At 45.9% G+C, this 144,179-nt stretch overlaps 1 protein-coding gene across 1 annotated transcript; it reads right to left on the bottom strand.

The window, feature by feature from the left end:
• Positions 1-29,940: 29,940 nt before the first annotated feature.
• Positions 29,941-83,382, bottom strand: LOC147726103 (uncharacterized). The gene is made up of 2 exons (XM_086962880.1): positions 83,298-83,382; positions 29,941-32,078 (listed from the first exon to the last, which is right to left on the bottom strand). The coding sequence occupies exons 1-2, from the start codon at positions 83,380-83,382 to the stop codon at positions 29,941-29,943; spliced, it is 2,223 nt and encodes a 740-aa protein (XP_086819006.1).
• Positions 83,383-144,179: the final 60,797 nt, after the last annotated feature.

Here is a 144,179-nt window from a genome sequence, read left to right as displayed (position 1 = left end):
CCCCTTTACGAATGGCCAATGAATGGTGAGTTTCAACTCAGGGACCTGTAGGCTGTTTAACAATGGGGCGTGCACATGGGGGAGGGTGTGCAAGTTTGCCCACGAGTGCAGCAAGTGTGGTTCACAACACGCAGCAATCTCTTGCACCAATGTCCAGAACCCACCCACCACTTCAACACAGGGATCAGAAGGTGCCAGACAGTGAGATGATCAAAGGGCAGACAGGACGGATAGAGCATGGCGACGAAGCAAGTGAACATGATATTGGAATCCCCCAGCTGGGTGGTGGGATGGTGCATTCCAAGGGTCCTTCCCCTATAGTGCTGCAAAGCATCCTGCCATTGCTCAGGGTGTACCCGCTGAGGAAGGAGCGTGAGCTATTGATTGAAGGTTTTGTGGATGGTTTCAAGATTCCGTACAAGGGGCCCCTGGGCCACAGGGATGCCCTGAATTTGAAATCAGCTAGGGAATTACCTCAAGTGGTCAGCGAGAAAATAAAGAAGGAGGTTGACTTGGGGAGGGTGGCCGGGCCATATCCTTCTCCCCCGCTTCCGAATTTCTTAGTTTCCCCGCTAGGTGTGGTCCCGAAAAAGCAACAGGGTTCCTACAGACTGATCCATCACCTGTCATACCCAGAGGGCAATTCGGTCAACCACTGGTTGGAGGAGGGGGCGTGTTCAGTCTCTTACTGCTCTCTAGACATGGCCATCGATCTGATCAGGAGAACAGGCAGGGGAGCGTGGTTGGCGAAAGCAGACATCGAGTCAGCGTTCCGCCTCCTGCCGGTTCACCCTGACAGTCAGCACTTGCTGGGTTTCAGGTGGGAAGGGGCATTCTTTTTTGACCGCTGCATGCCTATGGGCTGTGCAGTCTCGTGCGCCTTTTTTGAGGCTTTCAGCTCCTTCCTGCAGTGGGCCCTCATGTACAGGCATGGCATCTCACAAGTCACCCACTATCTGGACGACTTCCTCTTTTTTGGCAGGGACGGTTCTCAGGAGTGCGCAGAAGCCTTGCGGGCCTTTGAGGTCTTGTCGGACCATCTGGGGGTTCCCCTGGCACCAGGGAAAACGGAAGGGCCCGCGCAGGTGCTAACATTCCTGGGTATTGAGCTAGATACGGTCAAAGGGAAATCCAGACTCCCGGCGGAGAAGGTGTGTGAATTGAGACAAGAGATTAGCGCAATGTTGGGAAAGGGCAGCGCAACCCTGGAGCTAGTGCAGAGCTTGTTAGGCAAGCTGAACTTCGCCGCAAGAGTCATCCCAGCTGGCAAGGTGTTCTCCCGCAGGTTGGCTAAGGCTACGGCGGGGATGGTGGAGAAGCATCACCTGGTGCGTCTGGGACCGGGTTTGAGAGCAGACCTGAGCATGTGGGATGAGTTCCTAAAAAATTTCAATGGTACAGTGATATGGAGGGCCCCCTGGGAGAGCAGCCAAGGCATGTGTTTATTTTCTGATGCATCCGGGAGAGTAGGTTTCGGAGTAATATTTAGAGAGAAGCGGTGTGCCATGAAATGGCCTGATGCATGGCGCAAAAAAGGGGTGACGGCTAACATCACAGTTCTGGAACTGTTTCCCATCGTAGTGGCGCTGCACCTATGGCCTGAGGGGCTGGGCAACAAAAAGGTGGTGTTCTGGTCTGACAACCTTGCTGTGGTCCAGGCATTTAACGGCCTGAGCGCAAACTGCCCGTTAGTTCTTAGTCTGCTGAGAGAGCTAGTAAGGGCGGGTTTACGTCACAACATCGAGTTCAGGGCTAGGCATGTAGAGGGTGTCAAGAATGTGGCAGCTGGCGCTCTCTCTCGCTTTCAGCTGTCGTGATTCCGGGAGGCATGGCCGCAGGCAGGGGAGGAGATGACACCGTTCCCGGCAGCACTTTGGCGACTCCTTCGGTGGGGGAGCGATTGAAAAGGATGGGACAACGTTCCCTGGCACGGTCGATCAGGAGAAGATATGCGTCTCAGCTGGACACTTTCCGAGCAGTGACAAAGTCCCTGGGTGCAGCAACTTTAAGCTTAAAGGAGCAAGTGGAGGGTTTTGTTGTTTGGGCGAATGAATCAGGCAAGTCCCATTCTTGGGTGTGCAGCCACCTGGCTGCGCTTAAGCACGAAACCAGGCTGAATGGCGAGGACGACCCAACGGGGGCGTTCAGGATTAGGGCGGCACTGAAAGGGTGGGCACGGGACGAGGTCAGGAGCCCTGGTAAGAGAGCTGGAATAGAGTTCCCTGCCCTGAAGTGCATGGTGGACACAGTGCCGGCTGTGGCTAATTCGGCATTCGAGGCTCAACTCTTTGCAACAGCCTTCTGCCTGGCCTTCTTCGGAGCCTTTCGGACCAGCGAGTTGGTGGTAAGGTCCAGAACTGATAGGTCTGGGAGAGCACTGGACATGTTAGACGTGTGTGCCAGGGATTCACTGGTTCTGTGGCTGCGCAAATCTAAAACTGATCAGGCCGGGAAAGGAGTGGCCATAACATTGCATGCGTTCGAGGACCCCAGATACTGCCCGGTAACTTTGGTAAGGGAATACCTAAAAATCAGACCCCTGCTGGCGGGCCCCTTCCTGATCCACGCGGACGGCATTCCATTGACGAAATTTCAATTTGAGCGAGTAATGGAGAGGGTATTGGCAAAGGCGGGCTTGTCGGTTGCCGGGGAAGGCAAGAAATTTTCCAGTCATTCTTTTAGAATAGGGGCAGCCACTGCAGCTTATAGGGCGGGGCTGGGTGAAGAAGGGGTCAAAAGAGTGGGGAGATGGTGGTCCTCCTGTTATCTGAGATATGTCCGCACGTGAATAAGAATATGGCACAATGGAGATGAGCTATTTGCGTGTTTTATGTAACGCCACATTGGTATGGCTATTTACCGTTGAATCTTCGTTTGCTGTGCAAGGTGTCCTGAATGAAGGGGATGAGCCATTTGCGTGTTCTATGCAATGCCAATTCAGGATCGCTTTTACCGTTTTGAATTTTTGTTTGCTGTGCAGTGTGTTTTGAATAAAACAATAATGCCAACAGTGTCTTTTCTTGCAGTTGACTGTTGCGTGTGGGTGATGGGCCATTCGTATGTTACCAGACTCGAACAGTGGGCGTCATACAGGAAGTGGGAGTTGGCCTTTGCAAGGACACGAATAGTGTGGATGGGCTCCCCCGGAATGAGATGGGGTCAGCTGAGGCGCAGACTGGACCAATGTGTGGCAGCCCGGGGTGGGCCTCCCAACATCCTCGTGATACACCTGGGTGGGAATGATCTGGTGACAATGGGGAGGCGAGCATTAGTGGATGCCATGCAGCGGGATGTCACCGCGATAACTAACGAACTGGGGGCTACTGAATTTGTATGGTCAGAGATTGTCCCCCGCAGGACCTGGAGGGGAGCGCGGTCACCCCTTGCCATCGAGCAAGGCAGGAGGAGGGTGAACAGGGCCATGCAAAAATTCATGGAGAAGAGGGGCCTGGGGTTTATTAGGCACGCACTGATACAGGACAGAACAGTGGGCTACTATGAAAGAGATGGGGTTCACTTGGCTGGGATTGGGATGGATGTTTTCCTCCTTGACTTACAGGAAGCTCTGGCAGCAGCAGGGTGCCTATGATCTGAGGGTGCTAGGTATAAAGGTGGCTAGGTGGTGGGGGGGCTCTGTCATCGACGGGGGCCTCCTCCAGAGCTGTGGCGGAGTACAGGGCGATCTGGAAGCAGATGGACAGTAAGGGTACCTCTGCGGCAGAAGGAGACAGTCAATACCTCTGCCTGGCACAGTAGGGGTGCCTGAGCCAAGAACCTGGAGCCGAGGGGGTTCCAGGAAACAGCGTCGGCGCCCCGTTAGTCCTTCGGGCGGTCGGGGGGCCTGAACCGACCGGGGGTGTGCCTCATCGCTCCGCCCTGACAGGGGGGGGGCGGGAGTAAAACGAACTAAAGTATTAACGTATTGCACTGTCAAGAGCATCGACTTACCGTGCAAGATGACTAATTAGGCATGCGGGTCAGCGAGGGGCTGCCGCATTGGATCGCCTGTAAGATGACCCACCTTATCTGCTACTTGTTATGCAAAATAAACCTGCACCACCGTTTTCCACAATTATGTCTCATGAGTCTCCTTGGTATGAAAGTGTATGGAGCGCAAGGTGGAGCGAGCGCTGGCGGTGTGGGCACTATGCCGCTGGCCGCGCGACGCGAAGGGGAGATAACGCGAGACAGCGTCTTAGTGCCACATGCCACGCGAGTAAAACGTTAGCGCGCCGGCCCGGGTGCCGCCCCCTTTACGAATGGCCAATGAATGGTGAGTTTGAAGTGCGGGAGGCGGACCCACGGGCCTTTATCTAGAACAGCTTGGCTTTGCTCGGTCTCTCTCTCGCCGCGTTTCCTGACTGCTCTGCGCTGTTCCCACCCTGGCCCTGACCCAGCAGCAGAGCAGCAGGCGAGTGTGAACAACTAATGGTCTGTTTTGTGTTGCAGGCGGAGTCACAGGGCGATCTGGAAGCAGATGGACAGTAAGGGTACCTCTGCGGCAGAAGGAGACAGTCAATACCTCTGCCTGGCACAGTAGGGGTGCCTGAGCCAAGAACCTGGAGCCGAGGGGGTTCCAGGAAACAGCGTCGGCGCCCCGTTAGTCCTTCGGGCGGTCGGGGGGCCTGAACCGACCGGGGGTGTGCCTCATCGCTCCGCCCTGACAGGGGGGGCGGGAGTAAAACAAACTAAAGTATTAACGTATTGCACCGTCAAGAGCATCGACTTACTGTGCAAGATGGCTAATTAGGCATGCGGGTCAGCGAGGGGCTGCCGCATTGGATCGCCTGTAAGATGACCCACCTTATCTGCTACTTGTTATGCAAAATAAACCTGCACCACCGTTTTCCACAATTATGTCTCATGAGTCTCCTTGGTATGAAAGTGTATGGAGCGCAAGGTGGAGCGAGCGCTGGCGGTGTGGGCACTAGGGCCTTGACACTTCCGCCTAGAGCACATAAAGCTGCCGCAAAGTAGTGTAACAGGGGCAAACCCAAGCCGCAGTAACGTCGTTAGGAGCTCTACTCGACTTACCCTGCAACTGCGCAAAGCAGTCAATCCGTTTGTGCCCGGTTTCTGCCTTTCGCAGATCCCGTTTGTCTGACTCTCATGCCCAGATGCATCAAGCATTTTTGGAGACGCAAACGGTGCGATTCCTTAAAATCGGTCGTTTGCGACTCCAAAAATGCTTTTTGGTATGCATCATTACTTTTTGTTGAAATTCGCTAATTTTGCGAATTTCTTAAATGCGATTGCATTTAAGGAATCGCAATTGTGCGATTCCTTAAATGGAATGCATCATTGTAAAAAAATTAGCGAATTTTTAAATTGCAAGTGCAAATTACCACGAGTTTGAACCTCGTGGTAATTTGCACAATTGTTTAAAAAAGCACAAAAATGCAGTTTTTTAAACTGTTAAGTTACAGACACGCATGTCCTTAGGACATGTGTGTATGTAACTTACATGTAAAAGTGCATTTCATGGGTGCAGGGGGGGGTCCTTTGGACCCCCCTCTCCACCCTTGAAATGCTTTGTTGAATTCCGATTTTCAAATTGCGAATTCGCAATTCCCATTCATTCCTATGGGCATTTCAGCCCATAGGAATGAATGGGAATTGTGAATTCGCTATTTGAAACTCGCAATTTTATTGCGATTCGGTAAAAATTGCGATTTTTACCGAATCTCAATAAAATTGCGAAATAAATGATGCATTGCCATTTGCGATTCCTTATTTGCGATTCCTTATTTCTCGCAAATAAGGAATCGCAAATGACAACGTTGATGCATCTACCCATTAGTGAGGCCTGACCGTGTCAAGCCCGCACCTTTGGCGTTGTCATACCAATGTAGGCAACAGGCCTGCTCGACACTGCTGCAATGCACACACCGTCACCATGTTCCCTGCACTCCAAAACCCCCTATTTTATTTATTTATTTATTTATTTTATTTAATACATTTTTAAAAGGCGCAGAGTTTACCCTAATGACCTGCCGCACAAAAAAGGCTACAGAGTGGAGGGGGAAGGCTGGCTGCGCAGGCCTACGAAAAGGCCAGGCACCAACCAGGACAGAGTTACCATCCCCTCGCGATCTATACTTGAAGCCCCCACCCCGAAACACGTGGATTCCTAAACTCGCCAGCGCTGCGAGACCAACAACATACCAAACTTACCTTGAGCAAGACCAGCCTTTGCGCACATGTCCCCCACCCTCTACCCTAACTCTGTGAGCATCTCGAGCGACACGTGAGGCGGCTGGCTGGCTTTTCTTCAGTTCAAGTTGCGACTTGCTCCTTCCGCGCTTAGGCTAAGGCTGGCCTGTAATAATCCGCATTGATTCCGCTGCTGAAAGAGACCCAGAATGACTGTCACTGACGGTCCCGACTGAGGGAGTTGAGGCTGAGGGTGCAGGGCAGTACAGTGTAATGTCTGGACGACGGGTGAGGTGACTGACTGGACAGGGCACCAGACCAGATCACAGCGAGGAGAGGTCGAGGTCCGGAGAAGCAAGTCTGCCTGTTGCGGCATGTGGTGACTGAGCTCCGCTCTGAGTGCCCCCCCACTCAGTCTCACACACGAGGTCGACTTAGTGTGGCGCTGGCACACACTAGTGTGACAGCACAGCAGTGAGTGTTGACTGAATGTATCCTGCTGCCCGGCCCCTAATCTAAGTAATTACCATCTGTACGTTGAGATGGATGATGCCACAGACTAAGTGAACAATCGTGCGCGCCTCGCACTGATGAAGAGAGGAGGAGGCAGCAGGGGGAGGGGAGAGAGGAGGGGGCCTGCGCCTGTTCCCCTTGCAGGAGCCAGCATGAACCAAATGGTTTCAAGGCTCGTGCCCGCAAGGGAAACCAAAGATGTGCACGCATTGCCATTGGAAGCAATGCAAAACGTGCATGTTTTTAGGGCAAACACTGAATCAATTACAAAAGGTCGTTTTCCTATTTCAGCAGTCTTTGTCAAGAGTGACTCCCACCCCTCTACCTCAGCTGTCTTCGTGAAGAGTGCTCACACTATGTCAGTTTCATAGAAGGAGGATGGTGGAGATTGTTTTCCAACATGCCGAAGCACAGTATATTCTGAGCCCCAGGCTCAGAGTCTCAGCGGGAGCATTCAACGTGTCAAGTTTCCTCTCAGCGAACGTTCAGGCATGCTGAGCTTCTCTGCAGGAGCATTCGACGGGTCAAATCACAACACAACACCGGACCTACATACCTCAACAACCGACTCAGCTTCCACAACCCCACCCGAAGCCTCCGCTCAGCCAACCTCACCCTCGTCACAGTCCCTCGTATCTGGAAAGCCACCGCTGGCGGCAGAACCTTCTCTTACCTCGCCGCCAAGATCTGGAACACTCTCCCTAACAGCCTACAACAGACCCAGGACCTGCTGCCCTTCAGAAGACTTCTCAAGACCTGGCTCTACGACCAGTAGCCACCCCCCAGCGCCTTGAGACCCTCACGGGTATGTAGCGCGCTTAAGAAATGTGTGTGATTGATTGATTGATTGATTGAGAACAGCACATTTAGAAAGTGGCTGTTCTCTTGTCTGACCCTTCTGTGTGCCTTGGCCTGTTTTTGAATTGACTGTCTGGTTTGAGAGTGACAGGGGCTGGGGAGCCCCCAGGAGGCTAGATGAGTCAGCACTAGGCTGAATGACTGCATCTGCCCTTGAGTGGTGGGAAGGGATAGCACCTGGGCCTGAATAGGGCTGTGCCTCCATTCCACAATGCTGGCTCCACCTCCTGCTGGGCGGCTGATGAACCTGCCCCTCACTCTGAAAGGAGAAGTCAGGAAATCAAAGTGCTCAAGGAACACCCAGAACTAGTTCCTGCACAAAGGGAAAAAAAACTTTAAGTACAGGACCCCAGACTACACAAAATTAGATCATCCTGGAATCAAGAAGGAACCTCTGACAAGGAGAAAGCTGGAAGACTGAAGAAGGAAGACTGTCCTGCTGTTGCTTTACTGGACTTACCTGCAGTTGCTTTGCTGCCAAGGAGAGGGGAAGGATTTTGCGTTGTGCTGGGTCCCCTTGCTGGAAGGAATCTCCAAGGGCCTGAGAAGAGATGGCTCCCTGTTAAGAAGTCCCAGGAACAAAAGGACTTCTTCCCCAGCTTCCCTGAACTCTACGGTGAGAGTTCTGTCCTTCCTATAGTGCTTGGGCCAGTTATGGTGCCTCCGGAAGTTGTACCTGTGTTGGGAAGCTGAAAACCAAAGATTTTAAAGACTTTCTGCAAAGTTTCACGCATCGCTCGCTTGCGGAGTGGATCCCCGTCAGTGCGAGGAAATTCCTGCCACTGAGTTAAGGGAGAATCGGTTCCATCACCACTAAGGTTTAGGAAGGGTCTTCTAAACTTTATTCACAGAGTACAATATTTATACATTCAATTTCGCATAGAGAGGAGGAGCGCTCCAGGCAGAGCAAGAGAAAAAGAGAGATAAGAGCATGTGGGCGTGCATGAGGGCGTACATGTGGGCGAACATGTGGGCGTTCACTTGAGGAGTCATAGGTGAGTCATAGGTGGGTGGATACATGGAGGGGGGTCGCATGGCCAGCGGGAACCTTTCCCCTACTTGTGTGCGCAACTTGATCATGACGTGCAACTGACGTGTAACTGGGGGAGCTGACTTTCGGTCTAGTAGGGAGGCCTTCAGTGTCAGGGCGACCAGAACGTCTGGTATTATCTGATATCTCAGGACCGGGGATGTATTATCTGAAGCAAAGGTCGCACATCACCAAGAGCCGGTGTGGGCATATATTTCTTTGTTCATTGCGTGAGGGCAGTGGGCTTTCTATGGATGGGAGCTCTGCAAATCACTTAAATGGAGACAGAAAGGCTAGGCCCTATCTCTGCAGACGGGTTCTGTTTACCTTCTTAACCAGGCAGGAATGTGATTCTGTAGAGCAAGCAGATAACTGTTGTGCAAAATACTGTCTTGGCACCCCGGGCTGGGCCCCTCTCTGCTTAGCCAAAAGTATGCGAGGTCAGGGATATGTAGCTGCAGCTCTCAGAGTGTCTGGAGGCCTGAAACCCTAATTCGAACACTGGCTCAGGCTGAGCCACAAAATGGGTTCTTCTCGATATATTAAAAGTACACAATGCAAACACATGGGCAACATGGGCCTCAATGCATAATTATCGTTTCTTTCATGGAAGACTTGGTAACTGACATCCTAATATGGGACGTAAATGCAGAGGCATCATTATTGCAGGCCATAGAGGGAAAATGCATGGGTGACATGCACGTACACTAAACGTGGGGTACACGCAGGGGACACATTGGCCATGTAAAATTTCTATTTCCTCATTCCCTCCTTGTCCCCTACTGTACCCTTCAGGACACATCTATTTTCATGAGACCGTATATCTGATCATACAGCATCATTTGTTCATCTTTAATCCTTTGTATACGTGGATGTGGAACACAGGCAGTAGCACACAGGCCACAAATGGCCGGGCCACACTGCAGACAGAGACAGCAGCCGAATATCATAAGCAGTATCATTCCTAGGAACGACAACACTTTCCATCCCCATGCCGATATTACACTCCAGAGCCAACTGGACCAAGTCCATGTGCCTGGGTCTTGATGTATATCATGAGCAATCTTGTGGAGCCTTGTTATTGCTGCGTACACAGATGGCGCGTTATTAGGAATGAAAACGCAGCAACTGGAGCCGATCACTCTACAGGCCCCGCCCCTATCTGCCAGGATGACATCAAGAACAAGGCGGTTCTGAAGAACAACAAGTCGCATGGCAGACTGCTCCTGGGTCAAGTTCGCCAGGGCAGATGCAGTCTCATTCACAACTGCTTCCAGAGTTCTTGTTAACCTGCGTATAAGTTTACTGTTTTGGACGGGACCTATGAAGAAAAAGAATCCTCTGTTGAAATCTGTATATTGCTCCCAGGCTGTCTCAGTCTGATCAATCTCGGAGGAATCGGTCTCTCTCCTGTTTCTAACATGCTCTAGTCGTGAATCTCGATGATAATGGGATAGGGCCAGAAAGACGGGTGGCAGCAGGAACGCTATATAGCATGTCCCACCCCAGTTTAAGGGCAGATGTACATAGGCTGTCTGACCGCAAATGAAATAGGTATGGCGAGATGCTTTGAAAGAAGACTTTCCTTTATCATTAAACTCTAATACAGCATTACACTCGCTGTGTCCCATATGTACTGATCCTTTCTTTCTAACGCACAAATCGCCTTTTACTGGTAGGACTGAAATAAACGGTGGACCTGCATTTTGCATGGGCTGAACATTCAGCATTATAAAGCTGAGGGAAGCATTTCCTTGCTCGTACTCTTCATTTTCTAGATCGGTCCCCTTCCTTTGGGGGAGTCCGTCTTCGTCTGGAAAACATGCCTCATTCATTACTTTATTCAAGTTTCCCCATATCCAGTCACCCTGGTAAACTGTGGACTTTCTGTATAGTGATGACATTAAGGCAAACCATGCTCCGCACGAACCATTGTGGGAGAACGGAAAAGGGAAAAAGGGCAGAACTCCCTTCGTCATTTGATTAGGTGGTAGTTGGCCACATACCCAGCAATCTGTCGCATTGCTGGTCTGATGAGAACGGTGCAACATCCGAATGAAAGTATTGTTGCGCAGGGCTAGTCGATATGACAGTTCATGGGGTGGCAGGTCACTAAATGTATGCTCTACGGTGTCATTAATGGAAGAGTGTATATGTGAGGCAATAGGAGGAAAGAAAACATGTAGTATCAAGCTGATACATATTATAGTGATGCACAGAAAAGACAGAAAAATCAGAGTTACTATACATCTACTACGTAATATCTTGCAGTATTTCTCTTTCAGGGTGTCGTACACAATGAAACTTCCAATTATATCCTAACAGAAGAGCCACTTCTTTCATTAATTCAGAAGAAAAAGGCTGACCATTGTCTGAGTAAACGACATGGGGCAATCCGTATCTAGGAAAGAATTTGCGCACCAATTGCCTGGCGGTTGTCACAGCAGTATAATCTGGGACTGGATACGCTTCTGTCCATCTAGTTAGTGCACACACAACTACCAAGACATACTTGTAACCTCTACATCTGTCCATTTGGATATAATCCATCTGGAGGACCTCAAATGGTGGTCAGGAGGATGAAATCCGCCTTGTTCCACCGGGATGCCTTTACCTGGATTGAACTGGCAACAGATCATACATGTTCTTACTTTTTGTTTCGCTGCTGCACGCAGGTGCTTGTTAAACCAGATATTCTGTAAGCTGTCTAACATTGCCTTCTCTCCTAAGTGTGCTGGACTATGTGCTATGTTTATGATCACTTGTACCATGGAATCGGGAAGAAACCATGTGGCTTTGCCCTTAGTCATCCAACCTTGGTCAGTCTGGACCCCTCCTTGTTCAGTCCATTTCTTTATTTCATCTGAAGTGGCATGTGTCTGTATGGCGAGTACATCTTGAGAAGGATCCCTGACTGTCATACTTTTTGTCAGTAATGGTACCTCTGTCTTTGTAGTGTCTGTTGGTGTCTGGGCTGTAAGTTTAGCAGTTCGGTCTGCCAGGTCATTACCCTGGGAAATGGTGTCTGTAGCTTTGGTGTGTGCTTTGCATTTCAGGATAGCTATGGCTGCAGGTAAATGTATTGCTTCTAACAGAGCCTGAATAAGCGGGCCGTGCTGAATTTTGGCCCCATGAGAGGTCAAGAAACCTCTCTCCCTCCAGAGTACTCCGAAGTCATGAACTACGCCAAAAGCATATTGTGAATCTGTATAAATGTTCACTTTCAAGTTCTTAGCTCTTATGCAGGCTTGTGTCAGAGCGATGAGCTCTGCTGCTTGTGCTGACAGTGTGTCTATTCTTTGTGTCTCTATGACTTCAGTGGCAGTGGTCACGGCATATGCTGCTACTAATTCTCCTGCACTCGTTCTCATGCAAATCCATCTACATAGAGTGTCAGGTCAGGGTCTGGAAGTGCAACGTCTGTCAGGTCTTGTCTTGGTTTCGTCACTATATTCATTATTTCCACACAGTCATGTGGTGCGGTGTCTTCTGTACTTGAGGGCAAAAGTGTAGCAGGGTTCAGAATGTTACATCGTCTGATCTCTATGTGTGGTTGAAATAACGTCAGTTCATATCCTGTCAGTCTTGCTACGGTCAAGTGTTGTGTCTGTGTCCTGTTCAAGAGAACTTCCACTGCGTGCGGTACCTTTACTGTCAGGGGGTGTCCCAGCACTATCGAGTCACTTTGTCTTATGGCTAGGGCTGTTGCTGCAACTGATTTCAGGCACGCAGGCAGAGCCTGGGCCACTGGGTCCAGTGTACTAGAAAAATAAGCACAAGGCTTGTGTTTTCCTACTTGATCTTGTGTGAGGACAGATAATGCTGTTCCATCTCGTTCAGTTACGAAAAGCATAAAGGGTTTGCTGTAACTAGGAGTCGCTAAAACTGGCGCTTGACATAAGGCTCTTTTTAATTCTTCAAATGCCAAGGTATGTTTTTGTGTCCAAGGGAGGACAGTCGAAGACGCTGCCTCCTGTGTTGTCAACTGTATGAGCGGTTTGGCTAGATAGGCATACTGGGGAATCCACTGCCTGCAGTATGAAGTGAGGCCAATGAAGGCCCGTACTTCCTTTTGTGTCTTGGGCTGTGAAAGGTTAGCAATTAACTGAATACGTTCTTATGTCAGCTGTCTACCCCTCTTGGACAGCAAGTGTCCAAGGTACACCACTTGCTGTGCACAGAATTGTAACTTTGAAGGAGACACTTTGTGCCCCTTGTCTGCCAGAAAGTGTAAAACCGTCAGTGATGCATTTTCGCAGTCTGTTTCTGATCGTGCTGTGATTAGGATGTCGTCTACGTACTGGAGCAGTGCAGTGTTGGTAGGCATATTAATACTGTCCAGCTGTCTTTTTAACGCTTGACTGTAAATGCTAGGACTCTCTGTAAAACCTTGTGGTGCTCTCGCAAATTTAAAACTGCATCCTTTTAAACTGAATCCGAAGAGATACTGGCTATCTGGATGAATGGGAATGCTGAAAAAGGCATTTTTCAAGTCAATGACTGTAAAGAACATTGCCTCAGAATCAATAGCAGTCAGTAATGAAGAAATGTCTGGGACCACTGGGTATTGCGGGACTACACATTTATTCAATTCTCGAAGGTCAACAACTAGTCTGTAAACTGGTGGTGCATTAGGGTCTGATCGTTTAAGGATAGGAATTACAGGTGAGTTACATACATTCGAGTCAGTCTCCACTACCACCCCTTGGGCAATGAGTTCGTCAACAATTTTCAATAAGGCCACTTCGGCATCAGGTGGTAACTTGTATTGTCCTATACGTGGTAGTACTACTCCTGCTTTGAGAGTGACATGGTGTGGTATTATGTTCATGTAACCTACGTCAGTCAGACCTTGTGCCCATAGGTGCTGTGGTACATTCTGGAGTCTGTGGTCAAAATCTGTCAACACATAATGTCCCTTAAAATCATGTAAGAACAATCGCACTCCCTCCGGATAACAACAGATAACTGCTCCTAGTTCTTTTAATGTCTTTATACCAAGTAAGTTTTCTGGACATGATTTAGTAAGTAGCAAGTCTGTGGTACGTGACAGTGGACCAACCCCTAGGGAGACTGGTTTCGATACTTCATTAACAATAGGCTTTCCTGAAAAACCCAGGGAAACATTCTGTGAGCCCGAGAGGGGTGCCCCTGGAACCTCGTCATGGCTGATGGTAGTTCTGCTCGCCCCTGTGTCAATCAGAAATTTTCTGTCTTGTCCCAGTACACGACTATGTACATAGGGACCCTCTTGATCTACAGGAACCTCAATAAGGGGCAAGCCAACTTCCCTCTCAAGGCTGTTTCATGAGAACGATTGGTATTCTGGATAGTCTGACTGCGTGTACTGATATATTTGTTGTGTGGCATGAACAGGGGGTGGTGGGGGTGGAAAAGTCGCTACTGTCTGTTGCGTGCTCTGTTGTGTGCTATTTTGTGTACTATTTTGCCTAGGAATGTGTAGTCGTTCTTTTGTCTTGCCTGTAGCTATTTTGTGTTTCAGGACAGCACATTCCTTCACAAAGTGACCTGGTTGTTTGCAATAATTACAGTTCCCCTTGACAGGTGTCGTGCCATTTCTGTTCGTGTTTGCAGGTACCGTTTGGGCAACCAGCACCTTCATTTTTGTCTCTTTCATGCGTCTCTTTTCCTGATCCTGCTCTTCTCTAATCCTGTTCTGGTGATACTGTAGCATTTGTAACATTTGTGAAGGGCTGTTTGCTTGCCAAGTACTCTCAACTTTCAGTACTCTATTCTTGATCTGGGGTAGGGAATTCTCTACTAATTTGCTCACGAAAAGATGTGGATATGATTCGCTACCGGGCTTAAGGCCACTATTAATAGCAAAGCATTTCTCGAATCTAGAAAAGAAATCACCTGTGTCCTCGTCTTGTTTTTGTTTACAGGCTGAAATAGCATCCCAGTCTTCCTTTTTAGTAATCAATAGTCTCGGCAAAACCTGTATTAGGAGTTCAGGTAGTTCTTTAGCTTTGTCACCAAGACCAACCCCCGGAAGCCTGGCTTTATCCTCTGTTTCCAATTCTGTCCAACTTAACTTTTTCTCTCCCACCTCCCAGTCTTTCTCCTTAAGCTTTTCATAAATACCTGCAGGCAACAGTACTTTCAATAGTTTCAGAATGTCAGCGTACGTATAATCTTCGATGCGGAGAATGTCTTTTAATTCTCGATGAAACCCCCCCGGGTCTTTATCATGGCAGGGCAACATCTTTTTCATTTCTAGTATTTCTAATTTCGTCAAGGGGGTGTAAACATACACCTGTTGAAGCTCATTGTTTGCATTTTTGACGGGATGTACCTCTCGTAGGGGGTTCTGTCTGTCTATGTATAGGTGCTTTCTGTCATGGTGTGGGGCGGGAAGCATGCATCTGGTCAGAGAATTTAAGTACTTATGTCGTTGATCCAGGATAACGTTAATTAAGTCACTACCCAGGCCTGTCCATCTGTCTAGTAGTATGTTGTCCAGTAATTTATACAATTGACCGGGATCGGAATATTGACTCTCATACAACGTTATTAAATGTTGGACCATGTAAATACCGGCCAAACGCTGTTCGTTCGGCGGAAGGCTCAAGAAAGTCTGGGCCACTATATCATTGCTATATATATTAGAATTGGACACCCACTGGGTGGCTGACCGGGCCAACTCCATTTCGTGTGGGGTGTGAGATTGCTCGCTCTTTATCCGTCTGTTCAGTGCTTTTTCAGTAGCTTGGAATAGATTTTCAAGGGAATATCTTTCTTTTATAGCCGGCCCCTGTTTACGGTAGTCGAGGCACTTGGGCCTGTCAAACTGTTGTGCTTTGCCTACATAATGTATCTTGTCCTGTTCCTCTTCTAACTTTTCCGTTGATGACCCACTCTTCTTGTCCGACTCTACCCTGTGTATTGCCAATATTTCCTTTCGTATTTTCTTCATCATGCTATCTGTCTGTCCCTGTTTATCAGGCCGACCGGCATCTATGTTATCACTCCATTCTATCAAACCGGGCTTTACATCCCCGTCTCCTTCGTCTTGTTCCCTGATCAGGCAGTTAATAATAAAACAGAGGATGTAGTTCTTAACCCCCACCTTTCTGTGTTGCATGGCTTGTGCTATACTCTCGGGTCCCTCCCCCGTCCTAATGAAACGGTATATTTTATCTTGGTGCTCTTTCATATCTGGTAGTGTGTCCAAATAGTCGACGGCCTGTCTTAGTCTTAGTGAAATCACGAGCATTGAGCCCTTTCCTGGTTCTGGTTCGTATATACAGTGGTCGATTGCTACATCTATAGTCGGAGTCGGCCCCCCTCCCCTGACGGCCCCTTGTCCTACGTCGTCTTTCACGAGCTGCTGGAGCTGTTGGAGCTGATCTGCTGGTGGGGGCGGAGGGAAATCTGCGTTTGCGTAGTCCGGTGGGGACTCTTCTAGATAGGCGGAAATAATAGCCTCGGATGCTGTCGGCTTTATTCTACGTACTCTATAGGTACAGGTGGTGGCGTACGCGACCTCGGGGTGTGTCTGAGGGGGTCACTCTAGCTAGTTCTTCTTAGAGGACGGGATAAATACCAGCAACGACGGCATTTCTTTCTCTATCAGCCTGTTCTGCTTTGACCCGTTCCCCCTCCTCCCGCAGTTCTTTTTCTTTTGCTTTTTCCGCCGCTTGTTTACTTCTCTCTGCTTGGTGAAATTCTTTCTCTGTTCTCCTATGTGCTTCTTTGCGCCATAACTCAATGGCATCTTTCTGAGAGGGTCTTGATTTCTTTTTCCATAGCGCTTCCTCTACTCTCATAATGCATTCAGAATCCCACGTTCCCGAGACAGGCCATCTGTACTTCTCCTCTAAATCCTTTGTGTAATCTACCCATAAGTCTAAAAACAATATGGCATCTAGCCCGTGCTTATTATACATGTAATGACCAGGTGTGTCTCTAGGCGGGATGTTAACTGACTCTTCTAAAATGCCTTTTCTGGTCCCTATCTGACGTAACTTTGAAAACAGTGGCATGTTGAAATCCAACACAAAAAGCAGGGGGAAAGCAGGAAAACACAATACACACAAAAACAGTCTGACTGAAACAATCATTAACACCAAAACACTAAAACAGATACAGTCTAACTCTATGTACTTGAAAAACAGTTAACTCTATGCACTGGAATACAGTACAACCATACCGGTCTCGTAAAGAGACACGTCTTTACCGTGCCCACCGAAATGGACCCGTCTTTACCGTGTTCGTGTGAACGGACACGTCTTTACCTCGTTCAAATAAATGAACCCGTCTTTAACTTTATGCGTTCCCCATAGTGGTACTCACCGGGAAGCAGAACTTGAAGGCCTTGGAAACTTGATACTGCGCATGCGCGGAACAGGTGGACCTTCGGAAACCTCGGACCTTGCTCTCTCACAGGTTGGGCTCTGATTGGGATGATCCGCGATCCTCACAGGCTCGTGTGGATGCCTGGTCGCAGTCCGTCCTCCTCCATGAGCCTGAGGGAGTAAGCGGGAAGTCCCGCTGGCGTGTACACTTTGAAGTCCGTCACGACTGCAGAAGGGGGTAAGGGCTGGTGGACCTACATCTCCGGCGCGGGGGGAAGGGGATTTGTCCCTATTCGGGCGCCAGATTTATGTGGTAAATAAAGTATTACCCTGTCATAATTTCTATAGTTAAACAAAGGGTCATGCATAAAATGAGAGGCAGAGTCCGTGGTGTCCGATTCAAAAGGGCTTTATTTCAATAACTCGAGTTAAGGGAGAATCGGTTCCATCACCACTAAGGTTCAGGAAGGGTCTTCTAAACTTTATTCACAGAGTACAATATTTATACATTCAATTTCGCATAGAGAGGAGGAGCGCTCCAGGCAGAGCAAGAGAAAAAGAGAGATAAGAGCATGTGGGCGTGCATGAGGGCGTACATGTGGGCGAACATGTGGGCGTTCACTTGAGGAGTCATAGGTGAGTCATAGGTGGGTGGATACATGGAGGGGGGTCGCATGGCCAGCGAGAACCTTTCCCCTACTTGTGTGCGCAACTTGATCATGACGTGCAACTGACGTGTAACTGGGGGAGCTGACTTTCGGTCTAGTAGGGAGGCCTTCAGTGTCAGGGCGACCAGAACGTTATTATTTGATATCTCAGGACCGGGGATGTATTATCTGAAGCAAAGGTCGCACATCACCAAGAGCCGGTGTGGTCATATATTTCTTCGTTCATTACGTGGGGGCCGTGGGCTTTCTATGGATGCGAGCTCTGCAAATCACTTAAACGGAGACAGAAAGGCTAGGCCCTATCTCTGCAGACGGGTTCTGTTTACCTTCTTAACCAGGCAGGAATGTGATTCTGTAGAGCAAGCAGATAACTGTTGTGCAAAATACTGTCTTGGCACCCCGGGCTGGGCCCCTCTCGGCTTAGCCAAAAGTATGCGAGGTCAGGGATATGTAGCTGCAGCTCTCAGAGTGTCTGGAGGCCTGAAACCCTAATTCGAAGACTGGCTCAGGCTGAGCCACAAAATGGGTTCTTCTCGATATATTAAAAGTGCACAATGCAAACGCATGGGCAACATGGGCCTCAATGCATAATTATCGTTTCTTTCATGGAAGACTTGGTAACTGACATCCTAATATGGGACGTAAATGCAGAGGCATCATTATTGCAGGCCATAGAGGAAAAATGCATGGGTGACATGCACGTACACTAAACGTGGGGTACACGCAGGGGACACATTGGCCATGTAAAATTTCAATTTCCTCAGCCTGTTGCCGCTGCCAGAGTCATCGCATCCTTCACTTGCGGGGCGCACCAGTCCAGTGCGGGAAGAATATAATTGCTGCGAGTATCGTCGCAGAGCCTGTCAACACTGGGTGAGATTGTCGCACCAGTTGCTTGTGGACCGCAACACGTCGCTGCGAGAGTCGCCACAGAGCCATCGCATCGAGGGGCAGCGAGAGGAGAGGATCTCCGCTGAGCCGCGCATCATCGTCGCACCGGAGATCATCGCCGCCCCAAAGATCATGGCATCCTACCTTTTGCGAGCCGCTTCTACCGAAACCTGTGCACCCAAATCAATGCAAGGTATCGCATCCATCCCCATACAGACCGGAGTCATCGTAACATGCCTGCTGCGTCCAGCGGGGTTGTTGCATTGCCTCCCCTGGGTCTCAGGAGTGACGCATCGCTTGCTTTCAACGCTACAGCTTTTACATGAAATTTTTGTCGCATCTAAAGGTACTGTCGGCTAAAACGTGAAGCAACAGCGGATTATTTTAACGCAAGCTTAAGAACCTTTTTGAAACCATATTCTTGAACTGTGTATGTTGGATTTTTGTCGTTTTGGTCTTGTGTTATTTAGATTAAACACCTTTATTTTCTAAACTGTTGTTGAGTCAGTTTGTGGTGTTTTCACTGTGTTACTGTTATGTTGGTGCAAATACTTTGCACATTGCCTTTGATAAGCCTGATTGCTCGTGCCAAGCTACCAAGGGGGTGAGCAGAGGTTATCTAAAGAGAGATTCCTCCTTGCCCTGACTAGAAGCAAGGGTCCCTCTTTGGACAGTGGTACCTACCTCTGCCAACTAGAGACCCCCAGATGTAACATTGTTGGTTAGCGGTGGGATTTGAACTTGTATTTGTACTAGACCCATAGTGACTGGTGTACATCACTAGTGAGTGCAGACCACTACGCCATACCCAACTGCATATTACGGTTGAGTTTTTTTTGGTTAGTTCTATTTTTGATCAACCCTTCAAAGCATTATGTCTGTGAATGGAAAGGCACCCAGTATGGGAGCAGAATTGGAATTTGTCATTGAGGATTTGTATTCCTACAAAGGTGCGGAGCTGCAGCAATTCTGCAAACAGTTTGAGTACCCCATAAAGAACAACTACAGGAAGGATGAGTTGCAGAGAATCTTGAAGGCCCATTGGGAGGCTCAAGAAGGAAATGATGCAGATGGAAGGGAGGGGTGTCAAACCCACAAATTGCCAGTGGGAAACTAAAACTCAAGGGCTGTCAGCAACCACTCCAGCCGGGTTCCTACCCCAGAAGAGTTAGAAGAGAATCAGAGAGTAAGAGACTCTGACTTGGAAGTCATGAGGTTAAAGACGAAGCAATTGGAAATGGAAAAAGAGAAGGCGGCGGAGGAGAGCAAAAATGCCTGTGCCTTGGAGAAAAAGAGATTGCTTTTGGCTCCTGAGTTCAGCATGAGAGAACTGGATATCAAGGCCAAGCACGTGGATTCCAGTTCAAATGGTGGCAGTGCACAGCCAGTGCCAGGGGGTAAAGTATATATTCCCAAGGATTTATTACAGAACTACCATAGGAGTTAGGATATTTATGCCTGGTTTATTTCTTATGAGATTGCATTGAGAATGAATGGTGTGCATGAACAGCATTGGAGGGCGGGCCTGTGGAAACATTTTGGGGCTTCTGGGAGGAGTGCTCTAGAGCCCTTAAAGTTAGCAGGTACCATGACCTACCCAATATGAAGGAGGCCTTATGTCTCAGGTATGGCCTTACTCCAGAGCAGTACAGACTGCAGTTAAGGATCTCTAAGAAGAAAGAGTCTGAGACTTTGATGGAGTGTGTGAATTTGTACTCGCATGCACTTGAAGGTTGGATGAAGGGCAGCAAAGTAACTGATTATAAGGGGTTGTTGCATTTAATTAGTTGGGAGCACTTGAGTAGTCTTTGTGTTCTCGAGATGCGCCAGCATCTTTTTGACAGCAAGCTGACAGACCCAATTGAGCTTGCTAAGGAGGCAGACCGCTGGACCAGTACCAGGGTCCACAGCAGAATTGTGGGAACCACAGCCAAAGGTGGGCAGGGTCCCCAGCAGAAGAGTGAGGGGGACAAGAGTAACCAAAAGGAGTTCTCTCAAGGACCCCAAAATGGTTCCCATGGAAAGGAATCCCAACCCCCCAGACCTAGACAGCCATGGCCCACTAGGGCCAGGCGGGACAACAGGGACAACAGGGGTCCCCTTACCTGCTATCACTGCAATGATGTGGGCCACATTGCTCCTAAATGCCCCAAGACACCTCCAGAACACACTGGTGCTCCAACCCCAGGGTTAGCAAGTGTTGCTTTGGGAGGGGATTTGATTTCTAGTGGGGAGGAGAGATTAGCAGTGATGACCCTTGTCTCTTTAGGATACCAAGAGATGGTCCAAGACTCCCCTCTGCCACAGAATACTAAGAAATACGGGCAGTAGGGTGACCATCAACGGAAAGAAGGTGGAAGCTCTGAGAGACACTGGAGCCAGCGTGACATCCATGAGGTGTCAGTGGGTGTCTGAAGAGCAGGTAATTCCCAATGTACTCCGCCCAGTATTTGCAGCTGACAGCTCAATGTGCCTCTGCAAAGTGGCGCGTGTTCCCTTTGAGTGGATGGGGGTCTCTGGTGTCTTGGAAGTTGTTGTATGTCAAGCCTTGCCTGTAGACTGTCTGCTAGGTAATGACCTGGGGAGTTCTCCATGGAAGGATGTGGAGCACCAAGCTCATCTGGAGATGTTAGGTGTGCCTGCGTGGATCTGTGTGACCATGCGTGCTATGGCAGCCAGTAAGGGTGATTCAGCAGAACTGGAGCCTAAAACAGTGGCCCAGAGACTTGCCAGGAGAAGAAGCGGCAAGGGGCACGGGAAACCCATCCCAGTTGTTCCCACGGCCCAGGAGGGAGCAGAACCTGAGGGGGATGCCCTGGAGCCTACTGAGGAACAAGTGGCTGAACTGGGGGACCTACCTGAGCAGACCCATTGGCAGCAATAAGGCGGCCCCTCCAGGGAGGAATTCTGCAAGGCGCAGAAGGAGTGCCCTTCCCTCATTGGTGTGCGGCAAAAGGCTGCAGACCAGGCAGTAGGTAGAGCGGTCCAAAGATCATCTCATTTACTGGAAAGATGAGTGGTTGTATAGTGAACCTAAGTTCGCTGAGCCCAGTGCAGCCAGTTTGCTGGTGGTACTCGAGCGCTTTAGGAATTTCCTAATGGGTTTGGCTCATGACGTGCCTCTTGCTGGACATCTGTGGCAAGACAAGACGTTCCAAAGGCTTGTAACCCACTTGTTCTGTCCCCGGACGAGGAAGCATGTCGGTACCTTTTGTAGATCTTGCCAAACATGTCAGGCCAGTGGCAAGAGCAGAAGGCAGTCCAATGCATCCCTCCAACCCTTTCCTGTGGTGAGCACCCCTTTTGAGCGGGTGGGCATCAGCATTGTGGGGCCCTAGGCAACAGGTTCATCCTGGTCTTGGTGGACCATGCCACCCGGTACCCAGAAGCAGTCCCTCTCAGGACAATCATAGCACCTGTGGTGGGCGTGCATTGATGGGGATCTATTCCCATGTGGGGTTCCCCAGAGAGGTGGTCTCTGACCGGGGTACCAATTTCATCTCTAGGTACATGAAGTCTCTGTGGGAGGAGTGGGGGGTAACTTATAAGTTCACCACTCCTTATCACCCTCAAGTAAATGGATTGGTTGAAAGGTTCAACCGCTCCCTGAAAGGTTTGATTATGGGCCTAGTGGAGCCAATGAGACGGAAGTGAGACGTCTTTCTACCATGCCTGTTGTTTGCCTACAGAGAGGTGCCTCAGAGGTCTTTAGGGTTCAGTCCCTTTGTGCTTCCGTATGGCCACCCTGTTAGAGGCCCTCTCCTACTGGTAAAGGAGGGGTGGGAGAAATCCCATGGGAAAACCCTCCAGGATGTGTTCAGCTATGAGCTGGCCTTCCGCAACCAGACACAAGGCTTCAGGAAACTCACTCAGGAGAACCTAGAATCTAGCCAGGAAGAAGTGAAAAGATGGTACGACCAGAATACCACTCTGGTCGAATTTCAACCTGGGCAGAAAGTGTGGTTGATGGCACCAATGGAGCCTTGTGCACTCCAAGACAAGTGGACTGGGCCATATGAGGTGGTTGAGTGCAAGAGCAAGTAATCTACCTGGTTAACTTGAAGACTCCCAGGCAGCCCCTGGGAATCTTGCATAAGAACCGCCTCAAACCCCAGTTAGAGAGGTCTGAAGTGACAATGCTCCTGGCTACAGATGCTGGAATGGAAAAGAAAAGTTACCCTCTTCTGGATCTCCTGGCAGCCAAGGAGCAAGCCGGGTCAGTGGATGGTGTGGTCCTCTCGCCCACCCTGACCCTAGAACTGCAGAGGGACTGTTGCCAAGTGTTGGATCAGTTTGCTTCCCTGTTCTCTCTGACCCCAGGAGTCACCAACTGGTGCGTCCATGATGTGGACACTGGAGGTAGTTTACCTGTGAAACAGAAATTTTACAGGGTAGCTGACAAGGTGAGGGCCAGCATCAAGGAAGAGGTTTCCAAGATGTTGGTGCTATGAGTGATTGAGCCCTTTAGCAGCCCCCAGGCTAGCCCAGTGGTCTTAGTGTCAAAAGCTGCTGCGCCCGGTGCCACTCCAGAACTCAGGTTTTGTGTGAACTACCGATGGGCTCAATGAGGTCACGAAGATTGACGCACACCCCATCCCCAGAGCTGATGAGCACGTGGATCAATTGGGAGCTGCCCAGTACCTCAGTACGTTTGATTTTAACTTCTGGGTACTGGCAGCTTGCCTGAACTGAGAGGGCCAATAAGATGTCTGCATTCTCAATGCCAGAGGGGCATTTCCAGTTCCGTGTCATGCCTTTTGGGTTGAACAATGCCCCTGCCACATTCCAGAGACTGGTTAACCAGGTACTGACTGGGCTGGAGGAATTCAGTGCCGCATACCTTGATGACACTGATGTGTTAAGCTCCATGTGGGAGGAACACTTGCAACACCTCTGTGAAGTGTTGAAGACTCTGCAAAGGGCAAACCTCACTATCAAGGCCAGCAAGTGCCAGATAGTGCAGGGATCGGTGGTGTATTTGGGACACCAGGTAGGGAGCGGACAGGTGGTGACCCTACAGGCAAAGATTGATACCATTCTGGCTTGGGAGCCCCTCCAAGACCTGGACCGGGTATTAAAGACGGTTTGTCAAGGGATATGGCACCATCGTTGCCCCCTTCACACAGCTGACTTCAAAGAAGCAGCCCAAGAAAGTGAATTAGACCGATGCCTGTCAAACTGCTTTTGATATCCTGAAGACTGCCATTTGCTCAGCACCCGTGCTAAAGGCACCTGATTTCTCCAGTGAGTTTATAGTGTAGACAGACGCTTCATAGCATAGTGTGGGAGCAGTACTCTCACAGATCAACGACGAGGGCTGGGACCAGCCTGTAACTGTCATTAGTAGGAGGCTACTCCCCAGGGAACAGAGGTGCCGTGCAATTGAAAGGGAAGCTTTTGCTGTGGTCTGGGCACTGAATAAGCTGAGGCCCTACCTGTTTGGAACTCACTTCCGTGTTCAGACAGACCACAGGCCCATCAGATGGTTAATGCAGATGAGGGGTGAGAACCCAAAACTGTTGAGGTGGTCCATCTCTCTACATGGAATGGACTTTACAGTGGAACACGCCCTGGTACAGAACACGCCAACGCTGATGGTCTGTCCAGATTCTTCCGTCTTTGTGAAGAGAACTTCCAAGAGGGTGGGCAGTTCCCCCCACTTTCAGCTGGAGGGGACACATGTTAGACCAGGCATCTTTGGCGTGGTTTCCCCTGTCTTTTTGCCTCAACCTCCTGCATTTTTGACGCTGTGCTGGATTTCGTTTTTGCTGGTTTTAGATGCTCTAGGCACTTTGCCACTGCTGAGCAGTGTCAAAGTGCAAGTGCTCCCTGTGTAAATTGTTACTGTAATTGGTTATCCATGATTGGCATATTTGTATCACCAAGAAGTCCCTAGTAAAGTGCACTGAGTGTGCCAGGGCTGGTGAGCCAAATGCTACTAATAGGCCTTCCAGCACTGATTGTACCACCCTCATGAGAAGCCCTAAAATTGTGTCTCAGACCTGCCACTGCAGTGCCTGTGTGCAGTCTGTGAACTGCCATGTCCTCCTGGTCAGTGTCCCCACTTACCAGGCATAACCCTTCCCTTTCTGTACACATTGGTCACCCCTATGGAAGGCCCAAGGTACCCCCTTGGGCAGGGTGCAGTGTATGTGAAAGGTAGAGCATGTAATCGTGCAGGCTCTAGTAATGAATGACAGCCATTTTCGTTTTTCACTATTGTAAGGCTACCTTGCCCATAGGCTATCATTTGGAATGCTGGCTTCAGTGGCTACCTGCATATCTTTCCATAGGAGCAAGGTAGGACATAAAAGTCTGGTATCCCTGAACTCAGAATTGAATTATACATCTTTTAGGAAAGGTTGTTTTGAAATCCTGTGTTTGAGAACCATACTTTTAGAAAGTGGCTATTCTCTTGCCTGACCTTTCTCTGTTTCTTGGCCTGTTTGTGAATTGACTGTCTGGTTTGAGAGTGACAGGGGCTGGGGAGCCTATTCAGCCCCCAGGAGGCTGGATGAGTCAGCCCTAGGCTGAATGACTGCATCTGCATCTTGAGTGGTGGGAGGGGATAACACCTGGGCCTGAATAGGGCTGTGCCTGTCTTCCACAATGCTTGCTCCACCTCCTGCTGGGCAGCTGTTGACCCTGCCCCTCACTCTGAAAGGAAATGAGAAGCCAGGAAAACACAGTGCTCCAGGACCACCCAGAACTGGTTCAGACCGGGCTCAGAGCCCTCCTGCACAAAGGGAACAAAGACTTTTAGGGGTATAGATACAGGACCCCAGACTACAGAAAATAAGATCATCCTGGAATCAAGAAGGAACCGCTGCCAAGAAGAAAGCTGGAAGACTGAAGAAGGAAGACTGTCCTGCTGTTGCTTTGCTGGACCGACCTGCAGTCGCTTTGCTGCCAAGGAGAGGGAAAGGACTTTGCTTTGTGCTGTGTCTCCTTGCTTGAAGGAATCTCCAAGGGCATGTGAAGAACTGGCGCCCTGTTAAGAAGACCCAGGAACAAAAGGACTTGACCCCCAGCTTTCCTGAACTCTACTGAGAGAGTTCTGTCCTTCCTAGAGTACGTGAGCCAGTTGTGGTGCCTCTGGAAGCCAAGATTTTAAAGACTTTCTGCAAAGTTTCACGCATCGCTCGCTTGCGGAGTGTATTCCCGTCAGTGAGAGTAAATTCTCGCCGCTGCGAAGGTCGTGATCGTCACAGCGCCTGTTGCCGCTGCCAGAGTCATTGCATCCTTCGCTTACGGGACCCACCAATCTGGTGCGGGAAGAATATAATCGCTGCGAGTATCGTCACTGGTTGAGATCGTCGCCCCACTTGCTTGCGGACCGCATCACGTCACTGCGAGAGTCGTCGCATAGCCATCGCATCGAAGGGCCACGAGAGGAGAAGATCGCCGCTGAGCCGCACATCGTCGTTGCACCGAAGATCGGCGCCACCCCGAAGATCGTCGCATCCTACCTTTTGCGAGCCACTTCCACCGTAACCTGTGCACCGGAATCCACGCAAGGTATCGCATCCCTCCCCATACAGCCTGAGTCATCGCAACATGCCCGCTGCGTCCAGTGGGGTTGTCGCATCGCCTCCCCAGGGTCTCAGGAGTGACTCATTGGTTGCTTTTCAACGCTACAGCTTTCACTTGGAACTTTTGTTGCATCTAAAGGTACTGTTGGCTAATACGTGATGCAACTGTGTATTTTTTTAACGCAACCTTAAGAACCGTTTTGAAACCATATTCTTCAACTGTGTATGTTGGATTTTTGTCATTTTGGTCTTATGTAGTTTAGATTAAATACCTTTATTTTTCTAAACTGTTGTTGAGTCAGTTTGTCGTGTTTTCACAGAGTTACTGAAAGTGTTGGTACAAATACTTTCCACATTGCCTTTGATAAGCCTGATTGCTCATGCCAAGCTACCAAAGGGTTGAGCAGAAGTTATCTAAAGAGTGTTTCCTCCTTGCCCTGACTAGAAGCAAGAGTCCCTATTTGGACAGTGATACATACCTCTGCCAACTAGAGACCCCCAGATCTAACAGTAACTATTCCACAATTGAGAAAGAGGCTCTTGCTTGCTATTGGGCAATACACCACTTTAAGTTTTTCTTGTGGGGAATTCCCTTCACCTTATGTACTGACCACAAACCCCTGCTACCCATGTTCTCAGCTAAATGCATGGAAAGAGCCACTCCTCACATCTCCAAGTGGGTGTTAGCCTTACTGGATTTCAATTATAATATGTGCTATGTTGCTGGTGAGAAAAACGTCATAGTTGATTGCTTATTGAGACTTCCCATTTCAAATGAGAAATCCCATTTTATCCCTCCTGATGAAACCATCCTAGCAGTTGATATTCCAGCCATTAATTGAGAAGAATAGGAAAAAGCTGTATGTGAAGATAATGTTCTAAGGGAGCTAAAAAACATGATTTACAAAGGATGACCCAGAACAATTAAAGATCTACCTGATATCCTAAAAACTTTCTGGGTGGTGAGAGATGAATTATCCATATTAGGGTATCAAGTATACAGAAGTAACAGAATTGTTCCACCTACTAACATGCAGGAATGCATTGTAGATGTTGCACACGAAGGACATCCAGGGAGAAGCATGACCAAAAGTAGGATTAGACAGAATTATTGGTTCCCTAACATGGACAGCATGGTGGAGAGAACGGTGAAAGACTTTATAACCTGTGTGTCTAGTGATGAATCTAAAGTCACTCGCAAAGCACCTCTCATTCTAGTATCGGTTCCTTTAAAGCCTTGGGATAAATTGGGCCTTGACATCATAGGTCACCTAAACCTACTACATATCTCTCAAAAATTCATGTTTGTCCTCATTGATTATCATTCACATTGGATCTCTACTAAAATGGTGTCCTCCATCACAACATCCTCCCTGATTCAATTCCTGAAAGATATGTTTTCGAAATAAGGAATTCCCAGTACCCTCATCACTGACATTGGCGTTCCATTTACATCTGAGGTAATGAAACAATTCTTAGCTAATCTAGCTATATCACATGTAAAAACTCCCCTATATTGCCCAAGGGCCAATGTACTTATGGAAAGGGCCAAAAGAATGTTAAAAAACACCATCCAAATGGCTCTTACATCACATAAATCCAAAGAAGATGGCATAAGAAGGACACTATGGTCCTATCATTCCTCTCCCAATGCCATTACAGGATTTTCTCAATTTTTGTCTCTAAAAGGGAGGAGTCCTGCTTCTAAACTCACACCTAATTGGCAAAATGGTGGTATTCCCGTCTGGGTTGATAGAAATGCAGTCATGGAAAAAGTTGGTCACCATCAATCTAATTACAAAGCAAAATATGACCAGAAGTGTGGAACCACCAGTAAACAGTGGGTGGTAGCCCAATGGGTAGTTATTAAAAGACCTCAGGTAGGCTGTACCAAGACATCTTCATTCTCCAAACCTCAAAGAATTCAAAAAGTAAATATTAATTCTGTTGTTTTGGATGATGGTAGCATGTGGAGCATGGACAATGTAAGTTGCTGCTCCAACGCATGTATTCCTATGCCTACCGGAGGAGAGAACCAGGAGGACACGTTCACAAGCAGACAATTACCCAGGGATGTCAGAACATGTCCTCCCCCCGCCCCCCACGATGGCAAGAAGACTTTGTAATGTGACATTTTCAATATTACCTTTTACTATGTTTTTCTTTTTCTTCTCAAATTTAGTATTTAATTCTCCCTTACTGTACCTTTATCTATTTGTACCCGTTTAACCATTGGTATTACCCATATCCAGGTTCCCCCTCCCCCTTCCTTCACACTGGTATAACCCACCTTAGAAGGTTAGAGAGAAGCACCACTTAGAATGTTGGTGTACCTCAGTTTCCAGCTGGTGCCTGAGGAGCAGGATGAAATAAACGGCTTCTCCTTACCTCATCTTGTCCGCAGTTCTTCTTAACAATTAGTTTCACTGTTAGTTCGACTTTAAACCTATGGCAAAGTCACAGAATATAACTTTGTATGCAACTATACATTTTTTTAAAATGTCTAAAATGTAATGCTTTGTTACGGTTGTCTAAGTTGCATTTAAACAGCATAATAAACCATTAATATTTATATTTGGTCGAATGTGCATATTTCTTAACTATAAGTGAGTAACCAAACTATATGCAATCATTCATAAATCTTCATATGTCAGGTAGCTAGAGAGGTTGCCAGATAATTTGTAAATGTGATGAAAATTGTTTTATGTTGATGTTATATGTTGATTTATAGGTTTCTTGATGAAGAAGATCCAGAGGTATGTTGACGAACAATAGCTATGTGGATTCACCGAGAAATACTTTGTGTTACCAATTAGCGAGGGGGCATTTGTGCACAAATTCTGTGGATTCTCTGAGAATTTTTGGGTAATTCTGCATGATTAAGTACATGGTGGTACGCAAGCTATGCCCACCCCTATTTTTGAGTTGCACTTTAACTAGACATTTGAGTTGTTGTAACTGATGACTGATTCTTAAGTGTTGAGGGAGATATTGTAGCCTCATTTTACTATTTTAGTGTGAGTTTAGTTCTCTTGAAATGTGTTTAACATTCCGCCAATGGTGTCTGAAAATAAACAAGCTCTAAATGAATTAACTGAATATTTATGTGGCTACAAATGTGCAAATTAGAAAACCTACCCACCGAAGAATGGAACTGTAACTGTATGTATCATACGCAGTGAACTTTATAGTTTTAAAGATTACAATTGCGATAAACAAAAGTACATGCATGATTTAGGATACAAAACTGAGACGTTGGTGTACATGTTTTAGCTAACTTCTGAAGACTAACAACATTCTTGTCCGTGGGCAGCCTATGGGACGTCCATGTCCTGTTTATCTCTTACCCAAAGTACAATGTTTAATTCCTACTTAACACATTAGATCTGCAAAGGCTAGATCTGGAAACAATCTACTAAGTAGGGGCATGTTGTCAAGCAGGGGTATTTAAAATCATGAGTTCTTGGTGAGAGCAAGGCATGGGCTACAGAGGAACTTTGAGTTCAAAAATCAGAATATCAGAGTCTCTGATGAGTCCAAGAAAAATGGTAAGCGCACACCTACAGCTTCAAGGACAGGTGGATCTTGTAGCAGTTTAGTTCTACAGTAGATGTATTGGGCACACCCTTGAGGTCAAGGACAGACATTCTTCAAAGTGCTTTGATTTCAAGGCAGAGGTATTGGACATGACCTTGAATTCATGCACAAAGGTATCTGGCATAGCAATGCACATAAGTGAGCTAGCATTTCTTGATATCTGACTGTGGTTCAATTTACAAAAAATGACTCCTGAGGCAAAGTTTCAAACCAATGGACAACATGTCTCTAGAGCAAAACGCTTGATAAAACAAATGTGAAATGCCTGCCGCCCACACCCACTGGAATGGAAACACCTCCCACCCACTGACTCCAATACATCACTGTCTAAGCAAAGCCTAAAGATGTGAACATGATTTAAGGAGAATATGATGGCTCTCTTAGGTAAAGCTAGATAGGTCTAGTTCCATTTCACTTGAACCTTTTGCAGCATTTGCCCCTGCATTTACATCCTCCTTGATGCGCTTCTTTTCTTCTGCTGATAAGGGTGGGATGGCTGCTCCAACCTGGCAAATGATCGTTTTAACTCTTGCCTCAATACTCAGGTCAAACTCTTGTTTTTTCGAAGTCACCAAGGCTTCAATTGACTTTTGTGCCTCTGCAAAACTACTTTGAAACTTCTCGCGCTCGATCTGGAACTCTGGGTTCGAGGTGCTCATGGTAAGCATTCTTCCTGAAGAGCTCACGCGGTCCATCAGGTAGCGTTGGGACACCTCGCAGTAAGTTGACGAGATCTTGTTCACTAAGTGGACAAAAATGCTTGATGCAAATGCTCGGCTGTACAACATGTCCTTCGCAAAGGCTTCCGATGAATAGTTGGGAATGCTTTTCTCTGTTTTGGCTGACTGAACTAACTCATTGAAATTTTTTCCGATGCAGGACTTAATGAGGCTGGATATCATCTGGAAGGAATAGATAATTTTCTCCCACTGCTCCTTCACCTTCCCCAGAGATTCCAGGAGAGATTTCAGGCCTTTAATGAGCATCTTCTTGGCTATGTCAATGTCAATCTGCTCCTGTTTATGGCTCCTCATTTGAGCCAGCAACGCTGTTAGTTTCTCATTTTCTTTTTGGACCTTCTGAAAGGATTCATTGTACATGCTCTGAGTTCTTTTTAATTGAATTGTGGTTTGTTCCATTCGCACAAAGGCCATTTGTGCAGAAAGAGTGCCTATGCTGGCTGGGCCTACAGTGCCGGATGCATACGGTGGCTTTTGCTGCAAAGGCTGCGAATTAGTCACTGCTTTACAGTATGAATCAACTTTTATTGAGTTGCTAAATATTGTGTTTACCCTTTGAGCAAGTAATTTCAGGTAACTCTCAACTGTATTCTTAGATAATGCAGCTGTTTCCAAATCTTCACAAAGAGCAACAGCAGATTGTAAAACAGCCTCCATTAGTGTTTTTGCTTTACACTCAGCTCTATCCGATATATCCTGTTTCAATGACAATGCCAGTCTTTTTACATAGTTTGTAGTCACTGTGTTAGCTCTCCCATCATAAACAAGGTTCATGTTAATAGTTTTCCCCTTACTGTCTAGGACTTTTCGAAGGCCTTCTGTGATAGCTGTCATCTGATTCGACTTGGAGCAGATACTGTTAGTCGCCTGGATGGACTTCACGTCACTAGCGCCAGCAGTATCAACAGTAGCATTAGCACCAACAATACCCTCAGTCCCATTGGCAGGAACTTCTGTGCCTACCTCTTTGCTTATAAATCTGTTTGGAGTGAAAGACAGTGCGTCAAGAACACCACCCATGAAATTAGCAGCCATGGTTTCCCACACAGAGGGCACTTTCTTCAGAGCATCCTTGTAGGCATCTGCAGCATCCGTGAGTTGCATCTCAGTCATCTTCCTGAACTCCTCTCCCATTTGCACAGATTTGTTTGCAAAGGTTTTTATTATGGCGATCTGCTCCAGGGTGATCCTTTCATCGGCCATCTGCTTCTCGTAGCCCCTCGTGGAGTTCACACAAGCTTCAAGCACCTCCTGGATTAAGTGAATGGTGTTAGCGAAGCTTGCCTCCACAGACTGAGCCAAGGGTGTGCATTCGTTGGACGTACTGAGAACTGACCTCAGGCGCTGTGGGAGAATGGCATTCACAGTGGCAGTGGGCTGGAACAGAATCAGGACTAATTCTTTAGTAGAACTTGTCAAGGAATTTGTAAGGAGCCTGATCTGATCCATGTTTTTGTTTGCTGTGCTGAAGGAAGCCCAAGCTGCATTGCAGACCTGCATTAGGGAGGCAGAAAAGGACTCTGGGTATTTCATGTGCTTGAATCCCCCTGCTGGTGGATTCAGGTTGATAGAGAAGTCCCCACTGGCTGATGAAATGGCCGCCAGCTCTCCCAGGATAGCGATGGAGATGGAGGCTGGCACCACCAACTCTTCCCAGTTAGCGTACGGCTTCATCAGCAGCTCGGCTTCCAACCTCATGTCCTGGGCTTTGGTGACACTCTTCACTGCATCCTTGAGATTTGTAGCTGTTGGTTTACAGTCAGCGCCCCTCTTATGCCCTAGAGAAAACAGTTTCAGAATAAAGTGAAATGAATCAAGTTACGAGAATAAGAGAATACAGGGCTAACAAAAAAACTCAGGAGGAATATATGCCCAATTGGAGGAGTTAACACATTCATTCGGACATGTAACCCCAACATATGTAATCTTTAGCTCCTGCTGATCAGCTAATCTCTCTCACAAAGCAGACTTTGCAATAGGTCAGCAAAGAGCAAGGTCCAGCATTTCATTTCAAAAGATCCTCATTTTTTTAACTCATCTAACCTTTCTCTAAATTATGTAGTAGCAAGAAACCATTGGCGATTGGGCGATGTACATATGTCTTTAATATGAAATAACCATTCAATCACAATATTTTCAGGGTCAATATTTCTGTCAATGAACCATATTTTTCTTGTGTTATTTTTTCAATATATTACTGTTTGAGTGCTGCAAATAAATTACATATAGATTTGTAATTAAATCCTGACTAGTTGTTTTCCAAACTACCAGAGGATTACACCCACATGAAAATTTGTGGTTCAACCTGACAGGGATAATGATTGTTGCTTTAGAACGGCTTATAGCCCCTCTTAACCAATAACCTACATTTTCACACTAATCATGAATGCAAAAATCATATCATATTGTGATTAGAAATAAGCACAATAAACTACTGATACTTTCTAACAAAAGTATTCATGTTTGTCAGTGGTATTTTAATTTGGCAACAGTACATTGCATAGTGCACAATGGTAGCACAACATTGTGCATGGATCTTAAAAAATGTTTTCTCAAGGCACAATACATTCTGCTTATCATTTTAAGAATAACAAAGGTAATATACACATGCCATACGATCAATTACATTTCAAAATCCGCCAAAACTGTATTAAAATGAGAGACATACAAAAGCAAATAATTACATGAAAATTTAAAGGGGCACCATGGTTACAAAAAAGATACCTGAAGTTTACCATAACACAGCCAAGTTACCCCTGAAATCCAGAGGTGATCTTCTTTTGGAAAATAATTTACACCTTTTGATTAGAGCAGAGCATCACAAGGCAGGTTTAAAAAAAGAGGAGGTGAAGGAGCAAATAGAATATTTGGATTAAAAAATTGGAATAGCAGCAGAACAACTGCTAGCTAATGTTTAAAAGTCAAAACACCCTTTGAAAAAACACATAATGGAATTTATGATTGTGTGAAATTTTCAATTTTCTGACAGACTTTTGAAGTTTTTTTTTTGGCAACAACAATATTACTAAAACATAACCATATAAGCAAACAAAAAAAGAGAGTTTGAAAAATCAGCAGAATTATGTTGTTTTATCAAGTTGCCGCAGCAGATATTAATCATCCAGACAGTCACCTGCACCATTTGCCTTCTGTAAATAAACCCCCTCCCAATGTTTTATCATGTTAAATTTCTCTCCACAAGCTGTTCAGCTCAGAATCATGTGACTCTGAGAAATAGCTTACTTCATCTCCTTGATGACCTTCAGTGCCGTGAGGACCTTAAAAGTGATTAATATGGGCTTTACAAAATGCTGGATTATTTTTAATGAATGAAAATGAGGTTATTGATATATATTTATGTTAATGATGTAAATAATTTGTTTTTGATGTTACTTATTTGGTGCGGTTTATAAGTTTTGTACGGGTATATTGTGGGAAGTAACTAAAATAAAAATATTTAATAATGTTTTTGGTATTTAAAAAAAACAAAAAATCTGTTATTGTTTTATTTTAATTATAAACAAATATCTAGTTATTTATATGTATTTAACATTGTCATTAATATTTACTTTATTAATATTTGATATAAAATATATTTGTATTTTTTTAACATATTTATATTTTTATTTGTTTACTATGTAATTGCAATTATTTTATTCTAATGAAGAGAATTTGTTGCAAAATTTACACCCATGCTCCCCGCCAAGGGATACATTGAGGGGGCACAATATGTGCCCCCTATTGTTTTCCCCCAAAGTTCCAGCCCAGTATGGGCGTCAACATCCAACTTTTTGGCCATTACCATTTTGCCTGTTTTCCAGGTACTGCCATAGGAAAGGCAATGGACCATCTGCCTTTCACGAGTTCAACTCACAATAAGGAGGACGGTCCTTGTGCGGCTTTGCAGCAGCTGTTTTGGTGGATAGTCGACACAACTGCACTAAAGTACCAATCAGGCCCCTAGTTTTTGAACTAGTAATATGTAAATATTCATGTAATATTATATATGTGTATTTAACTTAAAAAAAGTTTATTTGTTACATTTGTTCAAATATGTATTTAATCAATGATATTTTTATTAATTTAATGTTACTCTTTAATATATTTAATAATTGAAATAATATATATTTAAAAAACTATATTTAATACAATGATATTAATAAAGATTATTTTTCTGCCCCAATATTTTTACACTTACCATTATAAGTAGAGGATGATGATATTTTTTATATCGATATTTTGGTTTGGTATGGGGATATTTTCATAAGTGATATTTTGTCAGTGAACCGTCTCGTAGATACCCAGTGACTCCAATATACAAAGAAGTGCCGACATACGCAACTTCATTTATTATCATTGAATTCTTCCATTTTGGAAAATAATATGTCCTACCAAGTATACCCCTCTTTTTACAATAGTAACTGTTTCCTCCTTTTACATGGAGGGCTTCTTATGTACAAGATTCCTCTTAATTGCATTTGAGTTGTAACAGATACCAATGGGATTACGAGGTCAGCTGGAGTACTGTTAACCTCATCACCTGAGTTACTGATACCCTTTTATCAGTAACTCCGGCTGTGGAAAAATACCAGCCCATTTTCTGGGCTTTTTACTATGAGAGCCTACAAAACAATACATATGATGCAAAATTAATGCTCTTGTTTACAGGTTTTAGCGTAGGGCATAGCTGAAAGTCATCTTGCTGCACTGCCCTGCTCCGAAATGAAGGGGCAGGAATGTACCGTATTTATGCAATATTGTGCATTCCTGTACGTTCCCCTGTGCTGGTGCTGTTTTGGCAGCCTATCGCCAATGCAGGCACCCTTGCACAAAAAGAATCCCACGAGACGTTTTACTCTTTCTATGTGTGCTGCGGAATGCAGCACACATGAAAGAGGAAAAAACAAGGAGAAATGAAAATATATCTCCTCATTGCGCTGACCTCCGGGAGGCGTAAGGTTGAGGCACTTCCCAAGTATACGTGAATATTTAAATCTGGGGCAGCGTCAAAACCTATGTTGTTAAATGCGAAAACCCACTGCAATGCACATGGAACGCCTCCATGAGGCGGAGAAAATTAATGCTGCGACTTGCGATGATTTGCCTTACTCCATATCTATGAGGCCAATCAAAGCCATAATAAGTGGCTTTGCATGGCCTCAAAGATATGGTTGAGAGGTTGGTCCTGCGGGAGCCTCATAGAAAGTGATGCTTTAAGAGCACAAGACTCTCATAAATAAGCCCCTAAGTTTCTACCCCTACATTTGCGCTACTGCGGAACCTGATATCTTTCAGACAATCTTTATTACTGTGTCTCAGATCCAGTATTATTCTTCTATTTTCTGGAATTTATTGTATGAGGAGTGTCCTGCACTAACTCTATTATGTCCATGTCTGGTATCACTAGGAATATGTGTGGTATGTCCACATCTTGTGTCACTAGGTACACATACAGTATGTCAATGTCTGGTATCACCAGGTGCATGTTTAGTATGTCCATTTCTGATATTCACCAGGCACATGGGTTGAATGTCCATGTCTAGTTTCACCAAGTGCATATGTTGTATGTCCATGTCTGGTTTCACCAGGTACATGTGTAATATGTTCATGTATGGTATCTCTAAGCATATATGTAGCATACCCATGTCTAGCATCACCAGGTACATGCATAGTATGCCCATGTCTGGCATCACTAGGTACATATGTAGTATGTCCATGTCTAGTAACAACATTTACATGTGTATTATGTCCATGTCTGGTATCACTAGGTAAGTATGTAGTATTTCCATGTCTTACACCACCAGGTACATGTGTAGAATGTCGATCTCTGGTATCACCAGGTACATGAGCAGCATTTTAATTTCTGGTATCACCAGGTACATATGTACAATGTCCATGTCTGATATCACTAGGTGCAGTGTTAAAATATATTTTGGTATGATCAGAATATATAGTTGATTTGCTTCATGAAAATACGTGTACATCTACACTCAGAGAATTACACCATGGCACATGGACAGAATTTCTACTTTCTTAAGTTCACAAAACTTTGAACTAGATGACCTGGGCCCCTGTGCAGTTTTCCAGACCGGATAAGGGGAACCATTAACACATTCCTATGTGTTCCTGTGGGTTGTCATTTCCATTGGGGTAGCTGTAAACAGTGTACAATTAGTCTAGGAAAAAGTAAACTCCTTTATGCAATTGCATAGTTTTCTTTATGCTTTTTCTCCTTGGGGAATCACTTACCTGACACTTCACAAAGTGTTGGGGTGTCTCTATAGCCTTCTTATAATGGAAAGGAATTTATTTTCCCCTCTTAAAAGAGGAAGTCTCCAATCAATGTCTGGATGGAAAAGGGTCAGAGGAGAGCTGGCATTGGCCACAATCTTAGATATATGTAGTGATTATTAAACATGACTTGTATCTCCGGGAAGAGACTACAAACTCTATCATCTCCATTGTACATGTAAGATCAATATATATATCTACTGAATTTTTTTAACTATTATTTGTTATTTATATCATGATTTCAAAATCATTACATTGTGTAATATTATAACAAATAAATATTTATCTATACATACATACACTAATAAAATATATATATTTGTATATAAACCATGCTAATTAAATAAAAAAACGAAATAACGTTTCTTTTCTCAAAATTTAGTAAAAGATATTTCACACATAAAAAACATCAATAATTAAAATATATTAATTTTGAATAAACAAAAAGACAATAATACAAATGATAACAATAAAAAATAGAAAGAAATATATAGAATGGAACACATACTATATGGCTGAGATACCCGCCACCCCCTCTCAACACAATCCCCAAGAATGGGAATACGGAAACGGTTCTGAACTTTTGGAAGGCGGGCGGGAGGGAGTTACCCTCCCGGCCGTATTTATTAAAATATGAAACAAAATTAAAACATTAAAATAACAGTTTCATATCATGTACAATTTCATTTCCACATTACGATGTTCTTGGCTGACCTTAACACATCTCTAATACAAAGGTTCTCCTAGCCGATACTAAACATCCTGCAAATGCATTTCTCAAAATTGAAATTGTACATCCTAACATTACGGGCCAACGGCAAGGTCGTAACCGGTGTCAGATCCCTAAACCAGAACTCCCCCCTCACTTGTGAGGGGCGGTCGCACAGAGGACTGCACCTTTGTGCCTATTTCCAATTTCCCTTGTCTTGACGGGGGCCCCATGTTAACTCGACGCCATCTTAGTGGTCGTCCGAGGACTCGTGTGAGGTGTCTAGAAGGTAGCGTAGACCCCCCTCCCACCCCACACAACTTACCACATCTGCCGTCGCAGATGTCCTGGCCCCGGGAAATTCCCAGGAGGGGCCCGCAGCCCCTCCTCCCCAGGGAGGGGCCTATGGCCGCCTTCCCTTTCGGCGTCCCCATCCTTAGAGGGGACCGCCTCCCCGTTGAGGGGCCAATGGCCGCCTCCCCCCGGGCGCTCCCATCCATAATGGGTGACGCCCCACCTCTAGGGATCTTCCAATTACTGCTCACCGATCATGACCTTACCGCCCGACCAAAATAAATACGACAATCTAAGGCTAAAGAGGAGAAAAGACAATTATACTTAAGCAATTCAAAGTATAAACTCTACAGAACATCACTGTTCAACTCTGGTGCAACTCCTTTGCTGAATAAAACATGCTGAAAAAGAAAATGATCAACTTTATTGCATACCAAATCACCAACTTTATTCAGAACAACCTGTAAGAAAACAATACCACGTCACACGACTTTATTCAAAACAACTCGCTGTCATCAGGGGCTGGTGGGTGGGTCAAAATTGGCTCTTCGTTCCGTCTCGAGCTCACATGCAACGGGGAGGTGCAGCTTCAGAGCACAGGAACAAGAGGATGCTTTCTTGGCTTGTCGCTCCTTTTATCCTTCTTCGGGCGGGCGTGGACCCACCTCCAATCCGCCTCCGGGGCGTGGCTAGCGGCTTCAGTGTCTAGGACAACCCACTCTTGGGCGGGAAAAGGCGCGCCCCGGCTACGCCGCTTCGGGCATACCAGCCGAGACTCACCTCCCGCCTAAAATGGCTTCCCGGGAGGATCGGGGTACTCCACCATACGTTCGGGGGGACCGAGTGGTCGCCCCTTTCCATATGGCTGAGATACCCGCCACCCCCTCTCAACACAATCCCCAAGAATAGGAATACGGAAACGGTTCTGAACTTTTGGAAGGCGGGAGGGAGTTACCCTCCCGGCCGTATTTATTAAAATATGAAACAAAATTAAAACATTAAAATAACAGTTTCATATCATGTACAATTTCATTTCCACATTACGATGTTCTTGGCTGACCTTAACACATCTCTAATACAAAGGTTCTCCTAGCCGATACTAAACATCCTGCAAATACATTTCTCAAAATTGAAATTGTACATCCTAACATTACGGGCCAACGGCAAGGTCGTAACCGGTGTCAGATCCCTAAACCAGAACTCCCCCCTCACTTGTGAGGGGCGGTCGCACAGAGGACTGCACCTTTGTGCCTATTTCCAATTTCCCTTGTCTTGACGGGGGCCCCATGTTAACTCGACGCCATCTTAGTGGTCGTCCGAGGACTCGTGTGAGGTGTCTAGAAGGTAGCGTAGACCCCCCTCCCACCCCACACAACTTACCACATCTGCCGTTGCAGATGTCCTGGCCCCGGGAAATTCCCAGGAGGGGCCCGCAGCCCCTCCTCCCCAGGGAGGGGCCTATGGCCGCCTTCCCTTTCGGCGTCCCCATCCTTAGAGGGGACCGCCTCCCCGTTGAGGGGCCAATGGCCGCCTCCCCCCGGGCGCTCCCATCCATAATGGGTGACGCCCCACCTCTAGGGATCTTCCAATTACTGCTCACCGATCATGACCTTACCGCCACAGGCCGGATAGTTTACTGGCTATCCGGACCCCCCACAAAAACTCCTACTTAAAGGTCATGGCTGCAAACTCTTTAACCAGGCTACGAGGTCTCCTATGAGTAAAGAATTCCCCACCCGGGACAAATGGACCCCATCTTCTAGATACATATGGTCCCCCCTGATACATCCACGAGGAATCGAATGCAATGTACTTGTACGGAACAGTCTACCAAGCTTGTTATTCACTTTCTTCACCGAATGATTTATAGCAGACACCGAATTATCCCCCCGCCACACCTTCCGTGGAATCATATGGGACCATGCAATCGTGCACCCCGGAACCCTTCTCGCCAACCAACTTACAGTGGATAGTATCAACTCGAGAAGTACTCGTCGACCAGTGGTCACCAAATCATTGCCCCCAAGATGCACTATGATTATAGATGGCGGTGACCTTGTCTGCCCTAACTAACCCTCCATAAAAGTTTGAAACTGGTCAATACAGAGCCCGCCCCTTCCGTAGAAGGTCACCCTGTACCCGTATTCCCCAGCCATGTGAATCATGTCACCTGCTTTGAATACGTTTGCGGCACGCCTCACGTATGAGTGGCCCACGACCCACACCACTCTCTCCTCAGCCGGTGGTCTTTGACCGCTGGTTCACAGGTGTCGGGTCGACTGCACAGTCCGCCCCGCCTCGTAAGCTTGCGAAACTGTAAACCAAACAAAAACAAGAAGCGTGAGTGCATGATATCAGCTTCACAACATGTGCAACCGCACATACCTTTTATAACAATTCGAGGACCAACGCCCCAACTGTTTCACTTTTTCAACACTCAGACCCCTGGCTGTAGCCTCTGTAGCAGCCCCTATCCGGAAGGAATGGGTCCCAAACTCGCACGGGTTCAAGCCCGCAGCTGCAATTGCCATTGCAAGCACCCGCTGGAACTGAAACCTAGTCAGTGGGGTGGCGTCGGCGTGCCTCAGCAAGGTTCCCCCCATGATGCTGCCCTCTGCGCCAAATACTCCTCAACGCATGCAACCGGGCACATGGGAGATCTGGGAATCCACTGGACTACTACACTGTCCCCGATCGCTCCCTGATCGGTCTTGGACCTGGCAAATGAGACTACCATCGTCTCCCCCTTAATTTGGATGTGCTCTCGGCACAGACCTCCCCCCGTATCCTGCTTGTTCCTTGCTACCAGTTCGCTTACCCGCATAGCCCCATGGAATGCTAATGCAAAAGCGGCCCGGAATAGCACTGTCTCTGATTGAGATGAACATGTTGCAGGGAGTACGGACAGTAACAGGGCCAACCATTCCAGACCTATCGGGTGCCTTTCATCCACTCTGTGGCCCTCGAGGCGTTGCCACCCACGCAGCGCTTTCTGTACCACAAAAGACGCTGTGGGGTCCTGGATACCATGAGCCCGTGCCATGAAAGAAATGGCGGCCCGGTGCCTATGGGCCGTAGCTACTGATTTGCCTGCCTGATGTAACGATAACAAAAATTTCAGGACATACTCCTCTTGGCCCCAAAGCTCCCCCCTAGCAGAACCCAAAAAGGACCAATAGGAACGGAACACCCCTTCATATGCCTTCCTTGTCCTGGGTGCTAGACTCTCTCCCACTAGGTCTTGTAGTCCGGGGCACCGAGAGACCAGAGAGCTTCGGGAAATGGTGCCGCCACCGGGTCCGCTGTGGGCAGAAAACCCCAGAAGGCCTGCATACGGGAACGAGAAAGCGCATCAGCTGCCTGATTTAGCACCCCTGGCACATGTCTCGCCCTAAAATGGACGTTTAGTCTCATACATAGCAGGACAATTTCCTTCAGCAATCTCAAAATCCATTTGCATCGTGCTGCCTGACTATTGATACACTCAACCACGGTCATGTTATCAGACCAGAACACCACAGAGTGATTACGAAACCCCTCAGGCCATGTTTTAAAGGCCACCAGAATAGGGAACAATTCGAGAAACCCAATGTTACCTGTAAGCCCACTCTCATGCCACCATGACGGCCATGTTCGGGCTGACCAGTGATTACCAAATATGGCGCCAAAGCCCATACTCCCTGCCGAGTCTGTCCACAACCCCAGCTCCTTTGAGGACACCGCCGGTTTGTTCCACACGACACGACCGTTGAAATCCGCCAGGAATGCCAACCATATGCGCATGTCCTGGCGAACCTCTGCCGAGAGCCTTGTGCGGTGGTGCCCTTCTTTAAGGCCGACCATGGCTTGTGCAATCGAGCGGGAAAAAGGGCGAGCCATTGGTATCACTCTAAGGGCAAAATTCAGCTGACCCACAGTCTGCTGCAACTGATGCAAATTTACCTTTGTCTCGCTAATACATGTTTCCAGCGAGGCCTTAAATTTCATTACCTTTTCCTTGGGCAACCGGAAGCACCCCTCTTCGGAATCGAGCTCTATTCCAAGAAACTCGAGCGAAGTAGATGGCCCCACTGTCTTACCTGGTGCCAATGGCACGCTAAAGCGTCTCATGAGATCACAAAATTCATTCAAAGCCTGTGCAAATTCCGTGTCCCCGGCTGCCCCCAGGAACAGAAAATCGTCAAGATGGTGTATAACATGCGTAAACCCCGTTATTCTTGTGAACGCCCATTGCAGAAAACTACTGAATTTCTCTAAATACGCACAAGAGATGGAGCAACACATTGGCATACATTTATCCATGTAATAGCGTCCCTGAAACATGAAACCAAGGAGACGCTGATCATCTGGGTGTACCGGGAGCAACCGGAACGCTGACTCGATGTCTGATTTGGCCATCAGCGCTCCGGGCCCCAGGCGATTCAACATGGCGACTGCCTCATCAAAAGATGCGTACCGCACCGAACAAACTCCCGGGTCAATTGCATCGTTCACCGAAAGACCCCTCGGAGCTGACAAGTTATGTATCAACCTGAATTCCCCTGGGTCCTTTTTGGGGACTACTCCCAGAGGCGAATTAGCAACTGGCGGTATGTCATATGGTCCGGCAACCCGACCCCGGGTCACCTCTTTCCCAATCTTTGCTTGTACCACCGCTGTATTCTGCAGAACCGACAGTTGGTTCCTACATTGTGGTTTACCCTGAAAATCCCCCGCCGGGATGCGGAAACCATACGAAAAACCATCTCGCAACACCCCAGTGGAGCTATGATCCGGGTATTCGTTCAGCCAAGGAATCATTGCCATGGTATCAACAGGGGAAGGGAGAGGCGCCCCTCGGACTATTTCAGACCTGTTTGGCGCCCCCTCTACTTCCCGTGTCACCCGTTTTGGCTCTGCACATGGTCTCGGGATGCGAGGACTGCCCGCACCCTGTACATTCATGCCTAAACTTGCATGACCCCTGGGGCCTTGTACATTTGCCTCTGTTAAAACTCCAGCATGCCCCTTTTTTACCTGAGTTGCCATTAGTCCTTGAGTGCTGATCATTGCCTGATCCCGCCCGAAAGGGCGCCCCAGACGAGTGGCGGGAAAACTCGCCCCCGTTCCCCCCCAACGATGGCGACTTCGCCATGCCTGATTTCTCCATTTTCTGCCAGGAAATGGAGTCGAAACAATCCCACGTCAGAGATGTGTCGAACTCCTTGGACTTACGAAATATGTAATCGTAACAAAACCATTGATTGCCATCATATGTCTGAGAAAATTCCATGATACGTGTCTGATACACGGGTAGTTCAGCCAACATTTCGGGCCTTCGTTGCCCCATAATTGCATGAACATTCCAAACGCTCTGCCCCAATTACCTATCGTTTCATCAACTCTGAAAGCGGCCATCTTGGCGCGCCAAACACTAGGGTGCAGAAACTCCTTTTGATTTTTTACATGCTCAATCTCATAATGATCGGTTAGTAAGGAAAACATGTTTATATATTTATCAGCCCATATCCTTTCTTTGACTTCCATCGGGATATGCTGAACAACTTTTTCCCTTCTTGAAGGTACCGATCCCTCCCCCGCCATCGGAAATGGCTGCTTACCTGAACCGGTAGCCGTGACCGTAGTCGCTGCCGAACCCACACCCGCTACTGGTTGCTCCACGGGAGCCTGTGGGGAAACAAGAGGACATGGTGCCTTTGCAGCATCTTTTGATTGCCGCAACTGCTTCATTACTGCCCTGGCATCATCAGCCGTGGCCCCCCCGTTATCTTTGCCCAACCATGCCGCCAACTGTGCAGCCAGTTCGGGAGGCATATCCTCCCCGTTCACGGGAGTGACTACAACCGGGATTGGTTGCCCCTCGTTCGGGACCGGGGTCGGGGCCTCGATCGGTGTGTCCGGGTGCGCCGGGGGAGTCTCGGGAACCGGGGCCTCCCCCCCCGACGCTCCCTTCCTGGCCCTTCTACCTCTCCCGTTAGGGACCACTCCCGGCAATGCTGGTCCGACGACTCGCTTGGGTCCCCCCGCACCATTCATTGCCGCCATCTGCTTCTTCATCTCGGCCATGTCTTTCACCAGCATGCGAAGCATCTGATCAGTACCGACCCTCTTTCCGACCTTCTTGCCCGGCATCGTCCACGTATGATCCTCGAGGTCCTAGGGCAAGAAACTCCGACTCACTGAAAGAATAAACACAAAATTAAATCCTTCAAAATTGGCTCTTCGTTCCGTCTCGAGCTCACGTGCAACGGGGAGGTGCAGCTTCAGAGCACAGGAACAAGAGGATGCTTTCTTGGCTTGTCGCTCCTTTTATCCTTCTTTGGGCGGGCGTGGACCCACCTCCAATCCGCCTCCGGGGCGTGGCTAGCGGCTTCAGTGTCTAGGACAACCCACTCTTGGGCGGGAAAAGGCGCGCCCCGGCTATGCCGCTTCGGGCATACCAGCCGAGACTCGCCTCCCGCCCAAAATGGCTTCGCGGGGGGATCGGGGTACTCCACCACACGTTCGGGGGGACCGAGTGGTCGCCCCTTTCCATTCACACTACAATTTAATAAAAACAATACAAAAAGTATTATAATAAAGTTATTTAAAACATTATAAATCTCCTCCAATAAATATATTAGCAGTAAAAATATTTAAGTACAGGTTTTATTTACTATATTCATTTGAGCCACTACAGAGGAAGGAAAACTGTTGCAGTATGAAATGGTGAAATTTACAACTCCCACTCCAATTAAAACACCAGTTGGTCAAGTGTTGGATAGCGGAGGGGTACAATTTACTATTTCCACTCCAGCAAGTACAACAGTAGGGAAAGTTTTGGATAGCATAGGGGTAAAATGTACTATTTTTACTCCAATCAAAACAACAACAGCAGTCGAAATGCCTGCATTTTGCATTGTGGCGGGGCGCCGCTAGCAGCAGCACCCACTGCACTGCAAAAAAGGGACACTTTACATATCCCTGCACTATGTAGCTGACATCATGTTGTGCCTTCCACACGGTGCAGAGATATGGAGGGGGGCACCATAGGTGCCCCATAAATCCTGTGTCCCGGGGAAGAGTTGTACTGGCTAGAGGCACCTAATCTCCCCTTTTCCAGCCTTTTCATGGCAGGTTCACTGCCATGATGGGGCCGGCAGAAAGGAACATCGTAATCCCAACGGTGGTGCCTCGTAGGCACCGTCACCATTGTGTGGACTACAAGCCCCTCAGCCACACCAGCGGACTCAAGGAGCACGTCTGATGTGTGACAGTCATTATTTATGACGGCCAACACACCGCCCACCATTGTAATGTGGTGGGTCGTGATTCAGTCACCGATGGCAGTGGTACCGCCAATGACGGGCTGTTGGTGACAGTCTCACCGCCATGGTAATCGGGCCCTAAATAGCTTAAACAAAATAAACACAGAATAAATTAAAACAAGATATATTTTAAACAAATATATAAATGTATTTAGTTTTAAAAATATTAAAATAATATTAAAATGTTAAACACATAACACAAATACCTGCAATATTATTAAAAATAAAATACATTTCATACTAATAAGCTTTCTTATTTGAAAATAATTTTTTAACAAAACAGTTATTATTAAAAAAATGTCATCTACCTACTTACCACTGATAACCTCACAAACTCTCACCTGCATCAAAAAGTTACCTTTTTATAAAAAAAATATTTACACTATTCATATAAATGTGCAGCAACAAACCAATTGCCATTAACAAAATACGAATTAACGATTAATTATAAGTAATGTACTTCCAACAACATACCCCCACAAAACACACAACACACTCACAAAATGTATTAAAAATAATGTGCACATCTAACATAACTAATTATATAAAAATGTTAAATAATAATAATAATTAAAACAGTTATTGATTACTTAAAATTAATTTACTTTCTGCCCTTTCTGCCCCATCCCCCTTCAACACCTGCAACCCACATATGCAATCTAAAACAAATCATTTTTATAACACAATTAACATAACACATTATTAAAAACTGAATATAAATCCATTACAATTTAACACCCTTTATCCTATAATCTCCATAACCCACACCTTAAATCAAACTTTAAAAAAATAATTGATCACACAATTAAAACAATTAGAAGCTTATTATGATGTCAAACGGAAAGCCTCTGCCCGACACCATCTTCGATTCGAACACTATTCGGCTGGATTCCCATTGTTTCCTATGGGAGCTCTTGTTACGTCCAACAACCATCCGTAACACGGGCACCTATGGGGAAAAGGGGTGTGTGCAGAAAACGCTGCACCTTGTTGCAGGCAACCCATGGTGCCTGCCACTTAGTGCAGGGTTTTACAGGGAGGGTTCCCTTATGTACCCCAACGGCCATCAAACTTATGCCGCTGGACCAGGGGACCCTGGCAGGGACCTCCAAAGTCACTTTTCAACAACCTTTCCAAGTCACACAAGACGATGGGGTTAGGCTGTTGGAAATCAACATCGTAATCCTGATGGCAGAAACATTGTCCATAGGGGTGTACAATGCAGTTCCGACCGACATAAATACTCTTTGAGTCTGAATGAATGAATGAATGACTCTGTGAGTCGCTCAGAACCATTTGGAATAAGCAAGTAGTTTATGTTCTGGCTGCAAACATCGTAAGAGTGAGTCGATCGGTAGGGCTCCTATGCGGTTGAGGAGATTCCGACTGTTGGGAGGAGGCATTCTGCCAGACATCGTAATGAACCCCTAAATTGTCAATTAAATAATTTTTTTAATTTTTAAAACAAGTCACTAATTAATTTAAATTAATTTACTCCCCACACTTTGCACCTATAAACCTCACATACCACACCCCCAAAAACTATTTAAACAATTAAACATAATTAATTGACAATTAATTCATTCATTTTAATTATTAACAATTATTGATTAATTAAATATGCATTACTTCCCACCTTTTACCCCTAAAATCCCACAATGCACAACTAGAAAACAATTAACAAAATGAATGTTATCAGCTCCCTAGCCTCCACTGGCTCCCGATGGATCAGAGGTCCACCTTCAAGGTGGTCTGTCTCACCTTCAAAGCCCTTCGCTGCCCCAGCCCTGGGTTTCTCAAATCCCTCATCCATCCTCACTGTCCGACACGCAACCTCCGATCAGCCCACCGTGATTTGAAAGTCACCCCCAAAAGCAAAACTAAAAAATTCGGCTGCCGCCGTTTTTCCTACCTGGCTCCTGTGCTTTGGAACATTCTCCCCCTCTCAATCAAATCTTCTACATCCCTACTTAAATTCAGGAAACTGCTAAAAACGTATCTTTTCCCTCCCCTCAGCTAGGCTTACCGCTTCTCGCGCTTCCCCCTCACCCACTCTGTCTCCAGCACCAGGAAGCTTCAGCGACAGTGCGCTTTACAAATGGCACTTAAGATAAGATAAGATAATGAATAATCTTCATAAAGTTACTATTTAATTAAAAATGAATTACTTCCAACCCATCACCACTATAAACCCCAAAGCCTGCACATAACATTTACTTAAAATAAATATAATAACACAATTACCATAATTACATATCAATAAAATAAATACATTAAAACACCAAACAATAATTTTACTAAACATTACATCATATACCTTTAACATATAAACTAAAAACATAATAATTTAAAAAACAATATTTTAAACAAATATATTTCTGAAAACAATATTAATGACTGATATCTTAAAAATTGGCATCACTTACCTTCAAATTGAAATTCTTCACATCTATATACTTCACATTTATTTTCCTTGTCACGATAATTTAGACCCGATATTCTTGTACATCAATATTTTTATCTTAATATTTTGTCTGAATACTGGAAAATACCACACCAATTTAGAAACAAAAAAGTAAATAATAAATAAAATGACACCTAAAATAATTAAAGCAAATCAGTAAAAGTGGAGTTATGAATTTGTTAATGTTTAGTGAAGTCTAGTGCCTAAAAGGTCAAAGCGCCAGCCATGGGCATCTGGTCGCACAAGACCACAGCAAAGACGAAAATTAAGACTAACCACAATGCCGCGTGGTCCGGATCCAAGAGATGGATTAGAGTCGGTCTTGGATTAACTTTGAATTTAGGAGAGATTTTGAAGAACAAATTTTGAGAAGGTAAAAATCAGTGTGACAGGGCAGCTGGTGGTGTCCAAGGAGAAGGTGTCATCATTGAGTAGCAGCTGGATGAGGTAGCGGTGAAGACTTTTACGATCTGATTTTGTCACTCTTTTCGAAGTTGAAAATCTACAGCGAGGCTGCAGGCTGTACCAGTCTATGGCTCCATGAAACCATATTCTCTTCCAGAGAAGAGCGGCTTAACAGGAGAAGAGTCTTGCCGGTGGCAGTGGCAGGCTCTATCCGCTCGCGCTGTTTCCTCTACAGGTCACACTGTTGTAGCGCTGATTTATAGCGTTCTTTTAATGTTAGCGAACAAAGGCTAATTTTAAACGGATTTGTGTGCACTGTAAATCTGTTTTCACTTACTTCCCTGCCGACTCCCGCCCCGGTCCGCCGCGTCCATTTCTGGGCGTTTGTTTGCGGAGGGTGAGGAGGAGCCTAGCACTTCCGGGCTCGGGCGGATGGTCAGCGTTCTAGTAGCGCTGTAAGCTGACTGTATTTAACCTGCTGCCTCACTCAGTCGCGCTGTGGAGAAGAGTCTTGCCGGTGGCAGTGGCAGGCTCTATCCGCTCGCGCTGTTTACTCTACAGGTCACACTGTTGTTATGTTATGTTATGTTAAATTAATTTGTAGAGCGCACTAACACCATTAGGTTCCTTGGCGCTGTTTGGAGAGAGCAGAGAGAGACAGAGCTAACATAACAATAAATAAGAATTTAATTGTAGGCTTCAGTGAAGAGGTGAGTTTTGAGGGAGGATCTGAAACTGGAATAGGGGGAGGATAGCCTGAGCGGGAGAGGTAAAGAATTCCAAAAGGACGGGGCTAGGAAGGAGAACCTAAGGCCACCGTGTTTCTTCCGCTTGAATCTGGGAACAGATAAAAGGGCCATATGGGAGGACCGGAGGGTGCGGGGGGGGACATAGGGATGAAGCAGAGAAGAAATGAAAACGGGGCCCTGACCAGAGAGGGATTTGAAGATGGTACAACCCAGCTTGAATTTGTAACGAGCAGAGACCGGGAGCCAGTGGAGATCCTTTAAAAGCGGTTGGACATGTTGATCTCTCGGCTGATGATAAATCAGACGGGCGGCCTGGTTTTGAATCAGCTGGAGTCTCCTAAGTTGGTAAACAGGGATGCCTACGTATAATACGTTCGCGTAGTCAAGCCTAGACATGACTAACGCAAGCAAGGCCAAAGTGAGGGCATCGGTGGTAAGTAGGCGAGAGATCTTGCGTATCTTCCTGAGCTGAAAATGACTAGAGGAGACTACGGCACTAATCTGGGGTGTCATCGATAGATCGTTGCTGATGACAACACCCAGACTTTTTGCTGAATTGACGGGACAAGGCGGGGTACCCAGGCTGGCCGGCCAGAAGGAGGGATGCCAAGGATTGGAGGGTCCCCCGACAAGCACCAGCTCGGTCTTGTCGGGGTTGAGTTTCAGGTGGTTTGCGCCCATCCAATCACTAATGAAACAAAGGGTATTTTGAAAGGTAGAGATGGATTCGGACCCGGAGTCAATGGTGAAGACCAATTGAATGTCATCCGCATAGTTAAATGCGGAGACATTAAAACGGTGAAGGGAACGGATTAACGGGGCCAAATATAAATTAAAAAGAAGAGGGGAAAGGGAAGAGCCCTGAGGGACACCACAGGTCAGCTCGACCTGAGAGGCGGAGAACTGAGACAGCCTGACGGCCTGGTGGCGGTGGGTCAGGAAAGAGCGCACCCAGTCCAGGGCAATGCCCTGGATGCCAGCCTCTCTGACACGGTCGGCCAGGATGTCATGGTCGACCGTGTCAAAGGCGGCTGACAGATCCAAAAGGACCAGGGCCTGACAGATGTTAGTGTCGGCGCCCCTGCGAAGTTCGTCCATCACAGAGAGGATGACTGCTTCTGTGGAATGTGCTGGTCTAAATCCAGCCTGCTGGGGGTCCAAAACACAGGAGTCTTCCACAAAAGAGGTAAGGGTTTGGGTAACGTGAGACTCCAAAACCTTACTGAGGAAGGGGAGGAGAGAAATTGGGCGATAGTTGCTCATGTTGGACTGGTCAGCCGTGGGTTTTTTCAAGATAGCGACCACTTCTGCCCGTTTAAAGGATCCTGGGACCACCCCCGTAGTCAAGGAGTTATTTAGAAGAGCTAAAGGGGGGTCCGGGCATGAAGTGAAGGCTTCCCGTAGGGCCGACGGGGGGCAGCAATCGCTAGGAGATCCGGAGGAGACTTTAAACAGAAGGGAAAGGAATTTGTCTTCAGAAATGAGTGGGAGCTGGGTGAGGGTGTCGGTGGAATGGGAAAGGAAAGGAATGGGAGGAGGGGAAACAGAAGAGACGTGGGCAGAAATGCTGGTTTTAATTTTGACAATTTTGTCCACAAAGAATTGATTCAGAGAATCACACAATAGCTGGGAAGGGAGAGGAGCGATGGTGACTCTCGCCGGATTCGATAATTCCTCAACAATAGAAAAGATGTCTTTGGACTTGTTGATGGAATTCAAGATCTTATTGGAGAAATAACAAGATTTAGCCCTGGCTATGGCAGACTTGTATTCTCTCAGCTGAGAGGAGAAGACCGCTTTAGTCTGTGAAGAATAGTCTCGACGCCAGCGTCTTTCGGCCTGACGAAGACTAAGTTTCAGTGCCTTAAGTTCCTCGGTGAACCACCTATGTGCGTCATGATTTCGCCGCGTTTTGACAGGTTTTAAAGGTGCCACCGAGTCAGCGGCGGAGACCAGCCAGTGGACAAGATTGTCGGACTGAGAGTCAATAGAGATAAAGGGTTCCATAATAGAGGGAGCAGATGAACTCAGGAGGGAGGTGAATTTGTTGATGTCAGCCTTGTTCCAGTTGCGTGCCAGAAAGTTGGAATCTCGGGCAACACTAACCAGAGCAGGCTTAGCAAAGGAAAAGGTGATGAGTGAATGATCCGACCAAAGACAGGGAAGAACAAGGGGGATGGAGATATCTAGAGAAGAGGTCCATACCTGATCCAGGATATGACCTTTGGTGTGCGTGGGTGTGTGTATATGCTGGGTGCAATTAAAACCCAGCATAAGCTCAGAAAAGGCGAGGGAATCAGAGGTTTCGTGAGGGTCGGATGGCCAATATTTAAAGTCGCCCAGGACCAAAACATTGGTGTTATTAATGGTCAGCTGCGAGATAAGCTCGCCGAACTGGACGGAGAAATTTGGCATGGATTGGGGAGGACGGTAGACTAGGACACATACTAGAGATGAGCCGGGTTGCTCCAACCTGAGTGCCAGACAGTCGACCATGGAAATACTAGTAGTAGGCACCATGGAAAACCGGATTGGGTGCCTAATGATGGCTGCAATCCCACCGCCCGCTTTACCAGAGGGGCGGTTAGCTTGTAGAATGTAATATCCGGGGGGAATAGCCGCCAGGATATCAGGAGTGGAATCATCTGTGAGCCAGGTCTCGGTCAGGAATAGGATATCAGGCTGTTCCGATCCTAGAAGATAAAAGATGTCAGATTGGTGGCCGACCAGAGACCTGGTGTTAAGGTACATCACAGATAAAGAAGGGTTGGGTCCTAGTCCCGAGATGGGAGGAGAGGATTTGGCGGAAGAGTCCGGGGGTGTATGAATAGGAGATGAATGAATGATCTCAGGGAATATAGTCCTAGGAGCAGGCAAACCGCAAACAGCGTGTTTGACGGGCGGCTCGGGGGGGGGGAGAGCAGAATTGTGAAGGGAAATGATAAGTGAACGGGGAAGAATAAGGCTAGGAACAAAGTGAGGTGCCCCGTGCCCCGGCCTGCCGCGGACGGGCGCAGACGGGCTTAACTCAGGAGCAACTCCGGCGCGCCTACGTCGCGCCCGCTGCGCTCGTCCGCTGCGCTGACACATAGTGGCCGTTTAAATAGGGGCGGGACGAGGGAGGAGTATCAGGGGAGCTTGATGCAGAGGGAAGCCCAAACTAAGATGGCGCCCGCTGCGCTGAAGACCCGCGATTTCAAACAGCCCCCAGCCAGCCGCTCCACTCTGCAAATGAAATCAGGAATTAGTAACCTGCACAACTTTGAGGTAGGGTTATTAAACAGTATTAAAAGCAGTGTGCTAAAAAAGACGCCACCGCTCGTAGTCAGCGGGGCGAGATACCACAAATATCACAAGAGGCTCTCTCTCACTCTCAGCTCTCTAATGTCGGCAGAACAAGCCCACTGCCACCGGGCTGCCCGCCAAACACCAGCAGAGAGGTGAAACACGCTCCTAAATAGGGGCGGGACGAGGGAGGAGTATCAGGGGAGCTTGATGCAGAGGGAAGCCCAAACTAAGATGGCGCCCGCTGCGCTGGAGACCCGCGATTTCAAACAGCCCCCAGCCAGCCGCTCCACTCTGCAAATGAAATCAGGAATTAGTAACCTGCACAACTTTGAGGTAGGGTTATTAAACAGTATTAAAAGCAGTGTGCTAAAAAAGACGCCACCGCTCGTAGTCAGCGGGGCGAGATACCACAAATATCACAAGAGGCTCTCTCTCACTCTCAGCTCTCTAATGTCGGCAGAGCAAGCCCACTGCCACCGGGCTGCCCGCCAAAACCCCGAAAAGGTGGTCGTTCCTTTCGGGTAATGGCCGCCAGAGAATGGAACGCTCTCCCTATGGGTATCAGACTAGCGGACTCTGAGACCACCTTCAGGAAAAGATTAAAAACCCATCTGTTCTCCCTGTAAAACCCTCTACTGGCCATGACTTTTCTCCACAGCGCGGGGACACGCCGTGAGGGCGTCACCAGGCGCTTTACAAGCCCCTTTGTTGTTGTTTTTTATATGCTCTCATTAAAAAGTACATAGCAGAAGCTACGACAAAGTCAGGCTGGCCCACACTACACCTCAGGTAAAACCCAGTCCTCTCTGTGTTCTCAGGTCACTTGTTACCAAAACCCTTTCCTAAGTTTTGGTTTTGGCCACTTGAGCACCAATTTCAAGGATCCAGAAATGGATGGGCACCAGTTGGAGAGGAGGACTCACTTCAGTGGATCCAGATGCCGGGTTCTAGTGGGTGGATATTTTTATGTTCAATCAGCTCAGAACAGGAGTCCAGCCACCTAGCCCTTGGCGTCACTCTGGTAGTCCTAGGATCAAGCAGCAAGGTAGGCTATCAAAGACAAAGGAAATCTAATGGTAGCAGCAGGCCAGTCCTCTGAGAAACAAAGCAGGCTTCAAGCAACAGGACAGTCCTCTGACGTACAAGGCAGTCCTTCAGGCGGTCCTCCACAGGTCCAGGAATGAACTGAAGTGTTGGTCTGAGGGCTCAATATTTAACTCTAGTGCTTGCTGTTAAAGAGGGATGAGATCCTGGCTACCCCTTCTGGGCCGTTAAAATTCCTCCCTTCCCCAGCCAAGACTGCAAGAAGTCTAGGGTGACAAAATACTGATTTTAGGTTCCTTTATAAGTGTGCTATAGGCAGCCTTTCGATATGTAAGTGGGGCAGGGAACAGCTCTACTACATCTAGTCATGTGACTCAGGTCATAGGGTGCAGGCAGCAAATGGTCAGGGAAAGGTATTTTTACAATTGTGACTTAAAATCCAGCTTTACCAATATGAAGATTTTAAATTACAATTGATTTGAGACCAAATGTAATTTAACTACCTGTTCCCAAGCCACAGTTATCACTTATTAAAGGTAATAAAGTAACACAATGTTATCCTATGGATATTTCTTCATTGACAAAGAATATAGTGCCAGGGCCTCATCAGGAGTACACTATAGCTTGTTTGTAGATTTATATATAGCACAGCTTTTGTATCCATGAAGGTATCCAGGCTTTGCTGATAGACACAGGGAGATTAAGGAACTTGCCTAGAATAACAGGATGTTGTTCCGATTTCAAGACTTGAACCCAAACCCCTAGCTCGCGAGTTGGCATTGCACCATCCTTTGCCCCTGCCAGCACTACCAGTGACTGTGCCAACACAACAACTAACCCTAACACTCTTACAAGTGTTATAATTCAACCTGTTCCAGTCCCCAAAGCTATAAAAATGGCTTGGGAGGCATGTATATGTCACTGCAAATGTAATCTGAATTAACAAACAGCTGTTGTGGTGCTCATACCTAAATTAGGCAGACAGTGCCACCATGTGGAAGACTGTCATAAGCACAAATGCTGGCAATTATGTGCCAGTGTCGAGCACCGGAAACCATTGGCTCAAATTAAGCACTGCCTATGTGAGAAGTGGGTCTTGCAGTATTAAAAAACTAAAAAATGTAAGTGTTTTTTTACTACCAGAACATGTTAAACTTTAAAAGTACATGTTCTACTGTTTAAGCATGATGGACCCAACCCTGAGGGCTATTTAGGACCTACTTTAGGGGTGACATATGTATTAAAAAGAAATCTTTACAGTGGCAAAACTTAGACATTAGTAGGTGATATGTTTTGAGTTTTGTAGAGCGTGGCATAAACCCATGGGAGTCTAGATGTTGCCTTATATTTGAGGGAGAAAAACTGCCTGAAAAATATTCTATAGGGAAAGAGTAAACAACCAGGTTTTGAGGCACCATCTAAAAGCAATGAAATTGGATTGATTCCTCAGATGCCCTGTTTGATTCTAGAAACAAATGGTCGCATAGGAAAAGCTTCCACCTTCAAAAGATGTTTTGTGGCTAAAATGGAAAGACAGTTTCTTAGCTGTGACTAAATAAAGAAATCAATTAGGAATATACCGAGAAATTTTGTTTTTAAGGAAAGCAGAACCTGAGTAGTTAAGTAAATTTTATGCTAAAAAGAGCGTTTTGAAGGCAGCTCTCTTTTAAATGGGTAGCCAATGAAGTTCTTTCATGGTCGTGGAGACTGGCTCAAATTTCTTAATGTTTTTAAGAACCCTGGCAGCATTTTGAAGTCTTTTATGCCTACTCATGATGCCTGAGCTCCAACATAAAGGACATGGCAATAATCCAACGTTGATACTGCAAGAGAGGTAAGTACTGTTTTCTGCAGGTCGAAAAGGAGAAAGGGAAGAATTTTCCTCAAAGTTTTTAAAATGAGAAAACACAAGAAAGTGAGTTAGCTAGTCTGATCTCTAAAAGAGGGAATGGAATGAAAAATATTTCCCAAGGTCCTTGCTTTAGGTAATGGGATGGGAAGAGGACCAAGAGATTGGGCCCACCAAGTGTTGTTCCAAATGAGGTATCCAGTCCAAAGAGGCACACCTCTGTCTTTTCAGAATTTAATTTCAGGCTGTGGGGACTCATCCAGTTGACTATTACACATGTGCACTTGTTAAATCGATAATCCACTCCTTCAACATTTGGGTATCGTCAGCATAGGAAACAGTGGAGAAGCTGTATGATCTTATAAGTTCCAAAAGAAGAGCCACACGTATATTGAATAATGTGGGACTTAGTGAAGGCCCTTGCGGGACACAACAGGGTAGTATGAAATGCTTGGATTCAAAATCTCCAATGTTGACTGTTTGCTCCCTATCATCCAGAAAGACATAGAGGAACTTTGAATTCCTATCTCTGTCAGTCGGTGTTTCAATAACATATAAGTCACTGTGTCGAAGGCTGCAGATGGGTCCAAGAGGACCACCGCAGCTTTACCGTTCTTGTCCAAGATGTCCCTAATCTCCTTTGAAACTCTCGATCTAAACATTATACATGGAGTTTGATGGAGTATCCTTATTCCAATAAATTTATAAGAGTTTAGCAAACAGACTGCTGAATGTAAATGTTTTGGTGATGTAAACGTGCCAGGATAGATGTAGCAGCAAAAGCGCTAGAAGAAAGGATCCAGGTACACCCCAAAGTCAAGAAAGAAACTGTTCAGATAGTCTCATCAATATATTTCTACCTTGAGATATGTTGTAAATAATATATTCTCAATACACAACTGTACAAAATTGACCTGCAGTATGGGCTGCAGACAATGGTTTTTAATGAATCTGTCGGTTCATCTATGTGATGTGACACAATGAGGCCGCCACCTTGGAAATCTTTTTCTGTATTCAATTCTTTAGTCTTTATTCACATGCTGGAGGTATACATAAAAGCGGATAAAAAAAGTTATACAATTCAATAAACATAATGATTCATCTATCAGAAAGTATATGAACCACCACAAGAACTCAAGAACAATACTGTACAATATATCAAAAGGATTTCAATAAAGTATACTTTTTCTTAAATGAACGGCTGATTTAAGGAAAGCGTCAACTCTAAAACAAACCTCCTCTCTACTTAACAATTGCAGATAGCAGATGGCCGCCCTGCATTGAGCCAGGTGGCATTTCTTTAGTAGTGGTATCATAAATTGTTTAACCCCTTCGATGCTGATGACGAGCTCAGCTCGTCATCAGCTACGGCTCTCGTATGCTGATGACGAGCTGAGCTCGTCATGTAACACGGGTTTTCGAAAAAACCCAGCACACAGCGGGAAAACTGCTAGCGCGCAAGGGGTTAATAAAATGTGTAGAAGTTCTCCATGACAAATACACTGTGAGCTGATTGGTGGAAGATCCAGCAGTTGCCTACGTAAGTGCTTTTCCTTGACCTACAAATTGTAAATTGTAAATTGTAAAAGCATTTGTAGAGCGCGTTGCTGCCCGAGAGCTCCAAGCGCTGAATAGAAGCAGGAGTACCTGGAGGGGATCTAGGGGGAATCGGAGTTAACGAACAGCAGGGTCTTCAGACTTTTACGGAACGAGAGTAAGTCCGGGTTGGACCGAAGTGAGAAGGGGAGAGCATTCCAGAGCTTGGCGGTGTTCAAGGAGAACATCCTGCCCCCGGACCTGGCTCGCTTCACTCTGGGGACAACCGCGAAGAACGCGTCTGTCGACCTGAGGTTCCTATTAGGTTGATAAGGAGTGATAAGGTCAGTATTGATGGCTGGGGCTGTTTTCCAAAAGGCGCGGTGCGCCAAGCACAGAGCCTTGAAGGTCACTCTCTGCCTCACTGGCAACCAGTGGAGAGTTTTCAGAGCAGGTCTGGCAGATTGAATGCGCGGGAGTTCCAACACGGTGCGGGCTGCGCAATTTTGGATGACCTGTAATTTCCGGAAGGTCATCTCTGGTGCCCCTAGATACAAAGCATTGTTAGAGTCCAGGCGAGACTGGATAAGGCCTTGTACCGCCACCTTTTTGGCCTCCAGGGGGAGTAGCGGGAGGACCTTCCTCAGGATCCTAAGTAGGCCAAAGCAGGTGGAGGACAGTTTTTTGGCTTGAGTAGAAAAGGAGAGTTTGTTGTCAAGCCATATCCCCAAGCTTTTAACGCTGTCCTTTGGGGTGGGGGGGGTGCCCAAAACACTGGGCCACAGTGAAGTGAATGGTACGGGAGAGGTAGGACCTAGAAGCATAAGCTCCGTCTTATCACCGTTAAGTTTTAGGGAGGAGTTGGACATCCATCCCTTGACATCCACTAGGCAATTTAGGAGGTCGGCTGCGGAGTGTCTACTGTTCTTAGTGGCCAGTGAGACCACCAGCTGGGTGTCGTCGGCATATGACACAATTTTGATGTCATATGGCTCGACAACACCCGCCAGCATACTTGCATAGCCTCAAACTCCTGCACCATAGCTGGCTTTTGGAATGCACTGAGCCTTATTTATTGGCGAGGGGTCAAGGTCTTACGACCACAAGGCCACAGACGGTTTGGGAATGCACCAATCACCCTTCCTTGTTTTAAGGTACTCTTGGAGATATGAGAACCCCATATGTCCGAAGAATCAAACACAAATCCCAAATACAGGAAATTGTGCACGCTGATTAAACGTTTGCCTCTGCATGCTCGTGAAGTAATCCTACACCTCTTGGGGCCACATTCCATAGTGTGGTATTTATTAAAGTAGGTAGATAAATTGAGGTTGTACAAAAAATTAACAAAGGAATCAACTAGCTTGTATAGAGTAATAGGCTTGTGAGCCATTGAAACAGCTGTGTCTCCAGGGGGCACCCTCAGCACAGAACACTGGGTCTGGGACCAAAGTGGTGGTCTGGAGGGGAGGGGCCTCCATGTACTTTGCAGGGAGGCTCCCTCAAGTTTTGTTACACCACTGAAAGAAATTTTATTTGAAAATAAAACGGTGCCCTAAATATTGTTTGTAAAAATATTGCCCCACTAAATGTAAATTTTCTAGCATTATGCCCAATGAAGATATATGAGTGTAAAGCATATTTAGGACATAATATCTATGTCAGTGACATTCTGACAAGAAGATTCTGGTTCCACGACTCCAAGAAGACATCTCTGATTGTGAACAAGCTATTAACAGGCCATTTTGCATCTTGGGAGGAAATCCGACTGAGCGTCAATATATGATTGAGTTCTTAGATTAAAAGGGTGGGATAAGCCTGCAGATGTCACATTCACAAAGTCTTGGTTAAGACAGGGAGAGACTTTCTCTTCTTAGATCATTCCTACATTTTGAAGGAATATTCCATATCTCTAGGATACTCATAGGCTCATTGGAGGACTAATAAAGCTCAACACCAGTGCAGATTTCTGCATCAAAAATTTCCTATGGGCATAAGTTTCAACTGGAGAAATTTCAAGCAACTGGACATTTTGCATATTTCATTCCATTTGGTTATGTTTTCCATGAGGAAACTATTTTGACTAAAAGACGTTCTTCCTGCTCACCTCCTTAAGCACGCTTATCCCTGTTTGAGACAGGAGTATATTAACATGCTTGAGAATCTACCTGTAGAAGTAGGTAAATACCTCCAGCTGCCTAGGGTTGTAGTTTGTACTTAGGCCTCAAAGAAATGGACTTTAACTTGAAAAGAATTCTTAATTAGCTATTGTGGAAGTTCCACTGATTGGAATGCTGTATTTGCAAATTATATTTACCAGGTTAAAAGCCCACTAATCCGATTCTATGAACAGAAAGTGAAATTGTATATATGTGTGTATATGGCAAGACCCCCCAGGATATAGTGGCATGAATTAGCAAATTAAGCGGCATAAATTTGGAAATTTAGGGCACAAATATGGAAATTTAGCTGCATTTTTGCAGCACTCTATTTTACTCATAATCATTCATTTTCAGCTTTAAAACAATGGAAACTGTTTTAGCAGAGTATTCCACTTTGAAATAGGCCCTGATGTGAAGTCATTTTCTGTGATGTATAGGGCAGCAATGTGATTTTTATACAAAAACAAAAATGGAAAACCTTTAGTGTATGTTAAATGTTTGTGTTAAAGAAGTCAAACCCTTTGTAAGTGTTCTTGTTATTAAGCTCTCTCTCACTGCTCTTTTGAACCACTTCATAGTCATATATATAGAATGTCCCTCTATAGGCAAAAATACATGCTTTATTTAATTGTGTACATGCTAAATATGTTATGTATAGGAAACTTCACCTAAAATATTGCAAACTGTAAAGAAAGAGAAACATACATCGAATTAGGCGTATGCATCAGGGATTATCTCTTTGTGCTGCAGAAGGAGGAATTAGCTCCTGTTGATTATAATTGGAGTGGAATGAGTAACTTATGTGATTTGCAAACCGAAGACTTACCAGTTGGATGAACAAGACATGGCATAGGAGGAAGAGCTACATGCACGCAAGCTGCAGGAGCTGCTGTAGCTACTGAAAAGGCCAACCTCACGCCGACCTGCCCCTGTGCCTTGCTGCCCGTCCATCGCTGTTCACCACGCACCACGCACCCCTCCCAAGCTCCTTTGAGTCGTGAGACGACAGGCATCAGGCGTCTAGGCGACAATGGAGCCCGCCATATCAGGCATATTCTGCCATAGCCCTCACACTTATGGACAGTGGTTCCAGTAAGGCCAGGTGTCCGGTGGCGGTTTGCCCAGGCTGCAGCTCTGGGCGCAGCGGACTTAGGTGCCACAGCATTTGAGAGTCCATGGTTGCAGATGCGGCCCAACCAGATTCAGTCGCGGCTTGCCACATGGGTGTGCTCTCTCCTGCACTGTGTCTGCCCGCGTGCCGATACTTGTCCTCCTGCCCTTTCTGCCAATAGGTCACACTGCTATCCTCTGTCTTTTTAAATGGGTACAGCTTTCTCCCTTGCCCATCATCTGCCACCCTCCACATTACAGCCAGTGAAGAGACCCTGAGAAATTGAGAAAGAGCTGACCCACATCCCTCCCCGAGAATGAAAACAGTGGTCCATGACCAGAACCTTCAGGAACAATTTCTAACTATACGTTGTATATATCGGTACAACTAGGTTAACCAATAACCATGAATAAGCGGAGAACTTTTTAATGCATAATCACCTTATTTATGCATCCATATCAATTCAATGTACCACACAACAAATAGCAAAAACTGTTAGGTGTACTTAATACAGATTATTTATTTCGAGAACAAATCAGCATTATTTGTAACCATCAACATAGGTTGCGCACAAAAGGAGCAGTAAAAGGATAGGGTAGTGAAGGGTTTGGGTAGTGAGGGGGTGAGTCACAAGGTAAAGGTATATGTATACGATTGGTCATTCACAGATGCTGGTAATAAAAACCAGTAAATTCAAGCCTGTCCAACAATGATTTACATGTAATTCTGTAAATTTACAAAATGCATTTAATGCAATCTCCAAAGGAACGTTAGAACAATGTAGGTACAGGTCTTGGTCAAGTGGGGGCGTCGACGTTTCGACTCGACTGTGCCAACAGGAATTAGAGCCTCTGCTGCGAGTCTTCCTCAGGACTGTGTTCGGCAACCTAAACCTGGAGCCAGGCCTGGCTCACCAGTAGTGTTTCAAAAGGGGTCCCATGGCCTAAAGTCGCCAGGGTCTGGTTAAGTTGATGTGCTGCAATTGCATCACCAACGCGGTATTTCTTAAGGTGGAGATTCTTCCTGTATATTGAAGACCTCTTGACATCCGGATGCTGCTCCCATGGGATGCTAAATTTACAGAATTACATGTAAATCATTGTTGGACAGGCTTGAATGTTGCATCGTGATTCAGGGCGTGGGACCGCCAACAGCTCGTCAGGCAGTCCAGATTCCCAGTAGGATGGCAGTCAGACATAAGTCCGACCACCATCCTATTCAGGCTCAAAGTTCTGTACCCTGGTCAAGCTACTGGTTAAGGGTGTCAGTTTGGCCTGCTCATTTTAGACAGAGCTGTATGTGACTTTTTTCCCTTTCTGTCAGCGGCCCATAGAGAAGCTGTCCTCTGCACCCATGGAGACACATATGACCTTAGTTCCTTTCTATTATTTGTCTAATCCATGACTTTACACTCATGGGTGAGCTGTCCTCTGTGCTCTGCTTTAACAGATGCTACTGGCACAACTTTCTGCAGTGTTCGTTATAACCTTGTATTATCGGTAATCAGGAAGTAGGTGTTAACTCTAAAGTAACATTATATAACAACAATGGTTAAGATCGCAAAAGAAAACATGAATTGTATACGTTCACTTTGATTAACACTGGTGAGAATACATCTCACTCCCAGTTTCATGCCCCGGTTCTGAGGGGCACAGAGGTACTCATTGTTTATTAACCATCCGTAAGTGAAGCAGCTCAAACAATAAAGTCTCCTCTGATCATCTCTTATGAAGGCCTAAGAACTATCTGAGAGCCTCTGTGGATCAAGACCCGCCCTCCTCCTAATGCCTGATGGTCTTGACTATCTAAGAGGGGGTTGGATGGTGAATGAGTAACACAAGGGGAGTCAGGAAAGAAGGAGGTTTGGAGGTTGGAATCAGGGCGAAGCTAATCTAATTTGTTGGCAGCAAAACTTTGAACATTTTGTGATAGCTCAGGGAATATTTTGCATTTTTGTACAGCGGAAACACGACCCAAAGGTACTGGACCATTGATAATTGATAATAAGTAATTGAGACATCCCGCTTGAGGTACCATGAATCTGGGGCTCAGAATGAATACTTCTATATAACAAGCATTTTCAATGCAATAGGTTTTATCTAAATGTGAGCTATGTGCGTTGCAAATGCTAATAGTTTTTTTCTGTTTCAAATGATGCCAGCAGTAGCATAATAAAGCAAATAAATGTATTTCATGAAGGAAAGTGCGCAGTACCACAGGCTGTTAGTAGGTGTCCCTGGGACCTCTAGAAAATAAATTCCAGAGACAGCTAGTAACAGCCTGTGGTACAGCACCCTTTTGTTCCGTGTCCTCCCCACTCCCGCCTCCCAGCTGCTCCTACCTCCCACTTGTCCTTAAATGGCGACCGCGCGGCGCAGGTGAGTGTGACCTGTTCTCAGGACACCCCCGCTGTGTGTGTGCCCCTCACTGCTGCTCGCAGCCTCGTTGTGCCGTCTGCCTGCCTCTCTAGCTGCCTGCCTCACTGTACCTTTCCCCAGCTGTTTCGCCATATTTTCGTCTCAAGTTGTTGTATTTTGTGCCTTAACTGTTATTAGTGGTTGTATTTAGTGTTTTTTCCCCTTGATCCTGCCCGCCCCGATCCCCGCTTCCCGCCGCCGTTCATGCGGCCATGCCCCCTTTTGTTCTGTGTCCTCCCCGCTCCCGCCTCCCAGCTTCTCCTCCCTCCCGCTTGTCCTTAAATGGCGACTGTGCGGACGTGCAGTGGTCACGCGCAGCGGGCGCCCCAATTGCCGCGCCCAGGCCAGGACCCCTGGCCCCCGCACACGCCAGACAACACGACGGACCTACGACGCCGCCACCCTCAACGCACTCAACGCCGGCCCTACCCCCGCCTGCTGCCGAGCCACCCCAAAACGCACCCACGGACCCTTCACCTGCCAAGACTGCAAGTTCACCTGCCTCCGGACCTGCACTGTTCCCGCCAAGCCGAGCACCCGTGGTAACCACCTTAAGTGCATCCTGCTCAACACCCGCTCCGTCCACAGACCCGCCGTCGATCTCTGGAACTTGTTCGACACCACATCACCAGACATTGCCTTCCTCACGGAAACCTAGATGAATGCCTCCTCAGCGCCCAACATCGCCATTGCCATCCCGGACGGATACAAGATCATCCGGAGGGACAGCGCAAACCAGACTGGAGGGGGCATCGCCATCATACACAAGAACACCATCCGCATCACGACCGACTCCAGCGACACCTTCCCGCCGCCGAGTACCTCCACTTCCAGATACACATGGACCCCAAGACAACCCTCAGAGACACCCTCGTCTACAGACCCCCGGGACTACGCACACAATTCAGCGAAGACATCGCGGACTTCATCAGCCTGCACGCCCTCCCCTCCGCAGACTACATCTCCTAGGGGACCTCAAATTCCACCTGGAGAACAACAAGGACTGCAACACCACCGCCCTCCTGGACAACCTCGCAAACATCGGACTCAAGCAACTGGACACAACACCCCCACTCACTACGCAGGCCACACGCTTGATTCTGTCTTCTCATCCAGCAAGCACATCACCTTCAGCCACTCTACCGGACTTCACTGGACCGACCACAGCTGCGTCCATTTCAGCTTCAGAAGAGCAACGACCCACCACCACCCGCAACAGGTTCCTCACAGGAGCTGGAGCAAGATCACCGCCGAGCAGCTCACCACCTCCCTCCAGAACCCGCCCGCAAGCCCAACGGACCCCAACGAAGCAGCCTGCAACTTCACACAGTGGCTGACCGCCTGCACAGACAACCTCGCACCACTGAAGAACCCTCCCAGCAGACCCAGAAGCAAGAAAGCCACCTGGTTCACCTACAAACTCAAGGACTCCAAGAAGAACTGCTGCACCCTTGAGAAAGACTGGCTCCTCAACCAGACCACAGACAACATGACCACCCTCAAACAAGCCACCTGCAAGCACCACCAGCTCATCCGCACTACCAAGAAGAAAACACTGAAGGAAGGACTGGACAACAAACCCCACGACAGCAAGGAACTCTTCAGCATCGTCAAGGAGTTCTCCAACCCCAGCACCGGCAACAACGACATCACTCCTTCTCAATACCTCTGCGCCTCTCTCGACTCGTTCTTCCACCGCAAGATCGCCGACATCCACAACAGCTTCGGCACACCAGCCACACTCCCCACCGTCGAACCAACGCCCCCCACCGCCACCCTCCGCACCTGGACAACGGTGACCACCGAAGACACAGCCCGCACGATGAACACCATCCATCCCGGATCTCCAACCGGCCCCTGCCCCCACCACGTCTTCAACAAGGCCGACTCAATCATCGCACCCCAACTGCGGGACATCATCAACATCTCCTTTAACACCGCCACATTCCGGGAGAGCTGGAAGCACGCCGAGCTCAGCGCCCTACTGAAGAAACCAACAGCAGACCCCACCGACCTCAAGAACTTTCGCTCCATCTCGCTCCTCCCTTTTCCTGCCAAAGTCATCGAGAGCAAATAACAAAAAAGGGTTTTGACTCCTACACTCAGCAAGGCTGAGTCAAATGAAACTAAAGAAACAACACACTTGCCAGAGCTGAGAGACTAAATTTTCAAAACAGTTATAAAAAAGCATACATGAAAAATAGCATGGACGCGAGCTTTTTAATTGCAACATTTGCTTTTATTTTTCAAGACTATTTTAGTTTTTAGTCGTTTTTCTTTTTGTGCATGGAAATACAAAAACATGAAGAATTATATATACAATTATATACAAACATGAAACAAACAAATTAGTATGTACAATGATTCAAACAACCTCACATACAACACATTCTTGGCCAACCATTCATACTATACCACATCCATACTAGTCCCGGTGTCAAAAGAAATCTTATATATACAAAATGATCTTAATTGTTATATTTAACACTCTTCACAGTTGTTTTTCAAGGTTTGAGAAAAGCCAAATAGTTCGTAAATCAAGTTCAGTGTTGATTCACACAGAAGACCCAGGACCGGGTCGGTCGACGCGTTTCGAACCCTGTGAGTGCCAGGGTTCTCCTCAGGACCAAAAAGTAACTCTACTGTTGGGTCATGGCTCCAACCATGGTTAAAAGACAGATGTATTCCAAATTGGGTGGAGCGAAAGGTACTTAGCCGCAGTGCGTGCTTGTTTCGGGTCGTGTCCCCGACTGAATGGGCTCTGTCGTGTTGATCGATTATAGCGCCGAAAAATGCGTGGCCGTACTCCACGCTGGTACTCAAAGCTTTCTATGGCTCGTGATTCTTCGCTCGAGAATCACGAACGGAGAATCACGAACCATAGAAAGCTTTGAGTACCAGCGTGGAGTACGGCCACGTATTTTTCGGCGCCAGAATCGATCAACACGACAGAGCCCATTCAGTCGGGGACACGACCCGAAACAAGCACGCACTGCTTTGGCTTTTCAACAGTAGACTGTGACACAAACTTTGACTAATGGAGTAGGTAAGAGAATGTGTTACTATATATTTTTCTTTTTAAAATCTGCACAGGCCCAGCAGGACACACACGTGTGTTCTTCATTTACACAGTTTTTATCATTATCATGGCCGATGCAGGACAACAATAAGAATACAAAATGCCCAGATAACGCTGGTGTTTAATAATCCTGCTGGAGAGCAATAATTTGTCTCTTAGTAGTTTTCAAATGCATATGAACTGTATTTTATGTGGATAGCTCCAAGGCTTTGAGTGGGATAAAAAAACTGGGGGGGTCTCTCAAAGGGGCGTGGCCAATGTAATTGAGGACGTGGCTTAAAAACAGTACGTTAAAAATCTGTGTTTAACAGTGTGCGGCCCGACTATTTTGCTGTTTCTGTCATTGCATCCAGGTATTTGATACAACAAGTAACATCATACCTACAAGTCAGGACTATTGGCTTTATCAATGGTTGTTAGTTGCATAAGATAAATAACAGCAACTATGGCTTGTATATAATTGCAAAAGCTTCCACTTAAAGCACCAGTGACATCAAAACAATGTTGCTGCTCCTGAGTTTCAAAAAGATAAGGGAAATCCAGAGAGAAAATGACTCTCTTTAAAGAATTTCCCTTCCCCCTACAACGCTCACCTGGCACCTCATGCCGTAACATTCCACTTGTGAGTAGTGTGAGCAGGGTACACCGATGTGCCTGGTGTCTCGAAACGTGTCTCTATCGGGCTCTGTTTTGTGCCCTGGCACTTTTTTTCCGGACTGTAGTGGCAGCAGACTGCTGTCACTGCAGTTTGGAAAAAAAACGGACTACCTGTGACTAGCGCACAAAACAGAGCAAGAAAGAGACCCGTTTCGAGGCACCTTTAAAAAAACTGCCGGTGCTCAGACTTAGTGAGACCCGGCCCACTTAAAATCCTGGATAGCTCAGTGGGTTACTGCCTTTGTCACAGAGATCTTTGTGCTACTTGCAGTTCAGAAGTTACAATCCTAACATAGGACAGTAACCAATGAACTGTCATCAAAGAGCTTCATACAAACATGAATGAAGTAGTTAGAACTTCGTTTTTTTGGTTTTGTGATATAGTTAGAACTCCCCCAGTCTTTCATTATTCTAATGTTATTATAATGAGTATGTTTGGGCAGATATACATTTTTATCAGTAAAGCTGACCCCCATGGAATACTCTTTAAATCCTAAGGTTGTGTTTCCCCAGACCAAACCCTCTTAAAATATCCCGTCCACCAGTATGGATGACATGTGATTCATACACCTTGTAATCCTCATTGGCTTATGTGACATTCCCAATAGACTGATTTACATACTTGTATGATTCATTGCATCTGTATAATGTGTGCATTGTGTAAAGTACTGACACACAATACACTGATATGAGTAGCGCTATGCGACATATGAAATGCATATGAGAGAGGGTCTACGTAAAGAACGGGGGGCACTGTTGGAGGGTGGCAGTGAGGGAATTCGAGGAGGAGGTAGTATGAGGGGCTACGGAGCGATGAGGGGCACAGGTGGAGGGTGGCAGTGAGGGAATCCGAGGAAGATGTCATGGGGTGGAGGGGGGAGTTAGGGAGAGATGAGGGGCACTGGTGGAGAGTGGCATTGAGGCAATCCGAGGAGGAGGTCAATAGGGGGAGGGTCTACGGGGAGATGAGGGGCACTTGTGGCATGTGGCATGGCTTTGAGGTAATCCAAGTAGGAGGTCAATAGAGGGGGGCATTGGGAGATGAGGGGCACTGTTGGAAGGTGGGAGTAAAGGTATTTACGGAGAAAGAGGTTATTGGTGCAGCGCCAAAAAAGACTCACATCAGCACTGAAGCCGGCCTTTCTGTTTTTGTTTATTTAATTAGCAGTCGGGTCATAAGGGCTACTGTGGAAAATACTTTAAAGTGTGTGCTAATTATATTCACTGCTATATTCAATGTTTTAAGTTTGAAGGTGATTTTCCTAATGTGTTTACTGGGAAAAATGAAAGTGTAGCCCGATGGTGCCTGATTTGGGGCTGGGACTCAAGGTCATTTGTGAGATAAGGTGCACTGGAGAGGAGTAGTGGATAATCAAGCCTGTAAGGGAGTGCGTTGCAGAGTCCGGGGTCAGGTGGAGGTAGTAATGAAGAGGGATTCTCCCTGAAGGCTCGCACAGAGGGAGCCCGAGTAGTGTCACTTGCCTGATACTCCCACCTCAGAATCCTCCTCTTCCCATCAAAGGGACATTACATGGAAAAAACACTTTTTGAGAGTGATCACATTTAGAAAGAGATTTGGGAAAGAGTGTGTTTTACTTGACTTTGTAAGACTAAGAAGAGATAAAGGAGCACCCTGAAGCAGGTCTGCCCAGACATATATGCAAAAAATCGAGCTCGCAGTGGCCCACCCAAATGCACCCTTAGCCCACCCAAATAAAAATTCCTGGAACCGGGCCTGGATGCATGTGAGCACTGCGCATAGACTTTCTGCTGTCTCTGAAAGACAAGGAATCCAATGGGTCCGTGGCCTGGCCGTTTAAGATAGTCACTCCGTCCCTATAACTTCTTACGGTCGGGCTATTCTGGGCTGCGTCAGAGGCACAACCCGGAACTTCAGAGGTAAAATGAGGAGTTTAATCAGGGGGCTTTGCTTGACGTCATTCACAGAAGCCTCCCCCGGAGAACAGATGGCATGTCCCATGCACTTGGAGGGGAGCATACTGCTGTGCACCGTACCTTCTGTGGACGGGTCCAACTCTGTTTTTTCGGAGGGGGAGCGAGGTGGCTTATCTATCTGTTCTTCTTTCCAGGTGGCAGGTGCAGCCCCTCTGCTGTCCCTTGCTCTGCCCCTGCAGCCGCGCGCGCTCACAGGCTCGGGGTCGGTCCTCGTTAATGCTCCCACGGCAGCCTCGGGGTCGTGAATGCTGTAAAGTTGCCAATAACCACAGATACAGGCGTGCTGGAAACTGCTCTTTATTTTATGTAAATTAGTTCTATCAAGGAGCGCCGGCCGGCGCTGCCGTCTACATTCACTTCTCAGCGCGCAATGCGGGATGCGCGCGCATCCCGCCAACATGGCTGCTGCACGTCACGTACTACGTGACGTGCATAAACTAGAACACCCACTACATATCTCCCCCTTTTACTGAACCTTTAAGCAGGCACTTAGGAGTCATTGTCTAATTCAAAGTCTCTGAATCTGGAGGGCCTTACCACCTGCCTTCCGCTCCTGGTAACCCTGGGGGGGTTCCCTTGAGTCCCATAATTTTGCACTTCAGCTCCTTCCGTTTCTTCGCTCGCCATTCCATCATCATGCGTGCTTCTCCCTAGCCAGTCTCTCTCTGTTCCCTGACTCTCGCTCGCTCCTTCCCCTTCTCGCGCCATCTCTGTACTTGCTCCATCACCTTGCTCACTTACTCTTTGTCCTTTTCCAGTGTTTACATCGTCCACATCTTCCCATTCCGTTCCGGATTGCTCCCAGCTCAATACCTTATTGCACCGGGCCATGCGGTCCTGGGACCACACGTTTCCGTCGCTCAGCAAGGCCGCTCGATCATACACTTCTTTAACTTGCAACGGTTTGCTATATTTACTGTCCCCTTTCTTCTGTAGGGTGGCCAGCTTGACTCTCACCCACTCGCCCTTCTCCAGGCCTGTTTCTTTCACATTTCTTCGTTTGTTGTAATGGTTGGTGTAGATGGATTGTGCTCTTTCCAGGTTGGCTCTGACCACTGCAGGGGACCACTCGCTAGTGATGACCTTTTCCTTCCAAACTCTATTGTCATGAGTAAAGGGTTCTCGCCCCCTCAATATTTGGAATGGGCTGTACCCCGTGCCAGTGGGGGTTATTCTGTAGGCCCATATCATGTTCTCTAGTGCTTTCTTCCAGTCCTTGTTGCTGGATATGGCCGCTTGTATGGCTCCCATCACTACCCTGTTAAATCGTTCCACTAGGCCATTTCCAGCTGGATGATAGATTGCCGTGTGTTTGATGGTGATACCATTTCTTTGCATGAACTTGTTCCACCTTTCCGACGTGAACTGGGGGCCATTATCGCTCAGAATGGACTTAGGGATCCCTTCCCTGGTGAAGGTCTCTGACAGAAACTGTAAGATGTTCTCTGTGTCCATGGACTCGTCCACTTTCAACTCCGGCCACTTGGAATACTGATCCATGAGTACACACACATGGTACACAGACAAAATATCGATATGCAAAAATATCGAAGTTTAAATATCGATATACAAAAATATCGAAGGTAAGTAATATCGACAGTCTAAATATCGATATTGGTATGATATCAGTAATATCGAAGTTGTAAATATCGATGTTAATAATATCGAAATTAATAACTTTGATGTTACTAATATCAATTTTTAAATAAATTTAGTGTATATTATATTGTATTTATTATGTTTTATTATTTATTTTTAATGTTATTTTAATAAATATTGTCTTTTACTACTGTAGCGGGTTGTGGGTTTATAGGGGAATAGGGTGGGAAGTAATTTAATTATGTTAAATTAATTATTAATTAGTAGGAATTATTAATTAATTAATTGAGAATTAATTTTAAATAATTTTTAGTTAATTTATTAATTGATAAATATGTTCTGTAGCGGGTTATGGGTTTATAGGGGAATAGGGTGGGAAGTATTTTAATAATAATTAATTAATTGATATATGTTTGTACATATTTTAAATAATTAATTGGTAATTAATTTCTATTAATTAGTTAATTAATTATTATAATTTTGTTATCATATTTATAATTATTAATTAGTTGGTAATTAATTATTATTAATTATTTAATTAAATTAATTAAAGTAATTTTTATATATATTATTTATTGTTATTAATTAATTAATTGTGCAAAATAATATTAATTATTAAATTAAATTAATTACAGCAAATGTGCTAATATATTTACTTTATTGTTATTGTTAATTAATAATTAATTGGTAATTAAATAATATTAATAAATTTTGGGTACAGGGGTATTTTTAGGGTTCAGGGTCAGTTTTCAGTTCATGGGTACAGGGGTATTTTTAGGGTTCAGGGTCAGTTTTCAGTTCATGGGTAAAGGGGTATTTTTAGGGTTCAGGGTCAGTTTTCAGTTTTTGGGTAAAGGGTTATTTTTAGGGTTCAGGGTCAGTTTTCAGTTCATGGGTAAAGGGGTATTTTTAGGGTTCAGGGTCAGTTTTCAGTTCATGGGTAAAGGGGTATTTTTAGGGTTCAGGGTCAGTTTTCAGTTTGTGGGTAAAGGGGTATTTTTTGGGTTCAGGGTCAGTTTTCAGTTCTTGGGTAAAGGGGTATTTTTAGGGTTCAGGGTCAGTTTTCAGTTCATGGGTAAAGGGGTATTTTTAGGGTTCTGGGTCAGTTTTCAGTTCATGGGTAAAGGGGTATTTTTAGGGTTCAGTGTCAGTTTTCAGTATTTGGGTTAAGGGGTATTTTTAGGGTTCTGGGTCAGTTTTGGGCTTTTGGGGTACAGTCGTACAGGCTAAAAATTAAATAAATTTAAATTAAATCAATTAAATGAAATTACAAAATATAAAATTACATTAAATTATTAAGTTTTTAATTTATTTTAAATGCATATGTATTAGTTTTAATTTTTTAATTATGTTTTAATATTTTTATTTAATATTTGTAACATTATATGTATTTTATAATTATTTTAACATTATTATTAATACATTTAAAAAAACGATATTTTTACTTCCGTTATTTTTGTACTACGATATTATTTTTTCGATATTTTTGTACTTACCTTGTTAGGGATAGGATTCCGATATTTTTGACTTCGATATTTTTGTCCCGATATTTTTGTATGTCGATATTTTTGATTTCGATATTTAGTCAGACATTCCACACACATACTTCTGTGTGCCCTGGTCATCTAGGACGGGTCCCAAAATGTCTGCAGACAGTTCTTCCCACGGATTTGAGGGGGGTCAAACTTCCCTAGCGCTGGCCTCAATGGTTTTAGGGTCTTGTCCGCTCCTTGGCATTGGGGACACTCCCTGACATGCCTCTCGGCCTTTATGTCCATGCCTGGCCACCAGTAGTTTTGTTTAGCTCTTGCCTTGAGCTTTCCTATGCCTAAGTGGCCCTGGTGTAGTAGGTCCAAGAGTTTGGTGGTGAGGTTCCTTGGGGGGATCACTTTGTCTCCTCTGTAAATGAAGACCCCCTTGTCCCCTACTGACAGTTCTTCCCGCACTTCGTAATATGGCCTTAGGCTACCACTCACATTCCTTTTGTCTGGCCATCCTTGCACGACGTGCATCTTCACTTCCTTCATGTCGGCGTCCTCTTCGTATGCCTCTGTCCATTCTTGTTGGCTGATTAACTTCTCCTGGTCTTCTATGAGCGCCACTAACTCCCCCTTGCCTGCAGGGTCTTCCTCACCGGGCTCCATGGCAGCTGCTCTACTCAGGTAGTCCGCTACTCGGTTCCGGTTTCCAGGGATATACTCCACGTCATACCTGAACTCAAGTAACTTTAGAGACATTTTTGATATCCTGGGTGTGGTGCTGGCATGTCCGCTTGAGGTTAGTACTTTTACCAACGGCTTGTGGTCCGTTTTGAGTAGGAACCGGGTACCCCACAGGAATTGCCGGAATCTCGCCATGGCCCATACGACCGCCAGCATCTCCTTCTCAATCACGCTGTATTTGCGCTCAGTATCCGTCAATGCTCGGGATGCAAAACTGATAGTCTCCATTTCCCCCCTTCCTCGGTCCTGCATGAGCACAGCGCCCAGGCCCTTGTCGCTGGCGTCGGTCGTGAGCACGGTGGTGCCCTGTGGGTCATAACCTTTGAGCGGTACCGCTCCTGTGACGTCCTTTTTGATGGTTTCGAACTCTGCTTGGGCTTCCGGTGTCCACTGGAAAGCAGTGCTCTCCCTGGTCAGTAACCTCATGTTGTGGGTCTTTGAGGCGAAGTGTACCACAAACTTGCTGTAATACTCTGCCATCCCCAAGAACGACCTGACCTCTTCTTTGTTCTTGGGGGGCGGTGCTTCAGCGATGGCTTTCACGTTCTCCGCCTTTGGTGTGATGCCCTGTTGTCCAATTTCATGGCCTAGGTACGTTACCGATTGCAGGCCCAATCGGCAATGAGGCCTTTGTTCTCCAATGTTTGTAGCACTTTTTCCAGCTTCTGATCATGATCCAGCCTGTCGCACCCCATTACCAGGATATCGTCCTGGAAATACTGGACACCCTTGCAGTCTCTGAACAGTTGGTGCATCATTTTCTGGAAGACTGCGGCCGCCGAGGCCAGCCCGAACGGCATGCGACAGAACTGGTAGCACCCAAACGGGGTGATGAAGGATGTGAGGCTTTTGCTGTCCGGATGTAGTGCTATTTGGTGGTAGGCCGAGGTCAAGTCGATAGTGGAGTACCACCTTACTCCTCTGGTCTTGGCCAACATCTCCTCGATTCTGGGGAGGGGAAATTTTTCCACTACAATGTTTTTATTTAGTTCTCTCAGGTCCACGCAGAGCCTGACCTTCCCATTGGGCTTCATTACAACTACTAAGGGCGCCAGCCATTCGGCGCAGGTGATCAGCTCTATTATACCCCTTTTTTTCCAACTCTTGGAGTTCCATCTGGACTGCCTCTCTTACCACAATAGGTACATTCCTCACTTTGTGAGCCACTGGTACAGCTCCCTCCTTGAGCACGATCTTGTGTTGGAATTTCTCCATCTTTCCCACCGTGCTTCCAAACACCTTTGGGTAGTTCTCTTTCCATTTCTTCAGATCGGGCCATTCTTCCAGCTCTGTGAGTAGTATTTGCTCCTTTCCTCCTGGATCCAGCTTTATTCCCAGGTCGCCCTGGTCTAGCCATCCTAGGACGGAGGGTCCTCTCTCTGCAATGTACAGCTTGCACCAAGCTGATCGGCCCCTAAATTCGAACAACAGGCGTCGGAATCCCACCATTGGAATGCGGTCGCCGTTGTAAGTGACCGGGCGAATGTCTAGTTTCTCCAACTCTGGCCCCAACTTGGGTTTGAACGCTTCTTCCCATACTTCCCGTTGTACAATGGTGAATGGAGATCCAGTATCTGCCACCACTGTGATGGTGATCCCGCCCATTGACATGTCCAGGACAGGTTTGGTTGACCTCTTCCCTTCCACGCTCAATACCTGGTCATATATGCATAAGACGGTGACCACCTCTTCCTCTGCGACCTCCTCCTGGTCTTCTTCGCCTTGGTCGACATATTTCACCACGTCCTTAGGCTGTTTCTTCCGACACACCTTCTCATAGTGGCCCAAGATGCCACAGTGTAGGCACTTGGCTCGAAACGCCGGACATCTTCTATCATGTGCTTCATGGGACCAACTTCCACACCTGTAGCACGTTTTCTTGCCCTCACTGCCAGTCTGCTTCCCTTGCCATCTGTTGGTTCCTTTGGTCGTCGGATTCTTGCCTCTCTGGTCTTTGCGGTGGTGTTCCTCTTGTATTCTGTTCACCATGGTTGGGGTGGCCATGTCCTTCTTGGTCGCGTCTGCGCACCTCCGTGCAAGTTCTGCCCTAATTACAATGACCAGCACATCTTTGAGTGTGGTGTCGCCGCTTGCCCACAGCTTGTCTTGAACATTTGTGCTCGTGGTATGCATCATAATCTGATCCTTGATGAATTTGTCTTCCCACAGTGCGTATTTACACGTGGCCGCCAGCTTCCTCAAGGCCGCTACATATTCTTCTATGGATTCTCCCGCCCGTTGTTTCCTCTGCTGGAAATTAAATCTGTCCACTGATACACAAATGGTGGGACGGTAACGTTCATCAAGGTCTTCCACTGCATGGGCATATACGTCGTTGTCGGGGTCTTCTCTCTTTTTGGGCACCAGACTCTTGTAAATTCTGAGTCCTTCCGGTCCTAAGTTCAGTAGTAGGATGCGTTTTTTTCTTTGTGGGGTGAATTTTTCTTCGTTTTCATCCTCCAGGACCCCTATGAAATTATCTATATATTCCTTCCAATCCTCCCACTTCATCAGTGGGTCTCCAGGCTTCGGTAGGAATTGCACAGGTGCGATTGCATATCCTGCCGGTGTACTCATTCTCACCTCCCTGGTCACTGATGCCTTGATGTCTTTGCCGGTGGGGCTACCTGGAGTGCTGTCCTTTATCCCTGTGCTTGTCTCTGCTTGGGGACTCTCTGTGCTAGTCCCCACCCCTTCCTCTTTGGTAGCCAGCGCTGTTCCTCACTGCCTTATTTAGCGGGAATGTGATGCGCTTATACTGGCTGCTGTGGGGTATCTGCGCTTCTGCTCTGGCCTATTCGCCGCCTCCGTGGGTGGCCCTGGCTCTACCACGCTCCTCGAACTCGCCGTACCTGGGGTGTATCCTGACGTGTCCCTGTGGGCCTTCAAGGTGGCTGGATTGTTCAGGGTAGCTGTTTGCCCGGGTCTGGATAGGCCTGCTTGCTTCCCCTGTTGCTGCCCACGTGGGAGGGTCCATTTTTTTTCGTTGTTTTATTCTGGATGGTGTCCTCTGGCTGGGCACATCCCATCCCCATCGCCACTGTAAAGTTGCCAATAACCACAGATACAGGCGTGCTGGAAACTGCTCTTTATTTTATGTAAATTAGTTCTATCAAGGAGCGCCGGCCGACGCTGCCGTCTACATTCACTTCTCAGCGCGCAATGCGGGATGCGCGCGCATCCCACCAACATGGCTGCTGCACGTCACGTACTACGTGACGTGCATAAACTAGAACACCCACTACAAATGCTCCCACGTTAGCGGACCCCGGTGCAGGGGACGAGGCTGTTGTGATGTGTCTGTTGTCCATAGGGTGTGGCTCGGTACACTGCTGCTGCTCCTTCATGGCTGATAGGTCCAAAATGAAATATGAGCGCGTGGGTTCGTCACGCGCACCTTCGCCGTTCTTTTTTTAAATGTTTTATTTTTAATTGTATTAATTACACGCGTGCGCCATCGTTGACTTGCCCTGGCACCGTCTGCATGAAGCCTGGCTGCTCTATCAATGCGAGAGGCGACAGCCGTGGCATGTGCGCTCTTAGGCGGCAGCATTGCGTGCACAGCGCCGAGAGTGACTCACGGGCCTCCAAGGGACTCTTTGGGGGGTGAAGGCTTGACCCCCTGGAGTGGAATGAGGCCAGCTCCTGCTCATTTGTGAAACGCGCATTACGCGCTACCGCCAGGCCCGGACTGGCAAGTCCGGGCACTGGGCAATCCCCTGGTAGGCTGGACGGGGTGGGGGCCGGTTTTCTGTCAGGGGGGCCGGTTTTGTGCCAGGGGGCCGCAGGGCCGGTTTGGAATTAATTTGGACCTGTCCCTGGTGACACCGTGACAGTCTGCGAATAGCAGCTAATTCTATCTGCTGCATAATTAATGCTAAATGTGCTGCTGTGCCTGTGTGTGCATAACGCTGGCAGTATTCCATGTAAAATTAATTAAATAAATGCGCCACCTGCTGCTGTTCACGCAGATCCACGGCTCAGGCAGCGCTCAGATGTCCCCTCCTCCGCCTGGCCCCCGCGCCTGCGCGTGGCCTAGTTCACCCCTTACTAGGGTGGGGTCGGGATTTGAAGGCCGGGCTCGTGCTAAATGCGCGTGCGAGAGGTCAATGAGGCAGACACGAGTCACGAGTAGAGGACAGAAAAAGAGCGAGGCACAACATTTAATTGTTTCTAATTAGCCCACCGGTCCCCTGTCTGCAGGTGAGTGTAGTCATGCTAAATTGTAGAACTGTTTACCCCTTTTTATTAATAAAAACACTTAGCTTTCAGTTTCCACACTTCCAAAATAATGGGAGGGGTGAAGCGGGCGGGCCTGCGATGGGAGAACTAAACAAATGAAATCCAATTAATTAATCCGTCCTCCCGACTCTGAACCCTGACTGGACACTGCCTGGCCTTCCATAGCAGAGCATAGTTGGGCGTAGTGAAGGTGCCCCGGTCCAACTGCAACACTCAATCAAATCTGCCGGAAGGGGCCTCAGTTCCTGTAACCGAAGCTCTTCCTACCCCCTAAGGCCTCTACAACTATGAACGTTAGCGGTTATGGAGGCCCATAGTCACACACACCAAGGGGAACACAGACTGGCTTTAAAAAGCAGGCCCGCAGCCCCTCCCTTCCCGCCCTTGTTAATTCCACCCAACTACATCAGTGGCGCCTCTGCCCCCAGCTATCTCACCAGTGGCCCCACCACATTTTTTGCTAAATATATTGATATGTGGGAATCCTGCACACTGTTATTTCACTATTGCCACTATCATCACAATGTTCTACCAGCAAGTGATGTTGCAATCTCAGCGAAGAGGTCATGAATTGACTGGGCACGGGTTCTGTAGTCCCCTTCCTGAGAACCTGTGTTGCTAAATGGTGTGAGCAAAGTACAACGTTAGCGCTTCATGGGCAGGATGAGGACACTGGTCAAAAACGTCAGGAACATCCACAGCAAGGCAGTGGCACAGAGGGGCAACCTATGGGCCACGTGAGAAGCAGGTGACTCCTGAAGCGGTTACTGTTGGGCGATCTAATGTGTTTGCGTCGGATGCAGTATCACACACAAGCGTGGGAATGTGAGCTGCACGATACGCTTGCACTGGTACACAGCATGATAAACTGGAATGGGGCAGCAGCAGAGGACACACTGGTGAGCGCTCATGCACGTCGATTACACTTTTGGGCAGTGAAAGGAGCTAGCACTGTGAACACTGCTAGACCACAGAAGACCGTATTTGAAGCAAGTGGGCCGTTAGAAATGCTGGTGCCAGCAAGCAGGTCACAAAACTGACACTGGTGAGCACGATGAGATGCTGCAAAAACATGCGACAAAATGCAATTACAAGTGAGACGCAGTGTCTCTAAAACTGGAGCCAGGGAAATAATAAGCAGGGATAACACAGCAAGGTTTTTGCTAAAGTTCTGGAAACCCTTACTACGAATATAGGAAGAATGGTTTCATTATGACTCTGCACTGCTGAGATTTCTAAATTAGAGCCGGACCAAAAGGATGATTTATTTATTTAAAAACGGGTTTTGGTTGGAGCTGTGTCTGTGTGCGCACAAAGCTATTTGTGTCAAAATCTGAATGTAATGGTATGTCTTATGGCAAAAGTGAATCATTTTGAGATATGTTTATTTACACACAAGAGTTGTGTTTAGCCTGCTTCCAATCTTTTAATTGTGACGGCTAGGAGCGTTGAGCGACATGGAGATAAAACTATTTGCAGAGAATAACATATCTTGATCAAGCAAGGGAGCCATGATTAGCATAGAGGTCTCCTTGTTCGTCTGTGTTAACTTTTACCAGAACTAGGCCACATATCTCCCTTATGTGCCTTGCATGTAATGTGTGAGGTGTGCACGGCCTCTCTCTGTAGCTGGCACCGATGCAGTCCTGGTACCTGGTAATTATTGTCATGTACATTTCACACCGTTCACAGGCAGGAGGGTGTGCAGCCAGGGTGCTTCTCAAAGAAAAAGAGGACTTTACACACAGCTGCGAAGGTAATTTCTAAAGGTAATTTACAGAGTTTTTTGTACAGGCTTTGTATGCATTAGTATAATGAAAGAGTAATGTACATACGATTTTTTGTAAGAGCAGTGGTCAGCAGCAGCATCATCCAGGAGTTTTAAGCATTGGTCATAGTGAAAGAGCACCCAGTATTTAACAAAATACAGCGCCAATGTGTTGGTTTCTTACAATGGAAGCATGTTGCAAGAGCATCATGAAGGGTTTTTTCATGGCTTTTCAATGTGCAACATGATGGAAGGGCAATATGTACATAGAAGATGGAATTGTTCACAAGAAAGTTTTCGACTTTGATATCTACCTCTATGCATTCCGCAAATGTAAAAAGTAGTTTACAGCCCATGTCCATCCTGAGCCTAGTGTTTATGGCCTGACAAATGGCTTTAAGGAAAGCAGCCTTTTCAGCCCCTCCCAAATGCAAGCAATACATTGAGGTAACTCTGAGGGCATGAACGCAGGGCCTGGAATCAAACACAGCAGAGCAGATTGACAATTCAAAGAAGCATGTATGGCTTCTGGCTGTAGTGTATGTTGTGTAAACTTTCAGAAAGGAAAATCCACGAGGCTCCCGCCTTGCCTTTGATTCTAGTTTTGTGACCATCTCAGGGAGTTTGCAGTTGTTATCTGTTTCTTATACTATAATTTATACATTACCAATATAAGATGCAGAACTGAAGTGGCTTTTGCTAGCAAGAAGTTAGAATATCTTCTAAAATATATTTTTAAATGTTATTTTTGTTGGACAGGAATGAATGGCAGCGAATGTGTTGCATGTTATGTGTTAATTACTTTACCCACAATATATCTAAAGACGTATGCTTTACATATTCCAAGTTTTATATAGCTCTTTATTAAACCTGTTGCTTTCTGAAATTTGCTTGAAAATGCACCATTTGCCCACTCTTGTTTTCAAAACTTTCTCCAGGGGAGACTCGAACTGCCCCCCCCACCCGCAGCCCCCCTTATGACTGTTGGTTTTACCACCAGCCACTCATCATGAACAATTACACCTCACCACTTTCATATGTCCCCAGCCACCACTGGAATCCAGAACAACTCGCTACTACTTGGCCTCTCGACCCTTTCACCACCTGTGGGGAAACTGGAGTTGGTAAACTGGAAGTGTAGTTTGATAGTGAACATTTATTTGGCCACTGTAAATTAGCACTTTGTCACATATGTCTGTTTATCGGTTTTCTACCATTTCACCACTGGCAGAAAACAGTTCCAATTGGTGTATTATTATAAGTGCTCTGATTTAATGCATTTAACTTTCCTGCTAGCTTCTATAGATCTCTAACATCAATGTGGGTTAATGAACAAGCCGCAATGCAGTTGTGTTCGCAAACTCAGTGTCATATTTTTTAATAATATTTTTATAAGGGCAAGTAATTACCTTTTTATATCCTATTATTGTCATTCCTTAATCCAGCTAAGTGCAGTGCATACAATCTCAGCAGCTTGTTTGAGCTGGTGCAACAGGTTAGTAAGTTAATGAATTTATTTTATGAAATGTAAAATGTACTACCTTAAAGTCTACAAAGTACATTTTTGTATTTTCTCTCTTAAAACTTTTAAATGTATACATCCTATTAAGTACTTCAACCACAATTAGCAATTGTGCTACTCAGGAGGGTTATAGCTTTCAGATCTGTAGGATGATGCTTATGTTAACACTAGGTTACCATAATAATATACAGAAAGCAATTATGAACCAACCTTAACACAAAACCTCACTGTCTCTGTTCTTTCACAAGACAGCGTTAGGATTTTTCCAAAAAACAGGTGACGCAGAAATTTCTTAATTCCACTTGGTCTGCTGGTTCAGGCATCTGTTCGACTCCAGCCGTTTAGTCTTCATGAGTCAAGTACCACTGTAATAAACTCCATTTTCCTACTTTGTAAGAAATGTGACTGAGTGCCTAGAGCTGCTGACTTCAGAACCTGGTGATCCAGGTTTGAATCATGTCTTTGGTACAGTGCAGCCAGCCTTGCAGACCAGAGTCTGAAATTATGGACTGTTATATTCCATATAGGTACTAGAATATAGGCCTCAGTAAATTTGTTACCCTTCACCTATATTCTCTCCCTCCATTACACTTAAAATAGTGCAGCACATGAACCTACAAGCAGTGTTTTTTTATTGTTACACACGTTTACATGAAACGCTTTGACAGCCACTGTCCCCAAATGTGATGTGTATGTGTGTGGGTCTTCCTGGGAGGTCGTGCCACTAGACAAGGCACACACTGCAGGAGTGAAAGCAAACAGAGAATGTTTACTAACATGGTGCACTCCATGAGACTGCATGCAGTGTTCACCATTTTGATATGAAAACCCTTAGCTCCAGACATGCCCCCAAACATGCAGTCATGACCTGTCACTTCAAAGCAGCTGAACATATGTAATTATCCTTGCTTCTAGAACAACTATGCCATAACAGAGTGGCCATGCATATGATTGCCCATGTATATAGTCTTTGTGACTGGGGGTACCCATTTCTATCAGAGAAACCAGAAAATGTTACTCTCACTTTACTTTGTTCTCTCTGATTCACTACTTGTGTCTGTTTTTGGTGCTCTCTGAAAGAATGCCTATGGGTACATATGACTGGGTGGCTAACCTGATGTTCTTTAAGGTCATCATCTACTATTTACTGTGCTTTAAAAGTTGATACAATTTGAATATGTAATGAAAAATGTGCTGTAAAATTTACCATTTTGGTCTGTCATTTTCCAAAATTTTCTTGGGGGGAGGACCCCCCCCCCCACCCCCCCACCCCCCCCCCCCAAACCCCCCGAATGGCGTTCGGGCTCGCGTGCTACCTACGCACCGGATGGGGGCTGGTCTGGCAAAATTTGCCAGGGCTGCTTTCACTTCCCAGTCCGGCCCTGGCTACCGCTACAGCAGGGAACGTTTACCTTTCGTGTTACCTCGTGCTCTAATATCTAGCGAAACGAAACGTTCTATCCTTGACCTAAAAGGATAAAAAAATAATAATAATAAACAACGTTGATGTTAATAAGTGGTATATAAGACGTGCAAGGTTGAGTCTGCCTGGCTCCGTAGGCAGCGGCCGGTTTCACAACCAGCAGAACCAGGCTCGGGCCCGCTGTTCCTTGAATCTATACATTATGCAGTTTGAGCTACATCCTTAGATGCAACGTTTCAAAATGACAAAAGCTCGATAATGTTGTTTAACAGGAATTTAAAAAGAGCAAAAAAGCATCGACGGGCACTGACGCCGTTTCCTTTAGGTCTTTGGCTGTGTTATGTGTCCTCTACGTATCCTGGAGAGGCACCAGGCAGGGATGCTGACGGGCAGAGGGGCGGCCATAGGCTGCATGGAGGGGCTCGGACCCGCAGCCCACACGATTCTGTGACGTCACTGAGGGCTGCGGCAACACGCATGAGCCCCAGTCTGTTCCGGGGGGCACATGGAGGCGCTTAAGATGCGCAAATCATGGCTAGGCAGACGATGGTCCACAGAAAATATTGGGCATAAGCGCATAGTGAGCACATATAGCACTCAAAAATGCACCCGAGGTGAGGGCCCATTGTCCAGTGATTGGGCATGCACAGATCAACATTCAGGCCCATATATATCAAGGTTTAGTATTGTTCTTGCGGCAAGCAAGGGTGCCGCAAAAACTAAATGAGATTTATCAAGCCCCTAGAAGCCCCCTGCGTGGCCCTGCAGGGCTGGATACGTCTAGAGTAAGGCTGGGTTGAGCCTCGTGTTACTCTGTGGCAAAGAAGCAAGCCATGGGTGGAGCGTCGGTGTTCCCACGCGTGCACCCGTGCATTCCGACACCCCTCCAGATTTACCAGCATGTGTGGGGGGTGCACAATTCTGACGCATTCCCAGGTCTACCAGAGGCGCAACTTGGAGAAATGTCTTTATTTATCCTCATTGTTTCCTCATTATAAGAGTGCTACTTCGTGCAGCACACTGAGAAAGAAGAACATTCCACAGACAATTGTGTTTTGTCCAGGAAGCTTCCCCTTCTTGCACAAAAACAAAACCTTTCTGCAATGCAGGCACACTTGCTTCATGGTGCAAGGGTGCCCTCGCTGGTGCTAGCAAGCAGTGTGTGCCTCCGCAAGGAGGGGGATACGTACAATTAAATACTTCACCTTTCAATCAGATCACATTGTCTGACACAATATAAGTTCTTAAAAGGCCTTTACTTGGTAGTAATTTCAGATTGATAATAGTGCTATGTGAGCCTGAATTACCAAACACAGACTCTTCAGGGGGTCACCCTGCTGGGAAGTGAATTTGTTATTTCATTCCTACACCCCGTCCCATTACTAACTGGTCCTGCAGACTGTGGGAGTTGGGGCACAGCCTCTTGTGGTATAGAGAGGCACAAAAAAAGGGTAATTTCACTGTGTAAGAGGCAATGCTTCTATTGCAAGATACAGTCCAGTGGTTTCAAGCCATGCAGTGTGAGTTTCTCAGAGATGAATTTACCTACCTACCATACCAGAACAGTTGTGCATGGTGGCACAGTGATGGGGGGAATGCTGCAGTGATCATTCCCTGAGTTCAGCCTGGAGGACCATGGAGGCCCCTTTAGCAGCAGCACAATTATTATTTGATGTAGACGTTGTTCCTTTATCCTGTGGGATGGTTGGTGCTGTGGGTGCTCATTGTCACAAACTGGTGACCAGACCCTCTTCATTTCCTGACAGGGGTCAGTGTGAATCCAGAGAGGATCAGTAATATTCATCGTTGGGAGCAAACGCGCCCAACTTGCATGAATATATACAGAAACGTAGGATGATTTCTGGTCACTTACATTACCATATGACCTGATAGTTAAGACAAATCACATCTCCCAAATAATGGAAGAATATATCTCTTGCAAGCTGAGGAAAATTTAATATTTACCCCAATCAGGAAGGGGACCATAATGTGAACCGGTACAAAGGCAATATTGTTCCCACACATTAATGTGGAAAGACCATGGGGCAGGAGTGGATGGAGATGAAGGTGCATGGAGCACCCTTCTAATTTTAGAGACAGGTTACTTCACCCCGAAAGGTACCACCTTGTGCCCCAGTGCATGTAAACCCCCACACTGGCAGCTAGCATAGGGAGATATCTTTGTTTTAGAGGGGGTACCAACCTGCTGGTTGTCCTGACCTTTTAGCCATACCTCTGATGCCCATTATGTTTTTTGGGAAGTGACTAAATCTTCACGTGGTCCCCGGTAGGGACAATATGCTAAGCCTTTTAAAGACTGTATGCGTCATTCCGATGTATGTTGAGTTGATATATGCTTGTTCTTTATTTGAAGTATTCCATGTTGGCTGGGTCCTTGTGCCCTGCCTGCCCCAAAGGAGATGTACATAGAAAATGTACATCCATTCAAGTTTCAAAGCAGATATCCATCATAGAATGCACACAATGTACAGAGATTAATGTGATATGTTATTGTGTTAGCCTTGTCCCCTAAATGTTGTCCTGAAATAACATTTGCAACACCCTCCTGCAATAGAAGTGTCGGTCACTGCCATAGCAGCTGTGCTGGTTTGTGTTTAAGGAAACAAAGCCATTGCACGATTGATTGCACTATTGTATGGAGACATCCTAAGAGCTGTAACATATGTGGAGTGTGGCATTGATTTGACAAAATCTAGGATACTTCAAAAGAATGACTCGACCACCCAGCCCATGATGCCTTGTTTAAAGTACGGTTTGAGGTGGCCTCTGCCCTCCATCTGTGGGAGGAGGAGATGTCCAATAGAGTCATGATCTTCATTGTCGCTGCATGAAATCACAGAATATCATGAGGTAACGCCAGGCTCCCATGTCAGATAACTTACTGTAAATGGCAACTGGGCCAGAAAGGGACATTTCCAGGATTGACAGCACGATGACCAGAGAGTAGATTAGGATTCGGGGTGCCATGGTGCCGGGTCTGATGATGAAGTGTTCTTCCTGCAGAGGATGGCAGAGAAAATATATTTTAGCACTTATGTAGAAAATACAGACAACTTAAAACCCTGAATATCTGAAGCTACAACAATCAACAACAGCAGCAGCAAATAAGAAAATAAAACAAATTGCTGCTGTATCATTACCGTGATGTGCACATGCAGTAAGGTAGGGATAGAGCAGGGAGGAGTCTAGAATGGAATATTAGGGAGGTCATTATTGTAAAATAGTGTTTTGGTGAGTAAAGGAGGCCTAGAGGAGGGAAGAGCTAGAAAAGATATTATGAATGTTGGCAATTTCAGCTTATTTTGCACATCTATTCATTTGCTAGGTGCACCCCAAAAGGTCACGATTCAGTGTTTTCATTTATGTTCTACTTTAATCCAGCTGTAGTATTTCATAAATAATCTCCTGACAGAGTGAATTTATAGTATATATGGATTTTTTGGGCTGGTTGATTAATACAAACCAAGAATTTCAAGGACTCGAAGAACAAAATAAAGAATTCCCTAATACGATGTGTGGTGGAGTGGTGTTGCTCACTGGTTAGAGGCGGCAGACCCAGAAGCAGAGAACAGCCCGGGACCAGGGTTCAATTCCTGACACGGCAGGGTTGTGAACCAGGGTCAGCGGACTCGATAATTCTCCCCTCGGTGCCTACTCTTGCCAGGTATCAAGCTTGGCAACTCTGGGCATTAGCTTGCCTCATATCCACAACGGCCCCCCACAAACGCGTGGGATGCCTGGTTTCACCTTGGAGATACCCAGGAGGGAACATCTCACAGGGAAAGCCAGGACAGGTTCCCCAGCGGTATACAGCGCCAGGACGCCTCCGGGTAGCAGTGCGCTTTATAAGACATACACATTTACGATACATAATTAGTTTTATACATTATACTGCCAGATGTGCGATGTGTAGGTAAGAACAGTGTGTGTGTGTTTTAAAATGGGTGAGGATGTGCACTTTAACATAAATGTTTTGTTTGCTGTGTATTGTGCCAGACACACAGTCTTGTGGGCCACTTCAGCACGCTGGTATCATCACAATCAACCATACAGTCACATGTCATTTATTTATTTAAGTTTGCAGTTTTATATATAGCACAAACTTAGCCCAAGGGCATCAGAACACTCTACATTAGAACTAGTAATTTACAGCAGAGCCCCATGTTGCAGAGTTTTTTTTTTTTAAGGCATGTGAGGTTATGTGATATGTCCACAATGAAAAGATGTAGAGTCATGGCTGGGGGTCAAACATGGGGGTACGTGTGCTAAGCAGACTCAAGTGCTCCGAACTGGGCTTGCAACAATTAAAATGCTTATGTGCCAAGCTCATTTTCAGAGTCAGAGAGGTTTTTTTCTGACTCCTAAAATGAGACTTCAAATAAGGTTCCAATTTGGTGTGTGGAAGGGGATGGTTGCAGGCAACCGTTCCAAATACTGCCTTGGTATCTCAAGCATCAAAGTTTTCCAACTAAAGTCTTGTGGCATATTTTACAACAGCTCAAAGTAGGTAGTAATGCATTCACAAAAGGGAAAGGGCCCCCTTGGCATCCCAACCCTTTGTGAATGTAAAAAAAAGTTTGTTGGAGAGCAGGTAGTGGTCTGATTCCATTACGAAGTTTGGGTTGCATTTAAAAAATAAAAGGTTGTTTTTATTAAAAAGCAATCTGAGATTGAGGGGTCTGCTGACCCCAGCAGGCCACTGTCCCTGTGATGGCCTCCATTGTGCAATCAACCTCAATCTGGTCTCATTCGGATTTACAACTATTCAGAATGTTAAGAACCAACCTCTTAGTTTATAGGTCTGTTATCACATTTATTTAGTGGTTGCAAACATACAGGCCTCAAATTACCACTAGGACCAGTAAATAGTACATCTGGCCCCTACTTACAGAGATTCAAATCTCTCGCCATTCTTCGTAAAGTTTAGTGAGATTTGGGTGACAATATAAACATATGGACTGGAGATAATGGTATCATAATATAGCCTCATAGCCCGCCGTAGAGGGTTATACTAGCTATTAAAGGCCGTCTCTAGCGTTAAAGGCCCCGAGCTGAAGGCGAGGGCCTTTAACAAGTGAGAGGGACTTTAATAGCGGTATAGCCCATCTACGAAGGGCTATAAGGCTATTAGAACATTCTGCCACTAGAGGACAGAAAGTTCTAATAAAAAAAAAAACCTTTTGGAAGCGTGAGTGAATTGGAATCCCCTCAGCCTCCCTGAAACTTTTGTTCACAGCCAGAGCAGAGAACAAAGAAACATTGGAATTATTGTTAGTGTTTGCTAATGAGCACATTATGGTTGTCTCTGCAGTGGATACTTCAGCTGTGACTTTATTCTCAAAGACAGAAGAATACAAGCAACACCAAGGAAAAGCCTTCTTCTGCCCCATGAAATGATACACTAGCATAAATGGGTCCTATATTCCATCGGAGCAGGTAGTACATTACCTTTGAGGTGGGGCTTTGTTGCAATGCAGAAAGATTCCTCAGTGAGTTTGGTGCTCGCTGCTGATGTCTGTGTTGAGTGAATGTCACACTTTGAAAGTTTGGCTAGACCAGCTCAGCTTATCTAAAGAATTATGAACTGAGTAACAATAACGTGGGTAATAGTAGCATTTATTATTTATAACACTTAGAATTGCCAACATCTGCTAAAGTAATAATTTTAAAAAGCAAGCTTTTCGCACATCTCACAGGAGACGTTTTCCAACATTTGCAATTTATATTTCTCTCAAAACAATTGTTGCAAATACAATTTCTCCTTTTTGTTGTAGATTTATCACACAAGATAACATTTAACAAAGATTTCCTGCTGAGGCATCTGATTTTCCATCTATTCAAACTCCACGAAGTTGCAAAGAGAATACACCTGTGAAGGTCCTTTCTGCTCACCTTCTGTCGGATTCCTCGATGTCAGGTCTCTCCGTTGTAGGCTGCTGTCACCAGTCAGCTCAGGAAGGATCTCCCAAACTAAGTGAGTGATGGTGTCAGATCTCACCTCTGCCTGCTGTTCGGTGGGATCTCTCCCACACTCAGTGAGGGATGCAGGAGTAGAGATCTCTATAGATATAGAACCTGCAATGCAAATTAGGGAGAATGTCTGGGATGAAACACAATTTTCAGACAACCAAAGCCATCAATCACATGAAACACGTCAACAATCAGTGGAGAATCTTGGCAAATACTGGTGAGCAAAAATCTTGCTTCATCACGTTTGGGCCTGTTGTGTGCAGCTCAGAAACCGACTGTGAGTAAGACATGCGATAAAAAAAAGAAAAATGTCTAACACAGTTTATTGATCTTAGCAGAGCCCTGCCTGTGCATTAAACCATATTTATGCATTCCAATAGTAGTGCACTCTCTAATCAAAGCACTTAGGGCCACCTGCATAAAGCAAAATACTGTTTTGAAACCGGTATTTTGCCATTTGGGATGCATCAATCCAAAAGCAATTCACAAAATAGGTAATCGCAAATTTTGCAATTACCTATTTTGTAAATGCAGTTAGGGAATCCCCTAAATGCGATGCATTATGCATTCGCAAATAGAGTTTTTGCAATTTGGCATCGCAAATTACCATCAACTTCAAGTTGATGATAATTTGCAGTTCCTTTGAAAACTGCAAAAATGCATTTTTCAAAGTGCATTGTGGTGCATACACATGCCCTTAGGGTGTTTGTGTGCACCACAGGTGCATAATTACCTTTTTTTGGGGATGCATCAGGGTGGCCTTTTGGATACCTTTCCCCCTTGAAATTGCATGCGCAATTTGCTAGTACCTATTTGGTAATCGCAAATTGCAAATGCAATCCTATTCAATTACTGTAGGCCTTTAGGCCCATAGGAATTAATGGGAAGCCATTCCTTAATGGCAAATTGCAATTTGATATTCGCTATTAGGGAATATATGGGAATTGCATTTTTTTTTGCGAAACCTACATGCACAGGTAATTGCAACTCAATAGCGATTCCTTAATAATTGCGATTAAGGACTCACAATTCCTTCCATTGAAGCATGTGCCGCTTAGTGCTGCATAAGTTAGTACCCCTGTTTATGAAATAAAGACGCCACTGAAAATTATAGAGACCAAGGACATGCATAAACCTGGGAAAGACTGGAAGCAAAATGGAAAGGCTAGGACATATGTCTAAGCAACCTTCTAAAATATTACTTAAAAGCTCTAAAACATAATTCGGGCTACTGATTTGGCTAACATTATTGATTTGTATTGCATTCCATACAAAAGAGCCTAATAACTAACATCGTATACCATTTAGCAACACTGGGTTCTGGGTTTCTCTTGCATCTGATGTTGCACCGCGCCATGAGCTCAGTGTGCACATCATTCTGCGCACATCTTTATGCAACTGTGCAAAATATATTAAGCTGGTGGTAAAGTGGAAATGCAGCAATTTGACATGGCATGTAGCAGTAAAACACTTTGCATTAAGACATGTATGAAGCAACTTTCTTGTGCACTCTTCAGTGACATGGCTGCAGGCATTTGCTATGCTCACCCTTTAAACTAAAATTCTAGGTAATTTTTAGAATGTGCCAACATTCAGGACATTGTGTCTACCAAAAATAGATGCAGGCATTTTTACCATAGCGTTGCATCACACTTGTGCCACACAAGGGGCTCAATGGCAAAGCAACAACAATGCCAGAAATATCAAGCCACGCAAGTCCACCTTACGTGGTCCTTAACCTCATCACTGCTTCTGACGGGCAACGGCCACCACATGCACTACCATTGTAGTGCTGCGCACGTTCGTTTACCATCGCGGCCCCGCCTGCTCAATAGAACGTTCAGCACTGGCGCTGAACGTTCTAAGCAGTTGAGAGGTTAGTGGCTTGATATATCTGGAGTAACAAAAGGCAGCAAAGTCACTGCCTTGAGTCAAACTCTGCCCCAGAGATGTGTTCCATGGGTGGGGCATGGCTGTTCCCACACATCCACCCATGGAGTTTGGTGCATTCTCAGGTCTACCAACACTTGTAAACCTAGGAACATGTCAAAATGCTACGCCTTACCAAGGGAGGCGTAACAGAAAAGACATATATTTGCTTCGCTTTGCTGTTTACGCTTTCTGAGTGTGCTGCATTTAAAAAGAGGAACATGCCTCTGAGGATTGTTTTTGTGCAGGAAGGTGTCACTTCCTGCACAACAACAATCCTGCATGCAATGCAGGGGCGCCTGCATTGGCACGAGGCAGCAAATTGTACGTCAGTTTAAGGAATGAACAGACATGCTCCGTGTCATGTTGAATACAGCACAGTACTGCCTTTTCCCTTATATGCAGCACTGCAACCTGGCTTGCTGTGCTGCATCAAATAATCACAAATCTGCCCCATACGTATTATGGAAAACAAGAAAGCAAACCCTATTTAAGAAGAGTTTCTATAATAAAAACACAGGGCTAATCTACTTGTGATGGGAGAATTTAATTTAAAAAAGGATTTTTCAAGAATCTTAACCCAATTCATAAACTTCACATTGTTAACTATTGGTAAGCATTGTGTAAATCTGCCACAAGTTATAATTCCACTAATTCATTGTGACACCTATGCAGTATATCAAAACAATCACCATTACTTTCAGTGACTCTCCCCTCCCACCCTGTTCACCACTGTCCTCTGAGATCTATCACTTCTTCCTCACTTGCTGGACTCTCGAAGAGGGGCCGCCCACCTCTGGAAATGCTCCCTCTTGGTCTTGGCCTTGCATACTTCACAGGACATAAGGCATACCTCTACTTTAGGATTTCAAAATGGATGTTGCCCTATCTCACTTCTCCTCATTGTGCAATGGTAGTAAATGCCTTTGTCTCAACCTTGATTGTGAAATAAAATCATTGTGCCTGATTGCACCTGTGCACATAATCCTGTCCAGTCCAGAGGTATGAATGTACACATTTTGGGGATTCATAAACATCCCCAGTAAGATAAAACCACCTATACAGAAAGGAGCGCTTAATCACAATGTTCTCAAGCTAATTGCTTCAATGTTGGTATCCTTCAAGAAAAGTTCATAGACAGTCTTTAATAAACAACCAATTTGTGTTTTAGTTCAAACTCTTCCAATCATTGCATCTAGAAGTTATAACAATGAACAATCCACCCAACGCGTTTCGTCCACATTGGACATCATCAGGGCTGTAGATTGAAAGAAAACAAATGCATCAATAACCATATCTATGGTGCTACCCTTTACAAGCGCTACACACATTTTTTATATAAAAACACCCCCAACAGTTATGTCATTATGTTATTACATCCACAGTGATGCCTGCCTATATCCAGTCTTGAAGTCGTAACTAGTCTTTGTGCAAAAAAGATTGGCTCCTCAGAACACCTTATTATGCAGTATAATGACTCCATCATGAGAACACAAAATAATTTACATCACACCCACCTCATATTTACTGATGGCCCTAAGTCAAGCCCATCCCACGGTCTGGAATTATTCGCTTAACTTCAAATAATGCATGTAATCAGCATACCTTCCCAACTTCAGGATCTGTATTAATATGGGGTTTAATATTTCAAAGCGCCTCCCAAGCGCCTGCAGCCAAGCCCCCTCTATTCCATTAAACTGAAAGCAAAACATGCATACCTCCAATTTCCGTACTCTTGGAGGACTCCGTAATACCTGTTAAGGCTTTATCCATTCATCCCCTTATTGAGGGTCTATCTACACAAACACATATATGTAAATCACATCAGGATCAGCAGACTTAGGTCTGTGGAACTGGGACTGAACAGTTGTAATAAGTTGCATTCTTTCTTGTAATGGGTGCTAGGTCGAGAACAGCATTTGAGATTATGGTTTTTCCCCTGTAATATAATGAGCTCCAGGCGAGGGGTCTCGATACCTAGGAGGTATTGATCATTCAAAGGATAGATGCGATTGGGATGCATGTTACAATGAAGAAAAAATGTGGGAGTAGGAGTGAATAGCAGCTGGACTCCTGCATTCCCTCTAAACAGCCTCAGACAATGGGAGGATACACATGACTGGGTGCCATCTTCCTACTGATAGGATGAGCTGACACTTACACCTGAATAGACATTGTCCTGCTCCCACAAAAAGATTGCTTAACCCTCTGTACTGAATCTGGAGCCAGGCTTCGAAGAAAGGACATCTGTGCACTTCAAAGACCCTTCTTTGAAGTCACCCCCACTTCAAGGGCACAACTGGATATAAGAACTGGACTTCTAACCCTACCAAATCAGTACTACAAATGAAGGACTCTGCCAGATAGAAGAACTACTGTGCTGCTACAAGGACTGCCACTCTGGACTGCTGCTATGGAAGAAATATTTTATTGTGCTGCCCTGCTGCATGCTGCCTGCTACCCTCTGACTGGCTGATGTAGGACTATACCCAACTCACTTGGACCCAGAAAGACTATACATGCTTGCTGGCTTTCCTCCTGTTTTCTGAAGCCTCAGGGACATCAAATACCTAATTTCTGTCTATAACAGCACCTGGACTCAGCCATCTCTCAGTCCTGCCCTGCCAAGTGATGCCAATCCAGTACTGGGCCCTTGGAAGTGGGTTTTCGGTTCTGCAACTGCAAGATGCAATGCTTTGCTTCCCTTGCGCCAGTCGGAACCGACTCATCTCCCTTCGACGCTGATGCATTGCCTGCTGCCTCTGAGGAGAGGATCGCACAAGGCTGCTGTGCAACTCGACGATAAGGTATACACCTTCATCAAAAAAGGTTCAACATTGATGGTCTCTGACTGCTTGGCTCTGAACCGATGCATTGCTAGGACCGATGATGACGCATTAGCCTCACATCTCTCCTTGCATCACTCATTGCCGCAACTCTGAACCAAGGTACTGATTGCGACAGACTAAGGCTTGTCCCTGTATCCAACCCATTATCCATTGTGTTCGGCCTAAACTTTTAAATTTACCTGAGTCAAGTGCGACTAGATTGTCCTGGTTGTTGCTTTAAGCATCTAACCATTGTTCATTAAATGAGTCTTTAATTTTTATCCTAGTGTGTTTTCTTTGTGTGTGATGTTTTTACTTTTTTAGGTGTTGCACACATATTTATACATTACCTTTTAAGCAAAACCTGCCTGTTCCATGCAAAGCTATTAGGGGTTGAACACATTTTAATTTATGATGTGTAACTGACTTACCCTAACTAGGAGTGTGGTCCCTATTTGAACAGGGTGCATACCTGTGCCAACTAGAGACTCAGTTTCTAATATTGGTCATCAGCGGTGAGGCTAGGACTTCTGTTTGTGCAGTACCTTACATAAATTGGATATACAGTTATACACACAGTGTTAGACTTTGCTTTTTCAGTGGTTTCACCCCCAGACATTTTGCTTTTTTGGCCTCCTGTTTTTTTACTTGTTTTTGTTGTTTTTAGGACTATGGACACTTTCCCACTGTGATTCAGTACTATGGTGCATAGGCTGTCTAGGTAAATTGTGTTTATGGAATTGTGTTTCCACAAGTGGCTTATTTGATTTACTTCTAAGTCTCTAGTACAGTTCACTGTGTGTACCCAGGGCCTGTAAATCAAATGCTGGTAGTGGGCCTGCTGCACTGGTTGTGCCACCCACACAAGTAGCCTTTCAAAGGTGTCTCAGACCTGCCACTGTACACAATTTTTATCTACCATGTCAACCTGGCAAGTGCACCCACTTGCCAGGCCCTTCCCTGCCTTGTCTTTTATCAAAGTCACCCTTACGATAGGCCCAAGGTAGCCCCAAGGATTTAAAAATATATCTCTTAGTAAAGTTGATTTTTATATTGTGTGTTTGAAAATACTATTTTTAAAAAGTGGGTATTTTCTTGTCTAATCATCTATGTGCCTCAGCCTGTTTGTGTATCCCCCATCTGGGATCACAGTGACAGGAGCTGAAGATGTGCATTCACAGTAGACAGACACAAGGGGGAGGTTGAGGTGGGTTCTGCCTCTCCTGGGTGTCTCATAGCCAGGCTGAATAGACATGACTGCATTTAGAGCAGTGGGAAAAGTTGTTGCTTGCACATGAATGGACTGTGGCCGCCTCTCATAAAGCTGTCTTCTCCTCCTTTGGTGTACTGTTTATGTGTGGCAGGAAAATGTTGTTTGTGCTAACACCACAACACTTTGAAGGAAAAAGTTGGTATAAATAACAGGGCCCTGACCCCATCCTACGCATGCTACGAAAGATCTTCTGGTGGATCCCCACCGAGACCAGGAAGACCGTCACCCAGGCCCTCGTCACCAGCCGACTGGACTACGGCAACGCCCTCTACGCCGGTACCACCGCCAAGCTCCAGAAGAGACTCCAGCGGATCCAGAACGCCTCAGCCAGACTCATCCTCGACATCCCACGAACCAGCCACATCTCCAGACATCTGAGAGACCTGCATTGGCTCCCCATCAACAAAAGAATCACCTTCCGCCTCCTCACCCACGCACACAAAGCCCTACACGACCAAGGCCCGAGCTACCTCAACAACCGAATCAACTTCTACGCTCCCAAACGCCACCTCCGATCAGCCAACCACGCCCTCGCCGCCGTCCCCCGCATTCGAAGAGCGAAGACAGGAGGAAGGTCCTTCTCCTATCTGGCCGCCAACACCTGGAACTCCCTCCCGACCGACCTGCGCCTGACCCAAGACCACCTCTCCTTCAGGAGGAAGCTGAAGACCTGGCCGTTCGAGCAGTAACGGCACCCCCCCCCCCTGCGCTCTATAAATGTCTTTGATTGATTGATTGAGAACTTTAAATTATTGCTGACTAAGGAACTGTCAAGGAAGAAGAGCTGGAAGAGCTGCCAGGAGGAGTACTGCCCCTTTGTTGTTGTTACTTTGTTGGGTTGGTTGCAATTACTGCTTCGTCTTGGACAGGGAATGTACTGGACTGTTCTTTCTGTATACTAAGTATCTCTAAGGGCTTGATGTAGAGCTTTCCCCATGTCTCAGGAACACCAAATACTTCGTCTTTCTCTGGGTACTCCCTCTCGGACTGCATCGCCACAGAGGAAAACCACAATCTGACTCCATCACCAAGACCCGCGGCAGTTCCGTGACCTGAAGGCACCGCAGAGGCCACCACAGCACTTGGTACCGGAACACTGGTCTCACCATCACTGTGCGCCGTGATCACAGAGCCTCTGATTGCACAGTGCCCTGGTCTCAAGATCAATGCTGCTGCAAGCTGACATCGCTGTCACTGCCTGCACCGTGGTTTGGGGCACAGCTCATAAGTTACACGATGCACCGCTAATACCACACCGCGGTCGTGTCCCATCGATGCCAGCCCCAACGACTTGAGATCCTCAACTTGCTCTGTGACTTGCACCGTGACCTGTCAGCACTGCAACGAGCACTGCCCCACTTTACAATGGAGCCATGGTCTCACCAATGCCTCTGGATGACCACCACAGAGCTGCTGCTTGCATTGCGACCTGGCGGTAACGCACTCTGCATTCCTCTACTTCACATCGCTGCCCTAACGCCTGTCAGCCAGCCCACACCAACTTGGTTGGACAGATTAAAAAGGTACTATTTTGAGGATCTTCCCACACAGCAGCTGGCCCACACTGCCACGGTCGGCCAAAACCATTGCATTTGGGTGTTCACGAAATCACAATATCTTCCCAGATGGAGCTATCAACTACAAGGAACTGTACATAGAGCCTATTTTTGCATTATTCACATTGTGATCACTGTATGCTGGATTTTTATCATTTTGATTTTGTTTTACACATATGTTTCTAAAATTGGTGGTGTGTCCTTTTGTAGTGTTTTCACTGTATTTCTGTTTGTTATGTGCAAATGCTATACACATTGCCTCTGAGATAAGCCTGAATGCTCGTGCCAAGCTACAAAGGGGGTGATCAGGGATTATTTTAAACATGTAATTCCCCTGTTCTGACCAGAATGTTGGCTTCTGCCTGGGATTGGTGTCTACCCTAGCCAGCTAGAAAACCCATTTTTAACAACTATTACTCGATACCTGAGACCAATTCTTCCTGATTGGCAATTCTCTTTTTTACCTACTCATTCTGATTGGCATTTATTGTTTTTCTATTCTCCCTGATTGGCATTTTTTTAAAATCATGGGTCTGACTTTAGGTTCTACATCTGCATCTGAAAAAAAGGAATTTGTTCTGACCAAGCCGGAGGGTTTCACTGTGGTCCAGTTCAAGGAATTTTGCAAGGGGCTTGAGTTTTATACCAAGGGCTGCGCTAGGAAGGTGGAGCTACAGATGGCGCTGGGGCCCCGGATGGAAGCTGATGATGTAGCAGCTGTAAACCCAGTAAACTGGAGGATGATGAGGGCAGGAATTGAAATTGGAACCGGCTAAGCTGAAATTGGAGAAGGCGCAGGCTCTTGAGGAAAAGAGAATAGCTATGGATGAGACTCAGATGGACCATGAGCTGAGTCTCAGGGAGCTGGACATTAGAACATTATAAGTGGAGTCCCGCATCAGTGGTGATAGCATACCTACAATTTCCAGTGGTGAAGTAAAAGCCCACATGTCAAAAGACTTGTTACTCAGTTATGTGGTAGGGATGTCACAGACAAATGATTTGACGCTTATGAAGCGGCTCTAAGGGTGCACAAGGTTTCTCATTGGTCCTGGGGGGGCAGGGAGTACCTTGTGGAGGTACATGCCTACAGCGGGGAGGGACACACTCTTAACAATAGAGGTAGAGGAACAAAAACAATACCCTGGACTGAAAGCCATTCTAGTCAGCAAGGGTGGTATGACCCCTGAAAATTATAGGCAGAGATTGAGGGGCATTCATAAGATCTCATCACAAACATGGGTAGAGATCCTTGACTATGCTAGCAAGGCACTGAAGGGCTGGGCGTGTGCAGCAAGATTGATGAATATTCAGGGCTGTACAGCTCAATTCTGCAAGAGCCCATCCTTGATAGTTGTTCTACAGAGCTACACCTCCTAATATTGATAAAACTGATGCCAAAGTTCATAATGATACACTCGCATATACAAGCCAAATCACATAACCATTTGCAAACTCTCCCGTCATGAACTCTCCATCAATCTGACTCATGTCGTCAGGTAGACTCTGAATTTCAGGGCAAAAGGCTCATGGTACTCCTTGCCTTAACTGCAAAAGTAATTTACAGTATTGTAAACTCATCAAATCACATATATCACTTGTGATGGAAGGTGCGTACGTGGGAAGAATAATAAATGTGCTCAAGGCTCTTTGACTCTGGTTTGTCGTTTTTACGCTCTCATAAATGCATACTTGGTTCCATAATCCTGCATTCTAATCTATTAGGCAGATTGAACTAGACTAAGAATTTCTTCCTGTCTACCTGTGATGTCACTAATGCCACCTGAAAGCTAAACCCCAAGTCCATTATATCGATGCTGTATTAAATGCGATTAGGATATTTTTCTCAGCCAGGACCTGAACCTTTCCTTGTCTGTACAACTTCTGACATAGAATGTTAAACAATATTGTAGTGCCAGGAGGGCTGGTCTGACAAGTCCATCAGTATGCTTGACAAAGTTTTGGTTGTTTATGGGCCTGTTTTATAATCTGTGAGACTGTTTATTGCTGTTGATTTACCTGATTTTTGCACAAATACTGCATGCAGCAAGCACAAATTGAATGGCCACGTCACCCACAGGTCCCCTTTATTGTCCACAGGGGTACGTTCAAGTGGGACTTCCCCTTAGTGTTGCTTCACCTTTACAGTGGCCACCTGGTTAAGCAATCTAGCCATGGCTAGCACAAGATTTCAGCCCCTGAACCTTTGCAGATGATATCATGCCCTGCCCAGGTGCAGGGGTAATTAAGAGGGCTCATCCTTTTGCTCTCCCTCTTTTCGTTGGCAGCAGGAGAGGAATTAATCACCCTCCCACCCAGAATACACTTGAGTGCAAAGTAAGAATACCCAGTTTCTCTATAGCATCCAAAGTGGAGTTATTGGGTGATCCTAATGCAAAAAGCGAATAATGCCCCACACTACGATATACTCAGGGCAGAGGTGGCCCTGAGAAAAATACAATGGTTGCTCCAGTATACCACAAGGGGCAGTTGGTATCATGAGAGCTGCCCTTCCTTAATATGCTCTGTGGTGGCACAGATGCACCAACTCTGAAATTATACGGGCCATAGCCCCAATGCAAAATGCAAAGTACTGGATGTCAAATACTACATCACTTTGATTCCCTCTAATGTGACATTGAATCAGAATTGTCGTCAGAGGTAATTTGTAAACACAGCAAGTAACTTAACCCTAACCGTGCAATGCATAAAAAAAAATATTAATAAACTTGCAACAGTTCTATAGAGCATATAGTGTGTGGTCTTTATTGTAAGGTGTAAACTGTGGCCCTTAATTATCAAATACCCACATAGCACAGCAAGCCACCTTGTTGGGCTACACTGCATGATGGGGAAAGGGCAGGAATGCGCCATATTTAAAATGATATGGCACATTCCTTCCTTTTACCACCACAGGTGCACAATGTGCTGCCTAGCACCAACACAGCCACATTTGCACTATGGTGCAAGAGTGCCTGCTTTGTAAGTTAAGGCATTTTCTTCTTTTTACAGAATGTAGCAGACCTAGAAAGAGGAAAACATCATGAGAAATAAACATATTTCTCCTCAATGCGCCTCACCTGGGGAGACGTTGCAGTTATGGCACATTCTCAGGTCCTGAGAATACAAAAGGGGGGTTGCTGGACTGTTCCAATGAAGACCTAGGGAAGATTTAACTGGCGTGACCAAAGGTGTTAGAGTAACACCCTGGGGCATCCATTTTGTTGGATGGATTTGCCTCACACACCCAGAAGGGTGTCATGCTTCATCATTGGCGGTTGCTCCTCGTCGGGGAGGCGGTGCAATCCCCGACGGGCTCACCTCAAAGAGAGGCTCTTTGGCGGAGATCTTTTTATCCAACAGCCTTATGGTGAGGTGTGGGTGTGTGGGCGGGATGGTGTGTTATTGTGGATGGAATATTAAAATGTAGCAAGGGGTACCGGAATTCACTTTATTCTGGGGGTCCCCTGGCTGCAATTAAAAACAAGGGGCTAGCTCACTAGGTGTCAACAAGTTAGGTCAGGTGACCCTAGATGAGACTAGAGGTGAAGGTGGTCGACATGTTTCTCGCAATGGGTGGTAATCGCCCACGATTCATCACGACCTTAAAAAGGTGAAGAAAAACATGCTAGTGTCATGTGTGTGATGGTGGGTGTTACCTCTGTGGGTTGTCCTATGCCTATATATAGGGAAGAGATAAACAAACAATGGTTAAATACAAGTTTGCAATAAGGAAAACAAGTCACGTCATTCATGGGATCTGTGAATAATGTGGCATGCTGTTGGTATTGTGGAACATTGAACAAAACCACTGCATGCCTTGTCAATTGCGTGTGCAAAATGTGAAGGGTGGAGCACACACAACAACCACTGAGTCTGTGAGGAGGATTGTGGGGGGGGAAAAAAGGTTAAGTTAAAAAGGTTAAAAGGCAGCAGTCCAGGCGAGAAGCACTGTCCACCTGGGTTCTTAACATGAGCAGGTATTGTAAAAAGGAGAGAGAGACACCGTTTGTAACTTAATGTGGCTAGGTCAAAGCACACACACACACTCTGTGACTTGAAAAGCTTAAGGTATGTAAGGCTCGTATTCCCTACTCACCTAATGGTCAAGAACTATATGCCACATGAGGGGTCGGCGGGACAAAACATCAGGGATGAGCCCGTGGAACACGCGTCTCCGCCCCCTGCATCGTGTCACGTGGTCTCGGCCGGTCAGGTGGCGGCCATCTTAGAATGGTGCACCGGCGCTTGTAACGCTGGTAGCTTATAGTGGATATGCCTCATACATACAAATAGTAGCATGAATTGGTGGAGCTCCACCAATTCATTCGGAGACGCGTGTTCCACGCCGAGCTGTTTGTTGTGGTTAAATAACCCCGACCGCCGAGCTCACACATCTACTCGAGCTCGGCGGAGAAGGGTAGGTCACACAACACGGACACAGGTGATTCGAGGTGAGTGTAAGAGCGGTAAACGAGGGATGGGTAGTTAGAACCTCTCTGGCTTTAACGAGCTGTGCTATTATCAGTAACCTATTGGCGCTATTTATGCTCCAACTTTAGCTGAAACCCAAGGGCTCATCCCTGATGTTTTGTCCCGCTGACCCCTCATGTGGCATATAGTTCTTGACCATTAGGTGAGTAGGGAATACGAGCCTTACATACCTTAAGCTTTTCAAGTCACAGAGTGTGTGTGTGTGCTTGTACCTAGCCACATTAAGTTACAAACGGTGTCTCTCTCTCCTTTTTACAATACCTGCTCATGTTAAGAACCCAGGTGGACAGTGCTTCTCGCCTGGACTGCTGCCTTTTAACCTTTTTAACTTAACCTTTCCCCCCCCCACAATCCTCCTCACAGACTCAGTGGTTGTTGTGTGTGCTCCACCCTTCACATTTTGCACACGCAATTGACAAGGCATGCAGTGGTTTTGTTCAATGTTCCACAATACCAACAGCATGCCACATTATTCACAGATCTCATGAATGACGTGACTTGTTTTCCTTATTGCAAACTTGTATTTAACCATTGTTTGTTTATCTCTTCCCTATGTATAGGCATAGGACAACCCACAGAGGTAACACACACCATCACACACATGACACTAGCATGTTTTTCTTCACCTTTTTAAGGTCCTGATGAATCGCGGGCGATTACCACCCATTGTGAGAAACATGTCGACCACCTTCACCTCTAGTCTCATCTAGGGTCACCTGACCTAACTTGTTGACACCTAGTGAGCCAGCCCCTTGTTTTTAATTGCAGCCAGGGGACCCCCAGAATAAAGTGAATTCCGGTACCCCTTGCTACATTTTAATATTCCATCCACAATAACACACCATCCCGCCCACACACCCACACCTCACCATAAGGCTGTTGGATAAAAAGATCTCCGCCAAAGAGCCCCTCTTTGAGGTGAGCCCGTCGGGGATTGCACCGCCTCCCCGATGAGGAGCAACCGCCGATGATGAAGCATGACACCCTTCTGGGTGTGTGAGGCAAATCCATCCAACAAAATGGATGCCCCAGGGTGTTACTCTAACACCTTTGGTCACGCCACTTAAATCTTCCCTAGGTCTTCATTGGAACAGTCCAGCAACCCCCCCTTTTGTATTCTCAGTACTAGATACGGACACACGCTGTGACTGGACCATCCACCACCCTGAGTGGTAAATAGTGTCTGTTGATCAAGTGATCCCTTTTTCCTTCCTCCCTCCTTTTGATAATAACATTCTCAGGTCCACCACATATGGTATATCTGGGAATGCGTCAAAATCCATGGGTGTTATGTGTCAATACCCACACACCACCCATGGAATTCCTCCCTGGTGCAGAGTAAGGCAATGCAGTGATTTGTGCTGCGTTAATCTAGATTTATCAAGCCCCTCAGGGCCACACAAGGTGGCCTTACATGCTTAATAAATTGCATTTAGTAGTTGCGTCACTCTTGCCCCCTTTAGCGTGGTGCAAAAGCAGCACAACTATTACACAAATATGCCCCTGTGTGTCTGTCACAATAGCAAGAATTACAAATGGCAGAGGGACTGGGGGGAGAACCCTAAAGCAGATCCCCCTAAGGCCGTCCTGAAAAACACTGTGCTCCCTTGCTACACTCACTCTTGTGTAAAAATTAGATGCTAATACACTTTCAAAGTCCACTAGCTGCCACTGGTGGTCTTTGGGCTAACATTTTACTCATTCCTCATCAAAGGTTGCCATGAAGCAAACTGGCCCTTCTATGCTGGTTGCTACACAATTGGTGATTTCTGCCCTGCCGAGCACATGCAATCCTTCCCAGTCTCATAGCGGATGTTGTTCTTGTCCTCCCCTCCTCCTAAGCTACATATGACCAGCCAGGGTTAGGCGGACTGCAAAAGGAGCTACATACCACTAAGTCCCTCAGGAGTTTTGTCTGCCCTTGCTGTTGTGTCATTGCAGCGGAGAGGGGCCAAGCCACGCCTTCACCTGTAGCCACCTGTAGCCTGGCTGGATTATCGATGGTCCATACTGAGCATGTCACTTCTCTCCACCCCAAGGTAAACTGGCTCCTGCTCAGGGCGACGTGAGAAAAAATATTTTTGTATGTTTTAAAAAGAGAAGTGTGGTTGCTTAGCACCTAAAACCATTTATAAATAAGTGCACAATATGAAGAGCTAAAAGTTAATGGTCTGAATAAAAGGGTTATGACCTCATTTCAGCCCATGCTCACAGTTGTCCTCAATCAACTAGTGCTAGGAAGAAACCACTATCTATAAGTAAGAAAAGAGAAGTCTCACTTTACACTTCTAATGAACAACCAAGCGTGATGTTCATGCATGCCTGGAATCACACTGTTCTATCTGCATGTCTCAGAACATGTCTCTCCTCTGCCTGAAAGTACACATATCTAACCAGTCATAAAACAAACCAATCACCAAACGCCCTATGCTGCAGTTGACCCTTTGTGTGCACCCCACCTCAACTCATCCAACCACACAGATAATTTTTCTCTCCACCCCTTGGATGGGCTGAAGTGAGCTTGGGGTTCTGCTGGCTCAGTTATTGTTAGAAGGTGGTTTATTAGTAGATATAAGTGGGAACCTATCACTAGTAATAAGGCCAAAATCACAATATAATTTCCAGTTAAGGTCTCAATAAGTTATCCTCTTGTGCAACCCTTGGTAGCTGGCTACGAGCCGGCAGGTTTCACTTATGAGTGTGTAAATCATTTAAAAATAACAATATATTAAATAAGTAATACACAACACTAATAATATTTTAATGATTAAAATGAGACAAACTACCAAAATCCAGTATAAGGAACCAGAGAAACACATTTGTAGATACTAAAGGTAAAACTAGTGATTAGGAGCAAATAACACTCAAAGGGTTGAAAAAGAATGCATTGGAACGGGACAAAGTCAGCAGTTCTGGCCACCCATGATGTAACACTTTTACACTTAGGTGCAGAAGTGTTTTTTTTTATATAGGAAACTGGTCCACAGCACCAGGCAATGGTCCAGAAGCTCTGGTTAGCCTCTTGGAGTCTAGGACCACAACTCCCAGAATGCACCTGGGAAATCCTAATGAAATCCATATGAAGCTTGTCAGCTGGAGTTGTCCTTGTTGTTGATGTTGCAGGTAGCCCTTCCAGCACTTTTTCACCTGTTGCTGATCAGGAAGTCCACTCCTTATCCTTTAAGACAGACAAAGCCCTTTTGTTGTGAAGCCTTGTGAGTGCAGCGGGTGCAGTCCTAATGAATACAGTCCTTTCTTGTGCAGTCCAAGGGTCCAGCAGGCAGTCCTTCTACTCCAGAGGGTCCACATTACCAACCCAAGGTTCCAGAATCTTTGAACTGCTCCTTGAGAAATTGGGACTACAAGAGACATAATGCACCTGCCCAAATCATTAAAAGTCCGCTGAACACAGCAAGCGCAGTTCTTCTTGGTGGAGATGATGCAGGTGGTGCTATATTAATCTATTACTTTTAGGGATTTCACTTGTTGAACTTTCAGAGCAAGGCAAAGTACGTTTTAAGCTAAAGACCAAAGTGTGCAGCAGGTGCAGTTCTTATGAATCCAAGGATCCAACAGGGCAGTCCTCCTTCTTCACGTAGATTCTAGGCAGAGATCAGAGCTGCTAAACGTCTCTCTCATACTCATACAGTCTTTCCTGGGTGACAATCAGGGGGACACCTCTGACTAATGGGGTGCAGGGTCCCACATTCAGGTATGACATCTTCCTCTAAAGTGTGACATATTCTTGACCCAGAATGCACTCCTTTAAAGTGCAAAATGGAGAAACTTTCTCCTGAGGAAGAAAACAAGGGAGGTCCCCTTTGTATCCAATTTAGTACAGGGGGAATAGAAGTAAAAAAGCAATGTCCCTTACGCAGAGTGAAAAACAAAAGAAACCTGACCGTAGAGTAATGTTATGTTTTGTCAGAGTTCAGAAGGAGAAACCTAGTACCAGCATGTCAAGAAAACAGAATACCCATAGATAACAAGTAAATGTGCTAAGGACTGTTACCAAAACGAAATTTCTAAAAAAAAACAGTGTTTATTCATTACAGTACATTGCTGTATACAATAAATTCAATTTCATAAAAACACATAGTAAAATACAGTTAAAAAGTTTCCTGGCACCAGGTAAACAATAATACAAAACAAAACAATGCTATGGAAAAACACAGTTGTTGACGTAGCGTTTCGTTTTTTTGCTTTAAAAAAACTTCTTCAGGACCGTTTTTCTAAATGATAAGAAACATATAATTAATCACAACATATTGCTAAATAGCCTTTTTTGCAGTTTGACATGATATGGATATAGTTTACTTTGTTCAGACATACTATTTTGTAATATAACAGTTCTGAACTCGACCAATCGTTATTACCATAACAACTGCCTACAAACATAATTGACATAAAAGTATGTCAATTCAACCCACGTGTTTAACATGATCCACTATATGACAGTTACTGCTTTCTACAGTCTCTAATAATCAGTAACGATCACATACCTCTAAATTCACATCCAAGATGTGAGCAAAAATTGGACTTTTCTCTTTAATACTCCGGTCTATACCGTGCTTTAAGCGTACCAATCTTCTCATCAGGGTATACACCTTTAAAACATAATCATAACACATTTTTGAAGAAACCTATTGCAGTATTTCTATTCTTGTTTTTTTGGATATATTAAATTCATTACTTTGGCTAATCAAATTTCCAAGATGTATTCGTTTATACAGGAGCCACCGTTTATCAGCAATTTTGTTTGTAGGAAAACCCTAAAGAGATGTATTGATAATATACATTTACAAGCTTTTGACTAATGTGTCTTTTTTGTATATATACCCAGAGGTTTACATTGATACTCTTACCAGATAAAATTAAGTAGGACGACCAATCACTGCAGCCACAGTCGATTTATTGCAATTATACTTGATGCGCAGTATTATCAGGTGATGTCCTCCTGAAGGGGTCTTTTTATATGACCATCTGAAATTATTATGTCAATTCGTGAATGGCCTTACAGTTTTAAATATCATAGATATTTATACAATTAAAGATAAAAAAGCTTAGCTGACTTATTCGAGAAATAGAAGTAAATTGTAGTATATTCTTTCACTAATATTTCTGTTCTTTACTATGCACGCGTAGCCATTGATCGCAGTATCACAGTGCTAGACTAATTCCGAGTTGGAATGTTGTTTAAAAATATTCACATATTGCAAAGTTGTGTTTATAGGTTACCCACATTGTTTTAACCATCATCATTTGATTTGGGGCAGCGGTTGCCGTTAACATAAAACATTTCCTATTTATACTCGAAGCGGCTTGCACATAAAAAAAACCCTTCTGTTTCATTCTCAGAGACAGTGTGCATACTAGTAAGACTCGGAAACACAGTCATATCTAATGCTGTATGCACATATGCTTTAATGCAATCAAAATAAGCTTTTTAAACGTAGTGCAACATCGTAAGCGGACTTCGTTATAACAACATTGCTACAAATGTTTCACAGCCAGTAACCGCCGTCGGTAACAAAGTAACACTCTGTGGTGTATACGGCCGCTGCCGGTGTGCGTATTAACAAAAGAAAAAGAAAAACCGTATCATGAAGTTCTACCTTGATAGGGAATAATAGATTATCTAACTATGTGGCACTCACCAGAAATATTAGATCCGGCCTCCCTGCTCCTGGTATACTGGTTCTACATGCGCTGCCGTAATTACAAACACGTTCATGGGGGAAGCGGTTTATATACAAGCACTCCACCTATTACAGGTCTTTGTACATATCACATGATTATTAATTCACGTCACTCCGATGCGACCGCCATTGATACATAAGCGTTGCCACTTTTCTTTCTTTGTAAGTGCTTTATTTATCAAAACCCTCGATAGACACACGAACAAAAAACAACAAAAGTTATTGTTATTAAGTGTGCATGTCGGCCGGGATCAGTGCATGGCCGCTATTGTGTATTTTGGAGGCTGCAATAAAGGCTTAGTTCTTATAAAAAATAAACACTCATAATGGCAGAGCAAATTTTAATATTAATGTTGCACTTAATATAAAATACTATTTAAAAGGGCAAGCAGTTTAATTTTCTTATGCAAATATATACCCCTGTGTGTTAAATAGAAGAGTGCACCTTAGATGATCCTAAGTAGAGTGCTCAAGTTACTACACGTAAGGAAAAAATGAACATACCAATATGTTTATAATCCCTACCTTGGAAAATTCAATAATGTATCGACTTACATTTTATATTTTATAAAGAAAGTTTTATTTTTATTTTATTATTAGTAATAAACCAGGGCGATATCGGACAATTTTTAGGACATAATCTCCAGAGCATAAATCAATAACTGCCTAGCTAGAGATGAAAAGAGCTTATGTTAGATCAAAACCTGCAGTATCGAGTCATTAATGGCACTTATCAATAGGTCACTCGATCCTTTCCCAGTCCTCCTTGCTGTTCAATCCATTCGTAACTGTGCAGAGGTGGGACATGTAAAACTGTTCACGCTTCTTCATTTTACTATTAATGTCACCGTCTCTACTGCTGACTTGGATTACCTTCAAACCACACCATTTGATATCTGCCATCGTGTGGTGTGTTTTGTTCCAGTGTTCAGTCAAGGGGGCAGAAACGTTAGCCTGGACATTAAAATCTGGATAAACATACTGGTGTGGCAAATTTTCCCTAACACTCCCTACCAGTCCCCTTGCTTAGTCAATTACTGGGGCTCCTGTCTGACTGGGGGTACGGGAAGTGGGGGTGAGCTTGTGTCCTGTCTTGTTATTCCTTCTTTGAAGACCAGTTTAGCTATCCACCCCCCTTCCAGCCTTTTGCTCTGCAGCTACAATTTTCCTTCCACCAAATGCCTTTTGTATCCATGCAGGCCACTTCACACCTCATCAGAGCAGTTTTGCTAAGCCTGCCAAAGGCAGGTCAGTCAGGAGAGGCTGCTGGCAGGCTAGATTTTATCACATCAGAGAAGCAAGTTCTAAAACGTATTTTCTGTGATAGTTATAAGAAATCTAACTCTGATAAGTTGTTAGATTTATTATAAATATCATTTTAATACTTTGAAGTATAGTTTTAGCTCACTTCTATTAAGAGTTTTTTTGGGGGAGTTTTATATAGCACAACTTGACATAAGCGCCGGTTGCGTTACAGACGGACACATTCATTTTGTTAGGTCCACGGAGATTAAGTGATTTGCCCAAAATCACATGATTTTAAGTGTCTCTGCTGAGACTCGAACCTGGTTCCACATCTGTGAGGTTGACCACTCCAGCCATTAGGCCACATACTCTTTACCAATACTTTATTAAAGTACTTTCATGTTAGTCTTTGGAGCCGATGTGCTAAAATGGGGAAAAATTAAATTGGTAGTTTTCCTTACCAGGGCATATAAAAAGTTTGCATAATGTACCTGTTTATAGTTACAAGGCACCCTAACACTGGGGTACCTAGGGGAGGCCTTATGGTGACTTATATGTAAAGGTATGGTAGTTTAGGACTTTGGAATTACTTTTAATTCCGAAGTCAAATTTGCATATCTTTTTATTTTAAAAGCAGCCTTCAAAGCAGTGTTCCCTTTAAAATGACAACAGGCAAAAAAAGCAGTGCACACTTTAGTTCATCAAATCTGCTGGGCTGCTACACCTACATGCCATATACTATGGACTCACAGGTAGGTTGTAAGTACAAACTGTATTATACCTAATTACCATGTACCTTTCACACAGAGCACAGGCCCACAACTGGTTAGCAGAGTCCAGGGCACAATCAGAGTCAAGTAGTAGTAGTAGTCTAGTAGGGGGCAAAAAGTAGGGGGACACTGCAATAAGCCCTGGTTTCTCACACATATATCAGTGGCAAAAAGCTCAGAAGACTCAGACACCCCTGGTAGAACTTCTTTGTGATCAGGTGCAGCTTCAGCAGTGCCACATTTGCTTTTCCCCCTTGTGGAGTGGTGTGGCTCACTGGTTAGAGGTGGCAGACCCAGGAGCAGAGGATGACCCGGGACCAGGGTTCAATTCCCGACGTGGCAGGGTTGTGGACCAGGGTCAGCGGACTCGATAATTCTCACCTCGGTGCCTACTCTAACCAGGGATCACACTCAGCAACTCTGGGCATTAGCTTGCCTCATCTCCACAACGGCCCCCCACATACGCCGGGGATGCCTGGTGACACCTTGGAGATACCCAGTAGGGACCATCTCACAGGGAAAGCCAGGATGGGTTCCCCCAGCGGTCTACTGCGCAGAGATACTCCTTCGGGAGTCGATTCTAGCGCATTACAAACCCACAATTAATAAATTAATTAAATACTGGTACAGATTAATCGTAGCTCACTGCAACACTATTTAGGAATGGCCACCCTTTCCTCTTCTTGTTACCCTTATTTTGGAATCCCTTTCTCCTAAATATGGGGAGTGACTCCCCAGGATCTTTGTATTTTGGGGCACCCCTGGCGCCAGCCCCACTTGGGATCAGGCCAACCTCCGGGAGGTTATTGCCCAGGAAATAATCTAAGGATAGGTCAGAACGGACTACTACCTTATATCAGTCATAGGTACACTTCCTCGCTAAGTGGAGTAAGCAAACAGGTTTGTTTGTGCTTGGACCTTTTCCTGCGAAAACTGGTGAACTGAGCAGAATCTCATCCAGAGTCGATCTGTCTTTCAAAAATACGTTATTGGATACAGCTTGCAACCTTATACCACTAGAATATTTTGATTTTCATTGAAGAGATTGTTTATGCTGACAAGGTAAAATATACTCCACCAGCATTTACCTTCACCTGACAGTCTAATCGAATATAGGTCATTGGAGGTAAGCCATCTGACCTATTTAAAGTTGGTCGGTTACATGCTTCTGTATGTCACCACCTGTATTGCCCTGGCCATGCACGGGCCTGGCCTTTGACCAGGTCTTGTGCTTCATCCCTCCGTGGGTGGCCAACTACCCACTGTGCACGCCCCTCAGGCCCAAGATTTTAGAAAAACAAAAACTCTTTTTATATCTAAAGTGTGACCTACCTCTAACCATATGATGATTGCCACTATATTTTTCAAAATAATGCACAATTAAATGAATATGCATTAACTAGAAAATGACCGTACTAATTAATGTTTACCATAAATTGTAAAGAAAATACTCTCTAACTAATTAGACTTAAATAGAAATTACCAACTAGAAACTCTGTCTCAAATAAAAACAGTTTTAAATGTCAACAAAAGAAAATGCTTACTGAACAGCACTTACAGCAGGATAGCATCAATCTGTCAGGATGCAACTCTAGAAAAGAAGATTTAAAAACGTGAAAGAACCAATTAGGACTACAAAGTAAGTTTGACAATAAATATTAGTTAACAAAAAGAAAAGAGAAAAAAAATATTTTAACATAAACTATGCAACCTATAAATTACCAAAATAGACAAATGCATCCATTACTACATGAAAACAGCACTAATAGGAAAATGAATGCATGGACACATTAATGCAAAATATCCCCCCCAAAAAAACTCCAAAGCAAGTCTTGTAACTAAACCAAAAAAAATAAAATAATAGTTGAAGTAAATATAACACCATTTATAATTTAACCCCTCCGCTGAGCTAAACGTTCCACGCTGGTGCAGAACGTTCTATTGCGCGGGTGGAGCAGTGACATTCAGCGGAAATGCGCCGTACTACCGGGGTAGTACACGTGTCGTCCGCTGAAGGTGCGCAGCACTGAAAGGGTTAGAACAAAATTATAACGAACAAATTCCAAATAAAAAATTCAATTGCTAAATAAACTAACAGAGCGGACAAATATTTTTCTCTCAACCACTTGCAGCAAACACTCACTGTGTCACCTTCAAGAAAACAACGACCCACCACCACCAGCAACAGACCGCCCGCAGAAGCTGGAACAAGATCACAGCAGACCAGCTCGCCACCTCCCTGAGCCAGCACCCTCCTGCCAGCTCAGCGAACCCCAGCCAGGCCGCCGACAACCTCACGAAGTGGATCAGCAACTGCGCGGACGAACTCGCCCCACTGAGGACCCCGCCCAGCAGACCCGGCAGCAAGAAAGCCCCATGGTTCACCGACGAACTCAAGAGCTCCAAGAAGAACTGCCGAGCCCTCGAGAAAGTCTGGAGAAGGGAACCGACACCGGACAACAGGACCTCCTTCAAACTTGCCACCCGGAAACACCACCAGCTGATCCGCGCCGCCAAGAAAACAGCATTCAAGGACCGGTTGGACAACAACGCACACAACTGCAAGGAACTCTTCAACATCGTCAAAGAGCTTTCCAACCCCAGCGCAGGAAACAACGACATCACCCCATCGCAAGACCTCTGCAACTCCCTGGCTTCATACTTCCACAACAAGATCGCGGACATACACAACAGCTTCAACAACCAACCAACGCACACCATGACCGAACAACCACCCCCCACCACCACCCTCCGCGCCTGGACCCCGATCAGCACCGAAGACACCATCCGCACGATGAACTCCATCCACTCCGGAGCACCGACCGACCCCTGCCCTCACCACGTCTTCAACAAAGCCGACGCTGTCATCGCACCCCACCTGCGAGACATCATCAACACATCCCTCGACACCACCATCTTCCCCGAGAGCTGGAAACACGCCGAACTCAGCGCCCTACTCAAGAAACCAACAGCGGACCCCACCGACCTCAAGAATTACCGCCCCATCTCGCTCCTCCCGTTTCCAGCCAAAGTCATAGAGAAGACCGTCAACAAGCAGATGGCCGCTTTCCTCGAGACGAACGGATCCCTCGACCCCTCACAGTCCGGCTTCCGAGCCAACCACCGCACCGAGACCGCCCTCATCGCCGCCACCGACGACATCCGAGCCCTGATGGACAATGGAGAAACAGCGGCCCTCATCCTCCTAGACCTCTCCGCGGCATTCGACACGGTCTGCCACCGCACCCTAGTACGGCGCCTCAGCAACGTCGGAATCCAGGACAAGGCGCTGGAGTGGATCACCTCCTTCCTCGACGGGAGAACACAGAGAGTCCGCCTACCACCGTACAAGTCAGAGGCCACCGAAGTCATCTGCGGCGTCCCCCAAGGATCATCTCTGAGCCCCACCCTCTTCAACGTCTACATGAGCCCCCTCGCGGCCATCGTACGCAAACACAACCTCAGCATAATCTCCTACGCCGACGACACCCAGCTGATCCTCTCCCTGACCAACGACCCCGCCGCCGCCAGAGCCAACCTGCACGAAGGGATGAAAGAGGTAGCCGAGTGGATGACGACCAGCCGCCTGAAACTGAACTCGGACAAGACGGAGGTCCTCATCCTGGGCTCCTCTCCCTCCGCCTGGGACGACTCCTGGTGGCCTCCCGCCCTGGGCACCGCACCCAAACCGACAGACCATGCACGCAACCTGGGATTCATCCTGGACTCCTCCCTCTCCATGACCAGGCAAGTCAACAACGTCTCCTCGGCATGCTTCAACATCCTACGCATGCTACGGAAGATCTTCTGGTGGATCCCCACCGAGACCAGGAAGACCGTCACCCAGGCCCTCGTCACCAGCCGACTGGACTACGGCAACGCCCTCTACGCCGGGACCACCGCCAAGCTCCAGAAGAGACTCCAGCGGATCCAGAACGCCTCAGCCAGACTCATCCTCGACATCCCACGAACCAGCCACATCTCCGGACATCTGCGAGACCTTCACTGGCTCCCCGTCAACAAAAGAATCACCTTCCGCCTCCTCACCCACGCACACAAAGCCCTACACGACCAAGGCCCGAGCTACCTCAACAGCCGAGTCAACTTCTACGCTCCCAAACGCCACCTCCGATCAGCCAACCACGCCCTCGCCGCCGTCCCCCGCATCCGAAGAGCGACTACAGGAGGAAGGTCCTTCTCCCACCTGGCCGCCAAGACCTGGAACTCCCTCCCGACCGACCTGCGCCTGACCCAAGACCACCTCTCCTTCAGGAAGAAGCTGAAGACCTGGCTGTTCGAGCGGTAGCGGCTCCCCCCCCCCAGCGCCTTGAGTATGTAGCGCGCTTTATAAGTGTCACTGATTGATTGATTGTCAGAAACACTACCAAAAGGACCAGAAAAACAATAATGTACAAATAAAAGATAGTAAAGATACCATTCAAAATGTAAGTAGAAATGTTCAGCTGCAATACAAAAATGTTACAATAAACTTAAAATAAATATGGGAATCTATCATGTATATCAGTTACCAAAATAGGAAGCTGTTAAGTCATAGAGGATGACCTACTAGTAAAGCGAGCATCACGAGTGAAAAAAACACTGGAAATATCCATGATATTATTCTAACACATGCGTTGGCTGCGATAACACTAAAAGTGAAATATTAGAATGAGTTAGGTAATATAAACACAATCCTGATTTTATAGAAACAGAATTGAGAAATATTTTGAAGGCCTGTTTTGGACCTGGCTCTCTCTGCAGGGTTACTCCCAAATATTTTGCCTTTAACCCTCCAGTTTTTGTTGCATTCGTTTTTGTTGGCCGTAGGACACTGTACACTAACCACTGCTAACCAGTGCTAAAGTACGTGTGCTTAGACCCATAAACATGGTCTTATCTACTCTATTTCCAAGTCCCTTGAAGAGTGATATACCATATACCCAGAGCCTGTAAAGTAAAGGCTACCTGTGTGCCTGTAGCTTTAATTGTGCCACCCACTAAAGTAGTGCTCTAAAACAGGCCTTCTAAAGGCTAGTTTCCTGACCTCCTGATTTGAAGTGTCAAGGACATAAAAGACTTCTAACTCATCTATTTCTGCAACTTGTCTCTGCCAGCTGTGAGTCATTCTTGCCAAGTTCTGCCCTCCTAGTCCTGAACCCTTGGTAGTGGACCTAAAGAAGCAGAACCAGCAAAACCTGACGTCAACTGCACAGCTCAGAACCAAAGCATCACTGTGGCGATGACAAGTACCGACACATCACCACTTCTGCACGGTGCGTCATCCCCACTGCAGACACATCATCACCTTTGCATGGATCAGAACTGACACATCTCCATTGCCAAAGGGATCCATCACAGTAAATAGCCTGGCCTGCACTGTGCATCTTCCTCAATGTTGATGCAACACAAACAAAGGTACTTTGCTGGTCCCTCTATCCAACTCACACTCAATCATGGTCAGCCTGAACTTTTGACTGTGCCCTGGTCCATTGTGATCAAACATCCCCAGATAGCGCATTTTACTTGCTTAAGTGCTATTTGACAATTTATGATTCAATAATCCTTAACTCCGGTTCTACTAATTGGATTTTTATCATTTTGGTCATCTTTTGGATATTAAATTAAGCTCTATTTTCTAACCAGATGTATCATTTTTGTGGTGTTTTCACTGTTTTCCTGTGTGATATGCTGCACAAATACTTTACACTTTGCCTCATTAGTTGAGCTTGACTGCTCTGTGCCATGTTACCAGGGAGTGAACACAGTTAATTCAGGGTGTGTTTGTGACTTACCCTCACTAGCTTTGTGGTTCCTGTTTGGACAGGGTGCATACCTCTGCTAACTAGAACCCCAATTTCTAACAACCAGGATATACAAACAGGATCTTCAGACCCACTCTTGAGAGTTCCCTACTGGACATGTGGAAGGACTTTCAAAGGACTACCTGCACTGTGACCTGCTGTGCACTCTGACAGACCGCTGATGTCCCTGAAAGTACACTTTTAATGGTTGGAGCCTGCCTGGACAAAACCTAAGTGAGCCATGAACACCGAAGAGGTCTCCATACTCTTTTGGACCCTTGCATGTGTGTGCCCAGATGGCCATTCTTCCAAAACTGTTGGAAAGTAAGTGCTGACGGGGCCCAATACACTTTTTATATCTGAACCGTGCTCCATCGTCGTCAGCCATCAAATTTGTCCCAAACGCGCGGGACTAGATGCCTATGGTTGGCTCTTTGATCTTTTAGATGCTATTTTAAACCTTACATTTTTTGAATTCTAAACTCCATTTCTACTGACTGGATTTCTGTCATTTTGGTGTAAAGAAAATATTAAAATGTACTACATTTTTCTAAATTGGTTTAGGATATTTATTATTGTGTGTTTTCATGTTATTACTGTTTTTGTGCTGCATACATACTTTACATATTGCCTCTAAGTTAAGCCTGACTGCTTTGAGCCAAGTTACCCTAAGTTAGGCACAGGTTAAATTAGTAACTTTTTACGTTCAACCTGTAAGGTGACTGTTGCTTGGCCAGAGATCACACCCCGGTCAACAAACAACCCAATTTCTGACATGCATGGAATACTTGGGTCTGTAAGAGTATGAAGTGGATGGATTGAGTAACCCCTTCTAATCAGGATATCTACACCATTGCCACTGGTGAATAGGTAATGCTCCACCTACCTAGCGCTAATTTAGCAGCTGCTGATAGTGTTAGATGCGTCTCTTGTAGGAGAACACATAATGTTGCTTAAGGTAAGCAAGTAACTATCAAATTTTCCTGGAGTCATTAAGGCCTCGATGTTCCAGGCCATAAGTCATACTAGTCTCATGTTGTTGTGTAGGGGAGCCTTCAGATGTAAATGGTAGATCCATAGAAGATGCAAGTGTGTTGGGGACTTCTCAGTTTGCTTTGCTCTGTCACTCAATCAAAACTACCTGGTTCACTTCTCTGTTGCCCACCCTACTCCGGTCACCCCAACTTTCCAGAGAATCAATGTTAACCACCTACATCCCCTTCCATGTTTCGGCCGTGTGTCATACAAACCTATGAGGGAGAGAACATCCCTCAATAGAACATTGTAGATATCATTTTTTTGTGTATAAAAGCAAGACTTATACTGTGCTGCCACTAGAGAAGTATGAAAAACTTATTGGGGATGTTCCAGTTCAGAAAGGGCCCTGGGGTATGTGCAATTCACAAGGGAATAGGTGGCCGAGTGTTCAAATACCCTGTTTGAAAGGAGTTACTGCTATCCTTAGGACAGCAGCCAATGCACAAGCTCATTTGCTTACTCTTGACAATTCATAATCCTTGAGACATTACATCTCTGGAAGTTGCAACTGGCACATAAATGTGTGACACTAAGCAGTCTTTAATTTTTGTTGAGGGTTTCTGTTTCACTGTGCTGCAGGTTGTTTCTCAATGCTGAAAAGTGATGCAGCTTCTGTAGAATAATTTGAATTGCTTGTCGAGGACTATGGAAAACATACAGTTTGCTGTCGAGCATGAGGTGTTTGCGCATTCCCTCCACAGATTCCTCAATCTTGCAGCAGTTCATTGACACAGCAATGCCTAGTATCCACAGGTAACTACGGCATACACACACTTCCATGTCCTCTTTTTTCACCTGAATAACCACTAGCACGTTTCCATCTGAAGCAACTTTACCTCCTGGGCATTTGAGACATCTTTGGATTCTGATTCCCATTGCTCCAGGTTACCGATGTGGTCCTCAATGGACGTAAACCCTCTCTTTCATGTGGTCTAGGAGGTCCAATATCTATTTCTAATCAATTGTTTTGTGCCTTTGCTTTATGTCAAGGAGGAGGCTTTTAAAGTCTGGACATGAGGGTGGGTGGTGTGTCCCCTCCAGCGTGTGGCCCCATGCTGTGTCAGTGTACAAATCTGTAGCATAGAGTGCCTGCCTTCATGCTTCCCCATAACTGGTTCCGAGCAATGTAATAACGTGTTTCCTATGGTTCTGTGTTGCCTGCACCAGGTGACTAGCAGTGAGCTTGCCTGCTTCGTTGATGTAGCTAGGCCTCTGTACACCAATGCAGAGTCCTTTGTCGGGGGGGAGATCACCCTCAGAGGTGCGCAATAGAGTTAAAATGGAGTCTGAATTCTAGGGTAAGTGCAATATAGCGCCTCCCTGGCACACAGGGGTGTGGGTGGGCGTGTGTGTCTCTCCACTCCCGCCAGCCCAGAAGGCAAATATCAAAACACCTCAGTGTCTCGGAGGGGTACGAGCGGATCACCAAACAGGGAGGGGGACTTCTGATGGTCCCCCACTAGGCACTCACTTCTCAATTTACCCGTAGGGATGCCCTGCAGCCCATATTGACACTCTGCTACAGGGCCAGCAAGGGACGTGAGCCCAAATGCCTCCTTGATGCGTATGATAAAGTCACATGGTCAGACCTCCAATAGTGGCAGACCCTCACTCACTGCTCCTTCCTGCTCGTCTGCCCATCTCTTGCAGCCTACATTGCGGGAGGCTGAGCACTCCCACATGGAAGGCACCCAAGGCTGTCATGCCCCCAGCAGCTCCTCACTCCTGTCACCTCTCCACTTGGTTACTGAAGACCTGACCAGATCTGACGGGAACATTCCTTCCCACCAACGGCACCCAGCAGGGCAGCACCAGCCACTCCAGGCACCGGTGCTTCAAAATGACAACTCTGACTTCGCAGCTTTCAGTACTCAGCTATCCAGAACCACACCACAGTCATCCCCGGTCGGCTGTGTATCTCTTTAGGACACTTACAGGCTTTTATCTATGGCAGGGCTCAGCAGGGCAACACAGGCAATAGGCATTCTGAGCCCCAGCTTCCTTGGTCCAGCAAGATGGATACACTGATGTTACGGCACCCTGGCTCCAAGCAGTTATGGCCCATACATGTCTCACAGCTGCATTTCTGCCATCCTCAGTCAGCCCCACATAACTTCCAGAGCAAGTGTAGGGTACTGCTGTGTGGGTGCTAATACAGGGTCAGGATTATTCCTGTATCTTGATGCCAGCTGGCAGAGTCTCGCTGATGCGTGTTCATCTTACAGCTGCACTATCTAGCGCCCCACCATTAAAGTTGATTTTTTATTACAATTTTTCAGACACCAAACATAAAATGTTTACCTAGTTCCAATGAAAGATTATCACTTATTAAATGTATTAAGGCAACTCAATTTTATCCTATAGGACAGGTGGGCCTCACAGTAGTGAAATATTATTGTAGGAGTTCTTCACTGCCAGGACATGTAAAACTTAAAAGTACCTTGCTATCCTTTTATTTACAATGCACCATGCACTATGGGTTACCTAGGGTCTACCTTGGGGTGACCTATATGGAATAAAACTGGAGTTTAAGGCTTGGCAGGGTGGTTATTTTGTGTTGTTGAATTGGAAGTTTAAAACTTAATTTAGGCTCCAAGGGCAGGCATGGGACATGTTTTACCTGGCTACTTAGGTGGGTGGCTCCAAAGGTGCTGCAGGCCTACTTGTAGCATTTAATTTACCGGCACTAGGTATATGTACACTCTGAAAGGGACTTATAAGTAAATTAAATATGCCAATCTGGTGTAAGCTAATTTTTACATGTTTAAAGGCGAGAGCACAAGCACTTTAGCATGGTTAGCAGCAGCAAGTGTACAGAGATGTAGAGTCAACATAAACACATTTCAGCAAAAAGTGGAGAAAAAGGCAAAAATGATTGGGGGAAGACCACCCTAAGTGTGACAGGACTAACAGCTCTACATAAAGAGAACAGCATCAAAAAACAGCAATATCCTTTCAATACACAATTCCTCTTGAAATTCCTATCTTCCATAGACAGCCAATGTCTGAATACTAACTGCATCTCATCTAAACTGGGATGTCCAGTGCTTACCCGAAGCACAAACCAACCAAGAGGGAATTCCTTTTGTTTACCAAGAAAAAGCAAGACATAGTACAAATCTGACTCAATGACAGGAACCTGGATGCCTTCAAATCCCAATTATTTTACTGAATTCCAAGCCACTTAGATTCACTCTAAACACCAACCTCACCTGTGAGGAACACGTTGCCAAAACTGTAAAGACAACCTGATACTAGCTTTCTTTCATAAGAAATTGAAACTGTTTCCCTCAGGAATTGACTTCAAATCAGCAGTCCAAACCCTCATAGCATCGCATGTGGATGGTGGTAGCACCATGCTCCTTGGCCCCTCAGACTTCACACTGGCACTGCTTGAAGGAATCCTGCACATTACAGCAGGTCTGGTCCTGGGCCTGAAGAAATAAGATCACTCGCGCAAGAAATCATTGTCCACCTCTTTCTTTTAGGAGCAAAAAAGGCCACTTTATTTTAGGACAGGTGCATCATCATTTCACGAAAACATTTCATTATTTATTTATTTACAAATTCCAACTGTACAATGATCTTGCGAAACTGAATCCCAAAACCCAGAACGAAAACTCCTACCTACTACCCCTAACCTACCCACGCTACCCTTCAGGATGGCCAACCCGCTCCAGGCTGCCCACCCCCCTACAAAAAACCCCGCCTCTAGTTAGCACACCTGCACCCATCCTAACTGTGGCAAACTAAGGAAAGGAGCAGCACCTAAAGTACCGCAAAAGAAGAAAAAAGGACCCCCACCCAAATGTAAAGAAAAAGAGGGAGGGTGGGTGGGGCAAAACAAACCTCCCTGATAGCCACCCGCTACGCAGTTCCCAACCGTCAGCCTGACCCCTTTATATCTGTTCCCTAATCAGTCCCACCTGATTTCCTGATTCTCGCGCGAACCTACCCAGGAAGAGACCGGCTCGTGCCTGGCTCTCCCTGGGTCCCCCCTCGCGCAAGAAATCATTGTCCACCTCTTTCTTTTAGGAGCAAAAAAGGCCACTTTATTTTAGGACAGGTGCATCATCATTTCACGAAAACATTTCATTATTTATTTATTTACAAATTCCAACTGTACAATGATCTTGCGAAACTGAATCCCAAAACCCAGAACGAAAACTCCTACCTACTACCCCTAACCTACCCACGCTACCCTTCAGGATGGCCAACCCGCTCCAGGCTGCCCACCCCCCTACAAAAAACCCCGCCACCCAGGAAAACCTTTAGTGTTTTCCTGCCCCACCAAAAGAACAGGAAGGGGCACACCATAACTGAACTTGAAGAACTTTACTAATCAAATCCCTGAGCTCCAACAGGTAAAAAGAAAGACCCAAAGCTGAAAGATGCACTCCGTCCTCACAAAATAAATGATGTTCCGAGACCTGTAAATGATAATGATTCAAACAATATATACCCAAATTATGACAAAAAGGTCGCATCGTCCGGTTCACTTTTCTCCGGGCCTTTTCGAGAGCAGAATGGTTCCTGGCTCCACGCCATTGTAGACGAGGTACAAATTCAGTCCATATCAACACGGTGTTCACCCATGTGGTTCTTATAATTTCCAGGTCTTGCTTCATGAGTTTCAACAAAGTCAACCCCGATAAAGTAACCAGGTCATTCTCTCCCAGATGTAACACCAGGAGATCCGGAGGGCCCCCCAAACACTGGGAAACCAAAGCTGCCAAGGCGGGAAAAAGCCCGCCCCAGCGCATGCCCCCAGTTCCATACCAGGAGACCTCGTGTGACGTGCTGTTGAGACCCAACGATCTCCCACAGAGCTGATTGGCAGCGGCTAAAGCTGCACGTTTAATAAAAGAGTGCCCCAGTATCCACACCCGCCGTTTGCCTCCGGCGACCGACGGCCAAGGACCTAGGAGAAAAAGAAATGTTAGACAAGCCAAAAATGCACTACTTTCGTACATATTTCTCACAGCATTTGGAACGCCAGCGCCCAATGCGCCGGATCTGGGACCAGTCCCACCCCAAACGAGCGGCCTCCGTTGCCGCCCCAATTCTAAAGGAATGTGTACCAAACAGAACCGGGTCCTTCCCCAGGCGCAACAACACCTTGCGCAAGACAGCCAACAATTGGGATGCCACAATGGGACTCCCATCCACGTGACAAAATATAGACCCTTGTACAAAATGCGGAGAGGAGACAAACCCTTCCCATTCCCCAACCGGGCAACATGCAGAAACTCCACTCCTGCCAAGGAACACCCACTTACCCCGGCCCAACTGATCAGTTTTGGAGGCCCGCAGCCACAGCCGCAACCGCTCACTTTCCAACACCACCTCACTACTAGTCATGCCTACCCTACCCCGTAACCCCAACAATTCAGATGCCCGGAATGCCCCAAAGAACAACCAAATGAAACACAAACGGAATTTGGCACACTCAAAGGCATCATGACAACACGCCTCCAACCCTGGTAACAACAACTGAAGCAGCTCAAAAGTAACAGGCTGCCGGAGCTGGGGACCACCAGCCCGAAGCCTGGCCAAACCTTTCAACATTTTATGAACCAACACCCCCCCAACCGGATCCCTTCCCCACCAAAGCTGCCCATAAAAAGAAATCCCAGCCAATTTGCCCGAAATGGTAGTGGGCGATAAACCTTTGTCAGCCAAATGCAACACAAACTGCAAGATGCCCTGTTCGTCAGACCAAACAGCCCCAGGCGATCCCACCCAATCCTTACCGAACTGCAGAAATTCACTCCAAGCCTTCACATACCCCCGCCTCGTGGAGGCAGCCACCGACTGTTCGACCAGTTGGTGAACCCTCAATCCCCCAGGTCCCATACGTACTGTGGGATCGCTGTCGGTTCCAGGTCCGCCCCAGGAGCTAACTTGCGGAACTCTGCCCACTGAAATCGAGACAAAGAGTCAGCGATGCAGTTAGAGGTACCGGGAACATGCCGTGCTTTAAACACAATATTCAATTGCAGACACCGTAACATGAATGCGCGCAGTAAGCGCAACACCCGTAAATCACGAGCCTTCTGGTGATTGACAAGATGTACAACTGCCAAGTTGTCCACATGAAACAGAACTGATCTATTCCGGAACTCATCCCCCCACAGATACAATGCAACCAGTAGTGGGAAGAGCTCCAGAAAGGCGATGCTACGGCCTTGTTCCTGCCAGTGTGCCGGCCATCCGGCCGCACACCACCGACCGTCCCAAAAGATCCCGAAGCCGTGAGCCCCAGAAGCATCAGTGAACAACTGTACTTGCCACACCATGTCCTCATCCGCAAAAAACAAGGACACGCCATTGAAATCCTGCAGAAACTGAAGCCAAACTGTCAGATCGGAACGGACAGCGGCGGTAATGCGAACCCGATGATGGGGAAGGGTCGCACCGGACATGGACAACCCCAGACGCCTGCAGAAAGTCCTACCCGCCCGCACAACCCGACAAGCAAAATTGAGGTAACCCAACAGCTTTTGTACCATTTTCAAAGCAACTTTCCGTTCCCCCAAGACCAGTTGTATGAAATCTGACATTTCTTGCACTTTAGGGGCAGGCAATCTCGCCATCATAGATAGCGTATCAATTTCAATCCCCAAGAAAACCAGGGACGTACAGGGGCCTTCAGTCTTGTCAGGCGCCAAAGGAACGCCCAATTCCTCCGCCAGTGCCTGAAAGCTGTTCAACGCCGACTGACACTGCCCGGAGCGACCTTCCCCAATGAAAAGAAAATCATCCAAGTAATGACAGACCAGGGAGTGGCCAGTGACAAAAGTGAATCTCCACTGCAAGAAAGTACTGAAAGCTTCAAAAAGGGAGCAGGACACGGAACAGCCCATTGGTAATACTCGATCCACGTAGAAACAACCCTCAAACTGCATTCCCAAAAGACTGAAATCCCAAGGATGGATGGGCAGTAGCCGAAAAGCCGACTGAATGTCGCTCTTGGCCAGCAACGCCCCAACACCTGCCAGGCGCACGAGCCGTAAGGCATCGTCCACTGAGGCATAAGTAACGGTTGAGTCAGCTAGATCGATGAAGTCATTAATGGAGGTACCCTCTGGCCAGGATAGATGATGGATAAGACGAAACTCCCCTGCCGCCTTTTTGGGCACCACGCCCAGGGGCGAAACAATCAAATCAGGCAGAGGACACGACACAAAAGGACCAGCAATTCGACCAGCCGCAAGTTCGGCGTCCAGCTTTTTTCTCACCACCTGTGGACTCTCCTTCACAGACTTCAAATTGTCCGACCACCTACCCACCCTGGGCCCCTGGTATCCGATCCGAAAACCCAGTTTGAAACCCCAAGACAAAATCTTAGCGGCTTCAAAATCCGGATAATCCACTAGCCAGAGATCGAGAACCGTCTGTCTAATAGGAGTAGGAGCCCTTGTGAAAAGACTGCTGCGGCTGGCCCCTACCCCCTGAACCTCGTCCCTGGTCGCCCACTCTTTGTCCAGGAAAACAGTGGGTGAGGGGGTGCTTCCCTCCACACTGAGAACACTCATGCTTGTACCGACAAGCTGGCCTGTTGCAGGAACCCCGGTTAAAGTGCCAGCAAGTGCCAGTGGCGGCTGATTGACCTCTACCCCAAACCCCCGCCCCAGACTGAGCGGGGCGAGCTGGAAAGGGCCGATAATACACTGGCTGTCCGCTAGCCGTGTGGGTCGTAGCAGACGGATTAGCCGATGCCATCCACTGTAACCATAGTTCAGAATCAACCTCACCCCATGAACGCTCGGGAAAGGCGCTCATGCGGGCCCTGAATTCATCATCATAAGACAACCAGGCAAAACCACCAAAATAACTGTGGGCCTTGCGGACAATATCAGCATATTTAAACATATCAATAGCTTTGTCAGGATGACGTTGACAATAAACACTGGCATAAATCAAAAAGGCTGAAGTCCAGTTCTCTATAGATTTCGGAACCCGAGGCCTCCGAGCCAGTTCCAACTCTTCCTCCTTCGACCCCTCTTTTGCCTGAACATCTCTATGGAGGAGACGAAAAACATCCACAAAAGCCCCAGACCAAATCAAATTCTTCGTTTTTTCGGACAAATGAGATCCCAAAGGCATCCCCACCCCAGAATAAGGTAACTTTTTCGGTAGGATACTATCCTCCGCAGCCTGTGTGGCAACCTTTCCCCCAGTCCCCCCAGTAGAAACTTCATTGGCAACTTGCCCCACAGGAAAATTTGAAATTACCGGCCGCTCAAGCCTTGGTGCCAGAGCGACTCGCTCAACCACAACCCCATCCCCAGTAGAAACATTCGAAAATACCGGCCGCTCAAGCCTTGGTGCCAGAGCGACTCGCTCAACCACAACCCCATCAGCAGCATTCGAAAATACCGGCCGCTCAAGCCTCTGTGCCAGAGCGACTCGCTCAGCCGTAGCCCCAACCCCAGTAGAAACATTCGAAAATACCGGCCTCTCAGGCCTTGATTCCAGAGCGACTCGCTCAGCCATAACCCCAACCCCAGTAGAAACATTCGAAAATACCGGCCTCTCCGGCCTTGATTCCAGAGCGACTCGCTCAGCCATAACCCCAACCCCAGTAGAAACATTCGAAAATACCGGCCTCTCAGGCCTTGATTCCAGAGCGACTCGCTCAACAACCCCAACTTCCGTACCAACAGACCTTGTACTTTTCACAGGGAGACTCTCCCTAGGTTGCCACACAGACCACCACCCATCCTTACCTTTGGGCAACTGCTCGGACGGCAGCGTGACAGCCCCACGATCTTTCTGCGAAGGTCCAGACCTCACTGCCCCTCGTACACCTGCATGGTCCGCTCGAGACACCTGCAAAACACGAGAAACAGTGGGTTGCCCCATCCCACCCCCTTTGGCCCGTGCTGCCAAAAGCCCACAAGTTGAGTCTCTCAATTCCCCCTCCTCCAAATCCTCAGCATGAAAATTCCCGCAGAAAGCTTGATCAGAAAAGAAAACTTGGTCACTGCCACTGGGCATAGCCCCATCACCAATACCCCCGTCATAACTCTGCCAATCAATAGGCTGAAAGCTGTTTACATTGAAAGCTGTAGAAGAGCTATCCGCTCCAGACAGCCCCCCGTGAAGCCCACCACTGGAAACAGCCGTGTGGACAGTTCCCGGGCCCGCAGATACAGCCGACAGCCGCCCAGCCGACGGCGCAGCATGAAAACCGCGGCCGCTCAAGCCAGACAAAGAAGAAGATCCCGTAACCTGGTCCCCGAAAACGAAGACGCCATCCTCCCCCGAGGAACGAACCCCCGACGCCAAACCATGATGACCCATCGACCCATACTCAAGGCCACCCGCACTGGCACCCGGCCGACCCCTGGGGACCGGGAACAGGGAGGGACCCGCGCCTGTGTGCGCCCCCCGGGGCAACGGACCCCCCCCACGCGGAGCCGAGGGGGTGGAAACGGCGGGTCCCAGGTCAGACACCCCGGAGTCCAAAGACTGGGCCGCCGGGGGTGGCAGCCCGAAAACTGCAGCACCCGCAGCATGAACAACTTCAGCAGGGGGCGGGTCGTCATTTAGGGAGCAAGCCGGCAACTCGCCCGACAGGAACCGTGCATCAGCCCCACCCTGGGGAGTGGGGACAAAAGAGGGGCGGGGGGCAGTACCGGGCCCTGGGACAGCGGGAGAGAGCAGGAAACATTGACCGTTCAGCCACAGGTAAGGCGAGGCCCCGGCCGACAATTGGGGAACCTCAGAGGCGGGGGCGGGGGGTACCCCCAAAGGGGGGGGAAAAGGCACACGCCCAGGCACATCCAAGCTCCGCCCACGCTTGGGCTTGGGGCCCGCCTGAGGCTTCCCTGACTTCCCTCGTACCAGCCCGCTGGGGCTCGGAGCCTGCCGGCCCGCCGAGCGACCCCTCCTCCCCCCGGGCGCCCCACGTGTGCCAGCACTAAAATATGGTAACGCACATACCTGCTGGGAGGCGCCCGGGGCATCCGGTGGGGGTTCCACATCAACGGCGGGCAATACTAGCCCAGGCCCGTCAGCCGGCATAGCCGCATCTCCGTCGTCCTCCTCCTCACCCAGGTCCTGCGATAAACAAGCCTCCACCGCCCGGGATACACCCTCAGAAGCCTTGCGAGGTGGGCGAGCCATGCCGACCCACGCCTCGCCGGGACACCCGGCCGCAGCAAGTCTTCACGCCCTGCCTCACAAAGGATTTGCACCGCCCTCCGGACCTCAGCCGCTGCCTCCATGACCCAGGATACAAGGGAAACCACGAGCGTCGCAAAACAAACCTCCCTGATAGCCACCCGCTACGCAGTTCCCAACCGTCAGCCTGACCCCTTTATATCTGTTCCCTAATCAGTCCCACCTGATTTCCTGATTCTCGCGCGAACCTACCCAGGAAGAGACCGGCTCGTGCCTGGCTCTCCCTGGGTCCCCCCTTCATCCCCACTGTGATGGAACGCCATCAGCTGCTCTTTCTGAGCCGTTTCACCTTAAATACCAGTTACATCATTTACAAAGTCATATCGACCCACAACTCTGCTTATCTTGTGGACAAGCTCAGCATCTGTGGTGACTCTTGGCATACCTGTTGGGAGTTCACCTTCTAACTGGAGACTAAGAAGTATAAAAAAGAAAAAAAACACAAGTTAGCAGGACTTTTCCATCTATGCATTCAGGGGCTGCAACCACATCTCCGTATCCATCAACACCGCCTACAATGTAGGCGAACGTTGAAGATGTACGATTTTAAAGAACACTAAAACGGAATGCAGTAACCATCCACAAACCAGCTACCTCTCCTATACCTCATTGTCTCTATGCATAGCTTTGAACCTATGCAACAATGCACTCACTGCCTTTTGGCTAGGGGTGCACCGCACAAATTCTACAAAAACGCATACGCACATTTACTGATTCTATATTGTGGACATGTAATGAGTTAATGTGTACCTGAGGTAAATTATTATGGCACACTGAAAATGTATTGAGACACAATGTTAAATTAATATGGCACAGGGATAGAAAGTTCTGGCATGTTGTTGGATATTGGTGTCTCCTGGCATAACAAAGGTTTATTCTTCTCACTGATAATGTATTCTTTCTCTGTGCTAGCATATCCTGAACATGGGTGGAGGCCAAAGAGAAATGGTTGTGGCACACCTCTGCTGTGTTTGGGCTTAATTACACCATATCCAAATTCAGCCATGACCAATTATGTCAGATGCTGCTGTGATGTGCCACCATGGACAGCTAGTGTGCCAAGGCACCGGAGAAATATACTCTGTGCAATTCCGGTACTACACTGTTAAATTGTGACATTGCAAGACGTTAATCAGGCTCAGGTTTAATAAATAATTAGTTTATGATGTAGAGGATAATGCATGCTGGTAAAATGTACAATTCAGTATCATCCCTGCTTTTATACAATGTTATGTTGTCACTTTGCAATGTGTTGTTGTTTGTATTTTGATGTCAGTTATGCTATTGCTGCTGTAGGGCACTGTATTATTCTCTTTACATGACCTCTATAATTGCCATGTTTATTCTCTGTGCTGTGATCGTTGACATGACAGTTTATCCCTGCTTCTGCTGCAGTGAACTCTGCTTCGGTGGTGCTTTGCAGCATGGCTTTACAACTGGTGGCTGTGTCAAGTCCTTTCACAAGTTAAACATCTGTTGGCATGGTAACAGGTCCCTTCCCTCACGATTCGAGAAATACTAGGTCTGAGGTAGCTGATTGTCATGGTTAAGTTGTGTTGGTGTGTGTTAGGGGCTCTGAATGATATACACAATTGTGTGCATGTGTGTGTGTGTGTATGTTCTTGAAGATAGGGTCTTCTCGTACCAAGTTATAATTTTTGAGATGAACATGTTTGATAGATTTCTAGGTACCTACTGCATATTACATTATTACAACCATGGTTATATTCGGCACAACCAGGATAAAGGGTGGAGCATTTTGCCCTTTTTGGTTTAGTTGTACTGTGATCCCATTTTCGGAGACATAATGAATGAAATAGGTATACCATATGTTATCTCCTCTTTCACAAACATGGGTAACTCGGATATATATTACACAACACATTCCCTCAGGTCCATTATAGGATATTGTGCCACAAGTTCAACACAGTACTGATATGTGCCCATTTCAGGACTTCCCTGAGGATGTTCAGTTCAGTAATCGGATATTGCAATGCTCACCTAAAAGATGATGCATTATCAATAAAAGATAAAGACACATTTGGGGACATCATTACCACTATCGTTGGTGTGAAACATTGAAGCAATATTCCTACAAGATAGTTCATGGAGCAAGGACACAAATACGGGGGTTAGTGAAGCTTGCTTTCGGGTTTGCTAACAAGGATAACATGAGCAAAGGACTGAAACCGCTTTTAATGGGTAAATCTTTACTGCACATGCGTCAACTGCTTCTACGTAGTATGACGAGCTATCGCTTGGAGGGAAAATCTTGTGCCTGACCAGAAGGTTCTAAAATGGAGTCTTGAAGTCTCTCGTGCATGGCATCTGCTTGCTTGTACTAAATCAAGGTTTTTTTTTTACTAAAGCTAATGTGGGGTGAGTCTAATAAATTAACTGGGATAGAGTAGAGGTGGGTGGTATACAGGGAAATCATTTATTTTTTAAAGTAGCATCTGTCTTTCTGACTTCATCACTAGTGCGTATTTGGGCCTTTCATGTATAACTGAAGTAAACTGAGTCATGTGATGACTACGCATGTGCACTGAAAGTTAACCTGAAATGATGACGTGGATGTTGAACGGGAGCCTAGGTCGCAAAGTGTTCTATCCTGGGAACAGATGGTGAAAAGCTTAATGATGTGGACTTGCATTCAGACTGTATACAATTTTGTTGCAAATAAAATGTGAACGAGGGTGTGAAATTGTAGTGTAGTTCCTATATTCCCAATATGCTCTGCGCATTGGAATAACATAAACAATAGTTTAGACGTAGGACTTAGGTTTACTAGGTCTCTATTGAATATGTTAGACTTAATTATGAATGCCAGCTAGCTCAAAGTTCACTAGAAACTTTCTCAAATTCACAAGAAGGGATTAGTTTCTGAAAACTGCATAAACATGACAACTTTGCTCCCCCAAGAATAAGGAGTTTATCTCCAGAGTCGCGGAAACAATAGATAGCTATTTTACTCAGTCACTTGTGCATGCTTAGTTTCACTAGAAGCGCAGAGAAACAGAGAGACCGGCGTTTTCAATAAAAGAGGTTATTTATTGACCAGTCTTCTTTCTCATGCAGGAGAAGTGAATTGCTACAATCGCAATACTTGTCTTAAAGTAAAGTGCGTACAGTAAAAAGAGTATTATAAAATAATACTGTAAAATCACGGTATGGTTTCTAAGCCATACGGTACTTAAAATGAATAAAATGCATACAATGCTAAAATAATGACTAAACGTACTCAACTGGTGCTTCTAAGATACGCCTACCCTGGTGTACCTAACCTAAGCCTAGTACATGGGAAGAAGTACAGGAGAAGCAGTTTAAAGATAAATAGTTTCTGCCAAGAATCTAAACTAAGAATTCTCTACAGGTCCAATCAGCTCCCTACCTGGTTTAGAATGTGGGAGGTCTTGTATCTTTCTCTCAGGAATCGATCTCCCAGCAACCCGCAAGGGTCGCAGGGAAACACTGGGGCTGGATTTCTCAGCAAGAGAAAAGACAGCGTCTCTCTCAGTGCATCAGCAGGAGGGTCGGCTTCCTTCGGCAAGTGCTACAGCAGGGCGTCGGGCAAGTACATAGTCGATCTGCTCCAAACCACTGTGTGTTTTGCTAGGGCAGATGCTGTTTTTTTTATACCTGGAAGGTGCCGAGTTTGACGTAAGGTTGGACATAAGACGTCACTAAGAACTCGCAGTTCTTTCAGGACTCCAGGAGTTCTAGGACAAATCAATACAGAAGCAGGGGGAAGTCCCGGACTGCTGGAGGCTTGGTTTCTCTAGGAACACGTTGTGCTTTCTAGGAGTCTATGGGAGTAGCCTTGCCATATTAGGACTGCATTGGCTATGCCTTAATATGGGTTGGATTCTTATGCTTATATATAAGGACATGATTTGATATAACCACATAAGGGCATACATCAGGAATATTAAACTAGAGTCCTAGATTTGTCTACAACAAAATAAAATGTATGAATACAAATTAATGGGATGGGTTTGTGAACAATGGTCAAACTGATTTAGATGACATGTAAGCATGGTATGATGATCTTTCCTCTTGCCTGACCAATTAGAGTTCATATTTTTATGATATTGAATCTTTAGTGGGTGGTACATGAAGAATGAAAGGTATAATTTAGATTGTTAGTTAGTTAGAGCAATTTGGGATGCTTCTGCTGTGGGAGATGCTGATGCTTGGAGAGATGCTGTGAGATGCTGATGAAGAGCCGAATGCAGAACCTTCTATCCTAATTTAATTGGGTTAGATCAGAAGATCGCAGAAGAATCTCGAGGAGGAAGAGAGTGTCAGAGAAGGGTGCTTTGCAATCGTCGGTATTCTAGAGAGGTCATATATCCTGTCCTAATTTGTGTCCTGAAGTCTTTGTTGCCTGATCTATCCCGGGGGACCCTTACCAGCCCTTTGGCCAAGGGTTGGTCTTCACACCATTCTTGCTAATTATATTTTCACGCTATTTGTATTGATCATTGCATGAGTCCAAAGTATAAGTTTGATGATTTAATTGAATTTTCTCTCCTAAGAATGATGGTGACTGCCCTGTGTATTTGAGATGGTTCACATGCATTAATTTAGATAAAGATTTAAAACGTTCTTGAGTCTGTGTTATTTGCATTGATTAAAAGAAAAGTAAGCTTATGTCATTTTAACCATCAACTAGTTCAACTAATGGTCCATCGACCAGAGGAAAGAATATTTGATCAGTGAAAGGTTAATTAGGAATATTAAATAACTTATCTTGAAAACTGTGGAAAATTATAAAATTTACCCCATTGGTTTGACTACTTGTGAGTTTATAGGCCCAGGTGGTAGTGAAGTATCTGTTGTTGTTAAACCACTGGATCAGTTTGCTGGTAGCAGAGTTTGGTTAATATTGACTAGTTTGGTGATAAATATTGATTATTGATTTATGTTTAACAAAAGAGTTAGCGTATTGATTTATGTTGTCTGGAAGATCCCAGGGAAATGAATAGGGGGTGGCGACAGAAGCCACACTGCAGTTAGGTTACTCATCTGTTGGAATCATACTGAGAAGCTACGTATGGCTGGCAGTAATAAACTAGGAACTATTCCATATAAAAGCAGAGTGTGGGTGATAGCAGGGGGTTTGCTGGTGAAGTTGTGGTCTTATTTCCCAGTAGGGGTAACACTGAAGGAGTATCTGGTTCTCCCGAGCTTGAATGAAGGGTAAACAGAGGTTTTACTCACAGTATAAGAGGAGCAATTCTGAGACTCCAGAATAAGTAAAAAAATCAATCCTGTGTTTAGTGGAAAAAGCAGAGTAGCGAATGTTTTTATGTTGTTACTAACAGATTTATTTTAAGAAGAGTAAAGAAATAAATGTTTGTTTTACCTTTGTGAAGAGAGGGTCAGTCGCCAGAGTTGTGCTGCTGTCACAGAAAGTCACACTGGGATTGGTTGAAACAACGGGTGTGAGACAGAAGCAGATTGTAAAGGAGGGGTCAATAGTGAGGAGTAATACTGACGTCACAAAAGGCAGTGCTGGCATTGGTCCGACCCCGAGCGCTTGCCTGAGTCTGATTGGTTGTTAGATAGAAGCCGCGTTAGGATTGGCCGAAAAATAATTGTATGTTAGATTCTGATTTGACTGCTGGTGTGTGTTGCACTGATAGCAGAGTTCAAGGATTTGCGGAGTAGTCTTTCATATATCGTTCATCTAGAATGTATGGAGAAAAGAGAAACATTTTGTTAATAAAGAAAATTAAGAATTTCTTTAAGAAAGATAAACTTGTGTTGACTAGAGAGGGATTTCCTATTCTGCCACCAAAAACGCCAGCTTCCTTTATGATGATGCAAGGAGGATATCATACTTTCAATCGTTGGCATTCTAGAGAAGCCATATATCCTGTGCTGATTCCTGTCCTGAAGTCTTTGTTGCCAGATCTATCCCTGGGAACCCTTACTAGCCCTTTGGCCAGGGGCTTGGTCTTCACACCATTCTTGGTAAATACATTTTTACTATATTTGCAAATGTTCTTTTCTCTCTGTCCTCTCTCTTTCTGAGCATTGATCATTGCGTGAGTCCAAAGTATATGTTTGATGATTTAATTGCTTTTTCTCTTCTAAGAATGATGGTAACTGCACTGTGTATTTGCGCTTGTTCACATGCATTAATTTACATACAGATTTAAAACTTTCTCAAGTCTGTGTTTATTTACATTGATTAAAAGAAAAGTTAGCTTATGTCATTTTCACCATCAACTAGTTCAACTAATGGTCCATCGACCAGAGGAAAGAACTTGTTGATCAGTGAAAGGCTAGTTAAGAATATTAAATAACAACACTTGTAAACTGTGGAAAATGATAAACTTGACCCCATCTGTTTTGTGATTTTATGGGCCCAGGTGAGTATATGGTAGTAGAGTACCTGTTGTTGTTGAACCGCTGGATCATAGTGGCAGATTGTCAAAATGCTGATGGGAAAATAGTTTCCAAAATACAGTGGGTAAGTCATCCAAAGTGGTAATAAGGCTTCCTACTTTGATAATATTAGAATGTCAAAATCTAACTACTCTGTTAACGTGAATGTATGGACATGTGTTAGTATACTATAGCCCTAGTATCTAGTCAGGGTATAAAGAAGAGCAATCCCCCTCTGATGAGGCAGTAAGCATTTTCCCTAAAGCCTCTCATATGAAAATCAGACTCAGCTTCAAGGTAAGGACACACAGTAAGGGTAAATGTAAGTAACAACCTTTAATGTCAGTGGGCAATCAGAATGTTACCACACGCTCTGCTAATCTAACTCACAAAGGTAAATACAGACAACCACTGTCCCTTTCTGCTGTAGGCCCTGCTTCTGAACCCACTACAGAAACAAGCAGCTACACTGGGTCTTTAATTAGTAGTTACTCTCTGGACATCAGGCTAGATGGAGCCTTTTACATGAAGCATTGGCAGTCAGACTCAGCAGGAGCACAGCCTGGCCTTGGCTTGACTCTCCATGACAAAAGGGGGTAAGACAATAGTCCCCTATTCTGATTTAGGGTGGAAATAGAGCATTATTGTCTGCTGGTAATAAGCGGCAATATTAGTGCCAGGACATTTCATTCATCTAGGATGGAACTTTGTAAAGTGAAACAAATGATAACTGTCCTTTGCTCCCCAATGTCCCACCCTTCATTGTAGGCCTTCATTCTAGGCAAGAACCTCAAAAAGAGAGAGAGAGTGTTTTATGAAAAGTCCTGCCTAAAACACAAGGCGTACAAACCTATTAAAAGATTCAACCAATCTTAAGCACAATGTTTTGAGTCTTTGGGTGCTGAGGAAGTGTTTATCAGATTCCAGCATCCACCCATGGGGAAAGCATTGAAACTCCCCCTTCGGACTCTACCACAGGCTGGTACTAGGGATGGTAGGGGAAGCAGTTCAGCTGTTACCCACCTCTTCCCCCCAAAACACTGCTGACAATAAAATGCACACAGCACGGCAGGGTGATCAACAGGTGCTGGGGCCAAATGGAATGGTTTTGCTTTCAGCTCGATTGGGGCAGAGGACATCCTACTAGGTAAATACTTTGCTGGTGCGATGGGGGTGGGGGAGACACCTGGGGAAAGGGAAGAGTTTTTCATTTCCCCCAGTCCCTCTCTTGAGTGCATTCCTACTGTGAGACCTCTAGTGAGAAAGCGATCACGCTGCAGGAATGTACCTACTAGACACCATGCATGTTTTTTGCTGGGGGACTTAACCCCAGGGCAAGGGTTGCTTCCCAATGAAGTGAGAATATGTTTTGCCCATTTCATGACCACCATTTTTTCGGCCAATTAGCCACCAAGCGGGGCAGAAAACCACTAGACATGAGGAAATTGTTATTTATGGATGTCAGGTAGTGGCCCTTGGGAAAGGGGGCCTTCCCTTTTTTAAATGGGCTTCTCCTTTGTTTTCTACCCCCCACAGAGGTCAGCTACTTACATGGCAAATAAATTGTCATTTTTCAATAGCGAAATGTAATGCGTCTATTTTGTTTTTTGGGCCCTTCCCATTGTGTGCCTCAGCCTGACCGACACAAGTAGGAGGCTACTGAGAGCACTTTATGACAATGGTGCAGTATTCCTATGTGATAGAGTTACATTTTACAAGCCAGCATGGGATCTCTGCGACACTAATAAGGCGTTTATATATTATAGACAATTCAAGAAATCCAGAATGGGTGGCTGTTGTTTAAATTTTTTAGCAGCTACCCGCTGAAATAATCTCCCTCCTATTCTATGTTTGATATTGGATTTTTTAGTCTGTTGGACAATGCAGAAGGTTAGAAATGGGTAGGTATGAGGTCTATGGCCGGGATATACTTCAGAGGATGAGGTGTGCTTTATAAATATTTTAATTTTGATTTGTGGGAACACTGGAAAGTGGGAAAATTGTCCCTACCGCAGATTTCAGAAGTTTTATTCACAGAAATATGAGGAAAATGTATGTTTCTATCCAAAGTGTGAAGTTTTCAAGGGATTGCCATGGAAAAATGTGATATTTCCATGCTGCGTTTTGGGCCCTTTCCTTGTCACGGGCACTAGGCCTTCCCACATAAGTGAGGTATTATTTTTAGGAAAAGACATGTGGGAGCACAGGATAGTATAGCATTTGTTATTGCCAATTGGATTTCTCTGTATTTCTGCCAGTGAATGCCAGTGAAAACTTCCCTCTATATCGCATGCTAGTATGACTACCAAGAAATTCAGAGATGTGCAAATAACCACTGCTCCTAAACTCAGTACCTGGTGTACATTTCAAAAATACATAGGTTTGCATCAGACCCACTTTTCACTCTTTATAAGTTACTATATGAATTGCTACATAGTCGGCACACTATCATAAACCATTGTTAGGTGCTGCTCAGTTGGTGGCTCTGGTTACCTTGGCTTCCTGAGGAACCTATCAACCCTAGAAGGGTTTAGCAGACTTAACGGTGTAACAGGCATAATGATATAATGGTATTGTAAATCAGCCTTCGTGACAAGAAGTTATGAATGAAAATGTTGTCACAAACAGCTGTTTTGTCCTACTCACTATGAATATAAATATTTGTATTTTTTATCAAAGGATTGTTTTGTCCGTGCGTCATGCAAGGTGATGCAAGGGTAGCATAAGTCCTTAATTCAGATTTATCGAGACACGCAAAGCCACCTTGCATGACTCTGCGTGACTTAGTAAATCTGGAGTAACGCAAGGCAAAGCAAGTCACTGAGTTGCGTTACTCTACACCAGGAAGGCATTACATGGGGGGAGAGTGGATGTTCACATGCATACACCAATGCTTTTTGGAGCATTCCCACATCTACCAAGACAAGTAAACCTGGAAATGTATTAGAATGGTAAACATAACAAATAGAGGTGCAATTTATTTCTCTTGTTTTTCCCTCTTTCTAAATGTGCTGCATTCTGCAGCCCACTTAGAGAGAGGAAAAAGCATCTAAGTAAGATGTCTATGGCTCAAGGGTGCTGCGTTGGCAAAAGGCACCAGATAGTACATCAGCTCAATGAGAGAGTAAGTATTGGCCACATGTTGGTAAATATGGTGCATACTTGTCTTCTCCATATGATGTAGTGCAACTTGGAAAATTGTCTTATGCTTTGGGCTGCATCACATAAATCCGTCCCTTAGTTTCTTTGGGAAAAGCATGAGGGATCTACACAGATGACTGATTGCTGAATTCAGAATCCTGTCTACTTTTCAGAAAGGTATAGCTTCATGGAATTCCCTTTAAGATTCACACCATTTCCCCCAACAAACTGGAAGTAGGTTGAAAACACAAAAATTAGAAGAAATATGCTACTTCTTTGAAAACCGCAAACATTTTTAAGAGAAAAATGTTTTTTTGATTTAGCTATCCATTTTCCCAAACGCTGGGAAGATGGTGACTTTAGCCCCAAAAAACCTTCCTTTATGCCACCAACACTTTTCTGGGGGACATTTTTTTGTCTTTTTTACCCCCTAAAATTCTGAGTACCTTTAGGAGCCCCAGCATGTTGGAAAAAAAGGACACACATGTGGTGTGGATAACTTATGACATTATGGAACCCTAAAAGCAATGTACCCCAAATAGTCAAAAAAGGAACTAGCATTTTAGAGGGAAAAGGACTAGCAAAAAAGGGCAAAACAGTCAGAAATAGAAAGGAAAAAAATAATTACTTTTACTGGACCTCACAACATTCCAGTTTACTACGATTAGCCTATGCGCATTAACAGTGTAAAATCCATCAATCGCCTATTCAGCACTGCCGCGGAAATGTAATCACTCCACATCTCTTCCTGGTAAGGATTCAGAATGATAATTCTCATCCAATATTCTCATTTAAAATTCATGACTCGTTTTTCTTTCAAAGGTTTTCACCTAAAATGAGGACCTCAATGGACCTCAATGGGGGAATGCAGTGTATTAGCCATGGATACCATCATCAAAAACAGAATTATTTGTAATGACCGATTGCATGCAGTTTTGTGGTTGATGTAATATATGAGAAACAGCTCAATGCACTCTCAGTAGTTGCTTGTCACAGGACCTGGTCCTTGGCCTGTGGGTCTTGGCTTAATAGTCTGACTTGTGGCCAGACTGTGCAATCCACCCTCAGGATGCCCAACCTCCTGGCAGACAATTTATGAACATTCTCTGTGATTAACCATTTTAAGAGGTCGCAATGATCCCTAGATGTAATTACACCCCCCCCCCCGCCCCGCTCACTGACCTGGGAAAGTGCTTTTGTCTGCAGCCAGAAACTAAGGCCCTGATGTATTAACAACTTTCATCACACAAGGAAACACAAGTCCTTATCTGGGGTCTAAATGGCCTTGAGTGATTTTGTATAGAAATGTAATGCAACTCAGTTTTATGCTACACTTCCCTGGGATAGCCTATTCATAAGTTATAATGCAATTCTAGAGCTACTAAGGTCAGTAGATCTGGGATTGCCCCAACATGTTTCCCTAACCTGACCCAGGCATATCGGGGAGATTAATGTTTATTTCTTGTCGGGACTTCCTCTTTCCGTGTGTGTTGCAGGAGGAAAATGCATCAAATGGGTATTTGTGTGCAGCAAGGTTACCTTCCTGCACAAAAGAAAGCCTGGCTGTAATGCCGCACCCTTCCAGCATGGCGCATGGGTGTCTGTGTTGGCCGTAGGCAGCCAAGGTTTCTCAGGACCAGGACGCTGCAGAAATGTGCCACACCATTGTACATTTGTCCCATTTCTCCAACACAGTGCAGCAAGTTTCCTTCCTGCACTGCGTTGTGTGACATTTTAGTAAATCGGGTATGGAAAACTTACAATTCATACTACCCAGAGTTTTCTTTCGTCACAGTTATTCTATTTTTCTTTTTACATTTTACTATTAACTCACATTCATGTTCATATCCCAGAAACATTTCTCAACATTGCAGTTATTTAAAAAAAGACATCCAGTCTTTGGAAGAACCAAACGTATGCTGCATTGTTTGAATGCGGAAGCACCTCTTAGTGAAACAGGTACATATGAAATATTAAATGAATTACAATGTTCTTAAGAGCTGTTTTCTTAATGAGAAGTGGTAATGCATAATTCCTCATAATTTCCATTTGTTTGCTGCCTAATTTAGCCAAACCTGCTGGCCATGGCTGCATCATTTTGAGTGTCCTTGTCTGTATGATAAAAAATACATCACGTGAAGTCCCAGTGATTTTGCCCTATTACATCTTTAAATTGATACAAGTCCAATTTTCAAGCCAGTGCCCCATGCAGAAGGAGTCAGAGCGTGAGCAGCCAAGCCTCCTACTCTCATACCGTGCTTAGGGCATTTCTGAAGATTTCATGTGTGCCATTGCTTATGTTTGCATGTTTGAAACTGAGAACACATTTGTAGGAGTGTCCTTATCTGGTAAGATGGAAGTGTGTGCCAGAGACGCAGCGCATTGTCTTTTAAATTGAATTTTTAACCTCACCTTTTGTTGTGCAGGGCTCTAACCTTATTTTCCGGTTTTCAGAGGCGAGTGGCTGGCTGGGGGCTGTTTGTTACCTCGGGCTCCCAGTGGCAGCGGGCGCCATCTTTGATTGGGATTCAATTCCCATGAAGCTTCCCTGAGACTCCACCCTCGTCCTGCCCCTATTTAGGAGGGCGTTTCACTCCTCTCTCGGTGTTTGACAGACAGCCCGGTGGCAGTGGGCTCGTTTGCTGACATTGAGGGAGTTGAGAGAGAGAGAGAGCACCTCTCTGTACTTTTAGCATTCCGCCCCGCTGTATGCGAGCGGCGGCGCTTTCACGCAGCGCATTGTCTTTTAAATTGAATTTTTAACCTCACCTTTTGTTGTGCAGGGCTCTAACCTTATTTTCCGGTTTTCAGAGGCGAGTGGCTGGCTGGGGGCTGTTTGTTACCTCGGGCTCCCAGTGGCAGCGGGCGCCATCTTTGACTGGGATTCAATTCCCATGAAGCTTCCCTGAGACTCCACCCTCGTCCTGCCCCTATTTAAACGGCCATAATGTGTCAGCGCAGCGGACGTGCGCAGCGGGCGCGACGTAGGCGCGCCGGAGTTGCGCCTCAGTTAAGCCCGTCTGCGCCCGTCCGCGGCAGGCTGGGGCACGGGGCATGTCACTCTGCTCCCCGCATCATCTATTCCCGCTCTGCCATTGTCTCACTGCACAAACCTTTATTCCCTCCCCCCGAGGCTTCGGTCAAGCACACCGCATGCGGTTTGCCCGTATTGAGGAAATCCTTTCCTGAGCTCATTCTTTCACCCCCTATTCACAGGCCCCCGGCCCTGGCAGGCAAACCTCGCTCTTCTACCTCGGTACCTGCCCCTAATTCCCCCCTATCTGTGATGTACCTGAACACTCGGTCTCTGGTCAGCCATAAAACTGACATCTTCTATCTCTTAGGATCGGAACAGCCTGACATCTTGTTCCTGTCCGAGACCTGGCTCACAGATGATTCCTCCCCTGATATCCTGGCGGCCATCCCCCCAGGATATTACATACTGCAAGCCAATCGCCCCTCTGGCAAAGTGGGCGGCGGGGTCGCAGCCATCATTAGCCACTCAATCAGGTTTTCCGCTATACCTATCCCCAGCATTCCTATGACCGACTGTCTTGCTCTCAGGCTGGAGCAACCTGGGTCCTCTCTTGTATGTGTCCTAGTTTACCGTCCCCCTCAACCCATGCCAAACTTCTCAGTTCAGTTTGGGGAGCTCATCTCCCAGCTGACTATCAACAACACTAATGTTTTGGTTCTCGGCGACTTCAATTATTGGCCATCGGACCCTCACGAAACCCCGGATTCTCTCGCCTTTTCCGACCTTATGCTTGGCCTCAATTGTATTCAACACATACACACACCCACACATGCTAAAGGTCATATTTTGGACCAGGTATGGACTTCTTCTTTAGACATCTCCACTCCCCTTGTCCTCCCCTGCCCCTGGTCAGATCATCTACTTATCACTTTCTCCCTTGCTAAGCCTCCCCCGACCAATATTACCCGAGAATCTAATTTCCTGGCACGTAATTGGAACAAGGCCGACCTCAACAAATTCACTTCCCTCCTGAGCTCATCAGCCCCTTCTACTACGGGACCCCCCACTTCCATTGACTCTCAGTCTGATAATCTTATCCAATGGCTTGTCTCCGCCGCTGACTCGGTGGCACCTCTAAAACCTGTTAAGATGCGGCGCAGTCACGACGCCCATAGGTGGTTCACCGAGGAACTCAAGGCACTGAAACTTAGTCTCCGCCAGGCCGAAAGACGCTGGCGTCGAGGATATACTCCCGAGACAAAAGCTGTCTTCTCTTCTCAGCTGAGGGAATACAAGTCTGCTATAGCCCGGGCTAAATCCAGCTATTTCTCCAATAAGATTTTGAACTCTACTAACAAATCTAAAGACATTTTTTCTATTGTTGAGGAATTATCTAACCCGGCGAGAGTCACCATTGCCCCGCTTCCCTCCCAGCCTCTGTGTGACTCCCTGAATCAGTTCTTCGTGGACAAAATTGTTAAAATCAAAACCAGCATTTCTGCTCACGTTTCATCCACTTCTTTCCCCCCCAGCACTTCCTTTCACCCCATCACCCACACCCTATCCCAGCTCCCCCTCATTCCAGAAGAGATTTTTCTCTCCCTTTTGCTCAAAGTTTCTTCTGGCTCCCCTAGCGACTGTTGCCCCCCTCTGCCCTGCGAGAAGCTTTTACTTCCTGCCCGGACCCCCCTTTAGCCCTCTTAAACAACTCTTTAACCTCGGGGGTGGTCCCGGGTTCTTTCAAACGGGCAGAGGTGGTCGCCATCCTGAAAAAACCCACGGCTGACCCGTCCACCATGAGCAACTATCGACCTATCTCCCTCCTTCCCTTCCTTAGCAAAGTCCTGGAGTCCCATGTCACTCAAACCCTTACTTCTTTTATTGAGGACTCTTGTGTTTTGGACCCCCAGCAGGCTGGGTTCAGACCTGCGCATTCCACAGAAGCAGTCATCCTCTCTGTGATGGACGAACTACGCAGGGGCGCCGACTCTAACACCTGTCAGGCCCTGGTTCTTCTAGACCTGTCAGCCGCCTTTGACATGGTCGACCACGATATTTTGGTCGACCGTGTCAGAGAGGCTGGCATCCAGGGCACTGCCCTGGATTGGGTGCGCTCTTTTCTGACTCACCGCCATCAAGCTGTCAGACTGTCCCAGTTTTCTGCCTCTCAAGTCGAGCTGACCTGTGGTGTCCCGCAGGGATCCTCCTTATCCCCTCTCCTTTTTAATTTATACCTAGCCCCGCTTATCCGTTCCCTCCGCCAATTCAATGTCTCCGCGTTCAACTACGCGGATGACATTCAACTGGTCTTCACTATCGACTCCAGTGACCAATCCATCTCCACTTTCCAAAACACCCTCTGCTTCATCAGCGATTGGATGGGCACAAACCATCTGAAACTTAACCCCGACAAGACTGAGCTGGTGCTTGTCGGGGGGCCCTCTAATCCCTGGCACTCTTCCTTTTGGCCTGCCAGTCTGGGCAGCCCCCCTTGCCCTGTCAACTCAGCAAAAAGTCTGGGAGTTGTCATAAGCAACGACCTTTCTATGACACCCCAGATCAGCGCTATAGTCTCCTCCAGCCATTTCCAGCTCAGGAAAATACGCAAAATCTCCCGCCTACTTACCACCGATGCCCTCACTTTGGCCCTGCTTGCGTTAGTCATGTCTAGGCTTGACTACGCAAATGCACTTTACGTAGGCATTCCTGCATACCAACTTAGGAGACTCCAGCTGATCCAAAATCAAGCTGCCCGCTTGATCTATTATCAACCTAGAGATCAGCACGTCCAACCTCTCCTAAAAAGTCTCCACTGGCTTCCGGTTTCTGCCCGCTGCAACTTTAAGCTTGGTTGCATCATTTTTAAATCCCTCACTGGTCATGGTCCCTCCTTCATTTCTTCTTTGCTTCATCCTTATGTTCCCTCCCGCACTCTTCGGTCATCTCAATTGGCCTTACTTTCTGTCCCCAGATTCAAGCGGAAGAAACACGGTGGCCTCAGGTTTTCTTTCTTAGCCCCGTCTTTTTGGAACACCTTACCTCTTTCTCTTAGGTTGCCCTCCCCCTACACCACATTCAGATCCTCCCTCAAAACTCACCTTTTCACTGTAGCTTATTACTAGCCATCATTCTGTGTTATGTTATCTTCTGTCTCTCCTCCCTGCTCCCTCTGTATAGCGCCAAGAAACCTAATGGTGTTAGCGCGCTCAATAAGTTAATTTAACATAACATAACATAACATAACAGACTGCCCTGTGTGGCTCAATAGCTGCTCAGGTGAAGCCAAAACACCAGCAGGTGTGGTCATGTCTTGTACTTAAAAAGCTTTTCTAATTGACTGTTAATTAGAATGTTGACAGATCTCCAAAGATACGTCTACATTGCAGTTTGATCCGAGGAAAAGAAAAAAGGTATTAAGGGAATGCTTACATTAATCTTACTGGTAATTACTCTGGCTGCATTCCAGTCCAGCATTTTTTTGCCCACATTGTGACTCTAGATAACACCAAACCGCCTGCTTATAAACCTTAGTCCTGATTATATAGAAACAATCAGCATAAAGTGCTAGGCCAGGTGCCCATCACTTGGGAAGGCAGACAATCCTAGACTGATGTCAGTCTACTTATGCCTAACCATGGAGGTATCGAATGAGTCCTGTGAGACAGTGAGCATGGGGACCATGTCTGGGAACATCTGCCAGACTCATAGCATCATATTAATGAAAATAAGAAGGTGACAGGATGAATGATTGTATTAATCTCAGCTACTGGTATATCGTTTGTAATAATTCACTATATCGTTTTGTTTGCCCACTATGCCAGAAATAACCAACCATATGCAAATCATTCCTGATCCTGCTCCAGTAGAACAGTCACAACCAAATTGCTAGGCCAGGCCCACTCCATATGACTGCAGAAGCAACTCTGGACCTGTTCAGGCTTACGTATGCCTATTCAGTGAGGTACAGCCTTAGTCCAGTGCCACAGTCAGCAAGGGTCATACTTCAAGGCACACAACACAACATTTCTGATTGACTATTACTTAGAACGTTGTAGATACGTCTAAATTATGGTTTGTGCTGAGTACAATGCTTACATGAATCACAACCACTGGTACTTACTCAGGTCACATTCCTTTCTATCATTGCGTTGCTGGCTAAGCAATCCTAGAGTGAGCCCAGCCATATTCAAATTAGCCTTGGCCAATAGGAGCAGTCAGAGTTCAGCCCAAGCTGCAAGTCCCTTCCAGATGGCAATATATGCAATCGATTTACGCAACCCTCCTCAGTGAGTTAGAGTTTGAGTTTGATGCCACAGTGAGCCTGTGAAATACATATGGGGATAGCCATTGCACATAGGACATCAAACGGAAGAACAAAAAAGGTGATGACTGATGAGTGAAGTTCTTGGATTAATCGTTGCCACCGGTAATTACTAGGGACATATTTCAGTCCATTAATTTAATCTCAGGTATAGGTAATTCACAGGCTGCCTTCCAGTTAATCAGTTATATTATTCAAGAATTCCCTCCATCCCTTTACTATTCATTGCAGTACATACCTCAAGTTTGATGGGTGTGACAAGGAATAGTTCCTTTGCTTGCTAAGCCATAGGACTTACCCAATACCGCATTGCTAAGGTAAAGCCTGAGGGCCTCATTTATGAGGCCCCTAGTGGCACTTTTGCTCTGCTGAACCATCACCTTTTTGACGCTCCGGTGGTTAGGGAAGAGGTGTGGCGCAGCGGCCAGTGCAACTGACACCAGACGCTGGGGATCACGGTTCGATCACCTGCTTTTCAACAGCAAGGTTGTTAATGTAGGAAAATATAGGATCTAGTAGATGGACTTTGAGATGAGTGGGGCCAGTCACTTTTAAATTGAGTAAAACGGCACCCAAACTGTCAGTCAATTCCTCTGTAGCAGGTAAGGAAATGTTTTCTAAATAAATATTAAAATCACCTAGTACAGAGAAATTAGGTACAGAGCTGACTGACTTAGCAATTATCTTTGGGAGGTCCCAACTGAATAGACCAATAGCGCCTGTGTACAAGTGTGGGAGAAACCAAGAGCAAAGGAGAGGCTTTCACAGTCAGGTATTGGGTGCGCAGATACTTGGCAGTTGATTGTGTCTTTATACATAATAGCTAAGCCACCTCCTCTAATAAGTTCCCGGTCATGCCTCAGGATCAAATATCCAGGAGGAAGAACTTGGACCACTACCGGATCAACCGTATTGGTAAGCCAAGTTTCTGTCAGAAACAACACATCCGGTTTTTCTTCTTCCAACAATAAACTAATTTCAGTTGCATGCTTAGGCATTGAACAGCAATTGATAAGGAACATTTTATAAGCAGCCTGAGCAGCAATCCTGGATATTGATAGGGGGGTATACCCAGTTAGAGTTACGGGGACCTGGGTTATCAAATTGGTAAGAGGAAGGGGTCCCAGTAGCATAGGAACATTAACCACAAAGATAAAAATAATCAAACAAACATAAATTTGGTCCACATTGTTTTATTCACAATGGGAGTTTATATTGGATATGCAGTATTTCAGAGTAATAAATCAGTGGTTTTCACAGTGCCCCAAAACACTAGAAGGGGGAGGGTGGTGTGATAGTGTGAGGAAACAGTGAAAGAAAGAAAGAAGATTCTTAGGTGACATAAAATCAACAATTATGGCTCATTTGTCAAAGTTACAGACTATGTACAAGGAACAGGACCAACTGGTTCATGCCATTATTTCAAACAAAAAATCATACTCCAAGGGTTCAATGAATGAAAACAATAGGGTGTGGAGTTGATAGTCAAAGGCAATTGGTTGTCGACGTTTCGACCCTCATACGTGCAGATATTGGTATTAATCTTGCTGTGGGGTCTTCATCAGGACTGGAAAGTTGGGGACACGTAACCTATTCGATATATAAATATATATTGTAAACACGGGAAAAAGTATCCCTAGATCTATCAAAGACATTAAAGCACATCACCCCATAATGGGATTAGTTAAGGTTATAGGGTTATAAAATAAATGACGCCCCGCCAGAATTGGTGGGACAATAGTAATAAGGCAATTAATGCGCTGGGTTGAGTTGCGCTAGAACGTCACAACTATTTGGTACACATTGGAGAGCATGAGGTCAAGAGCAGTTGAGGATAAGCCAAACCGGCATAGGTGGACACATTCGAGATTTAATGAGGATACATGGTAATCAACATTGAACCCGAAAAAAAGTTAGGACCAAGATGTAATATCCAACTCACATATTTAGTGCGTCAAAGCTGGTTAATACTAATCATAGGATATCCGACTATTAAACTTACCACAGACGTGGTATAGACAGGACCCGATGTTGTATAGGTTCAGAGTCGATATTGAGGAAGGATCTGTAAGGTTAGAATATAGAATTTTAGACGGTACACTATGTGGTATCGGAGGTGGGAGGTAGGTCGTGGGACTAAATAGCGATTGGTGAATGACTCACCGTGGTTTATACCAATCGTTGATTATAGTTGTTCAGAAGTCGTTTGAGGTCCCGAATACCATCGATAATATGCAATCTGTCAAATACAAAGGGAGGGGCGTCTTTTAGGGAACCATAGAAAAGCCCAAGGCATCGGACTGATTGATGCATTGAAAGGGGGAAAAACACTCACCCAAACGTCGTAGTGAGGACACGTCCGGCGGGAATCGTGTTCCGTGGCGGTCAGGCGAGGATACTATTCTTGATGTGTCTAGAAAGACGGGGGGTCAAACTAGAATTAGGGACCGGCCCCGCACGAAAGTAGCTAAAGAGCCTCAAAAGTTAAGACGATGCTTACCGGTCACGGAGTTAATCCCGTTCCGATCTCTTGCTCCAAGTCACAATGGCGTGGTAGAGTTCCGGGTCTGGTGATATCACCATAGGAATGCATTCACGTGATACAAACTACTCGTGCCAGGCATAGTAGAGGACTACTTGGGGTTGCTAGGTTACACTGAACCCAGCGTTTGGACAATGGACATGGTAGAGAGACTAATTGAGTTATCTGGTAACACTAGACTGATAGATTTAACAATGTACAGGCATGATCATTCCATGGACAATATATGTATTAAGCGCGGGATCACCGCCCAATTACAATGATTAGTGTGGCATAGAATATGCATTGTCGTGCGCAATTAATTAAATAGCAAAAGCGCGTAACATATTAACAATGGTAAATGAAATGAAAAACCATCGCGTGGATAGATGAGTAAAGAATCAGCTTTCTTATGAAAGACGTATTCAAACCGGGAGTGGCGTACCTCTCACACCAGGGTAAAGACCACATCGCTTTCCTATGAATGACGTATTGAAACCCGGAGTGGGGTACCTCTCACACGAGGGTAAAGACCACATCGCAGGGTCAATAAACTATATTGAACATATAATTAACAGAAAGTTCATACATTAGAAACATGGTGTAGTTGTTATACACTATCATAATATCACATCATTAAAGTGATGGCGTACCACACACATGAGGGTAAAGGCCACATGGACTGTGGATGGGACAGTGTTCAAGACAGAGTGGCTAATTGAGAGAAGGAGCTGTCCTGTTCATTGAGCCCGGACTCTATTGAATCAAAAGGGAACATCCATTTTAGCTCACGAGTATTGAGGATGTTGGCAATATTCCCACCCCGGGGTCCAAGTATAGCTTTTTCAATGATTACCCATTTTAGACTTTCTGGTGAATGCCCCGCTGTGGAGAAGTGGTCAACCATTGGTGCGCCCTGTACTTGGCATCGGATTCTACTCATATGTTGGAGTATCCTCACTTTGGCTTTTTGCTGTTTCTGACCAATGTATATCAGTTGACATGGACATAGGATGGCATAGATGATGTTTGCGGAATTACAATTGGTATGTGTCTTGATGGGAATTTTGTGATGACGATATGTAAATTCCTTTGTCTGGATCGTGCTGTCATATGCTTTGCAGCTGCCACATCTGAAGTGGCGAACTACCTTGGGTAGGTTCCACAGAGTGGTAATGGTGGGATCCTCTGGTGTCTTAAGAAAGGAGCGGACCACATGGTCTCTAACACTTCTTGCTTTTTTAAACGCATGTAGTGGCGGGTCAGTTTGTTTGATGTCGTCTGATATGAGTTCCCAGTGGTGGTTGATTATACGTTTGATTTTGTTACTTTTCGTGTTAAAGGTAGTGACACATACTATTCTTTGTTCAGATTGGTCTTTATCAGTCTTAGGAACCAGTAACTCTTCACGAGGGTAGAACCAAGCCCTCTTCCTTGCTCGCTTGATCAATTGTTTAGGATAGCCTCTGCTCAAAAGTCTCTGTTTCAGTTCTTCAGATTCAGTAAAATAGTGTTCTTTGTTCGAGCAATTCCGTAGGATGCGTAGGAATTGCCCGAAGGGCAAGTTATCTAGTAGGGCTCTAGCGTGGTGGCTGTCATAGTGCAGCAGCGAAT

Source organism: Lissotriton vulgaris, chromosome 3_1 (genome assembly GCF_964263255.1).
Source record: "Lissotriton vulgaris chromosome 3_1, aLisVul1.2, whole genome shotgun sequence".
Classification (NCBI taxonomy): domain Eukaryota; kingdom Metazoa; phylum Chordata; class Amphibia; order Caudata; family Salamandridae; genus Lissotriton; species Lissotriton vulgaris.
This window is presented reverse-complemented; position numbering and strand designations above follow the sequence as displayed.

What these genes read in the sequence shown, in the direction of transcription:
- LOC147726103 (XM_086962880.1), bottom strand. Translation starts at nt 83,382, where the DNA reads ATGGCACCCCGAATCCTAATCTACTCTCTGGTCATCGTGCTGTCAATC. An exon ending in TGGCCCAGTTGCCATTTACA is followed by an intron (nt 32,079 to 83,297) that starts GTAAGTTATCTG and finishes TGTTTTCTCTAG; the next exon opens with GGCATAAGAGGGGCGCTGAC.